This window comes from Vigna angularis, chromosome 1, assembly GCF_016808095.1.
Source record: "Vigna angularis cultivar LongXiaoDou No.4 chromosome 1, ASM1680809v1, whole genome shotgun sequence".
Classification (NCBI taxonomy): Eukaryota; Viridiplantae; Streptophyta; class Magnoliopsida; order Fabales; family Fabaceae; genus Vigna; species Vigna angularis.
The window spans coordinates 21240245-21384423 of record NC_068970.1 but is presented as its reverse complement, the minus strand read 5'-3'; the positions used below and the strand labels follow the sequence as shown (position 1 = coordinate 21384423).

The 144179-nt window shown below is 34.2% G+C and overlaps 3 protein-coding genes, 1 non-coding gene and 1 pseudogene across 8 annotated transcripts; 4 read left to right on the top strand and 1 right to left on the bottom strand.

Annotated features, from left to right (window-relative positions):
* The first annotated feature begins 6502 nt into the window (after positions 1-6502).
* Positions 6503-6636, top strand: LOC128195078 (small nucleolar RNA Z247). Its single transcript, XR_008246651.1, has one exon. It is a non-coding gene; the product is annotated as a small nucleolar RNA Z247 (small nucleolar RNA).
* Positions 6637-21380: 14744 nt separating this feature from the next.
* LOC108319547 (beta-galactosidase 3) lies at positions 21381-27154 on the top strand. Its single transcript, XM_017550715.2, has 19 exons — positions 21381-21798; positions 21893-21988; positions 22103-22215; positions 22435-22501; positions 22590-22682; positions 22782-22925; positions 23148-23236; positions 23321-23426; positions 23519-23606; positions 23933-24051; positions 24134-24298; positions 24435-24613; positions 24785-24894; positions 24975-25084; positions 25324-25434; positions 25512-25625; positions 25715-25917; positions 26031-26367; positions 26521-27154. The coding sequence occupies exons 1-19, from the start codon at positions 21634-21636 to the stop codon at positions 26653-26655; spliced, it is 2544 nt and encodes an 847-aa protein (XP_017406204.1). The 5' UTR covers positions 21381-21633; the 3' UTR covers positions 26656-27154.
* Positions 27155-34485: 7331 nt separating this feature from the next.
* On the top strand, positions 34486-93198 carry LOC108343050 (protein MICRORCHIDIA 1). Of its 2 annotated transcripts, XM_017581086.2 has the most exons (18): positions 34486-34842; positions 35538-35612; positions 36957-36991; positions 40107-40185; positions 40299-40388; positions 45513-45588; positions 57362-57440; positions 57525-57653; positions 67407-67505; positions 71552-71659; positions 71745-71894; positions 72514-72612; positions 74553-74604; positions 74696-74807; positions 75408-75642; positions 91676-91749; positions 92800-92842; positions 92931-93198. In XM_017581086.2, exons 1-18 carry the CDS (start codon positions 34584-34586, stop codon positions 93030-93032), a joined length of 1896 nt encoding a protein of 631 aa, XP_017436575.1. In that variant the 5' UTR covers positions 34486-34583; the 3' UTR covers positions 93033-93198. The 2 variants fall into 2 exon arrangements, with proteins under 2 accessions (XP_017436575.1, XP_017436584.1); XM_017581095.2 differs by lacking the exon at positions 67407-67505.
* Positions 47951-49098, top strand: LOC128196114 (14-3-3-like protein D; annotated as a pseudogene).
* Positions 93199-109431: 16233 nt separating the features above from the next.
* LOC108335879 (protein SHI RELATED SEQUENCE 1) lies at positions 109432-113514 on the bottom strand. Of its 4 annotated transcripts, XR_008246619.1 has the most exons (4): positions 111889-113145; positions 110238-111251; positions 110062-110100; positions 109441-109932 (listed from the first exon to the last, which is right to left on the bottom strand). XR_008246619.1 is itself a non-coding variant. In XM_017572073.2 (3 exons), exons 2-3 carry the CDS (start codon positions 112433-112435, stop codon positions 110869-110871), a joined length of 930 nt encoding a protein of 309 aa, XP_017427562.1. In that variant the 5' UTR covers positions 112436-112455; positions 113255-113514; the 3' UTR covers positions 109435-110868. The 4 variants fall into 4 exon arrangements, 2 of the variants coding, with proteins under 2 accessions (XP_017427571.1, XP_017427562.1); XM_017572073.2 differs by adding an exon at positions 113255-113514 and having other exon boundaries at positions 109435-111251; positions 111889-112455; XR_008246618.1 differs by lacking the exon at positions 110062-110100 and having other exon boundaries at positions 109442-109932.
* Positions 113515-144179: the final 30665 nt, after the last annotated feature.

Here is a 144179-nt window from a genome sequence, read left to right as displayed (position 1 = left end):
CTTCAATAGCCAAACAATTCTTTTTATCATTGTTATTAAAGATTTGGATCTAAGTTCAGTAATTAAGCAATTAAATTAACCAATTAAACTTATTATATAAATCAACTCAAAATAACGTTCAATCTAATTTGTATTTAATCATTGATTTCTAAAATTAGAAGTGCAAATTACAATCTCGAAAAGCAAAATTAAAATTAGAGAAAAATATAACAAATTTGTAGAGTCAAAAAAATCATGCAAAACTCAATTCAACTTATTTTTTATTTCATGAATTAATCTTTAAATATTAGTTCTCCAAAGATGAAAAATAACAAACAAATCTCAAAGAAAATCAAAGGAGATGAGGAAAAGTCTAAAATAAAAATAGAAAGGAAGGGAACAAAAGGAGATAACAAAAATTCTAAATATAAACTCTAATGAAGTCCATAAAATCAATTGTAAAAATTTAAGCTAATAAAAAAGAAAATCTACTCAACATGAGTTTTCCACAAAAGTTCATTAAATTAGTCTTAAATTTTAAAAATCATAAAAAATAGCATGAAACTCCAAATCCAACAATTAATATGTTGATTTTAAAGCTTTAGAAATGCATAATCCATTTCAACTAGAATCAATGAAAAGTAATATTTAAGAAAAAAAATTATGACCAAAATAGTGAATAAAAAAATCAAATACAAGTGTATAACCTAACTGAATAAAGACAAACCAAATCAGATTTTGAAATCTATCAGACAGGGTGGAACAGGCAAAACTAGGAGGCCGTAACACATTGTAACAAAGTTTTCCTAAACGTGGAAAAGAGTGTAGAGAATGGTACTGGTGTGGGCCACCACCGTCGTGTTTTGGACTGTGTACGCTCAAATGCTCAAATGACCACGTTCTCAGTATCACATCAGAAACTCCTTCCAAATACATGTGCCATCACTCACATTGTCTTCTTATTTTCTTACAGTCCCCATCTACGACCACGTCATTGCTCCCATAGCCAAAAAGGTAACAAAAAAACCCACAAGGGCTAACCCCTCCGTAACGCATTGACAAGTTAGTGTTTTCAATCTTTGCTATTCTCTACACTCTGACGGCCAAACACACCCACTTTGTCACCGATTAATCCAACCTGATCTGATTTTTATAAGTTAACAATGAGGCAGGTCAAAACAGGTTGAAATACTCATTTTGTCACTTCTAAATGAATCGACAATACAAAACTAAAGCAATGCACATTAAATCCATTTTATTACTATTAAAAGAAAATAAGTTAAAATTAAAAATAAAATATATGATAAGTGTTTTTAATGTACCATAAATCCATAAATACATGTATAAAATATGCGTCATCATAGGTTGAAAAAATACCGAGTTTTCTTCGGAGTTATCAATAATATATTACTCAATCATTTACCAAGGAAACTCCACTTTCACCTACATAAAGATAAAATGTCACAATCTCGATTGAATTAGGAGAAACATCTTGGTGAAGACAATTATTTTATGAAAATAGATAATGATAATTTGATATCAAATGTAATCCATGAAATTAGAAAGTAGTAAAAAAACATATTCAGTTTGGTGTTATAACACACTAATAAGATTTACATAAAGGCAATTTTGTGTGGAGAAAAATTGACGAAATGAAAAAAAGAAAAATATGACACTAAATTGTTAATTTCCTACAAAAGCTTGGTAATAAATCTATTCTTTCCTTACTTAGAAAAGTTTATTTGGATGTTTGAGTTTCTCCTTTGTTGGTTGAGTTTAGAGGACAATAAAGTAACACGACTTAAAATTTGCACTAGCTCTAAGTTTTTAATTGACAACTTTTTTCTTATCTCCTTATACAAACATGTCTCATCCTTCTCAAACTTTATCTCGATTGTCTCTCAATAGTACCACAGTCCAAACTTTGACAACTTAACGGCACAATAAGTATAAATTTTAAAACTTCCTAATATATACAAATCTAAGATAAAATAAAAGAAACCAAGATGCTAAAAGAGTGTAATATACTTTAATATGAGAGTATATAAATTGAGTTATCAAACACCCCACACTTGACTTTTGCACTCATGGCTTTAAAAAGTGGAAAGTAACATCATTACTTTATGTGATTTTTAACCTCTTAAAATTTTAAACCAACCGTGTTACTCACCACTTTTAAAATTTTCAATCTAGTTTTAAACAAACTCAAACCCTAAATTAAAAATATTTAATAAAAATATAAATTTTAATAAAAATATCAGTATAACATATATATAAAAATTAAATTTGGTCTTAATTTGGAGAGGGACAAAATTGCTTCAATATTAAAAATACTATAGCTAAATTAAAAAAAAAATATAGAAATCAAATTGAATATAAAACATTGATCATGACACATGTAATTAATCTTGACACGTTGCGCATTGTTGATTTGACACATAGACATTTTTTTAATTAAAAAATATTAAAAAAGAAAAAAGAAAATCACAACTGACACATCACGTTAGCAAAATGGACCAAAATGATCAAAATTAACTAATATTAAGATAAATAAAAAAAATTAATTAAATAAGCTCAATAAATATAAGAACTGTTTCGAATGTGAAGGGTTGTGTTCGTCCAATGTCTCCACGTCCTCCTCTGCTCGTACTTCGTGCTTCCGGTCCTCCGTACTCACTCCTCAATTTCCTCCTCAGTCCGCGGGTGGGAGACTTGCGAAAGATTCTCCGATGCCAAAGTCAGTTGAGAGCAATGGCGTTTTTCTATCAAATAGTAATAAATGTGCAGTAAATGCAACCTATCTATCACTCACCCTGGATCTGTATTTATAGTTTTCGCTATGGGCTTGAGATTAGTGAAAAGTTAATCACGACCCAATTCAGCCCAATAGCTTTTAACCACTACTTACCTTAAGCTAAGTTGATTAGTAACACGACCGGCCGGTCTCGTGGGGCTTAGCCTCATGACCGGCCGGCTTCTCGTGAGTTGCTTTTCCCCTAGGTGTCAAGCGGTAAGGTTGCGTGATTGTGGACGCATGGGCGTCCGGCCTACCGTGCCCAACCCTTCCTGACAGTAAGTAGAAGGGTAGTTTCCTGGGTCCCATATGGTGACGTGGGCGTCCGGTCCGTTTGGTGGTCCAATGACGTAGACGTCCGTTCGGTATGGCGTTCGGTCCCTATTGGTACAAGAACCAATATTGTATAGTATGATCGTCCAGGCAAGTAAAGAATTGAGCGATCAACCAGCCTATGGTCCCATATGAGTCGGTCGGTAAACCAATCGATCAGACTAAAGCAAAATTAGTGCTAAGGATAATTATATTAACTTAAGTTAAATTATTATCATTTAGATCGTAATTAAGCCAACACTAATGAGAAACTCATCCTGATATCTATAAATACATATTTGTAATATTAAGATAATTAGTTACATTTATTATAGATTTATTACCAACGTTAAACATACACATACTTTAATATAAAAATGCTTTTTCCATATAGCATCTACTTTCAACTAGCATGGAGTAAAGGAAGAATTTTGACCTAAACTTTTCATATAGCTAAACTTTTCATATAGCATCCACTTTCAACTAGCATGGTGTAAAGGAAGAATTTGACCTAAACTTAGAGTTTAGAAACTTGAGAAGTCTTAAACCGAAACAAATATTTAAACTTAAATCATTCAATAAAATGTATAAGTTTCTATAACACAGTAAATAGTATAAAAGAGTTACGCTACTATATAAAATAAGATTACCATCATTAATTGTTAATTTAAAATTAAATTTAGTTAATTAATAATGTAAAAATGTTATATTAATAATAATATACTATTTCCAATGCAAGAGTTGTCATTATGTTTCAGAAATCTCTTGAAATAATTCATTTTGTTATTATAAGTTAAAATTTTATTTAAAATTTAAAATTTAAATTTTATGCTTACGATTCATAATATAAACCTTGCAGTAAAAATACTTAAAGTAAGGATTATTTTGTTTTAAAATAAATAAGTGATATTAATATTTAAAATTAAGAAAAAATTGTATAATTTACTAAAATATCAAATAAAATTTTGAAATTAATTATGTGGCCTTATTTTAGTCCTTAAGTATATTTTAAAATTATCATTTTAGTTACATACTTTGTAATGGAAAATATATTTTTGTTTGTGTAGGGTGTAAGTTACGAGTAGCAGTTTCCGTCACGGGAGCAATCATGGAGGGCACGTGCACCGACGGCATTAGTGGGGGAGCCCACGAGGAAGGAGCACGCGCCACCGCTCTGTTCCACATGGACCAGCCAAACAAGCATGCCTCCTAGTAATTTCCGGTTAGTTATCGCACTCCTCTCAATCGTTCCACTTCTAATTAATATATTCCAACTTCATTATATATATATATATATATATATATATATATATATATATATATATATATATATATATATATATATATATATATATATATATATATATATTAAACATCTTTTTATGATTCATGTTTAGTCATCATTTTTATTTCTAAATGGTTTGACCTCTGACTAATTACTCATGTTTAGTATTACATTTAATTCTGATCATGATTAGAGATGTTTTAAACTTAAACATAGATCAAAGTAAAATATAAGTTAATTCCAATATCTAAATTTTTGTATATCAATTTAGCTTTACATATGGTCAAAGAACATTGAAACATCTTTTTTCCTTTTTCTTTTCTTATTTACACATGCTTCTAACTTTTTCCCCTCCATCATTTTCTGTCAATTTTTAATTTCAATTATCATTTTTTTCGAAATTAGATCCAACTGTCTAGTGGCTGATTTATCTTAAATAATTTTTGTTTTAACCAATTTCAATTCGGAGGAAATGAGCATTTATTCTAAAGGATTATAAAATAGTTTAGTGTATGACTAAAGGTTTGTATTGATTGGTTATATTTTATCAAGTCTTATTTACACTCTTTGAATGTAGAACATTATTATATGAATGATTATTTGTACATTGATAACTGCCTTTAAGCTAGGTCAAAACTTAGAGAGAAAAAGTGACTATACTTTTTCCTTTGGAAGTTTACTAAGTAATGTTTCTTTGGTTAAGCGATAAAATTAGATTTTAGTTTTAATATTTATTTTTAGTTATAGTAAGTATTAAATTAATGCAAATCATTTTCGTTAAATTTGTATAAATAGAGTTGAGAATGTTAAGTTGACTATAACGGAAACATATTAAAATATATATATATATATATATATATATATATTCTTTTGGATTTTTTTTACTTTCTCTTTATCTTTCTGTAAATTTTTATATATCATCCAATTTTTCTACTTTTTATTTCAAGTTTATCATCATCGATTTTTTTCTCTAGTAAACATAGACTTCACATCAGAGTGACATAGTAAGAATTTTTAGAAATTCACCTTTGAACAAGATTGAGAGTTGAGATTTTCTTCTCCTTTATAGAATTTAAAAATATTGTTAATTGATTGTTCCTTGTCACTCCTTAACAACACCAATACTGATTAACTTAGCATACACTCACCTATCATTCCATTTTTTCAAAGTATAGTTTGTCTCAAAGGGTTTCACTCAAACAAAGAGAGTGGACTACTTTAAAACATTTTCCCTTGTGAAACTCACCACGGTTAGACTTTTTTTAGGTTTGGCTAGTGCCAACAACTGTATGTTGATAATGCCTTTCTTAATGGAGAATTACTCAAAAAAATCTATATGAAGCTTCTCATGACCTTTATATTTGTCATCCATAATTGGTTTGCAAATTCCACAGGTCTCGATCCAATGATTTGCCTTGATACTGTCAATCTCTGTAATTAGTGTAATTACCAATCAATGGCTGTCAGCATTATTTGTTACCTTATTTGGTTGTAGTATCTTGATGCTAGCCTTAATCATAGGATCTTGTATTGCTAGCATCTGCTATATATGTACACGGTAATCATCAGATTAAATATATCTTGATTTACCTCTCATTACTTTCCCTAACTTGGTATCAGAGCTCTTAAGCCCTGAAGGCTCTTGATCCAATAAAAAAAATGGCATCTGCTGCAGATTCAACGTTCAAAAATGATCTCCCATCCACTATGTATGTCAAGTTGGACAGAAACAACTACCCACTATGGAAATCCTTGGTGATCTCTATAGTCAAAGGCTGCAGGCTCGATGGGCACATGCTAGGGACAAAGGAGTGTCCTGAAGAATTCATAGCTTCTGCAGATTCAAGCAAGAAGCCAAATCCTGCTTTTGAAGATTGGCAGGCTCATGATTCACAACTCCTTGGATGGTTGATGAATTCAATGACTATTGAAATGGCAACATAGTTGCTGCACTATGAAACCTCAAAACAACTTTGGGATGAAGCCCAAAGCCTAGCAGGTGCACACACAAGGTCTCGAGTCACTTACCTTAAATCTGAGTTTCACAGCATCAGAAAAGGAGAGATGAAGATGGAGGAGTATCTGGTCAAAATAAAGAATCTCGCCGACAAGCTTAAACTTGCAGGCAGCCCCATTTCCAACTCAGATCTAATCATTCAAACCCTGAATGGTTTAGATGTTGAATACAACCCTATGGTGGTCAAGCTATCGGATCAAACCAGTCTCACTTGGGTTGATCTGCAGGCTCAATTGCTGACCTTTGAAAGTAGACTTGATCAACTGAATAGTCTCACCAACCTAAGCCTTAGTCCTTCAGCAAATGTTGCCAACAAAACTGATTACAAAGGCAACAAATTCAACACAAACAATAATTGGAGAGGTTCCGGTAGCAACTGGAGAGGCTCTAACTTCAGAGGTTGGAGAGGAGGCAGAGGAAGAGGAAGAATATCTAAACCAACATGTCAAGTTTGCTGCAAGGTCGGGCACACAGCAGTAAATTGCTACTACAGGTTTGATAAGTCTTATTCAAACTCAAATTATTTAGCAGGCAGTGTCAAACAAGGAGCACACAATGCCTTCCTAGCCTCACAAAGCTCTCTTCAAGATTATGATTGGTACTTTGACAATGGTGCAAGCAATCATGTGACACACCAAACTGACAAATTCGAGGATCTGGCAGAACATCATGGTAAGAACTCATTAATAGTTGGAAGTGGTGAAAAATTGAAGATTGTTGTCACAGGTTCCTCAAAGCTAAACTCACTTAACTTACATGATGCCTTATATGTGTCCAACATTACCAAAAACCTATTAAGTGTGTCGAAATTAACTGCTGACAATAACATTCTGGTTGAGTTTGATGCAAATTATTGCTTTGTGAAGGACAAGTTGACAAGGAAGGCAATTCTAAGAGGGACACTTAAAGATGGCTTGTATCAACTCTTAAGGACTGAAAGGGACCCGTGTGCTTATGTATCTGTCAAGGAGAGCTGGCATAGAAGGCTTGGTCATCCAAATAATAAAGTTCTAGATAGAGTCTTGAAAAGTTGTAATGTCAAACTATCACCTAGTGATCATTTTAACTTTTGTGAGGCTTGTCAATATGGCAAAATGCATTTTTTACCCTTTAAAACCTCTTCCTCTCATGCTAAGGAAATTCTTGAATTAGTTCATACTGATGTCTGGGGGCCTGCACCAGTAACATCTCCTTCGGGTTTCAAATATTATGTTCACTTCCTTGATGACTTTAGTAGATTTACCTGGATTTATCCTCTGAAACAGAAATCAGATACTGCACAAGCTTTTATCCAGTTTAAAAACATGGCAGAAAATCTGTTTAACAAGAGACTTAAGACAATCCAATTTGATGGTGGTGGTGAATATAAGACTGTGCAAAACCATGCAATAGAAGCAGGGATACAATTCAGAATGTCATGCCCTTACATGTGACACCCGGGCACGGAGACGAGGGCGGGGAGTGACGCCGGTACAAGAAGCATGGTGCAGGGGGCACAGACAAGGAGCGGCTCCTGGCAGCTTCGGGTGGAAGGGGTACATGGACGAATCGGACATACACCGGAATGAGAGGGATCTGGAGACTGTATAGGTATGGGACTATACGGTTGAAGGATAACTTAAATGGATTGATTTGGCTACTCATATCACCAAAATGCATTTGCTTTTTGGTAGCCTGACTCATAAGAACTCCATGGTTAAGCGTGCTTAGCCTGGAGCAATTCTGGGATGGGTGACCTTCTGGGAAGTTTTCCCAGAAAGTGTGCGAGTGAGGACAAAGCACACTGGAAAGCCTGGTGGTGATCTGTGGGGGCAGTCGATGGTCCCTGTGAGTTGCCGGGACGTTACAGATGGTATCAAAGCCTAGCATCTCCCAGTACGGTGTGGTTCGAGGACGAACCAAGCGGAAGCTGGTGGGCATGTGACACCCGGGCACGGAGACGAGGGCGGGGAGTGACGCCGGTGCAAGAAGCATGGTGCAGGGGGCACAGACAAGGAGCGGCTCCTGGCAGCTTCGGGTGGAAGGGGTACATGGACGAATCGGACATACACCGGAATGAGAGGGATCTGGAGACTGTATAGGTATGGTGGGACTATACGGTTGAAGGATAACTTAAATGGATTGATTTGGCTACTCATATCACCAAAATGCATTTGCTTTTTGGTAGCCTGACTCATAAGAACTCCATGGTTAAGCGTGCTTAGCCTGGAGCAATTCTGGGATGGGTGACCTTTCGGGAAGTTTTCCCGGAAAGTGTGCGAGTGAGGACAAAGCATACTGGAAAGCCTGGTGGTGATCTGTGGGGGCAGTCGATGGTCCCTGTGAGTTGCCGGGGCGTTACAGATGGTATCAGAGCCTAGCCTCTCCCAGTACGGTGTGGTTCGAGGACGAACCAAGCGGAAGCTGGTGGGCATGTGACACCCGGGCTCCTGGCAGCTTCGGGTGGAAGGGGTACATGGACGAATCGAACATACACCGGAATGAGAGGGATCTGGAGACTGTATAGGTATGGGACTATACAGTTGAAGGATAGCTTAAAGGAATTGATTTGACTACTCATATCACCAAAATGCATTTGCTTTTCGGTAGCCTGACTCATAAGAACTCCATAGTTAAGCGTGCTTAGCTTGGAGTAATTCTGGGATGGGTGACCTTCTGGGAAGTTTTCCCAGAAAGTGTGCGAGTGGGGACAAAGCATACTGGAAAGCCTGGTGGTGATCTGTGGGGGCAGTCGATGGTCCCTGTGAGTTGTCGGGGCGTTACATTACACATCACAACAAAATGGTAGGGCTGAGAGAAAACACAAACATATTACTGAATTTGGCTTGACATTACTAGCACAAGCCAAAATGCCCTTACATTATTGGTGGGAAGCTTTCTCCACAGCAGTTTATCTCATAAACATACTGCCCTCTTTAGTCACTCAAAATGAAAGTCCTTACTTATTGCTCTTTAGAAAGGAACCTGACTACAGCTCCCTAAAACCTTTTGGGTGTGCTTGTTATCCCTGTCTCAAGCCCTATAATCAGCACAAACTACAATTCCACACAACCAGATGTGTGTTCTTGGGCTATAGTAACTCCCACAAAGGATACAAATGCATAAACTCTCATGGAAGAATTTTCACTTCAAGACATGTTGTCTTCAATGAAGAACATTTTCCATTCCATGATGGTTTTCTCAATACAAGAAGTCCCTTGAAAACACTAACTGAAAGTCCATCTGCCTCTTTTTCTTTGCCCACTGCAGGTAACTCACATATTGGAGAAGCAACACCTTCCGATAACAACAATCCAGATGTCGAACAAGAACCAGCTAGTCCAACTGGAAGTGCTGCAGTTAATCTTAGCAGAGATCAAGATACAAATGATTCAACAAGGAACAGTCAAATTTCTCATGACACTGATCCCACAGAAACAGTTGCTGAAGCTCCCCAAGATTTTGTTGAACCAAGCACAACCATCAACACTCATTGGACCAGGAGCAAGGCTGGAATTCACAAGCCAAAGCAGCCATATGTTGGGTTAGCTGAAACCTGTACAGATGAGAAGGAACCATAAAATGTCACAGAAGCACTCACAAGACCATAGTGGAAAGCAGCTATGGATAATGAGTATCAGGCACTCATGTCAAATAAAACCTTGGTTTTGGTACCATATCAAGGCCAAGAAATCATCATTGATTCTAAATGGGTCTTCAAGACCAAGTACAAAGCAGATGGGACAATTGAAAGGAGAAAGGCAAGATTAGTTGCAAAAGGATTTCAACAAATAGCTGGATTTGATTATGAAGAGACCTTCAGTTCAGTTGTCAAGGCCAGTACAGTTCGAATCATACTCTCAATTGCAGTGCATCTCAATTGGGAGGTCAAACAGCTGGACATAAACAATGCTTTCCTTAATGGCTACCTCAAAGAAACTGTGTTTATGCATCAACCAAAGGGATTTGTAGACTCAACTAAACCTGAACATGTTTGCAAGTTATCTAAGGCAATCTATGGATTGAAACAGGCCCCAAGAGCCTGGTTTGACAGCCTTAAAAATGCCTTACTCAGTTGGGGTTTCAAGAACACAAAAAGTGATTCCTCACTCTTCACTCTAAGAGGTACAGATCACATTACCTTTCTACTTATATATGTGGATGATATAATTGTCACAAGGAACAACACCAAATTTTTAGAATCCTTCATCAAACAACTCAATGTTGTGTTTTCCCTTAAGGACCTTGGTCCACTACACTACTTCTTAGGCATAGAAGTTCAAAGAGATGCATCTGGTATGTACTTGAAACAATCGAAATACATAGGAGACATCCTGAGAAAATTCAAAATGGAAAATGCCTCATCTTGTCCAATACCTATGGTAACTGGCAAGCAATTTACAGCTGAAGGGGAGAAGTTAAAAGATCCAACCGTGTTCAGACAAACTATAGGAGCATTGCAATACTTAACAAACACAAGGCCTGACATAGCATTCTCAGTTAACAAGCTCAGTCAATTCATGAGCTCTCCCACTATAGATCACTGGCAAGGCATCAAAAGAATACTGAGATATCTTCAAGGTACCATCCAACACTGTCTACACATTAAACCATCCACTGACTTGGACTTAACAGGCTTCTCAGATGCAGATTAGGCCACAAGTGTGGACGATAGAAAATCCATGGCAGGTCAATGTGTCTTCCTTGGTGAAACACTTGTTTCCTGGTCCTCAAGGAAGCAAAAGGTAGTCTCAAGATCTAGTATAGAGTCAGAATATAGAGCCCTGGTTGACTTAGCTGCTGAAATAGCATGGACTCGTTCACTCCTTGATGAGCTAAGACTCCCTCTGCCAAGAAAACCAACACTATGGTGTGATAACTTGAGTGCCAAGGCATTAGCTTCAAATCTAGTTATGCATGCTCGATCCAAACACATTGAAATTGATGTGCACTACATCAGAGACCAAGTGCTGCAAAATGAGATTGTTGTGCCCTATGTTCCATCAGCTGATCAAATTGCTGACTGCCTCACTAAAGCATTAACTCATACACGATTCAACCAACTCAAAGACAAACTTGGGGTGACTCTCTCACCCATCAGTTTGAAAGGGGGAATTAGAGACAAGATCCCCTAATGTGTGGATCCAATGATTTGCCTTGATACTGTCAATCTCTGTAATTAGTGTAATTACCAATCAATGGCTGTCAACATTATTTGTTACCTTATTTGGTTGTAGTATCTTAATGCTACCCTTAATCATAGGATCTTGTATTGCTAGCATCTGCTATATATGTACACGATAATCATCAGATTAAATATATCTTGATTTACCTCTCATTACTTTTCCGAACTTCTCTATAGCTTAAAACAAGCTGGATGAAATTGAAATAAAAAATTGACCTCTGAACATTTTTCTCTCGGTTACAAGCAAAGTTTAACATATCACTGTTTTTTTATGAAACACATTACAACCATGACCATTGTGTTAATAGTCTATGTTGAGGACATCGTTCTCAATGGTAATATTATCGCCAAATAGATTTTATCAAACAACATCTTCATTCCAAATTTCACAATGAAGATCTTGGCCCTCTCAAGTATATTTTTAGGTCTCGAAGTTGTTAGATACAACAATAGATTGATGTTAAATAAGAAAATATTGTCTATAGATTATTTTTAAAGTAGGAATGTTGGGTTGTAAACCTTCTATTACACCTTTAGATCCTTGTGCCATAATTCATGTTGATCAAGACATTACTTTGTTTGATCTCTCCTTTTTTAATACTTATTGATAGTTTCATACTTAACTAACATCAGGCCCGACATTAGCTTTGTTGTCCAACGGCTCAACCAATTTATTTCTTACCCAAGAGAACCTCGATCATGTACAGCAACCACAAGGATCGTGAAATACTTAAAGAATTCTTCAGAGACTAGTCTTTTGTATCCTCCAAATACTTCTTTTAAAATACAAATTTTATGAGATTCTAATTAAGCAACTTGTACTAGAAAATCCATCTCAAGTTATTGTAGTTTTCTTTCAAAAATATTTAGTCACTTGGAAATCGAATAAATAAATTATGGTCTCTAAACCTTCTTTGAGGTTAAATACATGAATTTAGTCTTTATTAAGCAACTTGTACTAGAAAATCCATCTCAAGTTATTGTAGTTTTCTTTCAAAAATATTTAGTCACTTGGAAATCGAATAAATAAATTATGGTCTCTAAACCTTCTTTGAGGTTAAATACATGAATTTAGTCTTTCTTTCTTATGAACTGCAATGACTTAATTACTTATTTTGTAATCTACATTTTTCTATTTCTACTCCTTAATGTGACTTTTGTGATAGTAATTCAACTATTCAAATTATTAAAAATCTCATTTTTCATGAAAGAACAAAGAATATAAAGATTGATTATCTTATGAGACCAAAAGTTCAATACAGTTTAATTAGACTTTTCCATATTCCTTCTACCAATCAATTAGTTGATGTCTTCACCAAATTTTTAATATTCAATAGTTTTCAAAACTCTTTTTAATATTCATATACCTTGAGAAAGAGTGTTTAAATATTTTAATTAGTTTTTATTTTTCAGTTTGGTTTATCAGTTAGTTTCCAAGTGTGATTATATATATTAAGCAACACTCTCTTCTGTAAAGACGTTTATTTACTCTCCCCTGTTATGTACTTTTTCTTCAAATACAATAAAGTTTCTTTCTCTTTCAACAGCTTTAGTGAAAGGTATATAAGAGCAAGCCTTGTTAAAGTTACCTACCTAGAATTGTATTCGAATTTTTGTGGATAATATATTATATGAAATTCTTAATATGATGACTGTTAAAGTTATACCTACCTAGAATTGTATACGAATTCTTGTTTGGTAAATGAATTAAGTAAAGAAACATAACTAACAGAGATTTTATATTTTTATCAAATGTCTAAATCATGTAGATTAGATCTTAGGTAGTAAGCAGTTGATAAAAAAATTAGTACACATCTATACATATATACACATGTGCTTGGATATTAACTAACCAAAATATTTTAATATATGATAGAAGATATTTAATATAAGTCTTTTTAAAAATTAACAGTCTTTTTCCCTTTAATACTTATTCATTTGATATTTAGATTCATGAATGAAATAGATGGTAGATTGTAATTTTATTTATAGTAATATGCATATGACTTGTTTATGTGATTGTTTTATGTACAATTATATTATTTTTACTCTTATTATTTTTTAAATATGCTGTTATTATGTACATGAAGAGATACAATTGCACATCAATGAGCTAAACCTTTTAAGAGAGTATTTATGGATGCATATATTTCCTTTTAAAATACTTTTATTCATAAAAATATTTTCTTAAGTAATATTGTAACATATTATATGTGTGGAGATTTCTATGCTTATACAATATATTACAATATTAGAGTTGTATGAATTTATTGAAATAAATAATGTGATTATAATGTTGAAAAGTGTAATGAAAAATGAATATAGAAAATGAAAATATGAAATACTATCACGAGTTACTCGTAATTTATACCACACTAGATAATCACTCGTAAGACATTCTTTTTTATACATTGGAATTTTTTCAGAAGTTTTCTCCCTTAAAAATCAGTAGATAATAAAGGATTCTCAATGTTTACTCAATCTGATTAATATTAATATTATAAGCAATTATCATTCGAAATATTCCTGTGAATAAGAACATTATTTATTATTTAATGTTAATCTTATATATATGTTGTTTAAATTTGAATTATAAAATAAAAATTATCAGAAAAATTTTATTTAAAAATAAACATATTATTCTAATATAATTTTCAGACATTTGGTTGTTTAAAATCAATAAAAATTATTTATAAAGTAACTCTCATCCATTTATATCCATTTATATGAGAACTGTTTTCTTTTCAAATTGTAAATAATAATTTTCTTGAATTTTGATCCACTAATTTATGACATTAATATTCAAATAATAATTTTAATTTTGAGCAACCTCTTTTCAAGATTATATTTGTTTCTTAAAAACGATAAAATGCATGTTAGTAAATTGATCTTGAAAACTCTTGTCCGACAACTGCAAATCTATAGGTCGTACTTCTCCGAATCATGGCCCATACGTCTTTTGGATGTTTTTGTATCGTGAAATCACATATTCACTAAAACATTTGGATTCTTATAATTATTTTCTTTTTAAAAATAGTTTCTAAAGAAATGATATTTTTAATATGACAGGACAATTTATTTCACATTTTAAAAGTTCTTTAAAGAAATATGTACAATAACACAGCTAGCATTGATATTTAAAACTGGAGTATGACAACATTAAATATATTGACCGTACCTCCGTAGAACCATGGCCCATGTCAATTCTTTGGATTTATTATATCAAGTAATCATTTATTTATTTCTTATTATTTTAATTGTTTATATTATATTTTATCAACAAGAAACTAAGTTTGGAATATTTTTACGCACTTTAAAGAATATATATACACATGAATGACAATTACAAAAAAAAGTTAGAATTTATAAAAAACCAAAACTAACTAGAACAAAAGGCTAAACGAAAAATAAAAAATAAAAATTTATGTTTACGGAAAATTAAAAACATATTAAACCTAATAACTATTACATTGATATAAAAATACACTGAAATTTAAGCCTAAATTAAAATTATGCGTAGTGAGTAAAAATCGAGGATCTATCATTGCAGAAGAATCTAGAAATATACTTAGTGTTAGTGTAAAACCCAAAGTTAAATCATTCTTTAGGAAAAATCTAAAATATGTTCTTTTTCATATATCTTAATTTTTGAAAAAATTAATGCAAATAATTTTTTTTTTAAATATACTAAAATGACGTTTGAAGATGATGAGGGAGACATCTATAACATATATAGGATGATAACAGTCGGGTCAGATACACGAATGCAACTTATCTGTATGAGTATTCGCTTAGAAAATATTCGCATATATTTTAAAATTCGTGAATACCCATAAAAAAAATATTTTATACATTTTTTAAATAAAATTATAAAAAATATAATATAAAGTAAATTAAATATAAATTAAAATTTAATTTTAATTAATTTTAACCTAATAAAATATAAATTAATTTTATTTTTAATTAAATTTACTTTAAAAAATAAAAATTAATATTTTTATTATTTTTTTTTTGCGGGTAACGGGTACCACGGGACGGATAGTTTAATACCCGCACTCGACCCGTTTAGAAGCGGGTATTAAAATACCCATTACCCGTTATCCACGGGTAATAAATATTCACAGATAGTAACTATCTGCTGCGAATTTTATCCGTGGATATCCGTACCTGTGGATTTTTTTGTCATTCTTAAACATATATATGCCATTTGATTTTTAAATGTAATGAAATAGACTTGTTAATAGGCGTCAATTAATTTTTCTTCTTTTGTTGAAGTCTTAAATCAGGGGTTCTTCATCATGTTTTTTCTTCTACATTGTGATTGGAGTAGGTGAATTATGTTGTTATGTCATTCATGTTCGTCTTGCACATATAATGGTTGGAGATGTAAAATCCTAGTACACTTAAAAATACACAGTAGCTCCACATATCTAGGCCAAAGATAAGATAGAAGTTTCTTCTTCATACTTCACTTTCTCATCACTTACAAACTTTCCTCCATGGTAAAAGACCACCTCAAAATCTCCATCCATGAGACACACAAGTATGTAGATATGTATATATACACTTATAAAATATTCATATACCGACAAAGTAAAAGATATATTAAACTCAAATAAACACTCCAACACGACTTTAGAAATTGAGTACCACGATAAAAACACATTTTAACATCGGAAAACACATTCATATTTAAAACTCATTTCTTAACATTTAAACACCTCATATCCTAAAACTAATAATCTAGTTTCCTAAAACATAAACCTACAACACATTAAGACAAAAATCACTGAACAAAAAATTGTAAATTGTAACAAAAGAACATTTACTGACCTTCAATGCCCAAGCATTCCAACAAACCCACGATTCCATCAAACTAACTCCCAACGATGAGGAATTATTTCACTCAACCCTAATTTTACTGATTGTGAATTCAATCCCCAATTTTGGTGAATAAACCCATAACTTCAATCCCTAGCAAAAAAACTCTCTTTTATCAAATATTTCCCATTTTTTTATTTATAAAATAAAATTTCACATTACTAATTGTTTATTAAGCCACGTAATTTAAAAATCGCATATAGAGTTACATAATCACTGTTTATTTAATGTTGACTGATAACTATTAGGATTTGATTGCATATATTTTTCTAAATTAGAAACCAAATTAAAACACTTAAAAAAAACATTTAAGATTTTCGTAACTAATGGAATGATTTAACCAACCAAAATTAAAGTCATAGTAATTTTAACTTCCAAAATTTCATGAAAAAAAAAGGAAGAAGTACATTTTAACATTTGGAATTCGATAATTTGACACTCACTAAATCATTATCCAAAGTGATAATCTTTTTTGTTATTATAACTGGTTGCAATATTTATGTTCAACATTTTAAGATAATAGTTATGAAACATTTTCATACTTATTTAATATAAGATTTAGATTTATATCAATCTTTAGTTTTAATAGTACTGATTAGCCTTTTAAAAAATCTATCGAGAAAACATTAATATATGAGACAAAGTCATGTAAGTTATAGAAATCATTTTTAATTTAAAACTTTAAAATAATAATTAATAATTTTTTCATATCTGGTGCTCAACTTTGTTGTCTCTATTTATTACCAATTGGATTCACTTAAAGTTTTCATCAAAACACTCCAATGAGTAAGAAGCCTGCACCCTGCAAAATGGAAACTAGTGGGAATTAAAGCTATTAAGCAGTGACTTCTTTTTGCTCTAACTAATATTTTGGTACAAAAATCTTAACTCTTGAATTGAATGACCGTGTGAATTTTATCAGATTCTATAAAACCGAAGGAAGAAAAAATGTACTAAGGTACGTAATTGTCTTTAGTTTGACCGTGAAGGGACCGATCTTATTCAATAGGTGAAATGGTACATAAAACATTTCATCCAATTAAGTTAAAAGCGACGAGAATTGTGGGATAAAGTTTGGTGCAAAGTGCTAAAATAGACAAAATCAGCATATGGATGCATGGAAATGAGACATTGATAGCTAGACATGAGGTGGGTGACCAACAACGAGTTGGAGTGTGAAAGACTAAACTTCGTTTCGGATCCAAATTCTAATCTTCTTCCGTTGTTCCCGCCGTCAAACACTGCACAAAGTTGAAATCAAGAGACACAAAAACGTAGTTAAAAAAATGTACTAAATAGAATTCAGAACACCATTAATGGAGCGGAACTAACTCGGTGGTTTCCACCAGACAAACAAACATGGTCCCAAGTGGGGGCTTCTTCATGGATACCATCACCAACCAAGCAACCACACTATGCTATTAAATTCGACCATCTTTTACTTTGTGGATTTTTTAGTTTAAATCTAAAAAATTATGAACATCAAATTTATATCTACTTATTGTTATCTCTATTATCTGGATACTTTTTTTGTACCATCACTTTAGCTTTTGTTAGTTTTCGCTTTTCACTGTTTTTGAAAAAGTTAAGATTCGTTTATAGTTACCTCGAGCCAAGATCCTCAGTACTCAATAACATACGAGGAAGAATAAAATGACAACTACGATATTGAAATCAATATCATATACCATCACTGCACTGAATTAATTGTAACAAATTAATTACCCAATAATAATCGATGACTTAAGTAATACTACACTACTATAAAAATATGAATAGATTGAAGACGACACAAAGGACAAAATAGGTGACAAGTAATTTACTTGTACATAAAATTTGGTTCCGAAACAAGGAAAAACAAAATGCTAGTATAAATGGTATATTACATCACTTAATATTTTCTAGGAGACGAATATGTGTTGTGTTTCGGACTTTGAGTTAAATAATTTTAATTTGTAATGGATTAACATATCTTTAATCTTATATTATTTATTTAATGTGAGATTTAAATTCATACTTAAAATTTTAACGTACTAATTATTTATTGAAAAATTGTTTAGTTTGCAAAAAAATTAGGATTGAAGGCAATCTTTCTTCAAATATTCTACCATCCGATCAATTAAAGATTTATACTATCTATGTTGTATTTTTTTCTTAAATATTTTTTAGTAATAGTAATTGTAGTGTACTCGGTAGCCACTGAAAGAAGCTTAGCCTGACGAGGAGTTGGGCCGATCGGTTAAGGTGGAAGGGCCAGAGAGATAGTTGGCCGACAACGGATAAGTATTAAAGGTCAATTAATGAGATGAGGAACGAAACGTATGGCTTTAATGATCAAATAACAAACAATAGGAAATAAAATATAGGGCAGTGATATGGAATTGATTAACAGTTAATGATTATTATTAAAAATCAGGTCTATAATTAATATGAGATTTAAGTCCACGTAAAACATCTTTTTCTGAATTATTATCATCATGATCTCCGTAAATCTGACTTGAGCGTCGGAGTGCTTCCTGTATGTGACAACCAATCAATATTGTGGAGAGGAGTTTTACATGGTTGGAAATCACATCAACAAAGCAGAGAAGAAGGAGGGATTGCAGTCTCGGAAAACAGTACCATTAATATAGTTAAATTGAGAATTTTTCAAAACACATATGATATAAATATTCTGACTCTAACATAAGTAGTTCGTACTGAAATTACCTTATACATAATAGTAGTGGTGAAATAAAAACAATAAGACTAACTAGTTGCGTAATTGAGTGAAGATTGATACTCTGGTACGTACTCGGAAACACACAAGATCAGAGAAGAAATTTCCCTTATAAGTTATTTTTCATTTGTTGTTATTATGGGTGTAAATAAATTATAGAGAAAAAAAAAAACGGAGGCAAGTGTTTGGTGTTATTTAAAGCACAATAAAGTTAGGTTTGTGTTGGGGTTCTTTACACTATTTCATCACTCTTTACTTAATACTTTGTTTTAATGCAAATTTCCCAGCAATATGAATTTTATAATGACCAAGGTATGTTCCAATTGAATTTTTGTACCAACTTAAAGACACATATTCTTATTGGCGTAATGCTTTTAATAATTATCTTTACGGGCATTTATGCACTTCATCAAGTTGTTTCTATATCACCAAATCTAGATGGGAATATATGATGCATCATTTATAGTAATCTATTATTAATTTTTTTTATATGCACAAATTATATTCATATCTTACTTTACTTATAATAACTATATTGTCTGATGTAGAAGATACATATTATGTTTAATAAACGAAAATGTGATTGCGGTGAGTAAAACCGGTAATATGTCATATTTTTTAAAATTTTAAGTTTATTTTGTAAATATGATAGATAATAAATTAAATTAATATAAATGTTAAATTAAACTCATTAAAATAAAATAACGATAGTAACAACTTCTATTTCTGCTAGTTACAATAAAGAATGAACTCGCCATTTGTAATCCTCTCGTGTAATACTTTAATCAAATAAAAAAATACCAAAGAGTGTAAAAATGTGTTAGTTGCATTGGTGATATAAATAATAATAACAACAGATGAAAAATTGCTTCTTTGCAATGTTAGCTACAATGCTCGTTTTATTCAATTATTTGTTCTTTAATTAGTATGACTTTATAAGTATTGTCATGCCCATATATCACTAAAAGAACTTACGTGGCGACAGCAAATAAAGGCATCTAAATGTTTTTATTAAAGAAATTAATAACAAAAGCAGAAAAAGTAAATACTATAGAAATATTAAAAAAATACAAAAACTAAAATCTATTGTATTAGAAATTTTATTTGTATAACATTTCATACAACAGTTTATAATTTTATTCTATCTTTTTTACATATAAATTGTTATATACTATAATAAAGAAATACACACAAAAATTGATCTCATATAAGTTTATGCATCATAGTAAGCAGTATTTTTAGAACAATTGTTAAGAAACTAGAAAAATATTGAAATTTATAAAAAAAGTACATGCTAAAAGTTATATGAAAAGTTATTATTATATATCTCTACAAAACTATTCCACTTATATATATATATATATATATATATATATATATATATATATAGTTTTGATTTTGTGGTTAGATGATATTGTTTATATAATAAAAATGGGTATAGTTTATATTTTCCAAAACATACTAAATGCATTTTGTTTGATTAAATTGTTATAAGTAAATTTCAAAGTCTTAATATAAATAATTATGATGATATAAAATTATAATTTAATGATTACATTAATAAAAATTTTATATATATATATATATATATATAATTAGTAAAAATATAATATTTAGTAGAAGTGATTTAGTCGTGGTATATAACATTTAATAAAAAAATTGTTTTTATAGGAGAAATAATAAAACACTTATTTCAAATAAATAAAAATGTAAAAGAAACTATAAAGTGTTTCAACAAAACACTTATTTTGAATAGTTAATCCAATCTCACAAGTTCCTTAATTAATATTATTAATTTTTATATAAAACAATATACATTAACAAAAAAATTTAAGTATATCACTTGACACCTTCTTTTAATACATTAATGATCATATACTTTTCAGATGAAAAATATAATTTGACATGCTTAAAAAATAAAAAGTTATGTATAAAGCATTCTAATAATATAAATAGATATAATTAAAATATTATTACATTTATTATCAAGTAGATATTTAAAAAAAAAAAGTATAGTTCCTTTTAGATAATAATCTTATTCTCTCTTACTTTTTATTTATTTTTATAATTTGCAAATTCCCAAATGCTCTTATTTTTGTTCTTTACGTAATGACTTTGGAATTGTCTTAGTTTTCTACTGTTTGTATACGATGAAATTGTAGTGCTGGAAGACAACTCCAGAAAAGGTTTCCACTATTTACTGGTTTACTGATACTCTCTTTCTCTCTTACTGTGTCTCTCACCGTTACTCTCTGTCGTGTATCAGTGTACTTCGTAGTGTGGCAGTATGACACTTCACACTAGTTATAAATAATTTGCCATCCTCTCCCATTGCAACCGAACAACACCACACTGCTTGCTATTAAGGAATGGACCCTCCTCCCTCTCCTACTCTCACCGTTCCACCGTCACCCCATTCTTAGAACAATAATTTCATCACATTTTTACTTTCCCTCTTCCTGCACTTCCTTCCCACTGCACCATGGAAACCACCTCGTTTTCCATCTTACTGTTCTTCTTTCTCTTCGCCTCTTCCACTTTCTCTTCTCACGCCACTGTCTCCTACGACAGAAAGGCTATTCTCATTAATGGGCAAAGGAGAATCCTCTTCTCCGGCTCCATACATTACCCCAGAAGCACCCCTGATGTAAGCACCAAAAAATAACATCGTTCGACTTTACCAGCTTTCTTTACTTTCCTCTCGTTTTTTCTGATTTTGTTGTGAAATGGTGTCGGCGCAGATGTGGGAAGATCTGATTTTTAAGGCCAAAGAGGGAGGGCTTGATGTGGTTGAAACCTACGTCTTCTGGAATGTTCATGAACCTTCTCCTGGCAATGTGATTCTTCACTCTCTCCTCTTTTTTTTTTTGGTTTCGCTGTGTTTTCATTTTTCGACCTCTAATTTGAGCTTCTGGTCGAATGTGCTTGTTTCTGCATGGAACTCGATTCAGTACAATTTCGAAGGGAGGTATGATCTGGTGAGATTCGTGAAGACTATACAAAAAGCAGGGCTTTACGCTCATCTCCGCATTGGACCTTATGTCTGTGCAGAATGGAATTTCGGGTAACTTCTCTTTTTCTAGCATGGCAATGGAGTTCACTTGCAGTCCCCGTTTCATTGCATTTGTGGTCAATGCGGTCACAATTCTGGTCGTAGAGACTCTAGAAACCTTGTGTTGCTGTGGCCACAATTTCAAAGCTTGTTTGTCAGTTTTCTTTTAAATACACTCTTCTCATTGCTTAGCATCTTAAGTTTTTTTATCTTATATCGTTTTTTGTGCAGGGGATTTCCTGTTTGGCTTAAGTATGTTCCGGGGATAAGCTTTAGAACAGACAATGAACCTTTCAAGGTCTTTCATTTTTTTTTTCGAAAACTGTTTTATGATAAGACTATTGGGTGCTTTGAACTTTACTGATGAGACATAAACTGTGTTGCAGAGGGCGATGCAAGGATTCACTGAGAAGATCGTGGGAATGATGAAGAGTGAGCAGCTATTTGAGTCTCAGGGTGGCCCCATTATACTCTCTCAGGTAAACATCAGGGTCTTTCATTTCAAAGCACCAGTGGCTATGAACTTTTCACTCTAGATCTAGTTTGAATAATGAAACATTTACTGTGTGCTGTTTTAGATTGAGAATGAGTACGGTGCACAGAGTAAGTTGCAAGGGGCTGCTGGTCAAAACTATGTGAATTGGGCAGCCAAAATGGCTGTGGAGATGGGAACCGGAATTCCTTGGGTGATGTGTAAGGAAGATGATGCGCCAGATCCAGTGGTAAGCATTCTTACTCTTCCTCTTGAAAACTGTATAATATAAAATGCAATCTTCTGATACACCATTAACATGCCTAGGTTTTCTTTTTGGTTATTCTATGATTATTTTAACTTTCAGATACTAGCAACCTTAAAAAATTAGAAAATTAAATGCAGCACTCGGACAGTTGCGTTTACTTCATTTATTTCATTAAACTAATTATTTTCGTCTGTGGGGTAACAGATAAACACGTGTAATGGCTTCTATTGTGATAAGTTTACTCCAAACAGACCTTATAAGCCTCTGATTTGGACAGAGGCATGGAGTGGCTGGTAAGCTTTCTTTCTTTACTGCGACATTAAAATTTAGAAATGGAGAAATGAAATATCCGGCATAACTTTCTGTTAAATGTGAAGGTTTACAGAATTTGGAGGTCCAATCCACAAAAGGCCTGTCCAGGATTTGGCATTTGCAGCTGCTCGATTTATAATAAGAGGAGGGTCCTTTGTAAACTACTACATGGTTAGTTTTGTTGGCTTAAGCTGATTTATAAATTGATCATGATGGCACCTACTCTGGTATCCAACCTATGTTCTCTTGCATTTTACCTGTAGTATCATGGAGGAACCAATTTTGGACGAACAGCTGGAGGCCCTTTCATCGCTACCAGCTATGACTATGATGCTCCACTGGACGAATATGGTGAGAGCTGAAAATTATATGCCTTCTATGTTATGTATAGTGTTTATTGACCCCATAATAACGAAACCAAAGTTCTTCAAGAATTCTGGCAGTAGTACTGTGCAAATTTTGTAACTACATGTCACTACCGTTCTTTTTCTTAGTAACCTCATATGCATGAATTTTTTGTCAATTTTTATGTCCAAAAACTTCTTACTCTTCACTACTTTGAAAGCCACAAATACTTTCCTCTAGTGCTTACACTTTGGGGTGTGTTTATCTCATAACAGTACCCCAGAACCCTTTTTTTCCTCTTAACTGACTATTTCTGCAATAAAACATTGAAGGCTTGATTAGACAACCAAAATATGGTCATCTAAAGGAGCTTCATAGGGCCATCAAGATGTGTGAGCGAGCTTTGGTTTCGACTGACCCCATTGTTACTTCATTAGGGGAATCCCAACAGGTGTTGACTCAAGTCAATGTTATTTTGTTTTTCACGTGTAAAGCTTTGTTTATTGATTCAAGCTAACATGCTCCTTTTTCAGGCACATGTATACACTACGGAAACTGGAGAGTGTGCTGCTTTTCTCTCAAACTATGATTCAAAATCCTCGGTTAGAGTGATGTTCAATAATATGCACTATAACTTGCCTCCTTGGTCCGTCAGCATCCTCCCAGATTGTAGAAATGTTGTCTTCAATACGGCAAAAGTATGTAATAAAAGTTTGACATATTTGGTATCCTGTATTGTATTTAGTTATTCTATCCTTACTTCTGATGGCAACTTTTTCACCTTCAACGTGTCCATTCAACATGATTTAATGGACTCCTGCTCCTTTTGTTTAGGTTGGAGTGCAAACATCTCAGATGCAAATGTTGCCGACAAATACTCAAATGTTCTCATGGGAAAGTTTTGATGAAGATATTTATTCTGTAGAAGACAGCTCGGCAATCTCTGCTCCAGGTCTCCTGGAACAGATAAATGTAACAAAGGATGAAAGTGATTATCTTTGGTATATAACTAGGTAAAGCCTGATTTTTAGGCATTCCAAATATGCTCCTTGAATAACCTTTTCACAACACCTTACTTTACAGATTCTTTAAGTTTATCCCTCGTTCCAGCTACTAAGTGAAGAGGTATAGAAACCATACTGAATGTACTTAATCTGTAATTCATTTTATATCTATGTTTCCAGCGTTGATATTGGTCCATCTGAATCCTTTCTACGTGGAGGTGAGCAACCCACTCTCCTTGTTCAATCTACAGGCCATGCTGTGCATGTTTTTATCAATGGTCAACTTTCTGGTATGTAAATTTCTTGCTTGCCCATAACACCCCATTTTAGCTTATTGGTATAAGTAAACATAATATATATTTCAACCCAGGTTCTGCCTTTGGAACGAGGGAATATAGAAGATTCACATACACAGGCAAGGTAAACCTTCGTCCTGGAACAAACAGAATAGCTCTGCTCAGTGTTGCCATTGGACTTCCCGTAAGTCTCTTTCCTCTTTTACTTTCCAAATCCTACTGTCAGTAAATGTTTAGTTTCCATAAATAGCGGTTATTGGTTTGCGCTCAAGTTTATTTACCACTTCCATCTTTCTATGGTTACAAAAGCCTACTAAATGTCAGCTAATTTGGCAAGAAACAAAAATATCAACAATGGCTCAATTGTTTTCCTCCGAATAACTCTTATTATTGACCAAATGCCTTTCTGTATTTTGTTGTCAGAATGTAGGAGAACATTTTGAGTCATGGAGCACCGGAATCCTAGGTCCAGTTGCACTCCATGGACTTGACCAGGGAAAATGGATCTTGTCAGGGCAGAAATGGACTTATCAGGTTGCATACCCTTACTTTAGAAACTTAAGTTGCCTCACTTTCCTTGAAGAAAATTTCATTAACACGCTCTTAAACAGGTTGGGTTGAAAGGAGAGTCCATGGATCTTGCTTCTCCAAATGGTATCTCTACTGTTACGTGGATGCAGTCAGCAATAGTTGTACAAAAAAATCAGCCATTGACATGGCACAGGGTATAAAATAAAAGACAAAATGGGCTAAGTTTGACTGAAAATGTAACTCTAGCTTCAAAACTGATAAGCTTAATCTGTGAACTGTGCAGACTTCTTTTGATGCTCCCGAAGGAGACGAACCATTGGCATTGGACATGGAGGGAATGGGTAAAGGTCAGATATGGATTAATGGCCAGAGTATTGGAAGATACTGGACTGCCTTTGCTACTGGTAATTGCAATGAGTGTAACTATGCTGGTTCATTTAGACCTCCAAAGTGCCAACTTGGTTGTGGCCAACCAACCCAGCGATGGTGAGTATTACAAACAATGACATTGTAGCTTCTGCAACGTTATTATATCGGTGAACATAGTATGAGGCAATGGAAATCTTATATTACGTTTCATTTCATACAAAATGTTTCAGGTACCACGTTCCTCGATCTTGGTTGAAGCCAACTCAAAATCTTTTGGTTATTTTCGAGGAACTCGGGGGAGATCCTTCAAAAATCTCGCTAGTGAAGAGATCAGTGAGCAGTGTGTGTGCTGATGTGTCTGAGTACCACCCAAATATTAAAAACTGGCACATCGAGAGCTATGGTAAGTCAGAAGAGTTCCGTCCACCGAAGGTTCACTTGCACTGCAGCCCTGGCCAGACCATCTCTTCCATTAAATTTGCCAGCTTTGGTACTCCTTTGGGTACTTGTGGGAGCTACGTACAAGGACCTTGCCATTCTCCAGCATCCTATGCCATATTGGAGAAGGTGATGTATCATACTCCTTCAGAGACACGGAATGTGTGACCTTTTCCGTGGATATGTTATGTTATAAGAGACTAGTCCTTTCTGATAGACTTTACCTCCATAATACATTAGCTTCTGATAAATTTCCTCCTATCTTTCTGTTTCATGTTTCAGAGATGTGTAGGAAAATCAAGATGCACAATCACTGTGTCAAACAGCAACTTCGGGCAAGACCCATGTCCAAACGTAATGAAACGGTTATCAGTGGAAGCGGTTTGCGCTCCAAGTGCTACAAATTGGAGGGGTTGATTGGAGAAAGAAGCACCCTTTTACGTTTAGTGTGCAGTGACATAAAGCGCTGGGAAAAGGGAAGAACAATAATAAAAGGAGAATAGATAAAGTTAAAGGTAGTTGTGTAGCTGAAGACTAGGTTAAGTGGCATAGTGTGAAACTCTATAAAGTGGTTCTAAGGCGCGTCGTTTATAATTTTATTTGGTGGGGTTAACAGGGAAAAAATTTTCGTAGTTAGATAGGTGAATGTGAAAAACAATGGTCTGAAATTTGGACCCTCGTATGTGTGAATTTAGAGTGTACCAGTCCCCGACCTTTTAACCAGATATGGGCACTGGGAAGCGAGGCATTTATGTTGGTGTGATTTGTTTTTTTTTTTTGGGTAACGTTGTATTAAATTAATGAGGTCAGTCATGCCACACAAACCAGGTTCAACGTGAGAGTGGATCCTACTGTAACAATTGTCTGATGAGATTTATAAAAGTTCAATATTTATAGAAAGTGTGTTTTCATTATAGTTGCTAGAGCCGTATGTTGTTTTATTGGCTTAATTACTTTCCTTCCGTGGTTGGTTGAAAAGTTGCAAGTCTCTATTTTTGTTGTTTCATTTTTAAAAAAAAAAATACTCAATTAGGTGTCCAATAAATATACTTAAAAAAAAAGGGTTCAACATGATTCATCCACCGTTAGGTTAATAAATAACGTAAAATAATAGAATATATATAGTCAAATTTTGATAATTTGATTATATTATAAATATTTTTTATACCATTATATGGTTTTTTTGTTTCGTAGAGTCCAAAAACCATGTGTTTTTCTACGAAGTACACATTTTTTCGTACTTATTCACATTAATCCAAACTCTTCAGTATAAGAGAGTTTTGTACAGATAAATTTTTCTATATGTTTCAGTTTTCAAGAACATTAATCAAGAGTAATCAAGTCACTCATATCTTGTCAAATGTTTCAAAACATTTGACGTCTATCATAAGATTCGATGAAACTCTTCCCACGTCAGCATATAACAAGATCATCTCACAACAAATGGATGAGATAAAAAAAATAGATGATCAAGACCTAATTAGGAACTTATGCACAAAATTCATCTTAGCAAAGATGTGATTTTTGTGTTGGAGACCATTCTAATGGTCATTACACTCTGAAAAAATTAGCTTAAGCCAAGGAAGCCAATTACATGAAAAATTCTAGAAGGCCAAAAATTACTCAAACAACTCCAACTAGAGAAGCAAACAAAATCAACATGTTGCTTTTCATAAAGGCAAACCCCTACCAAAATCATCAACATGATAAATTATCCAAATTGAATGATGCACCCTAGGTCTCCATAACCTGTCAAAAGAACATTGAGCCTCCCATATGAAATTTGAAAATGCAGGTAGGACAACTTCCCAAGAAATTGGCTGACAAAGAAGATAATCAATTTCTTCCAATACAACACTAAATCCCAAAGAATAATGTCAGTCCATAACAATAAGACAAGGGACTGTAATTAGCAAAAGAACATTGAGCCTCCCATATGAAATTTGGAAATGCAAGTAGAACAACTTCCCAAGAAATTGACTGACAAAGAAGATAGTCAATTTCTTCCAATACAACACTAAATCCCAAGGAATAATGTCAGTCCATAACAATAAGACAAGGGATTGTAATTGGCAAAAGAACATTGAGCCTCCCATATGAAATTTGGAAATGCATGACTACTTCCCAAGAAATTGACTGACAAAGAAGATAGTCAATTTCTTCCAATACAACACTAAATCCCAAGGAATAATGTCAGTTCATAACAATAAGACAAGGGATTGTAATTGGCAAAGGAGTTGGTGATGATTGAAACCAAGAAAAAAAGAAAATAGGAAGTGGTGAGGAGGAATAAGAGAATGAAGAGAAAAAGAAAATCAGAAGATGAGGAGATATGATCGGTGAAAAGCATAATGTAAAATAATGAGGAAAAAAAATAAACGAAGTGGAGAGAAGATGTACATAAAAAGCAAGAAAAGAAAAATGAAGACACAATAAGAAAGTTGGAAGAAGAGTTGAAAAAGAAAAATAAAGTGAAATATCCTCCTGTCTTGCATCTACCTTATCCTTATGCACCTACAAGGAAGGATAAGAAAAGACAATTCACAATGTTCTTGGACATGATCAAAAGATTGCAGATCAACATTCCATTCATAGAGGCAATGGAACAAATGCCTATGTATGCTAAGTTCATGAAGATCTACTGACCAAGAAAAGGAAAATTCACAAACAAGAAACTATGGAATTGGAAGTTGGATGCAGTGCCATCAAGCAAAAACTCCTACCTAAAGTATCTAGGGATCCTTGCAACTTCACCTTGCCTGTAGCAATTGAAAGTATAACAATAGGCAAAGTACTACTGAACATTGGAGCAAGCATAAACCTGATTCCACTCTCAATGCTCCAAAGGATATGAGATATGGAAATTCAATGAAAAACATTTGGGTTAATGGAAAAATGTTCCTCTTTATAAAGGGTTATATGAATTTGCTTTTACTTTGCTAGAGGATATAAGAAGGGATTTGGCGTTTAAAGATTGGAATTTGTCTATGAGAATCCTTCATGTTCTTCCTTGGACTAAAGATTTTGTTTCAACTTCTATGAAACTCACAAGAACCTAATGTTAGGTGTGCATACATGACCTTCCTTTAAAATATTGGCAGCTTGATTTTCTTAATTGTGTGTGGCATTAACACACCCTTATCTTTAGATGATTAACTAAGAATAAGTCTCATGAGTTTTGTTTTTTGCATGCGTCTTGGTTGATCTTGACTTTTATCTAATTTGTCTAATCAAATTTTGGAGGAGAAGACTAGGATTTGCTTAAATTATTGCTAATACGAACTATGAAAAATTATCTTTTTTTTTGTTTAAATTTTAAAATGATTTATCTAATAGTAGACGATTACAATAAGATTCTAATGTAATTTCTAGTAAGGAGAAAACAGTTGGCACAAAAATACAACAACTTTATCGTCCTAAAGTGGTGGGTGTTGAAGATGGCAATAAAAGGTTCGATTTTAAAGCTTGTAGAGGCTCTTTTAGAGCTCGTGGTAAAACCTATAGTTCAACCTATTATGATGCATTCTTTAGTGGTATCGTTCGTTTCTCCTAAATCTACTAAATCAAGGATTTCTAAAAAGCAATAATGAGTTTTTTTAAAGAGGGAGATTTTTATTGGAAAGACACCACACTAATGAGACTTAAGAGAGAGATTTATTGGAAAGATACCATACCAATGAGACATATGCAGAATTACATAAGAGTTTGACAATCATAATTGATGAGTCTTTGAAGAGGCAGAATGTTTATTAAAGAAACATAACACAAATGAGTTTATTGGTCTTGATCCTTATATGGTGTTCAATATTCTCATTTCTATGAATTATACTCATGTGTGAATTTCCAATATTATGTTGATCAATTTGATTATTGAGTTGTTTGATGTTGCATTGATTTACATTTACTATTCTTCATATATGTATTTGTTTAATTTTTCATATTTTTTTCTTGTGGATACAATATAATTTTATCATAGATATGGTTCATGTTTTTGTTATTGTTAGTGTTTCTTTTTCAAATAAATTTTTTATTAAATGACCTAACCTAAGTCTATTTAAATATTAATTACGAGACACTAAATTAAAAATAACACGAGGTTATCATTCACTTGTACCTAGGGATGACAACGAGTTGAGTTGGACACGAATAGTGCTTACATGCAACCCGACCCGCTACCGCGTGGGTACCCGTTTAGAAAATACCTGAGGGTATTTTAAAGTCCGCGGATACCCGCAAAAACAAATATTTTATACATTTTTAAAATAAAATTTAAATAAAATTACAAAAAATATATATATTATAATATAATATAAATTAAATCTAAATTATAATTTAATTTTAATTAAATTTAAACTAATAAAATATAATTTAACTTTATTTTTAATTAAAAAATATATAAATTAATTTTTTTATTATTTTTTCGGGTATCGGGTACCCGCAAGTCGGATAGTATACTACCTGTACCCGACCCGTTTAAAAGCGGGTATTAAAATACCTGCTACCCGTTATCCATGAGTAGTAAATATTCGTGGATACTAATTACCTGTCACGAATTTTATCGGATACACGTGCCCTCATATATTTTGCCATTCCTACTTGTACCACAAAAGTGCAAACGGAGTAGTGTGTCTCTTAAACACATGTATTGATTTTAATGCATTCCACTTATTGATAAACATATTATTTTACTTCTAAATAAACATGTTTTATGATTTTTTTTTATTAAATTATTAAATTGACATCTGTTCACGAGATCAAATTTACCATTGGAAAACGTTTCTTTGACAATCCAAAGTTGCCAACTTTTTGACAACGACACATGGCATTTTTTATTGGTTGGTTTATAATATTTTATTAAGAAGGTGCATTTTGTCGTGGAGGGTATTTATGGAAAGGAATTTGAGATTCCCCTCTTCATTTCACGGTTTCATTTGAGACTTCTTCTCTCTCCACCATTTTCATTTCTGTCTTCTTCGTCTCTCTCCACCATTTTCACTTTCTGTGGAACATTGCTTTCATTCTCGCGGGTCTTCTTGTCCATCGAAAGAAATTTCGCCTTCGTGTGTTCCTAATTTCGGGTTGGCGGCATTTTCCTCTTCTTCGTCTCTCTCCACCATTTTCACTTTGTCTAGAGCATTGCTTTCACTCTCACGGGTCTTCCTCTCCATTGAAAGAAATTTTTCACTCGAGTTGAAACTAAGTGTACTTGTTTTTTGTATACAAAAGATTATGATTATAAATGTCGGGTAATATGTATTGATAATATATTATATGAACAAAATTTCTATTTTAATCTAGTATCATACATTTTCTACTAGTGTTGTTTGACCACATATATAGAAACCTTTATTTGGTTATGGGTGCTTGGTACAAAAATTGATTATGTAAGCGACCTTGATAGGCCTAAGTGTTGGTGCATAAAAAAAGATAGTCTATTCAAGAAATATGAAAACATTTCATAAAATATCTTTGGTTACTTGTGTGCCCACAGTTGGTGTAACGTCCCGGCAACTCACAGGGACCATTGACTGCCCCCACAAATCACCACCAGGCTGGGAAGGTCACCCATCCCAGAATTACTCCAAGCTAAGCACGCTTAACTATGGAGTTCTTATGAGTCAGGCTACCGAAAAGCAAATGCATTTTTGGTGATATGAGTAGTCAAATCAATTCCTTTAAGCTATCCTTCAACTGTATAGTCCCATACCTACACAGTCTCCAGATCCCTCTCATTCCGGTGTATGTCCGATTCGTCCATGTACCCCTTCCACCCGAAGCTGCCAGGAGCCGCTCATTGTCTGTGCCCCCTGCACCATGCTTCTTGCACCGGCGTCACTCCCCGCCCTCGTCTCCGTGCCCGGGTGTCACAGTTGGCTCCTACAACACAAATTTTTGTACAAAACTAGAATTTTGTTCGTGTAATCATTTACAGGGTCCTTGTAATCAATTACAATGGCCAAAATGGCCTACAATTGATTACCAAGGCATAAATTGGGCAAAAATGGTCATAGACTTCACCTACCTTGGTTCAGAAACCTTTGCTAACTATTTTAATCATAAATTTTCCCACAGACCTCCAAATGATGTGATTCTTTTTTATTAGAAAATATACTCAAAATTTTTTCCAATGACTACTAATTTGTAATTTTTGGACATCATCTGAGTAGGTACAGTTAATTCCTTAAAGTTAACATTTAATATATTCCTACCACCTCTGACCTTTGTTGGTTGTTTTGCATTTAACTTTTTCCACCGAACTCTAAATGAGTTGATTTCTTTTTTTTATTAGAAAATAGACTCAAAAAGATTTCCAATGACTACTAACTTGTAATTTTCTCATCTAAAATAAGAAACGTGAAACAATAACTTGAAAGTAAACTCATTTAGGAAGTTTAGAAAAGTTGTTTTTGGGAAATTAACTGCATCTAGTATAGTGTCTAAAAATTATGGGTTGGTAGTCATTTGAAAGCTCTTTGAGTCTAGATTCCAACAAAACAAGAATCAACTCATTTGGAGTTCGGTGAAGAAACTTAAGAGCAAAATAACTAGCAAAGGTCAGTGTTGGCAGGAATATAAAAAACATTAACTTTAAAGAATAAACTGTACCTACTCAGATATCCAAAAATTACAAATTAGTAGTCATTGGAAAGATTTTTGAGACTAGTTTCTAATAAAAAAAGAATTGCATCATTTGGAGGTCAGGAGAAAAATTTATCATTAAAATAGCCAGCAAAGGTCTAAGTTGACAACATGTTATCTCATTCAAATTGTCTTTTGGCTATTTATGTGCCCATAGTTGGCTCATGCCGTACAAGTTTTTGTACAAAACTAGATTTTTGTTTGTGTAATCATTTATAAGGTCCTTGTAATCGATTACAAGGCACAAAATGACATGCACTTGTTTCAGGAGTTGAACCAACTTGGTCTTGACACCAACATTGGGTATTTCCTTCACCATGGACTGCCCAATAAATATGAAAAAATAACATAAAATGTCTTTGGCTACCTGTGTGCCCACAGTTGGCTCCTGCAACAAGGGTTTTTGTACAAAACAACAATTTTGTTCGTGTAATCGTTCACAGGCTCATTGTAATCGATTACAAGAGACAAAATAGGCTTCGCATGCCATAGATGCAATGAAAATTGGTGAGATCATTATTCATGGATGATACTCAATCACATTGGCCACTTTGTTTATTCACATTGAAAACAACAACACATTTGACAATGACAATAACAAAGACATTAAAACTTGAATTAACATTAACAATAACCAACTGATGTAAAGTTTCATCTTTTATTTCATTAAGAAAATCGGGTACAATAAACTTGTTTGTTCATCTATGTACAATTTTGTATTCATTTCTATAAGGATTCAATACAAAGATCACTCGTGTTTTGCTCTATTTGCTGTGTATTGGGTTCTAAGCGCCTTGCTCTTGTAATGCTTTCGCGATCCGACTCTCATAAACCTCTGCACACAGGGTTGGTTGCTGTACATGCCTCTCAGGCTTACAAAGGCAGTGTTCATGTCGGATTCTGCACGAGGCGTACTTTGTACATTTCTCCTTTTACTCTTCTCTTCAAAGCACAAACATACTTTCTTGAAAAAGAATGACGAACACACAACTGCATCAAAGAGAATAAAAGATCAGATCCCAAAAATGAAAACAAAAAAAATTAAACACAACAGCGAAAACCCAATGCCAAACCCAAAACGCAATGAAGAAAATGGATAAACCCATCTACCTTACTCGAACCATCATGGTCACCAGAGAATGCCATTGCGCACAAGGAACACGAGAGTGAATGAAATAGAGGACCAAACTAAGGAAAGCGAACTTTGGGTTCGTCCTATGCAAATAAGGACCTTCACCAAACATTGAAGCTTTGGGTTCGTCCCTTACAAATCACAAGCTTCACCAAAAGTTTGAGGACAAAAATGAAGGGAGAACTAAAATGAGGAGAGAGAACCAAAATGAATAAAGAGAACAAAAATTGAAGAATATGAGAGAATGGAGAGATCAAATACAATGAGAGGTAATTTTGGAATGAGTAATCTCTTAACCTATGACTTTTTTCACGTCACATTTTCATATTTTAATTTTATTCCAAACGGATGAATTTTATATTTTAATTTTATTACAAAGGGACGAATGGGGCATTTACACTTGGCGTTATCGAAATGTTGTTAAAATATAGTTGTCGATGTATATGTATGGGATGCTTTACTGTTTATCTTAATTCATTTTCTTTAAACGTATTTCTCCCTTGAGAAAAACACGTATTTTCACTATCGATAACCCAGGCACAACAGTTCGTTTCCGAGTGTTATCGATTCCTCCATGTCCTTGGTTCCCAAAACTGAGAAAAATGACGCCCCCGTCGTCGACAATGATAGCGACGGCGACGGCGGCGTCACCGTAGCTTCCGTCATCAAAGATAAGTTATCGCAGATGATTCCATCGTCTCAAGTCGAGCTTGTGCAGCAAGAAACCCCTGTCTCGAGTTCCACTCTTTCTGTCTCTGACGGCCGGTTCAGAAGTTTCTGGAAAGCCGGGGATTACGCTGTTGGTCCCTCTTCGAAGCCCGCTCCCTTTCAAGGTTTTGTACATTGCCCTTTGTCATTTTAATTCTTTTAATTCCTCCAAAATTAATTTCATTACTCACACCGTTCTCTTAGGTTATATTTTGACGAAGGTGTATGGAGAGAAAGGGTTGATAGAGTTACATGTGTGTGTATGATATTTTAAAAATTGAATGATTGATGGTCGGATAGTTACATGCTAACCTTTCGTACAAGGTTTTAAACTGTGACCATGATCGTGATTTTGTCGCAATTATTGTGGAAAATTTCAGACAAATGCAGCGGATGTGCCACAATTGCAGTCGCGGACACTCCATGAACCTTGAAATTGCGGTCCTTGATCATTTTTTAAAACCAGGGTTTTTGTTTTATTTCTTTCATTTTGAGAATTGTTTACCTGTATAAGTTGTGAAGAGTCAAATAGAGAGAGATGTGGAAGAGACTAATATCCGGATTTCTGTTGAGTGTTCATAACTGAATTAAAACATCCACGCTTGATGATATAACTGTAGAAGGACCATAACAATAAAAACAACTTAAAAAGAAAACGTTGCCATACGTTAAGGGTCATCTCATTCCTTCGTAATATTGTGATGAGTGAAGACTTTACTATTAAGTTATTGATTCAGGTTCAAAAGTTAACCCTTATTTCTCTTTATCCTCTAAAGCCTGCCATTCAGGCATACCCTTAACTGTTACCCTCCAATTTCAGGTCACTTAGAGCATGCCCGGGTGCACCCAAAGTTTCTGCATTCTAATGCGACTTCCCATAAATGGGCTTTTGGAGGTGTGCTTTCTTTGCCTCTCTTGTATTTGAACAAATTTTGGGAGTTGGTTTGATTTTAGAATAAATTCGTTGTTTGAAAAATTAAGATAAGAATTAATTTATTTTTGAAATCCTTTTGGTTCAAATTGTTTGTATAGATTTGGTTTGATTTTAGTTTTAATAATTTTGATATTTATTATTAGTTTAACTCTCGTACATATTCCAAGTAAATGTATTAAAGCAAATTACTTTATTCAAATTGTTCCACGCATCAAATTTGATATGCAAAATACCTCCAATTTATAGTGCAATTTTTTATAACTGCACTCCAAAAGTGTTACTTTTTTGGCTTGGTTTGTGTGTAAAATTTACTTCTATTGAGTGGCTAGGTAATGTTCTTGCTAAGATACTACTTTTTTTCGTGGTTTGGAATGTAATTGTCTGTTTCCCAAGATGCATTTTGTCGCTTTTGTAGTTTTGTTTAGTTGGAATCTATGATGTGCAGATATGATATGTCTGATACAACAATATGTATTATGAAGATATAGGATACAGCATGTGTAAGAAACTTGTCTAGATAGGTATAAAATTCATAAAACTTAATTCATATAAAATTGCAATTTGAAAATCTAAATTAACATACTAAAAATAAAAATTTATACATTATTATCATCATTAATAATTTCCTATTGTGATTGTCGACACTACATGTAGGAATCATACCAGTCTCAAATTTTCTTGAAATCAACTGTGAAGAGCGGCAATTTCCCTTTTTGGTCCATCAAGGGACAATGCCTCTATGTTTCTACAATATATGCGTTTCTATGTCTCACATGTAGTTGTAGCGGACAGATTTTTTTTTTCAGATACTAATGTGAATATGCGATGTATCTTAGGGTGTTGGTTTTGGATACGTGAAGCAAATTATAGGTTCAATGAGGTTGGAATATAGTGGCACTGATTGGATCTTTCATGCAACTGCTGCAAGTTTCTACCATTTGTGAATTTGGTTGTTTGACAAAGCTAGAGCCTGATGCAACTTATGCTCTCAGGCTTTATGAAGCGTTAACTGGGCAAATAGAAAACATTTGTAGACTGTCTTTGTGTGGATCCGATATGTTTAAAGACTTGTTTCTTATTGAGTTGCCTTTTCAAATTGCTGTCTGTTTTTGTTTCTACAACTTACGATGGTTTTATTTAGAATAAAACTGATATGTTTCTAAGATAATTTTGGATAGCAAGGATAGTGTTTGGAATGGCTAAATGTTTCTTTTAAATGTTGAATGAAGACTTATTGCTTTAAATATTTTTCATATATGATGGATTGCTTGTTTATTCATAATATATGCCTTTCTTAATTGGCAGCAATTGCTGAGCTAGTGGATAATGCTGTGGATGAGGTATGATTCTAGTAAAAAGTATTTTACTCTTTAGGTAGTAAGATAATCAGTTAGTCAGCGTGACAAAAATATTGTTGAGGACTTTTAGCTTTATGATAAGCTACTATGGTTTAAATTCACTTTTGATCGAGTTTATATTATAGCATTTCAAAGTTGGTCTACTGACAAGGGTTGGCTCACCTGGTTGATGGGGATAAAAAATTTTATTTTCCATGTGCATTGGTTTGAAACCCCTTTGACTAGTATTCATGCTGGGTGACAATTCCTCCTTGGGAAATCCATTGATGCCCAGGGTTAGTTGAATAGCCTCCTTGGAAGAAGAAATATTTGGAGTATGAATTTTTAGGTAATCCTATGAGTAGGTTTCTACCTTCTCCTTTCTGGTCCTACTATCCTATTCTCTTAGACTGCCTGTAGTGCCTCGAGTCACTGTCTTGGATCACTATTTCTCAAATGAAAACATTTTAGTTTACATGTAACCTATGTATTAGGTTTAAAAGGATCACACATATTTTGAATTTGAATTAACAAATATTAGTCATATTTGTTTGGCTGTGGAACTGGAAAATCACTTGCATGCTTGCAAAACTTTCCTCCTAAAAACTCCTGTCTATGAGGAACTACTTGTTAGAATATTTATCTATTTATCATTATTATATTATGTCTAGGGTTACCCTATTTATCATGATTATATTGTGTATAGGATTATCCTATTTATCATGATTATATTGTGTCTAGGTTACCCTATTTATCATGATTATATTGTGTCTAGGTTACCCTATTTATCATGATTATATTGTGTTTAAGGTTACCCTAATTTTCATGTACTCTTGTATCAATTTATTTTTATAAATAGAAGATTATGAGAGGGATCAATCAAGCCGTTAAGAATTATTTCTTTTCGGTCTCAAGTTGGTATCAGAGCCAGGTTGTCTGAGTCTCTTCTTACGCTGTCTTTGTTGTCACCGGCGGCCTTAAAAATTTCATCTTTCTGAAATACCTCAATGAGCAGTCCCGTCCTAATTTCTGTCTAGTCTCTAAACCTTAGTTGTTGTCCGCAACTGTCAAGCACTGTTTGTCGTTGTTCAGCGTTGTTTGTCGTTGTCTGGTGCCATTTGTTGTTGTCCATCTAGCACTGTTTTGCCCGCCACCGTGAGGAGCTGTCCACAGATGTTTGTCACCATCAACTTTTGTTCCCGACGCCGTTTGTCACTGTCCGCCGCTGTCCGTTTCCCACCTGTAGTTGTCCGCTGCCGACCATCGTCCGTTGTTGTCTGCTGCCGACTACCGTTCGCCGCTGTCCGCTGCCGACCACTGTCTATTGTCGTTTGTTGCCATCTGCTGCCACAGTTTAGTCCGACGCGTCGCCACGCGCGCCACATATGCCGACGTTCGCCTCCGTCGTCGTCACATTTTCTCTGGTGATGTTAGGGGTTTTGTGCGTCTGAGGAGCAGTCCGTTGTTGTCTGCTGCCGACTACCGTTCGCCGCTGTCCGCTGCCGACCACTGTCTATTGTCGTTTGTTGCCATCTGCTGCCACAGTTTAGTCCGACGCGTCGCCACGCGCGCCACATATGCCGACGTTCGCCTCCGTCGTCGTCACATTTTCTCTGGTGAAGTTAGGGGTTTTGTGCGCCTGAGGAGCACAACCCATCCCTAGTTGTTGCCTCATTCTCATCTTGTCACGCACAACTTCTCTCCGATAAGCTTCCGGCGCTTGTTTGTCACACGCAACCTTTCCGGTGTCGGAATCACACCGTGTCACTTTTGTTCGTCTTGCTCGACCTAATAAAAAAAAACTCTATTTCAGCATTATACCTCTGTTTCAGCATTGTTCCTTAGCCTCCTTTCATAATATTTGTGTAGTTTTGCGTATTGTAGCAGTTGCGATGTTCCTGATGGCTTGTGTCATTTATTTACAAGTCTCCAATGAGAGTCAGTGCTATTAGTTGGTTAACACCAAGGAATTTCAACACTAAAGTCATATTTTGAAGGTTCCTCATGGCATGAAGGGAGTCTATTTCTGGCAAGATTGAGAATCTTAGTCAAACAATTTCACCAGTCCCTTGTCAGATATGTTTTTGTATGCTTTGATGAATAACGAAGACTATTATGATCTTCCACCTTCACGATTTGTCATCGATGGCGTCGTCATTTCTGTCGTTTGTCGTGAGGGGGAGTATGTTTCCAACCACTACAATATGTTACCAGCCACTAGTCAGAGGCCCCAACTAGTCAGAGATGACAGTCCCTGCTTTCAGCCACTACAGACCCCAATTAGTCAAAGATGGCACTTCCTGCAGTTTTGTCGCTTTCGGCCACTGCAGGCCCCAACTAGTCAGAGATAGCAGTCCCTGCATTTTTGTCGCTTTTAGCCATGCAGGTCCCACCCTTACTTGATGGCAATCCAGTTTCTGCAGTTTGTCGTTGTCTACCACTCATCATTCACTTTTGATGGAAATCAACTTTGTCAAAGTCATCCTACTTGAAGGTTCATGGTGCTAGATGAAGTTCCGTGGTTGTCCAATATTATTCTCCATATGAGGAGTCTCTTTGGTTATGCTGGTTTGTGAGTCCAATTTGGTTTATAGACATTCTCTCTTGATGATCTGAAACATATGTGCATCTTGTTCGAAGCCAAAGTTACCACGTCTATTGTCTCGACATTTTAGACAAGTTGATTTTGTTGGATTGAGTTTATTTATTCCAAGCTTGGCACATACAATCTGTATGCTCTAGCTTGAGGGGGAGTGTTAGAATATTTATCTATTTATCATTATTATACTATGTCTAGGGTTACCCTATTTATCATGATTATATTGTGTCTAGGATTATCCTATTTATCATGATTATATTGTGTCTAGGTTACCCTATTTATCATGATTATATTGTCTAGGTTACCCTATTTATCATGATTATATTGTGTCTAAGGTTACCCTAATTTTCATGTACTCTTGTATCAATTTATTTTTATAAATAGAAGATTATGAGAGGGATCAATCAAGCCCTCAAGAATTATTTCTTTTCAATCTCAAGTCTACTAATAAGCTATTTGGGAATTGTTGTTATAGAACATGAGTATTAGTGAGTACTAAATTTTTCTCTGTACTTTAAGATTCAAAATGGTGCAACTTTTGTAAAGATTGACAAGTTTGGTGTCAAGAAGGATAATTCACCTGCATTATGTTTCCTAGGTATGCTATCCAATTCCAAACATACATTTTCTTACTGTGTCGATAGTAATTTTTTTGGTTTGATGTTAGTTATTGTCAACAAAGTTTTAATCGAGCACTTGTTTCCTATGCAGATGATGGTGGTGGAATGGACCCTAGCTCAATTCGAAAATGCATGAGCTTGGGTTATTCATCAAAGAAGTCAAAGACAACAATAGGACAATGTAATTGAAATTATTTTATTCATTTCTTTAACTTTTTCTGCACCTGACTTAAAGAACTCTACTAATGTTAATATTTGCATATACATTTATATCCTTTTCAAATGGTGTTCAATTTGTTTTCTGTTTAATTTTTTTTGTTGATACATGCACTATGTTATATTTCTAGGGAGAGAACAATGACGATGGAAATATTTAAATAGGGACTCAAACTAAGCAAATTTTATATCCCTTTGGCAATTTTCTTTCATTTAAATCCCTAAGATTCTCATTTTCCAAGAACTTTTATAAATTGAACCATTTAGATGGTTTACACCTATTTGGGCCCATAACTCCCAAAGCAAAACATAATATTATACCCAAAATAAAATAAAATAAAAACTCAAAATTTCCCTCTCTAAACCTTAGTCATACTAGTTTTTTATTTAGTGCTTGTCAACAATTTCCCATGTCTGGTTCCTTTCTAAGGCACTCATCTCTTCATTCATGTCTTGCATCCAATTCTCATCCTTCAGTGCTTGAACTGATGTTGGAACTCCAATTGCATCAATGGTAGAGAGAAAACTCTGGTGTTGCATAGAAAGGTGTTTAATGGTCACAAAATGAGAAATAGGATACTTGCACAAGACTGAGTTCCTTTTCTCAAGGCAATGGGCAGGTCATCAAGGTCATGTTCACAATTACCATTCAAAGAAATTTCCAAAGGTTCAATGGCATCAGTAGGAGTACTTACCCTTGGCTCAGATGATTGGAGCTGTTGTTGGATCAAGTTAGGTTGCTTTTGTCGCCTCTGGTATTGTATATGGAAAAATCTTTTTGGACGACTAGTTTCTATAGTTGACCTGACTCGGGATTGTTAGGAGCAACTTTAGAGACATCCATAGGAGATGTTTATGGAGAAATATTAGGAGTACCAAGAGTAATATCGAAATAAGATGGTTCTTGTATGACACATACAAAAGATGACTCGAGATTCAAAAGCCCCAACTTCAAAAGAACTCTCCTCCTGAAGCTGAGGACCCGTGTAAAAAGATTTAGCTTCATCAAAAGTAACATCCATGCAGGTAAAAAACTTTCGACTTGGAGAATGGTAACAACAATATCCCTTTTTATTAGATGCATAACCAACGAATATGCATTTAACAACTCTAGGATCTAACTTTCCATGGAATTGACTATGAATATGGACATACACAACACATTTAAACACCCAACTATGAAGACTAGATAGGCAATAGTGAGGACAACCTCGCCTCAACAAGATTTAGGGACATGCATTTAGAAAGAAAGTGCCCATTTTACCTCAAGATGATCTTTATTTTTTCTCTTGGCAATGCCATTTTACTAAAAATAGCTAAAAATGTGATGACAGCTGCGGCGAAGGTATGGTGGAGGTCCGCTAAGGGTTCGACAAGGCTCTGGTGAAGGTCTGGTGAGCTTCGATGAAGACCCGACAAAAGTCCAGTGAAGGCTTCGGTGGGGTGCAAGAACCACAAGTCGGGTGCCCTTTAGAAAAACCCAATATTTTGGAGGAAATGGGTGCACTTTAGGCAACCCAAAAAAAATATGGATGTAGGGCTCCCAAGATCGGAAGCTTTGATACCAACTTGAAATAAGAAAAGAGAAGAATGTATGTTTTAGAGGGCTTGGAAACACCCATAACCTTCATCTCTTATTTATAGGAATACAAAGAATACAAAGGTGGAGGACAACTAATATCAAAGTGGAAAACACCTCACAAATACAACTCACACCACTCATGCTTGCAACTCACACAATTGTATTTATAACTCACATAGTTGTGCACCAACTAACAACAAAGAGTATTGTTAGAGTTGACAATAGTTGGGATGTGGGAGAATTGGCTGGTAGATCATAAATAGTGGTGGCAGTGTGCCCAAAATTGAAGCACATTAACATTAAATAGATGACTGATCATCATGTTTGTGTTGAAGGCCATAACAACCACTATGTTCTTTGAGAACATCTAGAGTCATAGTGATTGCAAGAACATCTATGGTCAATAAGCTTGATGTACAGATTCACCTTGTGATTGGCAAAAAGATTGAGTAGTGGCTTCATTGACATTAATTTGACAGTTTTTTCTAAGGACTTGTTCTTTTGCAATTCTTGGGTAAGAATTTGTTGAATATAGTGAAAATTATATATGGGATTAATCTCCCTTGTGTTAAATACACACATAGGGTTCTCTATTTATAATAGAAGAAATATGGGCTAAGCCCAAAATACAAATAAGAAATAATAACAAACTAACTAAAGATAAAAGATAAATATAAAATAAAGATAATATATCTAACACTCCCCCTCAAGCTAGTACATAGTTATGTACCAAGCTTGTTACTAATATAATTCATCAATACTTAGTGAAAATATCTGCTTCTGCACTCGAGTGACACCAAATTGCTAATGATTTGCAAGACGATATAGAAGACGAAATACCAACCCAAAAGACTCCCCCTGAGCAACAAATCTGGGAGGTTGCTCCATGTAAATCTCTTCTTGCAAATCACCGTTGAAGAATGCCACCAGTGGATAAATATGTAATTGTTGAAGAGCCACCATGGCTATAAATAAACTAACAAGAACCATCTTTTCCATGGGAAAAAAAGCATATATAGACGGGTCAAACACAATGGTGACAAAAAACGAGGTCAGAAGAGACACCAGCGGAAGAAGCCATGGATGAATAAGAGAGAGAAACCATAAAAAATCCAAAATTCTCCAATCAAGACGCCTGAAAAAGGAAAAAGAGCAACCTCGATGCTCTAAACAACTACCAAACATGCCACAATGCACGACGAAAAAGGGAGCAAATCCATAACTTTAAAAGGAACTCCGATGAAGGCGTCGTTAAAGGCATGGTAGTCGCTTGGTCGAGACGATGAAAACCATGTGATCATCAGTCAAAACTAGAACTTTGGTAGTGACAGCGGTAGACGATGGCATCGCCGGCGGCAGTAGATGGCGCCGCCGCCGACAACGGTGGATGTAGTGGCAGAGGCACCAGAAACTTTTTCCTCAAAAAAGAACCTTAAGCTCTGATACCATGTTGAATATAGTGAAAATTATATATGGGATTAATCTCCCTTGTGTTAAATACACACATAGGGTTTTCTATTTATAATAGAAGAAATATGGGCTAAGCCCAAAATACAAATAAGAAATAATAACAAACTAACTAAAGATAAAAGATAAATATAAAATAAAGATAATATATCTAACAGAATCAATGCTTAAACTTTCTCAACCTACAATGATCTAGTTTACTCTCATCTATAGAAATTACAGGAGCATATTCTCTAGAAAGACCTTCAAGAATTATATGCAGCTATTCTTGACATGAAATAGAATCAACAACCACATAACAATCCTCTATGAAAGCCTTTATGGAAAAAATTTAGTAAAATATCAATCTTCAAGAGAAGTGTTGAAAAGCTTCAATCTCACATGTTGCACTTTCTCACAGATGTTGAAAGTGAGCATGAAATCTCTTTGAAATTTGGTATGCATGTGTAAACCAACGTGTGAGAGAGTTGTGGTAGAGGGTGAAAATTATAACCAAGAGATCAATAATTGATTCTGCAACTCCTAGGGGAGGAATTTAGGATTCATTTCAGTGAGATCAAATCTATTAGCAATGAGTAACTTAGGTGGAATTTGTTAGGCTTCAAGATAATGGTGAAGTCTTGAGCTTTGATATCTGGTTTGACCAGCTGTCTCTGAAAGAAAATTTTTTGCCCTCAAGTTTCTTTATGGTTTGATGAGAGAAAGTAACCAGAACAGAAGTGGGGGAGGACTAGGTGATGGTGGAGGAGTTTTGGAAGCCATGGATGTGGGTCCTTAGGCTCTTGAAAGAAATAACAGATTGGGAACGTCACAACTTAACTAATCTATAACATATTGACAGTTGTACTAAAGACACTAAAAATAAAATAAGAGAAAGAGATAAGATTTAAGAGAACTGAAAATTACGTTTTTCATTACATTGGAATGAGATACAACCATCTATATTCATACAGATTACAGTGATTTCCCGAGGAAGCTAAACAAACCAGGCCAGCATACAGATCTATGTAACTAACTGATGATTAGGGGTTAATGACTATAGCAGAAACTGACTGCCCAACATAGAAACTGATGGCTTAGCGTAACAGACAATTGAACACTTGTCTGCTTAGTCCAACAAACAATTGAACTCTAGATTGCTCAGCAGAACAACTGACCTATGAGGCACTGACTCTAACATGCACACTAGACATGGCCCAATACTGACATCAAAACACGGCTAGTCTCCAAAATATGGGGCATGAGGACACTGCTTCTATGTATGTGTTTGTGTCTATATATATACACGTATAAATAAACATAACAAAAATATAAATTGTGAATTAAGATTTGCATAATTCACATTCAAAAATAAAAAATTGTAAGCTTTATATAGTTTTCATGTAATAAAGGACCCCCAGGTATAGAAAACTAAAAATATATTTTTTAATAGTTAAAACAATTAGCTAAATGGTATGAACTGTTTTTATATTTGTTTTCATAATAGGAGTGCCTATGAAGTGTTTAAACAATAATTGATGTCGTCCCACACCACTTATTGGGGAGGTGTCCAAATTATGTTGAAAAGTATTTAAGCTTAAAAAATATATTCACTAATTACAACACAGTTCAGGAGTATCCAGCACATGACAAGCCTGTTTGACAAGTGTTGTGTTTGAAAAGTGCGGGAGATGCTGTTCTACAGAGGTGTTGGTGCCCCCTAGAACTGACTGCTTGGCGTAACTACTAAGAAAACTATCATGTAAAAAGTGACAGCTGTTACTATGAAATTGAGAGAACTTGAACGCAAAAATTATTCATTCTCACATATTTTAAAAATTGAGAGACTTAATTGACTTAGAAAAGTTGGGAGAACTTGAACGCAAAATTTATTCACTCACATATTTTAAAAATTGAGAGACTTAATTGACTTAGAAAAGTTGGTAGACCAAAATTGTAAAAGCCAAAACAATGTAATTAATCCATTATTTTGGGGTGAATGTTGCTAGTTTTGATGCACTTTACTTGTTTCTTTGTAAGTAACATCTTGTTTTATGCTAGATGGCAATGGATTCAAGACTAGTACCATGAGACTGGGTGCTGATGTTATTGTTTTCAGTAGGGCAAGACATTCTGGGTACAAATTTTTAATTGGTTTATTTTATTCTATTTTAACTTTCTTAAATTCAGTTTTTCTTGTTGAATTTTTCGTTTTCCCTTGGATGTTAACTATGAAAATACGGAAAACTAGGTATATTATTAATTCTCCTTATGTAGAAAATACACATAGGGTAATATATTTATAATAAAGAATAATAAAGGAAATATGGGTTGAAGCGCAAATATACATAATATTGTAACTAACATAATATATTATGTAATTAATAATATCTTAACAATATCTAATACACCCCTTAAGCTGCCACATATAAATTTTATGTATTAAACTTGTTATAAATATAATCAATTCTAGGTTTTCGTAAAATCTTAGTGAAAATATTTACTAACTGATCACTTTAGTTAACAAAGTCAGTCTTGATGTATGTATATACACTTTTTTCTTGAATAAAATTATAATAAATCTCAATGTGGTGGTTTTTTATGAAAGAAATGATTAGATCTAATATGAAAAGTTTCCTGATTGTCACATATAAGTATCATTTGAGTGCATCTCAAAATTGCAACTCTTTAAGTAACTGTTTAAGCCAAATAAGTTTACAATTGGCTAAGACTATAGCTCTATGTTCTTCTTTTGCACTAGATCTTGCCACAATATTTTGTTTTTTGCTCTTTCAAGAAATCAAGTTATTTCCAATGGAAACACAATATTCGGAGGTAGATCTTCTATTAGAAGGAGATCCTGTTCAGTCGGCATCTGAATAGTTGACAACTTTAGTATGGTTACTGTGTGTGACCATATAAAGGAGATCCTTTAATGTACTTTAATATACAAATGACTACATTTCAATGATTTGCACATGGGGAATTGAGAAATTGACTTACCACGCTAACTACAAATGAGATTTCAAGATGAGTATGTGTTAGGTTCCTTTACTCAGGGAACCAAAACAGATCACACTACTCTCACACAACTCTCAAACAACAAAATATGGCAGTATATGTATGTATTTTATTATCACTATAATGTATTGAAAGAAGAAAATACATGTAAGTATCCCCACCCAAGGAAGCCTTCTGCAATGCAACCCGTGGATGTCGAAGAACTTCTCAGCTTTTGCAATCCAACCCGTGGGGTCAGTACCTTCAAAAGTTGGTAGCTCAACGCGCTCCATCCAACTGCGTTGTATTTCGCCTTGGTCGTCTTCCGATTCCTCCTCCGAACTCTCTGATGATTGTCGCTCTCGTTTGGCGATAACGGAATTACGACTCCCTTCGGAGCCCTGATCTCGGTTCCTGGAGCGTCGTCCAAAAGCTTGCTGGAACTCGTGATTCATTGCTCGCACCTCCGCCTTCAACTCTTCCACCGTCGACTCCATTGCTACCATTCGTCCCTCCATTTTTCTCCGCTATCGCTCACTACTCTACCCTTTGAGCAGATCCGGCAGGTCAGACTAAAGCTGTTAGGTTCCTTTACTCAGGGAACCAAAACAGGTCAGACTAAAGCTGTTAGGTTCCTTTACTCAGGGAACCAAAACAGATCACACTACTCTCACACAACTCTCAAACAACAGAATATGGCAGTATATGTATGTATTTTATTATCACTGTAATGTATTGAAAGAAGAAAATACATGTAAGTATCCCCACCCAAGGAAGCCTCCCTTCCTCCACTGGAAAATATGTCCAGTCTAATACTCAAAAGCAAAAAATATCTGATATCCCCTTCCTCAGCCAACTCAACATTATTTATACTCTCTCTCCATTAACAAACTAACCTCTTTTTCCGCTATTTAATTTGTCCTCTTTTATTTCTTCTTACATATACTTTTAATTGTCTAACCGTATGTTAAGAAGTTAAAGGTACACGTGAGAAGGAATAAAGGGGGAGGAAATTAAAGGCGGGAAAGGAGGTTGGTTTGTTAGTAGAGAGAGAGAGTATAAATAAGAAACAAAATAGAGGGAGAGGGGATATCAAATATTTTTCCTTTTGGGTATAGACTGGACCTCTTGGCCAGTGGAGGAAGGGAGGCTTCCTTGGGAGATCATTACTTGTATTTTCTTCTTTCTATACATTACAGATTGAATAAAATGCATATACATACAATTTCTTGTCTGTTGTTGAGTGTGTGAGTGAGAAGAGAAGCTATTGTTTTGGAACCTAACAGCTTTGGTCCGACCTGTCGGATCTGTATCGGAGGTGCAAACGGAGCGCGTGTGAAGAAGAAGAATGGAGGGAAGGCTGATTGCGATTGAGTCGACGGTAGAAGAGTTGAAAGCGGAGATGAGAGAAGTAACTTGCGAACTCCAAGCGTTTAGACGCGCTCTTGGACGATGAACCAGGAACAAGGATCGGAGTTCCGAAGGAAGTCGTAATTCCGTCAATGCAAAACGGGAACGACGACTGTCGGAAAACTCGGAGGATGAATTGGAAGAAGACAGAGGAGAAGTTCAATGCAGTGGGATGAAGCGCGTTAAACTAGCTACATTTGAAGGTGTGGATCCCATGGGCTGGATCGCAAAGGCGGAGAAATTCTTCGACCTCTAGAGCGTGACGGAGAAGGAGAAGATGAAGGTCGTCCATATATGCATGAAGGGAGGCACGAGCTATTGGTTCCGCTTCTGGTAGAAGAAAAATAGTTATCCAACTTGGAAGATGTTCGCCGACGCTCTGACGCGGAGGTTTGGCGAACTAAATCGGGGCATCGTTTTTGAGAAGCTGGCAGTGGTGCGACAGAAGGGGAGTGTCGACGAGTACATCCAGGAGTTCGATATCTTGGTATCGCAAGCATCGGGAAAACTAGATCACTCCTCACTTTCTGTCCCTTTCGATCTTGGAGCTTGCATTATAACGGGTGTTGAGGCTGATGTGGTCACTGAGCGAAGGCCTGACCTCAAGATTCGGCGCACTGCACACACCGAAAGCAGTGAAGAAACGAAACAAAACAGGTATGCCAAAATGGTGGATGCCATGAAGAAGATGGCGAAACTGGATGTTGAGCTGAGTGTGGAAGAGAGGAACTTGTTCTCTATTGGATACAAAAATGTTGTGGGGTCACGGAGAGATTCATGGAGGATCTTGTCATCTATAGAGCAGAAAAAGGAGTAAAAAAGGAATGAGTTGAATGTTAAGCGCATAAGGGATTATAGGCACAAGGTCGAGTTGGAGCTGTCTAATATTTGCAGTGACATTATGATAATTTTAGATGAGCATCTGATTCCATCCACTGATATTGCAGAGTCCACGGTGTTTTATTATAAGATGAGAAGAGACTATTACTGGTATTTGGCAAAATTCAAAGCTGGTAATGAAAAGAATGAGGTAGCAGATCAATCACTTAAAGCACATCAGACAGTTGCTACCACTGCTGAGAGTGAATTACAACCTACACATCCTATTCGTTTGGGTCTGGCTCTAAATTTCTCTGTTTTATTATGAGATAATGAATTCACCTGAAAGGGCCTGCCATCTTCCTAAGCAAGCGTTTGGTGATGCTATCCTTGTTACTGTTCTACTTGGTTGTTTGAAGGCTGAAACTATACAGTTCTCCCAAGCTTTGCCATAGTAGAAATGTTCTTCTGTTCCGCATCTCGGTTATGGAGTTCTAAATAAAGTGGCTTTGGAATTTCCTAGTATATTTTGGGATGATGTTGTTGACTACTTTGGAGCAACAACTGAGGAGAGAAACAGTAGAGGTCACTGCTTTATGTTTTGGAATGTCAGGAAAACAGTTGGGGCTCCTGTCCTTATTGCCTTAGTGGTTGGTAAGGCAGCCATAGATGGTCAAAGCTTGAGCTCTTGTGATCATGTTAAACATGCATTAAAGGTTCTCCAAAAACTTTTTGGGCAGGATTCAGTTCCAGAACCTGTTGCCTATGTTGTGACTGATTGGGCAACCTGCCAAGAGCAACCAGATACTGTTGGTGGTGTGATGATGAGTGGACTACGAGAGTCTGTTAGCATAATTGACATATTGAGCACTGGAAAGGATTATATTGTTGAGGTGGAGGCATTGGAAGCTGCACGGGACAGTTAGACACGGAAAGGGATGAAGTGAGGGATATAATAAAGAGACTTGATCAGTAGAACTTTCTAACATAATGTACAAGAACTCTAGAGGGTGCAAAAATTTTAACCCGGGAAGCTTTGTTAAAGGGAATGTTCAAGTGGTCCCTAATGGGAGCGGAAGCTATGCAGAAACTCAAGGAAGCTGTTACTACAGCCCCTGTACTGGCTCTACCCGATTTTGGCCAAACCTTCTACGTGGAGTGAGGCTTCTGGCACTGGAATAGGGGCGGTTTTGTCGCAATGCAAGAGGCCCATAGTTTTCTTTAGCAAAGCATTTTTTGAATCTTCCCGTGCTAAGTCCATTCATGAAATGGTGGAAGTTAATAGAATCCAGGAAGAATGGAAGACATTCGAGGAGGATTTGCCACCACCCAAGCCTCGAGACCTTAATTAGAGGGCAGTAGCCAGTGGGTTCCCTTCATATGATAACACGATGATGAAGAGGAGCAGGAGATCAAGTTTCATGGTTCGAACCTTGAGGACAAGGTTGTTTTGCTGCAGGGTGTAATGTTAAGAAGTTAAAGGTACACGTGAGAAGGAATAAAGGGGGAGGAAATTAAAGGCGGGAAAGGAGGTTGGTTTGTTAGTAGAGAGAGAGAGTACAAATAAGAAACAGAATAGAGGGAGAGGGGATATCAAATATTTTTCCTTTTGGGTATAGACTGGACCTCTTCTTTCTATACATTACAGATTGAATAAAATACATATACATACAGTTTCTTGCCTGCTGTTGAGTGTGTGAGTGAGAAGAGAAGCTACTGTTTTGGTTCCCTGAGTAAAGGAACCTAACAGAGTAACACTAAGATAGATCAATTTTTCAACTAATCTTATGTACTTCTCAGGAATTGAGAGAGGCTCCCCTGTTCAGGTAGGAGTTTGGTATTGAGATCCATGGGTGTGTCAATAGATTTTGAGTTCATCAACATAGTTTCCTCGAAAATATCCAATGCATACTTCCTTTGAGATATAACAATACCATTGTTGGATTGTGCTATCTCAATCCTTAAGAAATATCTGAGTTTTCCAAGATTTGTGGTCTGAAAGTGGTGATAAAGGTGTTGTTTCATTTGGGAGATGCCGTGGTGATCACTACCTATAAGAACAATATCATCAACATATAAATTAGATACACCCAACACTTGAGTGAGGTAAAAAACTGAAGGATATGCCTCACTGTGAGTCATACCAAATTGTTGAACAACACTATTAAATTTTCCAAACCAAGTCCTATGACATTGTTGCAGGCCATATAAAGATTTGCGGAGACAACACCAATCTAGAAGTTTCTTCCTGCAAATCTCCATTAAGAAAAGCATTTTTGACATCCAATTGGTAAAAAGGCCATTGTTGAAGAGCATCCATGATTATAATAAATAAACGAACAAAAACATCTTTGCCACTGAAGAAAAAGTATCACCATAATCCAAACAAAAGATTTGTGTTTAACCTTTGGGACAAGATGAGCTTTGAGAAGATCAATAATACCATAAGGTCCAACTTTGATAGGAAAGACTCACCTAGAACTAGTGATAGATTCCTTAGAAGGTAATGGGACAAACTGCCAAGTTCCACTATTTTGAAAAGCACCGTTTTCATCAAGCATGACTTGATGCCAATCGGGATAGGCTAAGGCATCACATACGGATTTTGGAATTGACATAGTAGAAATAGATGAAAGATAGGTATAAAAAGATGGAGATAATCTATGGTAACTCAAAGTAGTTTTATGGGGAGAGCGTATACTTTTACAAAGGGCAATGGGAAGTTCAAACTCAGTTGTCAGAGCCGGAGGGGATGGAGGATTGGACAGTAGAAGCGAGTCATTTAGTGGATCATGAGAATGTTGTCGTTGACTATACATTTGAAGAGTTGGTGGAGGTGGGGAATTTGAAGATGGACTAGACACAACAGGAGGATCACAGGTAATAGGAATATTGATTGTAGTTGGAGACACACACAGAGGAGACTTAAAATAAAGATTTTGTTTAAGTTGAAATGGATATTGTTTGGTGCCCTAATGGGGAAAGATTTATTTGGTATAATCATTGGGCTTAATCTTTTTAAAGAAGGTAACCATCTACTGGATATAGGCTTAAGAAGAACTTGTACATCTCTCAATTCATTGTTCTTGTTTTTGATACACCGTGTTATGCACATTGGGACATACAAAAAAAGTAGAGCATTGCACTAATTTGAGTAACAAATATATGAAAGATGATAGCAAGTATGGATGAATACCCTGCCCTTGATGTAAACCATAAAAAATGACCTGCATAGATTCAGTACACTTTTTAATTTTAGCTCTTTCCTATCCGTCATATTCCCTCCATCTGAATGCTACTCGTGCTCCCTGCTCTTGTGTCATGCTACCACTTGTCAATTTGTTAGATTCCTCTCTAATAGATTTCTCATGAACCTATGAAAGAGAAATGGAAAATTGATGAGATACTATGAAATGAACAATTGAGAATAGGAGAAAGGATTCTATTGCGAGGATTCCCCATGCTACATATTTCAAATTCTTTGAGTATGCCTTCCATCTTTATTTTCCTTTGTTAAAGTATTTGAAACCGTGTGTTTATGAGACAATATGGATGCTTTTTTTTATATTGAGAAAAATAAATCAATACAATAAATAGAGGAGATTTGATATCTTCTAAAAATAAAGATATGATTCAAAAATAAGTAAAAGTATTTCCAATATATATATACACACTCAGGTATTCAAGATCTTTTGTTTGGAACTTTTGAGCAAAATATTGTTTTAGTTGTATAACACCTTCCTTATCACTACCTTTGATTAGGTGACGTCAACATATACATTGAGTTAGATACATTCTTAGGAAGAATGACAATAGAAGAAGGAATGATCAACTTGTCTTTGAGGGTCATTCCAAACTTCTGGATGATAGTCCAGAAACACCCATAATATGCACAGGGTGACTGCTTGAGGTTATAGGGGGACCTATACCCATATTAGATGACTCTGCTTGAGCAATAAATGTAGAAGGTTGCTTTATGTAGATTTCTTCATCAAAGTCACCATGTAGAAATGTAGTTTTGTTGTTAATTTGAGAATAATTACAATGGAAAAGAAAAAGCGAATAAATATCATTTTGGCAAATAGGAGAGAAAGGGTCATTATAATATTGGCCTTAGATCTGCCTGCAACCAGTTGAGTTTTATAGCAGTCAATGTTGCTATTGCGTCTTATTTTAAGAGTATACAACCATTGACATTGAGCAATTGATTTGCAAATTGGAAGAGGAACCTATTCCCATGAATCACTACTTTTACGAGCACACATATTGCTTATTGACACTTTGTTAGGTTACTAGATAGAGGAATCCAAGAACACCACTGCAAAACACCCAAACTCACTGAAAAGATCCTGTATTATTGATTCTAGGCACCAAGAATAGCAAGAATGCCTCCAAGGGACAATGTTCCCTTCATACAGGATGCCAATGATCCTGGCAACATTTCTCTAAAGCATCCAAAAAATCCCCTGCCTACAAAGACCCCCCACTATATAAAGGAAGTCTCACTCAACCTCACAACCCACAACAACTAATTTTTAATTTGTTTCCTCCTATCATACACATTATATCCTATCATTAAACACTGCTCCATAACAACCTTGTCCTCAAGGTTGGAACAGTGAAGCATGATCTGATGGCTCATCTTCATCAATGTGTAATCATAAGAAGGGAACCCACTAGCTACAGCCCGCCAATTCAGGTCTAGAGGCTTGGGTGGTGGTCGATATGACTCCTTCTGTTCCATTAATGATAATAACTGCTTCAAACCAAAAGACTTGGAAAAACAGTGACTTCTTGCACGACTCAAATTCTGTAGCATATCTTCGCGACAACTCTCGTTTTCTCATTTCTACTTCTAGATCTTCACGAATTACTTGGCCATCCCCATAAAGCACAAGTGTCGCAGTACGCTATGCAATTGTTTGCACTGCTTCCATTACTGGAGTTTCTTTTCTACCATCTATACTTTTCTCCATTGTGAGTAATTCAAGATGGCTAGTTAAAAACAACTCTGGAAGAAAACCATAAATTCCTTTGTGGCCATTGATAGAAGCAAGATCTACAGGTGTTATAACATTAGGAAATTCAGGATATGGATATGTAATTGCTATAGTGGGTGCAACCTTGGACACCAGGGCCTCAGCTAGATTGCTCCATGACCCATTGTTTTAACCCTAGGCCTCAATAATTTTGTTCCATCCTTATCTGGTTTACTACTCTGTGAAGATCTATCTTCCTTGTTCTCTTCATCGTTAGCCAAGTACTCTCCTTCTTTAAAGAATTTCTTGCCTTTCTTGCTATTTTGCAAACTATCTTTCTCAGCATCCTATCCTGTTTTTCCCTCTTTCTTTCCTTTCATGACAGATTTCTCACTTCCTTTTGAGCCTCTTCCACGATTTATTCGTTCCTACAACATGTCTTGCTTTTCTTGGACGATTTCTCTTATTTCTTGCATAATGTCTTTTTTTTCCGTCATGGCTCTTCCTTGTTTCCTGGCCCCTTTCTCCAAAGTATTTACTCTTTCTTCCATAACCTCCTCATCCTCGTCCTTCCTTCCCCTTCTTTCCCCATTCACCAACCCTTTACTGCCCTCCAAATTATTGTCTAAACGCTTGGAGTTTTTCATAAAATCTCTGAACATCTCTTTGAGTTCTTGATGACCCTCTTTTAGTTCCTCTATTGCCCTTTCTACTACGCTAATTCTTCTTTCCATTATTTTCCCTTATTTAGATCCGGCAGGTCAAACCAATTTGTTAGGTTACTAGATAGAGGAATCCAAGGATACCATTGCAAAACACCCAAACTCATTGAAAAGATCCTGTATTATTGATTCTAGGCACCAAGAACAACAAGAATGCCTCCAAGGGACAATGTTCCCTTCATACAGGATGCCAATGTTCCTGTCAACAATTCTTTAAAACATCCCCTGCCTACGAAGACCTCCCCGCTATATAAAGGAAGTCTCACTCAACCTAACAACCCAACTAACAACTAATCTTTAATTTGTTTCCTCCCATCATACACATTATATCCTATCACACTGTGTGTGATAAAACATCACTTGGAGATTTAAGAGCATGATGTCAGAGTGGTATAGCAGAATGGTTAACATGTTTAGACAAATATCAAGATGACGGGGTGTATTGATTTATTATGCTTTGAAAATAATTTTTCTTCTCCCTTTATAACAATTTACTTAACAAATAATATATGTTGGAAGTCTCACATTGACTAGCGATAAGGCCAATTTATAGTATGTAAAGTGGGTGAAAACCTCATCTTACAAGCCGGTTTTGTGGTATTGAGTTAGGCTTAAAATCCACTTCTTAACATGGTATCAGAGCCAGGTTAGAGCCTATCCTAGCGATATTTGTTGTTTGTTGGGCATGTTGTTCCACCCACTATCAGACCACTATCGGACCACCCATTAATGTGTAGTCTCATGCTCGTGATGTATATACCTCGGTGTAAGGAGGTGTTGGAAGTCCCACATCGACTAAAGATAAGACCAATTTATAGTATATAAAGTGGGTGCAAACCTCACCTTACAAGCCGGTTTTGTAGGGTTGAGTTAGGCTTAAAGTCCACTTCTTAACAATATCAACAACAATAAAGAGTGTAGGAAAAGAGAGATTTGCACAAGTAATTTTATACTGGTTCAAATCCCAAGATCCTATGTCCAGTTGCTAATCTCAAACAGAGATTAACCATCCACTATCACAAAACTAATAAACTATTACAATAATACAAAAAGAGAAGTTTAAGGGTTTAGAAACACTTCTCTTGTTACCCTAAGAGATGATACTCACTTCCCCTTAAAACCACAAGGGATGAACACCTCCTCTGAATGCTTCACGAAGGATGACCACCTCCTTTGAATCTTCACAAAGGATGACTTGCTTTAACTCAACAACAACAATAGCACTCGATCACACTCCTGGTGAAAGTTCTCGCTCTATGCCAACACCAAGTTCTCAAAGCAAAAGCACAAGGGTTACACAAACCCTAGATCACACTTCACTCAATTTCACAAGTGTAGTTGTGTGTGTGTTAGAATGAGAGTCTAAAAGATCTTTATAAAGACCTCACTCAAGGACACCTCCAAAAATTTGTTGTTAGCTATTTAACGCGTGATAATTGATTATCTAATTGAGGCAATCGATTATGCATTTAATGTATGCACAACGGTCAAAAACATGCTTGAAAACTCTTATAGTTGCACGTGATAATCGATTAAGGTATGTCATAATCGATTATGGATAATCGATTATCATAAGTTGGTAATCGATTATTCCAAGGCAAAATGAGTTTTTGGAAAACTTTTAAGCACACAATACATGTAATCAAGGATAAATAATACCCTATACATAAAACTACTGAATTACAAAAGTTTTAATATAAAATAAGTCTTCATTAAGGTCTTCTTGCAACTTGAACACTTGAGACTTAATTTTGGGCATCATCAAAACTTTTAAACTTCATCTTTATGCTAACGCATGAGTAGATGATAACGTGGAGAGAAGGGTTACCGGTGGAACATACCTTTCATAAAAACAATAGGCAAATAATTTTTAGATGGGACCGAATTTGGTGCAAGAGTTGGCTTCGTGGATGTAAGGCATGACCTCCACCATATTAGTATCTGTCAAAGATGGATCTTGTGTACTAGAATATCTATTGGTCGTAGATGATGTTGATATACTTGAAGTGATGTAAGAGAAATGCCAGGTGTTGATATATTCGAAGTCATGTACGAGAAATGCCTGTTATAGTTATCTGCATTTACTTAGTATTCTTTTTGACGCCCTATGACGCAAAATTCATACGGAACAATGATTCGACTCTGAAAAATATAGCATACAATATGTTCAAATACATTTAAAATATATATCTATGCATATACGTGATTCACATAATAAAATAAATATTATTGTATTGTAACTTTTTTAAAAACCATATTAAAATTTAAAATCATTATTAAATATTATCTAAATGTATATGTAAATAGTGAGAGTTGTTTCTATCTACATGTCTTGTCACATTGCTTGTTTTTCAATTATCTGGTGCTCAAATATCAAATCCCAAAATGGAATAAATCACAAAAATTGTATATTTTATGTATATTTAGTGTTTGGCATAATATAAAAATAAAAAAGATGATATTTAAATGAGACTAAAAGAAAAAAATGACTAAGAAAAAATTGTGATTGCTATATATATTAGTGGAATGTTATATCTGAGGCTATTTTAGGAATAAGGGGGTAGTGTGGGATCTTGGGACAAGTTATCTTATTTAGCATGGGTAATAAAGTCTTCTATTGGATCAAAGTTTAAATAAAAAAGGCAATGCGAATTCGTAAAACAGGATTATTAATTCCACACCGATAAGCAACAGTGCTGACTTCTAAGTACTCTTTCTACGTATAATTTTTTTTTAATAGCTGAAACTCTGCAGACACATGTTAAATGTATCTAAACGTATCCGTGTTAGATATGTCTTCAACACATACGCTGGCCTGATGAACATATTGGTGCATCAGAGTTGATACTATATTTTCTATCCTGACCTTGTCCTTTTGGGTTTCATATGTACAGTTCTTCATTTTCTGGAGTTACATTTATAACTTTTAATCTTGGATAAGATTGTGTTCTTTTAATTTCTAAAACTTCTTATTTTTCAGCCGGGCATCACAAAGTGTGGGTCTACTATCCTATACCTTTTTGCGGAGAACTGGGCAAGATGACGTAGTTGTTCCAATGGTGATATTTCCTTCCTCTAATGTTTAAATACGTAATAGAAAATGTTTTCTTCTTTCACTTTATTTAGTTTCCTTTTCCTTGCAGATAGATTTTGACACATCTGGCCATTGGCCTGAACCAATTGTATATAGCTCACAGGATGAATGGACAGCGAACTTGAAAACAATTCTTGACTGGTCTCCGTTCACATCAAAGGAGGAGCTCATGCTTCAGGTTCATTGCAATTTTATTGTATCTTGAAAAAAAATTATTATTTGGAAATTGATTAGAAGTAAATATTTCTGTATACTGTTATTTTGATTTTGGGTAATATTTCAAGTGGTTATTTGCCTGTAGGAAATAGCTTTATCCTTGGGTAATTTTTTCAGATTCATTGTCTATGAACTCATTAATTGTGTATCTCTGAGCTCCCTTGACTGCTGTGCAACTGTTCTTCTGATGAGAAAGCTTCATAAGATGCAGAAATTACAGTGGAGTGTCCGATGTCATTTGGATTGAATAGTCAAAGACAAAACAGCTAAGAAAACGAAAACATGAATCACAGAGCTTTTGATAGGTCTGTTAGTTGAGAGACTTGTTTAGTGAGTTAGTTGGGTAAATTGGTTGAGAAATAGGGCATGATGCCTAAATAGGAAGAGGGGTCGAGAGGAGGAGTTAGTATGGGTGTTAGGGAGAGTCCTAAATCTCTTGAATATCTTGGGAATTTCTGCACTCTTTTTGTTGATCAGTCGCTATGCATTTTTTTTTTGTAATAAAGAAATAGTTTATATGAGCTTCCCAATCTGCATCTTAGCTGGCAAGGAATCCCCTTCATACATTGTATTCTTTTTACCAAATAGAAGCTGAAATGTTTAATGTTATCTCAAATAAATTTTCATGCCACAAAAATCTTATTAATTATGTTCCAAGTTTATGCAACAATTTCAATTTAAAATTGCACATTGTTGCAAGACTTAAGTTTCTACGAAAACCACGTGCAACTTTGTTATACGTTCTAAAATTTTGGCACTAGTGTGTTAGTTGGGGAATTCGTATTTGAGCATGCCCATGAGGTTTGTTGAAGTTGAAGTTAAAGGTTAAAACCAGATTTTTGTTTTCTCAATTTAAGTAGAGGATTAATTTTACCCTTACCATTTCTGTGTCTACATACTTTCTTAACTTTTTCTATTTTGCTGACATCAATTCTAGCAACTATCCAAAACACTAGCATGAAACCACTTCCTTTTTATGTTTGCAATTATAAATTGAATGTATTGTAGAGAGCCTGATAGGAATAAGAAGAAATGGTTAGTCTATGAGAGAAGAAAGAAGGGTAAGTAGCTGTAATAGCCTAACTGCCTATGACAGTTAGAAGTGGGCGAGAAAGGGAGTATAAATAGAGGCCTGTTAGTTGGGAAAATGGGACTTGTTGTTGAATTGTTTGTTGACAGGTTCTGACCTGTGAAGAGGGTTAAGCCTCTGGATTCTTTCTGTACAGATACACTACTGTGAATAATATTCAGTTTTTTCCTATCTTTCTTGTGTCTTTTGGTGAGAAAGAGAGTACTTGATTAGGTTCCCAATTTAGGAACCTATCAATTGGTCCGACCTGCCGGATCCCATTTGGACGGGAGACGTTAGCGCATGATGGAGGGAAGAGTGGTGGCAGTCGAAGGGCACTTGGAGGCTGTCGAGATTGCAATAGCCAAGACGAAGGCAGACACAGCGACAATATGATAGGACATCCAAGCGATCTTGAAAGCGCTCGGAGAATGTAACCACAATCACAAGGGCCAGCATCAGGTTGAGAGCCAATCGTCGGTGAATGATAATGGGGGTGGACCTGACGGCGAAAGGGGAAGAAGAGGAGAAGGTAACCAAGAAGGAATGGTCAATTGGAGGAAACGGGTCGAGTTGCCTGTGTTTGAAGGGGGGAACCATGGATTTGGATAGGCAGAGCGGAGAAGTTTTTCGATAGGGTGGCTGAAGAGGAGAAGCTACAATTGGCTTTTATTAGTATGGAGGGTTACGCCGGAAGTTGGTTCCGATTTTGGCGGGAGAAAACCAAGAACCATTATTGGGATGGATTGAAGAGGGCTTTGGGAATACAATTCGGGGGAGGAACAAGAGGGACGATTTATGAGAGGCTGTCGACCATAAAACAGGCAGGGCCGGTGGAGGAGTATATTCGCGAATTCGAAGTACGGGTTGGGCAAACAACAAAGATACCCGGGGAGCATATTATGGGTTACTTCATGGCGGGCCTACGGGAAGAGGTGGGCGATCATGTCAGGCCGCATGACCCACCTGATCTGATGACTGCCATGCGAGTTGCGCGCGATGTGGAAAAGTTGTGTTCGACTTTGAAGGCGGGCGGAGGATGGGTGTCCAAGAATATAAATTTCCCTAGGGAAAACGGCAGGATCGCTGCTGCCTGCGGAATCAAATCGCGATACAACGGTGCGAGGAGGGCCGACCGAGAGTATCGGGTCTGTAAAGAAAGACGCGACCCAGGGGGAAGTAACGTGAGAGCCACAGCAACGGGAGAGAGAGGAATGTCCGCAATCTACCATACTCGGAGTATGTCAAACGGAGAGAGGAGGGGAGATGTTTCAGGTGCGGTGGACCTTTCAGCATCGGCCATCGCTGCCCAGAGAGGGGTTTAAGGATGCTAATCTTGGCGGAAGAGGAGGAAGAGACTGAAGGCGAGGTGGGAACCGAGATGAATATCGCCATGATGGAGCTATCGGCGTTGTCCGCCGGCGTACGGGGAAGAATAGAACGACGAGAGGTGCTGGTTTTGATTGACAGTGGCGCGAGCCACAACTTTATCAGTCGCAGGGTGGTGGAGGAACTGGAGATGGCGGTATTGGAGACCCAACCTTATATTGTAAGCCTGGGGGACGGACAGAAGAAGAGAATCAGCAGTTGCTGTGAGCAGGTGGCTTTGGAGTTGGGAGATGCAGAAATTGTCGAACGATTTTACCTATTCGAGCTCGGAGGAGTGGAGGTAATCCTTGGGGTGGAGTGGTTGTAGAAATTAGGAAAGGTGACGGTTGATTGGCGGAAGTTGACTATGGTGTACCGACAAGGAGAGAAGGAGATAACAGTGAAGGGGGACCCCACGTTGGAACGGAAAGTGGTGGGACCCAGGGCCTTATTTAAAATGGATAAAGTAGAAGCTTGGCTTATGGTGTGGGAATTGGGCTCACTGGAGTCCAGGGAAAGTACTCAGAATTATTTGGGCCTCACCGACAAGCAAAAGCAAGAGATGGAGTTGCTGTTGGGCCAGCATGACGTGGTGTTCTCGGAGCCTACAGGGCTGCCACCTAGCAGAGGGATGGTGCATCATATACCACTAAAAGAGGGGGTAGATCCCATCAACGTGAGGCCCTACCGGTACCATACGTGTTGAAAGGAGAAACAGAACAGCAGGTCGCCGAGATGCTCCGATCGGGGGTGATCCGACCAAGCCACAGCCCCTATTCGAGTCCTGTCATTCTGGTGAAGAAGGACGGCAGCTGGCGCTTCTACATAGACTACAGGGCACTAAATCGAGCTACGGTGCCAGACAAATTTCCTATACCGGTGATCGAGGAGTTGCTGGACGAATTGGGAGGGGCTTCCTACTTCTCTAAGGTGGACTTGAAGGCGGGGTACCACTAGATTCGCATGGGTGAGAAGGATATAGAGAAGACTGCGTTCAGAACGCACCAGGGGCACTATGAGTTCATGATGATGCCCTTCGGGCTCACCAACACGTCGGCGACGTTTCAGAGCGCGATGAACAACCTTTTCCACCCCTATTTACGAAAGTTCGTTCTGGTTTTCTTTGATGACATCTTAGTCTACATTCAAACTTGGAGGGAACATCTCGAGCATGTTGGAAGCGTCCTTTCAACCTTGGAACGAGATCATTGGGTGGCTAACCGGAGAAAGTGCGAGTTCGGACAAACCTAAATTAAATACTTGGGACATATTATTTCGCACAGAGGCGTGGAGATGGATGATGAGAAGATAAAGGCCGTCGTGGAGTGGGAGAGACCAAAATCGGTGAAGAGCTTAAGGGGATTCTTGGGATTGTCGGGGTACTATCGGGGGTTCATAAAGGATTATGGAAAAATTGCCAGACCTAACGAAACTGCTGAAGAAGGGGAGATTCGCCTGGAATGAGATGGCAGACAAGGCATGGCAAACTTTGAAGAGAGCCATTACGACGGCCCAAGTGCTGTCTTTACCTAACTTTCAGCAACCCTTCCACATTGAATGTGACGCGTCAGGCAGAGGCGTGGGTGCAGTTTTGATGCAAGGAAAGAAACCCATAGCCTTTTTCAGTAAGGCTTTATCCCAAGGAACACTGAACAAGTCTATTTACGAGAAAGAGCTGATGGCTCTCGTTTTAGCTGTGAGAAATAGAGAAGATTCGGAGAAAATATCCCTTGTGTCTTTTGCATACACATAGGGTAGTTTATTTATAATGTAAGATATGGGCCAATGCCCTTAATAAATAAGGACTTGTTACCAGTGATATAACCGGTGGCGCCTGAGTCAAGGACCCAAGGTCCGAGGGAGTGAAAGTGAGTCAGACCAACAAAAGGTGTACCTGTACGTGCAACAGATGCAGATGTAGTGGAACTAGAGTGCTGACGATCCTCATACCATCTGAGAAATTCGTTAAAGATTGCAGGTTTTTCTACGGTATTAGATGAAGTAGGATGGTCTATAGACAGTGATCGGTGAGATGGATCAGAATTAGCCATTGCTACAGGTCGAGGAGGACGCCCATGAAGCACATAACATCGATCAATTTTGTGGCCTAACTTGCCACAGTGGCCACATTTTGGACGTCCTTTACTTGGCTTGCGAGACCGACTTCGATCATCACGTTGGATAGCCATAATTGAGGAATCATCAATATGAGTGTTAGAATTATTGGTTTATGGGTGAGTGTGTATGAGTTGTGTGTGAGTGTGTATGAGCTGTGTGTGAGTGTGTATGAGTGGTGTGTGAGTTGTGTTAAGTGTGTTACAACTAGAGAGCACTCTCTCTAGTTCTATAAATGTAAGATTAAGAGTGGAAATGAAATAAGTCCTTGGAGAAATATTTTCTCCTCTTTTAGATCTCAAGTTGGTATCAGAGCGGGTTCATCCTGCTCTGGTTTCCGTGTGTTGTCCACCAGCACTGTCACTGCTGGTCGCACCTATCCAGTGCCGTTCGTAGTTGTCTGCGGCTGTCTCGCCACTATCTGCAGTTTCAAGTTCTTCAACTTGGTTGTCAGCCATCCTGGTATCTGTCAACTACCGTCTGCCGCCGTCCACCGCTGTCCGCCGCCGGCCACCGTCACCGCTCCGTCCGACGACCACTGGATCTGGTTCGCCTCTTCACGCGACAGCCAACCCTACCGGTGGGTTCGCCTGATTCTCCTCCACGCTCCGTCACGCGCCGCCTCTTTGCGCGCTGCGAACAGGCGCGTGCTGCCCACGCGCCGCCCTCTGCTCACCGGAACATGAGATTGGTTGTCAGCCATGCCGCCCTCTGCTCACCGCCCTCTATATGGGCTCAAGCAATCACCACGTGCTTGGTTTGGAAAGTTTAGCTCCATTGTTCAAAAATTTGGGCTAAAACGCAGTGAAGCAGATCATTCAGTCTTTTATTATCATTCGTCTCCAGGAAAATGTGTTTACTTGATAGTATATGTTGATGATATAGTTATTACAGGAAATGATACTACTGGAATATCTCAATTGAAGGAGTATTTGTGTAGACATTTCCAAACCAAGGATCTTGGGAGCCTCAAATACTTCCTAGGCATTGAAGTAGCTCAGTCAAAAGATGGAGTTGTAATCTCCCAAAGGAAGTATGCTCTGGATATTTTGCAAGAAACAGGCATGATTGATTGTAGACCGGTTGATAGCCCTATGGATCCAAATCAAAAATTAACAACAGAAGAAGGTGAGTTATTCTCCGACCCAGAGAGATATAGGAGGCTAGTTGGAAACCTAATCTATCTTACTATTACAAGGCCGGATCTATCTTTTGCAGTTGGAGTGGTTAGTCAGTTCATGCAAGCTCCATGTGTTGACCATTGGAATGCTATCATTCGCATTCTAAGGTATGTAAAAAAGGCTCCTGGGCAAGGGCTGTTATATGAAGAAAAAGGAAGCCTTCAAGTATCAGGATATTGTGATGCTGATTGGGCAGGTTCTCCTATTGATAGACGATCTACTACGGGATATTGTGTTTTCCTTGGAGGAAACATTATCTCATGGAAAAGTAAGAAACAAAATGTAGTGGCTCGATCAACAGCTGAAGCTGAATATAGGGCAATGGCTTCATTAACATGTGAACTTATATGGGTGAAGCAGTTCCTTCAAGAACTTAACTTCTGTGACATCCAGGGTATGAAGATGTATTGTGATAACCAAGCTGCTCTTCACATTGCATCAAATCCAGTGTTTCACGAGAGAACCAAACATATAGAAATTGATTGTCATTTTGTTCGGGAAAAGTTATTGTCAAAAGAAATATGTACTGAGTTTGTTGGATCAAATGACCAACTTGCAGATATGTTGACTAAGTCATTAAGGGGACCTCGGATTGAGTTTATTTGTTCCACGCTTGGCACATACAATTTGTATGCTCCAGCTTGAGGGGGAGTGTTAGAATTATTGGTTTATGGGTGAGTGTGTATGAGCTGTGTGTGAGTGTGTATGAGTGGTGTGTGAGTTGTGTTAAGTGTGTTACAACTAGAGAGCACTCTCTCTAGTTCTATAAATGTAAGATTAAGAGTGGAAATGAAATAAGTCCTTGGAGAAATATTTTCTCCTCTTTTAGATCTCAAGTATGAGATGTCTCAGTGACTGGTTTGCTCGGTATACGCAAAAGAGCAGAACAAGTAGAAGTAAAGTTGGGTATGACAGGAGAACCCAAAATCTGATCACGGACATGAGAGACATCATTAGAGAGTCCGTATAATGCCAACAACATGAAGAACTTTGATCGTTGTTCCAGTTCTTCAGCAGGAGTGGAAGCAGGAGGTAATATATCATTAAAATCATGAAGAAGGGCATGAATTTTTCCCAAATATTCTGCCATGGGGCCATGATTGCGCGGACCAATAACAGTTAATAGGTCCTGACAAACACCATAAAGGCGCTGAGTGTCATTTGTGTATAACAACTTTGCTTGTGCCCATACTTCTGAACATGTTTCATATGATCGAAACATTTGTTTCAGTGAGGAGTGAAATGGTGGACTTTATAACAATGCATAACTGAGCATCAATTTTCATCCAGCGGGAAGTGTCATTTGTGGTAGCAGTAGTCACATTTTGAGTAAGGTGATCTAAGTACCCCTGACTCCTCAACCAAAGTTTGATGTCGGACGCCCATGTTGCATGATTTGTGCCATCTAACTTGTCAATGGACAAGTGTACATTCACATAATTGGTGTATATTGAGGGATCAGAAGATGAGCCACCAATAGAGGTGTTTGTAGACGAGGAAGATGCCATGGAGAAGGAGAAACCCTAAAAATCCAAAGTGCTCCGATTGACGCAAAGACCACAGATCCAGAAAGAGGACGAGGAGGCGATCACGACGGTTCTAATCGGCGACAGAACTCTCCGAGGACGCGCCGGCACGCGCGGCGGGAAGCGGTGGCACCGGCGATTGTTGCGGCGGCGCGTGGAGGTGCGTGGGTGGTCCGTTCGCCGCGATCTTTGTACCACGGTGGTCGCCCGGCCGAGACGATTCCGATGGTGTGGTCGTTGGTCGATTCTGGAACTCCGACGACGGTGGCGGCGGCGGCGGTTGCGGCGGCGACGACGGCAGCGGCGACAGCGGTGATTATGTGTGCCGGAGACCGTGGAGTTGGCTGGAACTAATCCTATGCTCTAGATACCATGTGAGAAATAGAGAAGATTGAGAGAAAATATCCCTTGTGTCTTTTGCATACACATAGGGTAGTTTATTTATAATGTAAGATATGGGCCAATACCCTTAGAATGGGCTGAGCCCAATTAACAGAAACTCACATCTTAACATCTAACATTAGCCATACAGCATTGGAGGCCCTATCTGTTGGGGCAGAAGTTTGTAGTCCACACTGATCAGAAGGCCTACGATACCTCCTGGAATAGCGAATCACGACTCAGAATCAGCAAAATTGGATAGCCAAGCTGTTGGGGTCCGATTTTGAGATCGTGTACAAGACGGGGACTGCTAACAGAGCTGCTGATGCGTTGTCAAGGAGGGGCGAGGGTGAAAACTGGGAGGAAAGGGAATTGTGTGTGGTGGCCAGGCCCTACTGGCAAGACTTTGAAGAAATAACGAAGGAAGTTGAGGAGGATGAGGGGCTGCAGAAAGTGATAGAAGAAATTAAAAAGGACCCAAACTCCTACCCTGCCTACACACTGGAACATGAGAGGCTGCACTACAAAGGCAGGATGGTAATGTCAGTGAAGTCTTCATGGCTTCCCAAGTTAATGGCGGAGTTTCACGTAACGCAAGCGGGGGGCCATTCTGGAGTATATAGGACGTACAGGAGGATAGTCCAATCATTGTATTGGGTCGGAATGAAAAAAGATGTGACGGAATTTGTGGCTAAATGTCTTGTGTGCCAGCAACACAAGTACCTAACATCCTCACCTCAGGGATTATTACAACCATTGCCTGTTCCGAATGCAGTGTGGGAAGAGCTAAGCATGGATTTCATAGTTCGTTTGCCCAGATCCCAGGAGTATGATGCAATTCTGGTGGTGGTGGACCGCTTGAGCAAATATGCACATTTCCTACTGCTCAAGCATCCTTACTCGGCAAGAACGGTGGCTGAAGTCTTCATAAGAGAAATCGTAAGGTTGCATGGGATTCCACAATTCATCGTGACAGACAGGGACCCATTGTTCCTAAGTATATTGTGGAAAGAATTGTTCAAGAGTCAGGGGACGCAGTTGAAAATGAGCAGCCAAGGGGATGGATGATTGTTTTGCCGTGGGCGGAATATTGGTACAACACAAGCTATCAAGGAGCTATAAGGTGCACCCGTTTTGAGGCTGTGTATGGGAGAACGCCCCCCTCTTTGCATAGATTCATTCCTGGCAAATCATTGGTGCGACAAGCTAATAAAAGGAGGAAGGTTGCAGATGTGGAAGTGGGGGATTGGGTATATTTGAAGATATGGCCCCATAGACAATCCTCGATGCCAACTAGGCTTCACCCAAAGTTGGCAGCAAGATATTTTGGGCCGTTCCAAGTTATTCAGAGGGTGGGGGAGGCAGCTTGTAAGTTGCAGTTGCCAGAGACAACACAAATTCACCCTGTCTTCCATGTGTCACAATTGAAGAAGGCAATAGGAGAACAAAGAGTGGAGAAGAAATTGCCACAGGACCTGCAGACAAAAGGGCCTTCATTCTGGCCAGTGAACATTTTAGGAAGAAGACAACTGCAGGGAGAAGGGGAAAGTGTGTCACAACTGCTGGTAGAATGGCAAGAAGGAGGGCCAAAAGGGGCAACCTAGGAAGACGAAATGACTATCAGGGAGCAGTACCCCGATTTCAACCTTGGGGAAAGGGTTGGTCTTCAAGCGGAGGGTATTGATAGGAATAAGAAGAAATGGTTAGTATATGAGAGAAGGAAGAAGGGTAATTAGCTGTAATAGCCTAACTGCCTATGACAGTTAGAAGTGGGCGGGAGAGGGAGTATAAATAGAGGCCTGATAGTTGGGAAAAGGGGACTTGTTGAATTGTTTGTTGACAGGTTTTGACTTGTGAAGAGGGTTAAGCCTCTGGATTCTTTCTGTACAGATACACTACTGTGAATAATATTCAGTTTTTTCCTATCTTTCTTGTGTCTTTTGGTGAGAAAGAGAGTACTTGATTAGGTTCCCAATTTAGGAACCTATCAGAGCCATTGATGACTCTTCTTTCATTTGAAGAAGTTTATGCATTGTAGACTCCTTTCATTGACCAGTTTATTTTACACTTTTCAGTTCGATGATATAGGATCACATGGAACCAAAGTTTTAATATACAATTTGTGGTTGAATGATGAAGGGATATATGAACTGAGTTTTGATGATGATATGGAGGTATGTTGTATATCTTCACTGCTATATGTACTTTATTCATTTGCAGGTTTGTTTTGGAAATGCATTTTGAGATATTCTTTATTGGTAGAGGACATATTGAGATAAATGTTGGTGAGTATTTGTTGAAATTACAAAGTGTGAGTAGGACAAATATGTTCCAAGACAAAAGTAGGTAATGAAGGCATATTTTGACAACATTATGTTATGACAATATGAATTAGAAAATTTTTTGTGATTCCACAATGGTTTTATAGATATTTATATTGTACTATGTAAGTGGGGGGAACCTTATGTTGTAAGCTGATAAATTAGACCTAAATCCCCTATTGCGTTAGGAGAAAATGTTTTCATAAGCTACAATAAGATATTGTAATTATTACAAGTGTGCTGGTGTAAGATACTAGAGATCTCTTTTAAATCATTACATTAGTGTTAAAGTTCTCTTTGTAATCATTACATTAGGGTTAAAGTTCTCGTAATCATTACAATAGACTCAACAAACAACAAATTTTGCTAGGATAGGGTTTTGATACCTTGTTGAATATAGTGAAAACTAGATCTAGGGTTAATCTCCCATGTATAGAAAATACACATAGGGTAGTGTATTTATAATAAAGAAAATATGGGCTAAGCCCAAACAAAAATAAATATAAATATGTGAAATAACATAAGACACAATATAAATATCTAACACTCCCTTTCAAGCCAATGCATATTGTTAGATATATTATATCTTTTATCTTTTAGTTAGTTTGTTATTATTTCTCATTTGTATTTTGGACTTAGTCCATATTTCTTCTATTATAAATAGAGAACCCTATGTGTGTATTTAACACAAGGGAGATTAATCCCAAATATAGTTTTTCACTATATTCAACTTGGTATCAGAGCAGGTTCTCTGATCTTCTTCCGGGGTCTCTGTTGTCTGCCGGCAGCCCCTACAATTTCAGTGGGCAGCCCTTTCTCTTCTTCTGAAATCTGTGCCACAGTCAGTACCAGTGCAGCCAGTCGCCTCTGCCATCGACCATCGCCAACCACTGTCCGCCGCCAACCTCTGTCCGCGGCCAGCCACCCTCGCCGCCGCTGCCGCCACCGCCGGCCACCGTCACAGTTTCGACGGGTGACCTGCGGATCTGGATCGTCTCTTCGAGCGACGGCCAACCACGTCGGTTTCGAGAGCCACTTCTCAGTCACGCGCCGCCATGCAGCGCTTCTTTCCAGCCAGTCCGCCGTCGCCGCCGCCGAACGTCATTTGCTCCGGCGAAGTCAAGGGTTAGGTGCGCCTTGAGAAGCGCAACCCAACCCTAGTGGTCCCGTCCTCCGAAGCCTCCGCACCAGCTGTCACGCGCCGCTTCTTCTCGGCAAGTCTCGGCCGCGTGTTCTGCACGCGCCGCCTTCTCGGTGTCGGAGTTTCACCGCGTCACTGCAAATCGTCTCACCGGAGCTTCTTGAGTGTGTTTTGGTTCCTGTTTCTCCGTTTTGTTGGCTTGGGCTCATACCTAGGGTTTTCTCCCTCACATTTTTGGAACCCTAAGTCCCTTTTTCTTCTCTAAGTTTAAAATGGCTTCTTCTACTGGAAATCTGTTTCACGGCTAAGGATGTTGATTCTAGCAGTGGGTGCTACGGAGAAAGATTTGGCTAGAGATGAAAAGTCTAGGTTTGAGAATGTGATCTTGAGCAAGATCGACTCAAAATTTGATGTCCAGCAGCCGTTTGTCGCTGTCCAGGCGCCGTTTGCCGCTGTCCAGGCGCCGTTTGCCGCTGTCCAGGCGCCGTATGCTTCCAACGACTGTAGGCCCCCATCACCTCGTCAGTTAGTGATGGCAGTTCCTGTAGTTTTGGGCTTCCAGCCACTACAGGCCCCATCAGTCAGTGATGACAATTTAGTCCCTACAGTTTTATAGCAGTCAACCGCCGCTGCAGTCGCTATCGCCTCAGACAGACGCAACTGCGTCAGTTCTTCTTGGGCTAGAGTTTGGCCCGATCTTCTTGTGATACACTCCTAAGTATCACCACTTGGGAGTTGTCCAGCAAAGAATTTTGGACCTCCAACATATCTTTGGATCTTTGATGCCTTTGTTTCAGCATTATAGCTTAATATTTGGTTTTGTTTTAGTGGTCCAGCAACTGTGATATTTCACATTTCCGCCCTTCACACTAAGGGGGAGTACGTTTCCAAGACACTGCAAGTCACATAAATATGAGTGTAGTCCCTGTAGTTTTGTAGATTTCAGCTACTACTGTTGATCCCGTCACCCCATCCATCATTGATGAGGATTTAGTGTAGTCCCTGCAGTTTTGTAGCTCTTAGCTTTCAGCTACCACTGTTGATCCCGTCACTCATCCATCATTGATTGGGAATCAGTCCTTGCAGTTTATCATTGTCCACCACTGCTCTCCTTCATCCACTTTTGAAGTTGAAGTTTCACAAGCTGCTGTTAGTCCATCTATGCTTGCCTCACACTCTTGAAGACAAATCATCTAGTTCAACACTGAGTTCATCTATTCCAAGCTTAGTTCATACAATTTGTATGCTCCAGCTTGAGGGGGAGTGTTAGATATATTATATCTTTTATCTTTTAGTTAGTTTGTTATTATTTCTCATTTGTATTTTGGGCTTAGCCCATATTTCTTCTATTATAAATAGAGAACCCTATGTGTGTATTTAACACAAGGGAGATCAATCTAATATATAGTTTTTCACTATATTCAACACATATAAATCGTACATACCAAACATGTTACAAATATAATCAATTATAGGTTCTCGTAAAGACTTACTGAAAATATCTACTAATTGATCATTTAAGTTAACAAATTCAATCTTGATGTTTCCCACAATATTTTCTCTAATGAAATGATAATCATTTCAATGTGTTTGGTCTTCTCATGAAAGATTGGATTAGAGCTAATATGAGGAGTTGCTTGATTTCACCTATAAGTGTCATTTTGAGTGAAATTGCAACTCTTTATGCAATTGCTTAAGTCAAACAAGTTCATAAGTGGCTAAGGTCATAACTCTATGTTTTGCTTCTACACTAGATCTTGCCACAACACTTTGTTTCTTGCTTTTCCAAGAGATCAAGTTACCACTAATGGAGACACAATATCCAGAAGTAGATCTTCTATCTGAAAGAGATTTTGCCTAATTAGCATTTGAATAACAAACAACTTTTGTATGGTTATTGAAACCATATAGCAAACCTTTTTCAGGAGATCCTTTAATGTATTTTAATATACGAATGACTGCATTCCAATGATCTTCATATGGGGAACTGATGAATGGACTCACCACACTAATGGCAACGGAAATGTCAGGACGTGTAACAATAAGATAATTCAATTTTCCAACTAATCTTTTATAGTGTTCAGGATCTAAGAAAGACTTCCCCTAATTTGACAGAAGTTTGGCATTAGGATCTATTGGTGAGTCAATAAATTTAGAATTCATCAATCAAGTTTCCTCCAAAATATACAATTCATACTTCCTTTGAGATATAGCAATACCATGGTTGGATTGTGCGACCTTAATACCTAAGAAATGGTTGGATTGTGCGACCTTAATACCTAAGAAATGGCTGAGTTTGCCAAGATCGTTGGATGGTGACAAAGATGTTTCAATTGGAATATTGTTAGAAAAATCGTATGGGGTTCATATGTAATGACTTCATATCACTATATAACATAGATTGTCATATGGGGTTCATTACATGGTCTGATCTTAACAACTTGATTATTTTATGAAGTAATGATCTCTTTTGTTCACTATCTTGAATATTTTCTGCTACATCTTAATTACCTATGTCAATTCTTACAAATTCTTGGTACGAATTACCAACTACCATATTAGGCCAATTTTTCTTGTGCAATCAGAAGCCTTGCTGTTAATATAATTTGTACTACTGAAATCTTTTGTGGTGTGTATGTGTGATGTGTCAAGCACATCAGTGTGTATCTTGCTGGATGCTGTTTCTATAACCTTTCAATTATTTTACATCGTTGATAATTTTGATAGCAGTTATAATCATCTTTGGTCTTTTCCATAGGATATTATGCTGAGAGATGAGGCCAGCCATGGGGCTGAGAAAAAATTGAACAAAAAAACTGTTCAGCTTCAGTCTCATATTTCTTACCGCATTCGTTATTCTCTACGGGTAATCCTTGAGACTTCAATTGTATTTATTGGTGTTGCTTTCTTATTTTTGTTGTGTATTCTGATTGACACTTCAAATGTTTCAGGCATATGTTTCGGTGTTGTACCTCAGAAAATTTTCTAACTTCAAAATCATACTAAGGGGTAAACCTGTGGATCAGTACAACATAGCAGATAACTTGATACATTCGAAAGTAATTCCATATAGGCCTGTGCTAGCCATTGCATCAAATGAGGTAGGATCCATGATATGGAGTAGGAATTCAAAATTGGTTAAAGCAATATGGCACCACCATGAAACTTGCTACATATTCCTCACAGTAGAAATATACTTGAACTAGATGTCTTCCTGACATGAAGCCTGTTTGTGAGATTGTTGTGCTCCAACAGTTAAATAAAAAACTTTTAATGTTATTAAAATTTGCAATCTTTTTCCTGATAATAGTTTTCATAATTTTTGCTTTATAAGCCTCCTAGTACTATAGTATGCGAGAGAAGGACAAACAAAAAGAAACACAATCTCTCAAGGTGGGTAAGACAGGAATTTTGGAGAATATTCCCAGGTTCATACATGAGTGGAGCATAATGGTTTGGTAAATTGATAGAGAGAAGGGTGAAGGGATTTGATTATTGGGTGGATAGACCCTTGAAGACTTGCATTGTCCTTTTTTTTATTCATTTTCTTGGGTGTATCTTTTTCTTTGTTCTTCTGATTTTCTTTTTCATATCAGTATCAGAAGATATTATCAGTGTTTTCCAACTAGTACCATTTCAGTTATCTTTATCACTCATGAGTATTTGACTAGGATATTTTAGTTTTTAGATTTTCAAATTAATGAGTTTGGATTGTCTTAGGCCGCAGCAGAGACAAAGACAACCATTGGATTTATAAAGGAGGCACTTTCTATTAAGGTTAATGGATTTAATGTGTACCACAAAAATCGCCTAATCAAGGTTTGTTATGAATGATTGAAATGCCTTATCTGACTTAATGTTTATTTCAGCTGTCTTTTGAAGTATATTCATTTTCTTTATATTCTCATTCAATATTGAATTTTCATGTGCATGGAATCTGATTTTCTATTTTAGCTTTTATTCCTGAATAAACTTTGATTATTTAGTGGTTGAATATGTGAAAAGTGTTGAATAGTATTCAAATTGATACCCACAATTCTTTTCTTGGCATTTCTGATTAGATCTAAATGGTAGATCACACTGTAAGCTTCAACCTTCCTCTCTTTTTTGGAGACACTCCTGATATGGCATAAGGTTTAACCCTATTTCTGCTATTGTGTTGCTGTTCCACATTAGTGGACCAGTTTCTGGTGCTGTCACAGATCTATTAATGCTGGTTTACACCCCATTATTTATTTATTACTACGTTTCTCCCATGATTGACTATTTAAAGGGATGTAAGTTTTGAAGACTGACCCTCCGCCAGAATTAATTCTATTTGATGCTCCTGATTCTGTGTCCTTGTGCTCTTCCCACTAGTTGCATCTGTAGCTCCGCTTCCATAACCTAATACCCTGAGTTACATCTTCAGGATAATGTGTTGTGGCCCTGCTTTTAATATTTGATTTCAAGCCTTAGAAAGAAACCACTTAAGAATGAAAATATGATGAGAAGGGCTTATGAGGTTGATTATCTCTTATCCGATCCATGTGTTTTATAGAAGAAAATTACGTCAAGAATACCAAGAGTTCACAAGGAAAAGGCTATATCAAAATAATTTTTGCTAATAACCAAGACAACTCTTTAGGACAGACTACTTAACCTATCGAAGCACTTTAAAGGGACCATAGTAACTAGCTGACAATTTTTGGTTCAATTTGGTTTGCACCTAATAAAAAATTTCCAAGTTGGCTATCCACCCTAGTGAGTCCTTTCCTTCAAAACTTTGCTGCTCCACCTTTTCATCCCAATATCTATTTGCTTCAGTTCTGGCCCTTGAGTTGTGCTACTAATTACACTTCCACCTATTTTTCTTTTTTCTGAAATTTGTTTCAAAACTCTTATTCTATACATTGACATTTGTTGTTTTGAAATAACTACATCTGTATTTCTTATGTTTATGTGCTAATAACACATACACTTAACAAAGCAATGAATGTGCACGGAGGTGGGTTTAACTTTTTGTTAAGAAGGCTGATATGAACAGAGAATTGGAAGGGCATATTAGGAAGATTCAAAATGTTTGAGAGGAAGAAGTGGAAACCCATTTCATGGGGACCACAGGCACATGCACACTGATTTTTTGGACAACAAAATTTCCTACATGGTAGGGGGAGGGAATGTAGGAATCTTTTACGTTATGGAGAGAGAGTAGGGAGTATAAGGGTAGTATTACGTGATCTTTTGAGGGGCTGGTTTTTCGGTAGCAAAAAACAGATTTCTGGGCTGGGATTTGGCAATCAGAACGACTTTGTCTATGTTGGTTTTTAGTTCAAGAAATAATGCAAGGATCCCCTTTTGTTACTTTTTTGTATTTTTTATATCTATCAAAGGGTATAAAGGGATTTAGCACCAACCTCAATGGAGATAAATGTAATTATATCCCTTATATTTTATAACAATTTAGAGTATTTTATGTTGTGCGAGGATTAGTTTTTGTATTTCTTTTTTAGTTAGTATTATGCAATATGATTGAGTATTAATAAAAAGATGGAAATAAGGCTAGTGTTTTATATAGTGTCATCATGTAAAACATGAAATCATGTCGCAAACTTCGTGTGTTCATTTCTTTGATCTCCTCTACTCCACCACTCTAAAAAAATTAATTTGACATGTAGAATGCCAATTGGTAGCAGTACAACTGCAATAGAAATTTCTTTGAGAATATATTATTTGGTCTCAATTCTAATCCTGACATGATTAACTTTTTTGTGGTGTAGCCCTTCTGGAAAGTTGTTTCCGATGGTTCATCAAAAGGGAGCTGTGTTGTTGGTATGTTTTTTTCCTTCTCCACTGTTGAGTTATCTCTGCATGTGCTTAATCCAAAATTCCCAGGTTTTTTAATTTACTGGCACATATTTAGGAGTTCTTGAAGCCAATTTTATAGAACCAGCGCATGACAAGCAGGATTTTGAGAGATCAGTGCTGTTCATTCGGTTGGAAAACAAGCTGAAACAAATGACAATGGATTACTGGTTTGTCTCTCGATAGCATAGTTTATTGTGAACAGTTTTCTTTTATATATGGGTTTTTCTTCTTTAATATGTAATATATTTAGTGATTGTTCACGTGTTAGCTAGCGAGCTAATATAGCTTTCTTTGAACAAAATGATTGCAGTTGATGCTTTAGTTTTGATTTTCTGTTAATGTTCTTTAGGTTTTACTATTTGTTTAAGTTGTAATTTCCTTGGAAGTAAATAACTGTTCCCAGAAGCTATACACATTGTAATTGTGGTTAGCTACTTTTGCTTCACAACGGGCCCCATGCATTAAAAGAATGTGCTGGTTTAAGTTGGCCATGAAAGTATATTATATTTGCAGTTGTAGATCCTTGTTTATACTTATTGGCTGCAAGTTTCAAGCACAAACGCACTTAAAACTTACTAGAATAAGAATCATAGTAACTAGATGGAAGAACCATTATCCTCTGCTGTGTTATTTTTATGCAATTAATAGTAATTTTTATTTCAAATGAAAAGCTAATTAGAGCTTTGTGATACATCTTTTCCAAAATATCAACATTATGGGGTTGACAATATTTGATTTATTCAATTTGTTTTTTCTGGAGTAAACAGGAAAGGCCACTGTCACTTGATTGGATATCAGCCCCTAGATTTCAGATCACAAAATGTTGTAAAAGAAGCCCAGATACGAAAATCAGCTGAGCATTCAACTAATCCACAGAATGAATTGCCCTCTGACAAACACTTAACTGGTGTGGTACCTGAGCATCGAAACACCCAGAGTTTAAATCAAACAATTGTTGATCTTGATGTGACTGGCGTGCAAGATTTAAGTCACGAGCAACTTGTAAGTTGCTGACATTATCTGCCTAAGATTGTATTGGTCTGATGTATGCAGCCTGAAATCATACTTGCTACTGTATTTGGGTTGATATATATACCTGTTATTTGTTTTTATTAGAATATAGACATAGAATGAGTGAGATTACTCACAAGAACAGAGAAGAAAAGAAGAAAGAATAAGAAGAGAGATATGGTACTAGATAGAAATTTTTATTTCTCACTTCACTTGTTAGTCACATATATAGGGCATCAGTATTTTTAGTGCACATTTAGAAGTAGTTTGCTAACAACTCAGTAACTAGCAAACATAAAATCACTAACAGAGGCTTTGTTAAAATATCAGTCACCCAACCATTAGTATAGCAATATTTCAACTCAAACTTCCTTTACTGGCATGATATATGAGGAAGTGAGTCTTGTTTGAATATGGTTGCTCCTTCCATCAGAAAAAAAAGTGTTTAACCAAGCTTATAACAGTTATCGTCTATTAGCATTTCTTAAATTTAGGAGAGAGAATATATTTTTATTATTTGTCTCCTTTGCATACATTGGATATATATAAGAGCTTATTGAATGAGCAGTTTATTCTACGTAACAAATCCCTAAAATTGTGGGATTGTTATTCTAGTAATAATAACAAGATACAAAGAATATAACAAACTAAATACATGGGAATAATATATAAAATTTCCTAAAATACATTTTGACACTCCCCTCAAGCTGGTAAATAAGTGTTTTCCATTTTCAGCTTGAATATAATTCTATCAAAATTATTGTTGCTCAGTCCTTTGATGAGTATGTTTGCAAGTTGACCTTAGTGGACCCATATAATTCTTTCAAAATTACTACTGACTTGACTCTAACTTCTCCAACTTTGGGCAGAGTTACATCCAACATTTGGAATTTTTACGTTACTTGTGGCAAATTCAATATTAAAATACTTGAGATTGAAACTATAAAAATAATTCTAGAGGGCTTGAAAGATCCCTCTCACTCTCATTCTATATATAAGAAAGTTCAGATACAAAATAGGGTAGTTCTGATATAATAATGATAAATAGGGTAAATACTTTATCAATGATAAATAGGATAAATATTCTAACAATAATAAATAGAGTAAATATTCTAACAATGATAAATAGGGTAAATACTCTAACACTCCCCCCAAGTTGAAGTATACAAATTGTATGTACCAAGCTTGAAACAAATAAACTCAATCTAACAAAATCAACTTGTCTCGAATGAGACAATAGACGTGGTAACTTTAGCTTCAAACAAGATGCACATGTACTTCAAACCATCGGGAGAGAATGTCTATAAACCAAATTAGACTCACAAACCAGCATAGCCAAAGAGACTCCCCCTGAGATATATGATTTGTCTTCAAGAGTGTGTGGCAACCAGATGACAATGGTCAGCAGATAGCAAAAACACAAGTCAACGAACAACTCACAACAGCTTATGGATTGGACAGTGGTGGACAATAACGAAACTTCAACTAGCACCATGAAACTTCAAGTAGGATGACTTTGACAAAGGAGATTTCCATCAAGAGTGGATGACGGCCAGCAGTGGTAAACAACAACAAACTGTAGGGACTGGATTGCCATCAAGTAAGGATGGGGCCTGTAGTGGTTAAAAGCGACAAAACTATCGGGATTTCCATCACTACTGATGGGCTTGCAGTGGCGGGAAGCGACAAAACTAAAGGGACTGCCATCACTGACTGATGGGGTGATGGGGCGATGGGGCCTACAGTGGCTGAAAGCGACAAAACTACAAGGATTGTTATCACTGACTGATGGGTTGATGGGGCCTACAGTGGCTGGAAGCATACTCCCCATCACGGCGAGCGACGAAAATGACGACATGCCGATGAAAAATCGTGAAGGTGGAAGATCATAATGGTCTCCTTTATTCATCAAAGCACCTGAAAACAAATCTGACAAAGGGTTGGTGAAATTGTTGACTAAGATTTTGAATCTTGCCAGAAATATACTCCCCTCATGCTATGAGCAACCTTCAACCCATGACTTTGGTGTTGAAATTCCTTGGTGTTAACCACCGACTGCCCTTGGATTGTAAATAAATGACCATACAAAGCTAAACACACATAATGGAAAGGGCTAAGGAACATAGATACTGTTGAAATAGGTTGTATTGTGTTATTGTACTGTTAGTCTTGGGATGTTGTGTGCTGGTCAATTTGCTCCTTATATAGAGCATTTGGTGTAATAGGAAAACAACACAATGGAATAATACTTCTATCTCTATATTTTCTCTCCCCAAATTTAACATGGTATCCAGAGCAGGTTAGGGTTTGCAGCCACCCACTGTCGTTCCTTCCGCCGTCCGTCGCCGCCGCCGCCGTCGAAGCCTTTTCTCCGGCGAAGTTAGGGGTTCGGTGCGCCTCGAAGAGCGCGACCCATCCTCGGTGGTCGCCGCCGCATATTCTTCTCGACGCGCCGTCACGCGTCGTTTCTGTGCGGTCTCTCTCGTGCGCGTGGGCTTCACGCGCTGCCTCTCCCGTGTCGGAACTTCACCGTGCCACCGCCGGTCGTTTCGCCTCCGTCTCCTGAGTCTATTGTGGTCACTGAATTGCTGTTGCGTTGAGGTTTGCTCCGTTTAGGGTTTCTTCCCACAATCTTTGCTCCGTTTAGGTGTTTTCCTCTTTTCTGGTTTGGTTTTACGATGGCTGGTCTTGGAACACCGTCTCTCTCTGCTACTCCAACCATTACTTCTGCAAAACTCAATTGGAAAAATTATCTATCTTGGTCTTCTTCTGTAGAGTTATGGTTTCTTGGTCAAGGACACCATGACCATCTTGAACAAGATGTTTCCACCGTTCCTAAAGAAGAAAAATCTCAATGGCAGAAACTTGATTTCCAACTATGTGCTGTCCTATGGCAATCTGTTGAACCAGATTAGAAATTTTAAGACCTTACAAAACGTGTTCCTCCTTTTGGAGAAAAGCTCAAGATATCTTTGCTAACGATGTACAACGCCTCGTTGATGCAACTCAAAGAGTGACTTCTCTCAAACAGAACAATCATGATATGGTTACTTACATAGGAACGGCCCGTGCTGCTGTAGAAGAATTGAAGAATTTCTTTGTGGTCGATTCTTTAGAAGGCCTAAACAAGAAGCTTGATAAGTTTTACATGGTCTTAATTTTAAGAGGTCTACATTCAGATTTTGGTCATGTTCGTGATCAAATGTTGGTTGGTGATCAAGTTCCATCAATGGACAGCTTAGTTACTCGACTTCTTCGGGTACCTTCATTAGTTAAAGATGAAAGTTCAATTGGTGGTATTGAAACATCAGCCATGGTAGCACCACAAGGAAGAGGAGGAGGCAGAGGCAACCGAGGAGGACGTGGTGGCCGTGGTATGCCTCCTCAGTGCACATATTGTAAGAGGATAGGCCATACTCGAGAGAAATGTTATGCCTTACATGGATATCCAGACAAGGGTGTTCATGTTTTGAAATCTGATGAACCCAAAATTTCGAATGAAGAATATCAAGAATTTTTGAAGTATAAATCTGGAAAATCTTCTAATCCTGACCAATCCTCTTCCATGTCCAGTGCGTCAACTGCCGGTATATCTCAATCTGTGGAAGGTCACAATCCATGGATCCTTGACTCAGGTGCCTCTGACCATATCTCTGGTACTATTTCTTCATTTTCTTCCATGTCCTCTCAGAAAATCCATCATTTCATTACTATTGCCAATGGATCCAAAGTTGCATCTCAGGGAATTGGCAGAGTTTCCTTATCTCCTTCACTAAATTTAAATTCCGTTTTGTACATTCCTCATTGCCCCTACAATTTAATCTCTTTGAGCCAATTGACTCGTTCCTTAAATTGTTCTGTAACCTTTACTGCTAATTCCTTTGTGATACAGGAACATGGTACGGGTCGCCTGATTGGAGAAGGACATGAGTCTCGAGGACTTTATTTTTTGAAACATAGCTCTTCAGTTTCCTGTTTTACCACTTCATTCCCAAAGCTTTTGCATGATCGGTTGGGCCACCCAAGTTTATATAAGTTAAAGATGATGGTTCCAAGTCTTAAGAACATTCAAGTCTTAGATTGTGAGTCGTGTCAATTAGGAAAACGTGTTAGATCTTCTCATCCTAAAAGGTCTGAGACACTATGTAATTCTCCCTTCTCAACTATTCACTCTGATATTTGGGGCCAAGTCGTGTTACGTCTTTTGGTTTTAATTATTTTGTAACCTTCATTGATGAATTCTCTCGATGTACTTGGGTTTATTTAATGAAAGAGAGATCTGAACTTTTGTCCATATTTGTGTCCTTTACTAATGAAATCAAGAACCAATTTGGGAAGACAATTAAAATCCTTCGTAGTGATAATGCTAAGGAATATTTTTCTTCAGCGTTTTCTTCATTCTTATCTTCCCAAGGAATTTTACATCAGTCCACATGTCCTCACACTCCACAACAAAATGGTGTTGCAGAGAGGAAGAATAGACATCTCATTGAAACTGCACGCTCCTTGATGTTGAATACTAATATTCCTGTACATCACTGGGGAGATGCAGTCCTCACTGCCTGTTTTCAAATCAATAGGATGTCGTCTTCCTCTCTTGAAAATAAAGTTCCTCATTCTGTCATTTTTCCAAATGATGCCTTATATCATATCCCCCCACGTGTATTTGGGTGTACATGTTTTGTTCATAATGTTTCTCCAGGTCTTGATAAGCTATCCACCAAGGCTATTAAGTGTGTCTTCTTGGGATATTCTCGTCTTCAGAAAGGATATAAATGTTATTCTCCCTCCACCAAGAGATATTATATGTCGGCTGATGTCACATTCTTTGAGGATACACCGTTTTTCTCATCCTCTGTGGAGGATCGTTCATCTGTTCAACAAATGTTTCCTCTACCATCGTGTGATCCCTTGGTTATTCCTACATCTATACCTCCCACTCAAAATGTTAATGACATTGTTCCTCCACCTATTCTCACATATCAGCGTCGGAGACAATCTCAAGCTCAGAACAATAAAGACCCTCTAGACTCATCTCCTCCTCCATCAGCTCACCCGACCATGGATCCTTCATCATCCTCGTCTTCTACTAACTCAGATGATGATTTGCACATTGCCCTTCGGAAAGGTATTCGTTCTACTCGTAATCCATATCCTGTTTATAATTTTTTGAGTTATCATCGTTTGTCTTCTACCTATTTCTCTTTTGTTTCCTCCTTGTCCTCCCTTAAGACTCCTAATAATATTTATGAGGCACTTGATCATCTTGGATGGCGTCAAGCCATGATTGATGAAATGCAAGCACTTGACCACAATGGTACTTGGGATCTTGTTCCTCTTCCTCCTGGTAAGAAGCCTGTTGGCTGCCGATGGGTTTATGCTATTAAGGTTGGTCCTACTGGTGAAATTGATCGTCTAAAAGCTCGTCTAGTAGCTAAGGGATATACTCAAGTTTATGGCATTGATTATTGTGATACTTTTTCTCCTATGGCTAAAACCAGTACCGTTTGTATTTTACTTGCTATGGCTGCCATTCGTCATTGGCCACTTTACCAGTTGGACATTAAAAATGCCTTTCTTCATGGTGATCTGGAAGAGGAGATATACATGGAGCAACCTCCTGGGTTTGTTGCTCAGGGGGAGTCTGGGTTAGTTTGTAAATTACGTCGTTCTCTCTATGGCTTGAAACAATCACCTCGTGCTTGGTTTGGTAAATTTAGTCGGATTGTGCAAAATTTTGGGTTGAAACGATGTGAGGCAGATCACTCAGTGTTTTATGGTCATTTTTCTCCTGACAAATGTGTTTATCTCATGGTGTATGTTGATGATATTGTTATTACAGGGAATGACAACACTAAAATTACTCAATTAAAGAATCATTTGTTCAACCACTTTCAGACTAAAGATCTGGGTCGTCTAAAATACTTCCTTGGTATTGAAGTGGCACAGTCAAAAGAAGGTGTCATCATTTCACAAAGGAAATATGCTCTTGATATTTTAGAGGAAACAGGTTTGACAAATTGCAAGCCTATTGATAGTCCTATGGACTCAAATCAAAAGCTAATGAGAGATGAAGGTGAACCTTTCTCAAATCCAGAGAGATATAGAAGGCTGTTTGGAAAACTCATATATCTTACAATAACAAGACCTGATCTTTCTTATCCAGTGGGAGTTGTGAGTCAATTTATGCAGAATCCACATGTTGACCATTGGAATGCAGTGATTCGAATTCTCAGATACATAAAAGGAAATCCAGGACAGGGATTGTTGTATGAGGACAAGGGAAGCACTCAGATTGAAGGATATTGTGATGCAGATTGGGCTGGTTCTCCAATTGATCAAAGATCTACTACAAGATATTGTGTTCTACTTGGAGGGAACCTTATATCTTGGAAAAGTAAGTTTGGAAATTAGGTTAAATGGAAATTGATGATTTTATTACAAAGAGATCATACAAGATATATACGGGAGACCTAAGCTATTTTAGGAAATATAATAACTATATTCTATTCTAGAATCCCTTGATTTATGGGATTGTCCCTATTTATTCAAATCTGTACCGATTACAATAAAATATATACTTGTTATGAAATACACAAATTTCCTAATTTATTCTTTCCTAAAATACTATTTGATTTCCCACACTCCCCCTCAAGCTGGTGAATAGATGTTTTCCATTCCCAGCTTGGATACAATCTTCTCAAAATTGTGGCAGCCCAGCCCCTTGGTAAGAATGTCTGCAATTTGATCTTGAGAGGACACATATGGAGTGCATATCAAGCCACTATCAAGCTTTTCTTTGATGAAGTGTCTGTCTACTTCAATATGCTTTGTTCTATCATGCTGCACTGGGTTGTGGGCTATGCTGATTGCTGACTTATTATCACAATAGAGCTTCATAGGTTCTTCCCATTTTATCCTCAAGTCTTCTAAGATGATTTTAAGCCATAGCAACTCACATATACCTTGTGCCATGGCTCGGAATTCCGCTTCAGCACTGGACCGAGCCACTACACCCTGCTTTTTGCTTCTCCAAGTCACAAGATTTCCTCCAAGAAAGGTGCAATATCCTGTAGTTGACCTCCTATCCACAATTGACCCTGCATAATCAGCATCAGTATAGGCTTCAAGCTTCACATTACCATTCCTTTTGAATAGAATCCCTCTTCCTGGAGTTCCTTTAAGGTACTGTAAAATTCTGTGGGCAGCTTGTAAATGGGTCTCCTTTGGGCTATGCATAAATTGGCTAATTAAACTCACTGCATAGGCAATATCTGGCTTGGTATGAGACAAATATATAAGTCTGCCCACTAATCGCTGGTACATCTATTTTTCAACAGCAACGTCTTCTTCTGCATTTCCAAGCTTTATGTTTGGTTCTAATGGGGTACTAGCATGTTTGCACGCTGCCTTGCCAGTTTCCTTGAGCAAATCAGTGATATACTTCTGCTGGGATATAAATATCCCTTTCTTGGAGTGGGCAACTTCAATTCCCAAAAAATATTTTAGTTTTCCCAAGGTCTTGATCTCAAATTCCTTGCCTAAGCATTGGCTCAACAATCGCTGCTCTTCTTTATCATCTCCAGTTAATATTATGTCATCCACATACACCAATAATATTGTTACTCCCCCTGACTTGGAATGTTTAAAGAACAAAGTATGGTCCCCTTGGCTTTGTTTGTAACCTAGACCTGTCATAACTTTAGTAAACCTGCCAAACCATGCACGGGGGGACTGTTTTAGCCCATATAATGCCTTTTTCAGCTTGCAAACAGTGTTGGTAACAACGTCTCTACCGTATCCCGGAGGTATCTCCATATAAATTTCTTCTTCAAGGTATCCATGTAGGAAAGCATTCTTAACATCAAATTGTTCCAAGTTCCAGCCATAATTGGCAGCAAGAGACAATATCACCCTAACTGTGTTCATTTTGGCAACCGGAGCAAAGGTCTCCAAATAATCAACTCCATAGGTTTGGGTGAACCCTTTGGCAACTAGTCTTGCCTTATATCTCTCAATTGATCCATCAGCCTTGTATTTCACTGTATAAACCCACTTACATCCAACTGGCCTCTTTCCTATTGGTAAGGTGACTAACTCCCAGGTGTTGTTCTTCTCTAACGCCTCCATTTTCTGTCAGACAATGCCTCAGATAGGGTATTAGGTAGGAGTGTAGTGTTTAGGTTTACTAGGAAGGCTTTATGGGTAGGAGAGAGATTTTCAAAGGACAGGTAATTTGAGAGAGGGTAGAGTGGCTGTTTGGTGCATTTTCTTGGCCCTTTTCTAATGGCAATTGGGAGGTCAAGATCATTTTGGGTTTCAATTTCAACCTGCACAGCTGGAGAAAAAATTGTTACCTCTTTTTGTGGATTTGAGTTGGATTCTTGAACATTGCTTGATCCTGGAATGGCCTTAGTCTTCCTTGAGTATACCAGCTTCTTACCAAATTTTCCAGCTTCAACATCTCCTTGATCAGCTTCACAATTAATTTCACTTTCTTGACCTATTTCTCTTGGTACAGCTTCAATTTGATCTAGTTTAGGTTCAAATATCAGGTCTGGAAGAATGGGAAAACCAAAATTACTACTTTCCTTATCTTCCCTGAAACTCTCCCCCGGAAGATAAGGTTGATGGAAATAGCCCTCTTGTTCATTGAAGGTAACATCCCTAGACACAAAGAATTTTTTGGATGGGGGGTGGTAGCATTTATACCCTTTCTGAGTGAGTGAGTAACCAACAAAGACACACTTTAAGGCTCTAGGATCAAGTTTCCCCCTGTCTGTATTATGAATATGGACATATGAGATGCACCCAAAAACTCTTGGTTTAAGATTATTTGTAGTGGATAGGTTTGGATAGAAAGACGACAAAGCTTCCATAGGGCTTTTTGATCCTAAGACTCTAGAGGGTAGTCTATTGATAAGGTGTGTTGCTGAAAGAACAGCTTCCCCCCAGAGATTTTTTGGAACACTATTTTGGAACAACAATGCCCGAGTCTGATTTAATAGATGCCCATTTTTTCTTTCTGCGACCCCATTCTGCTGTGGTGTTTTGACACAAGAGGACTCATGAATTATACCTTCTTTTTGACAAAAAGAATTAAGGACATGATTGAAGTAATCTTTGGCATTGTCTGACCTAAGCCTCTTAATATTAACACCAAACTGACCTTTTATCAGGGAGTGGAAGTTTAGGAAGACAGAACTGACTTCTGATTTTTGTTTAAGTAGGAAAACCCAAGTGACCCTTGTACAATCGTCTATAAAGGTGACAAACCATCAAGCACCAGACACATTTGAAACATTAGAAGGTCCCCATACATCAGTATGAACAAGATAAAAGGGGAAATTGCTAATTTTATTACTTATTGGAAAAGATACACGCTTGTGCTTAGCAAGTTCACACACCTCACAATGAAGACTCTCAACATCTAACTTTGTAAACAGAGAAGGAAACATAATTTTGATCACTCCAAAGGAGGGATGTCCCAACCGACAATGATAAAGCATGATTTTTTCTCTGTTGGTCATCAAAGATTCAGATATGAAGAAATGAGAGATTCTGTTTTTGTTGGACAGATTTGGATCTTCAAGATAATAAAGGCCATTCCATTCTCTAGCATGTCCAATCATCCTCCCCGAATCATTGTCCTGAAATACACAATGATCGTTGTAAAAAACAACCTTACATGACAAATCCTTTATAAGTTTTCGTATAAAGACTAGGTTGGTGGACAGCTTTGGGCATGGAGAACATCTTTTAAGGTTATTAAAGAATTGATTTGGATATTTCCTTGACCAGCTGCAGTTATAAGGGTTCCATCTGCTGTGGCAATTTTCTTGTTGTTGGGACATGGGGAATATGTGGAGAAGTGTTTGGCTAATGGTGTCATGTGGTCTGTGGCTCCAGAGTCCAATATCCAGTAATTGTTAAAGGGTGTATCTGAGACATTTAATCCAAAAGAAAGTGGAAACTTACCTGAATATGCCAAAGAACACACACCTGTAGGTTTTTCCAGCTTACTAAGAAAGGTTCTCACCCTTTCTATCTCCTCTTGATTAAGATGGGTAGCAGCTTCTGGATTATTTCCTTCATTTGTTCCAGCAGCAACATAAACTTGTCCTCCTTTCCTTGAGGGGCCTCCTTTATGTCCCCCTTCTCGATCTCGATTTAAAGGCTTCCCATGCAACTTCCAGCACTTCTCTCGGGTATGACGAGGCTTATTGCAGTAGGTACACCAGAGACCATCACCTTTCTTCTCCACATTTGCTGATCCTCCTTTCTTCTGTTCGGCTACCATGGCCAACGTCTGTTCTCCTTTATGGTCAGCCACCATTGCTGAGTTCTCTACTACTGCTGGACTCTCCAACATGAGACCCCTTCTGCTTTCTTCACTTCTCACAATAGCCACCACTTCATTGAAGCATGGTACCTTTTGCTTCCCCAATATTTGAATCCTAACTTGATCAAATTCAGGATTCAAACCAACAAGGAAATCATAAACTCTGTCTTGTTCGATATATTCCTTGAGAAGTGCTGAATCTTCAGTACATTTGGCTTTTATGACTCTATAATGGTCTAGCTCCATTCATAATGATTTCAACTGATTGGCATATTCTGTAACAGTCTTGTTCCCTTGTTTTGCTGCCAAAGTTTTCACCTTTACGTCATATACTTGAGCAGCATCTTTGGCTTTAGAGTAGGTTTGCTCTACAGCATCCCAAATCTCTTTTGCCGAATTAAGGAACATGCATGTGTCGCTGATTTCTGGAATCATTGAATTCCACAGCCACGCCATGATCATTGAATCTTCCTCATCCCATGTAGTAAACTTGGGATCCTCCTGTTTGGGTCCAGACTTCATCAGGTGACTCAACTTCCCCTTTCCCTTCAGCACTATACGAACAAGTTGGGCCCACTTCAAATAATTTCTTCCATTGAGTCGATATGCAGAATGGATATTCTGCAATTCTCCAGGAAGCTGGGAATGGGAATTCCCTGTTTCTGGAGTTGGGTTCACAACTTCCTCTTCCCTTGACATCATAGCAAGAAGATGGCTGAGCGGAAAAAAGGAAAGGCTGTGCAATTAAGGCACAGAGAAGACAGCAGCAACAGAATATTGAGCGATAGAGAAGGTTGCAATAGCAAGGGAAAAAAAATGTAATAAATATAGGAAAAGATGCAGCAGCAATGCAGGCTGCCGTCTTAGGGTTAAGAGAGATGCAGCAGCAATGCAGGCTGCCGTCTTAGGGTTAAGAAAAATGCAGCAGCAATGCAGGCTGCCGTCTTAGGGTTTACAATGCGCAGACAGAGCTTCCTAGATCGGAAGCTCTGATACCATCTGGAAATTAGGTTAAATGGAAATTGATGATTTTATTACAAAGAGATCATACAAGATATATACGGGAGACCTAAGCTATTTTAGGAAATATAATAACTATATTCTATTCTAGAATCCCTTGATTTATGGGATTGTCCCTATTTATTCAAATCTGTACCGATTACAATAAAATATATACTTGTTATGAAATACACAAATTTCCTAATTTATTCTTTCCTAAAATACTATTTGATTTCCCACAATAAGAAACAAAGTGTTGTTGCTAGATCTAGCGCTGAAGTTGAATACCGATCTATGGCCTTGACTACATGTGAACTTGTGTGGATTAAGCAACTTCTCCAAGAGTTAAAATTTTGTGGAAATGAGTCGTTGAAACTGTACTGTGACAACCAAGCAGCCCTTCATATTGCCTCCAATCCAGTGTTTCATGAGAGAACAAAACATATAGAAATTGATTGTCATTTTATTAGAGAGAAGTTGTTGACTAAGGAACTTGTTACGGAGTTTGTCAATTCTAATGAACAACTCGGAGGCATTATGACCAAATCTCTAAGGGGGCCTAGGATTCAATTTATATGTTCCAAGCTTGGTGCATATGATCTATATGCTCCAGCTTGAGGGGGACTGTTGAAATCGGTTGTATTGTGTTATTGTACTGTTAGTCTTGGGATGTTGTGTGCTGGTCAATTTGCTCCTTATATAGAGCATTTGGTGTAATAGGAAAACAACACAATGGAATAATACTTCTATCTCTATATTTTCTCTCCCCAAATTTAACAGATACAATGTGAACAGAGGCACTTTTTTTTTTAATATTTCTTCGTCGGGAAGACTTTTCTCATCCCATCTTCACGTCCATTCACCAAGAAATCTATGACTCTTTAAAAATACCAACCAAATAACTACAAATCAGAAACCACGACTAAATATGGACTCAGCGTGATTTGGCAAGTCAGACAATAATGAAACAGTGTTGAGTCGCGCTCCTTGAGACCTAACCCTTGTCTTTGCCGGAAAAAAGGATGACGGTGACTGCGGTGAACATCGGACATATGTAGCGCTCTTGGTGGCGCGTCGATGAGAAGTAGCCCACGACACCAACGGGGTTGGCCGTCGCTCGAGGAGGCAATCCATATCCGTTGGTCACTGGTCGAAACTGTGACGGTGGTCGGCCGGCGAAGAGCGGCGGTTCACAACGGAAAAACAGTGAACCGAACACTGGAAATATCTGATATTATTAGGAGAATGAAACTGCCTATTGAGGTATTTCAGAAAAGATGAAATTTTTAAGGCCGCCGGTGGCAACAAAGACAGAGTAGGAAGAGACTTAGATAACCTGTTCTGATACCAACTTGAGATTGAAACTGTAAAAATAATTCTAGAGGGCTTGAAAGATCTCTCTCACTCATTCTAAATATAAGAAAGTTCAGATACAAAATAGGGTAGTTATGATACAATAATGATAAATAGCATAAATACTCTAACAATGATAAATAGGATAAATATTCTAACAATGATAAATAGGGTAAATATTCTAACAAAAATAAAATAGGATAAGAATCAAAGATATTAATTTCATACTCCAACATTATTTTCCTTTTAAATTTCCTCTTCTGTCTACTTAGAAATGCATTTATAACTTCTAGTTGGTGTCTTTCAATATTGGTATCTAAAGACATTAGTACACTAAAATTTTGAGATTTAGTAAAAGGACAAACATCTTTGAATAGTCGATGCATAAGATTCGGTGTAACCTTTTGTCATCCAAGTTTTCTTTCTGAGTTGTACTTGATTACGAACACCCGTATGTTCCCTACCATTTTTTTCCCCTTTACCATTTCTACAAAGACCAATCCCAAATTTGATTTTTTGGAAGAGTTTTCCTCTTTTAAGATAAGTCATATAAAATGTTATTGGAATAAGGATGTTTGCTACATGTCCTTGTGTCTTTTCTAATAGTAATGAGAAGGATGGAGTCATCATCTTTATGAGATTCACAAACAAATTTATTATTTGAATGAGCAGGTTTTATTGTTCTTGAAATTATTAACTTCAGGTTCCTCGAACTCTATGTGATGCAAGTTCTGATCATTGCATCCATAATTTTGTAATATTTTTTTGCTTGAGTAAATGATATCAAAAGATTATGTATCAAGTACCATTGTTTCTTCACAGTGACGACTTGGATAGCACTTGTTTTCATTTTCATTTGCTTAAATACGATCAGTTTCTGATTTAAAAGTGATCTATAAGTTAAAAAAGTTGTGGAGACAGTGTAGAATCCAACTTTTATGATGACTCTTTTGAAACAAAAATGAAACAAAAACGAATAAACAAACTTCTTTGTTGGATCAAATGAAAGCAAAAATGTTAGCATATGTTAGATGTTAAGATGTGTGTTTATGTTAATTGGGTTCAACTCATTATGTGTTAAGGGCCTTGGCCCATATCTTACATTATAAATAAACTATCCTATGTGTATGTAAGAAACACAAGGGAGATTTCTCCCAATTTTCTCCATTATTCACATGGTATCAGAGCCATGGTTAGAGCCTATCCTAGCGATATTTGTTGTTTGCTGGGAATATTGTTCCACCCACTATCGGGCCGCTATCGGACCACCCATTAAAAATGTCTAATCTCACGCTCGAGATGTATATACCACGGCATAACTTGCCACAGTGGTCACATTTTGGACGTCCTTTACCTAGCTTGCGAGACCGACTTCGATCATCACGTTGGGCAGCCATAACTGAGGAATCATCCGTATGAGGAGATGTCTCAGTGACTGGTTTGCTCGGCATACGCAAAAGAGCAGAACAAGTAGAAGTAAAGTTGGGTATGACAGGAGAACCCAAAATCTGATCATGGACATGAGAGAAATCATCAGAGAGTCCGTATAATGCCAACAACATGAAGAACTTTGATCGTTGTTCCAGTTCTTCAGCAGGAGTGGAAGCAGGAGGTAATAGCTCACTAAAATCATGAAGGAGGGCATGAACTTTACCCAAATATTCTGCCATGGGACCAGGACTGCGTGGACCAATAACAGTGAATAGGTCCTGACAAACACCATAAAGACGCTGAGTGTCAGTGATCGAAACATTTGTTTCAGTGAGGAGTGAATGATGGACTTTATAAAAATGCATAACTGGGCATCAATTTTCATCCAGCAGGAAGTGTCATCTATGGTAGCAGTAGTCACATTTTGAGTAAGGTGATCTACGTACCTTTGACTCTTCAACCAAAGTTTGATGTTGGACGCCCATGTTCCATAATTTGTGCCATTTAACTTGTCAATGGACAAGTGTACATTCACATAATTGGTGTATATTGAGGGATCAGATGATGAGCCACCAACAGAGGTGTTTGTAGACGAGGAAGACGCCATGGAGAGGGAGAAACCCTAAAAATCCAAAGTGCTCCGATTGTGCAACGACCATAGATCCAGAAAGAGGGCGATCACGACAGTCCTGGTCGGCGGCAGAAATATCCGGCGATGCGCCGACGACTGTTGCGGCAGCGCGTGGGTGGTTTGTTCGCCGCGATCTTTGCACCACGGTGGTCGCCCGGCCGAGACGATTCCGATGGTGTGGTCATCGGTCGATTCTGGAACTCCGACGGTGATGTGTGCCGGAGACCGTGGAGATGGAACTAATACTAAGTTGTAGATACCATGTGAATAATGGAGAAGATTGGGAGAAATCTCCCTTGTGTCATCCACATACACATAGGGTAGTTTATTTATAATGTAAAATATGGGGCAAGGCTCTTAATACAGAATGGGCTGAACCCAATTAACATAAACACACATCTTAACATCTAACAGGATCAAATGTTTATCACTAGACTAAAAGTTATAGTTGATAGTTAAAGTGCAACTCTTTCTACTAAAGAGTGTAAACAGTCTAAGTACCACAATTCAATTGTAAGTTGGCTCGCTTGGCCTATGCCGTGGGACTGTTTTTGCATCCTGTAACAATCTTCCCTTCAACAACAATTGTTTCACTACGAATCAAACTTTTCATTTATGATTAGGCTCTCCTGCCTATATCTTGGGATAGTAGTGCAACTTGCAAGAATCAGCAATGTTCCATTGTGAAATGAGTTGTCCCATTCATAGATGTTGACAATTTGGTATCTTCAGTGGTGGTTTGGAATGTATTTTCTCTCTATTAGAAGTCCTTTGGGTCTTGATTGGTTTAGAGTTACCAAAGACATTACATTTGAAGGATATGAATCGATACTGATCTTTGCCTTTTTCACAACGGTAGAAAGCAAGGTTTAGAGTCAAAGCTTTGATACCATATTGGAATGGAGAAGAATATATTTTATTTCTCTAATTATGTTTTAATAATACAGTCACTAATTTATATGGTGGACAGTGTTATTTCCATAGAGGAGACCATTTTACTACAATGCGGTAGAAAATCAGGAATCAATAAATAACATTACCTATGATCTGATCATGATTAAGATTTTATACAAATCTTATTCTGAAAAGATTTATTACAATATGAAATCAAGACATAAATCTATAAAATAATTGATTGAAAATTAAGGATTTGTGTCAAAAACTACCATTTGTTTATATGCACCCATTGAATAGTTTTTTTTTTCTATTTTATTTTTTTGCAAGTATGCAAGATTTTGTTGTTCACGAACATGTATTTTTTCTCACAGGGTAAAATGGTGGGAACTCTGCAGTCTGTATCTGTTGATGAAATCTGTGCAGAAAACATAAAACTTTTTGAGAGGTGAATTTTTTTTTTTTAAATATTCTTCAAGGATGAAGACAATAAAAAATTGTCATTTTCATCCTTGGTTATACTTTTTGAATGGCTATACTTGTTCCTTCTATGTACTGCTTGATCAAACCATTTTCTCTTATCCGTTTGTTGTACATCAGCCAAACGCATTGTTACTTCTGTTACTTCACCTACTGTGACAAGAATGTGTAATTTTGAGTTGCTTGGCTCTATTATATCTCTATACTTTCCGTTTTGGGATGTAGTCTTAACTACCCTACATGTATTATTCTCTTCTATCATTTTGTATGTTTGTGGGTTAGGATTGGCAATGGTTTACATTTCCTAATTTCATAGTCTGGCAATAAAACAATTCTGATAAAATACTTTGTTGGGTTAGATAATGTTAGGATCCATTTGTAGGGTATGGGACTTGGTCCGACATTGAAAGTATGGGATTCTACTTGTTGGTGTGTAAATCTTGGGCTATCCAACTACAATAGCTATCTTGTGGTGTGGATCTCTCAAGTTTTTTTTTCAATTGTTATTACAGCTTTCCACCATGTCTCAGTTGCAAAAAAGAAGCGCTGGTGGTGACGTCAATGTTGCAATTTATAGCGTCTAGGTCACAACTAGCCCGCTGGTATTATGTTAGGATCTAAATGCATGTATGGAACTTGGAGTCATACACTGGAAGACTGCGATTCTAGTATTGGGTGTATGATGCCTTGTACTGTCCCACAACAATAGTTAGCTTTTGTAGTTTGGTTCTTCCATGGTTCTTATCATATATTTATATCCTACAATCTTATACCGGAAATTTCCCACTAATTCATTATTTTCTACTTCATCACGATATTTTAAAGTTAGTATAATATGCACTCTCCAAATAATTAATTATTAATACCTGTGACATTGATATGTACTTTTTCAAAAATTTTGCAAATGCAAGGTTAACATGGCAATCACTTTGGTGTGTATGTATACCTTGGTGTGCCTGGGCTTCTTGTTTACTCATTTTATTGTCGAATAGAATTTCACTAAAGCCCTTCTCTGCAGGTGTGAGGAGTACAGGCTAAAGGAGACACAACTAAAAAAGATGGTAATAGTAGCCACAGATTACAAAGTTTGATTATTGTGTTCTAATTAGTCGTTGTGTTTTAATTGTTAGTGTTGCTGATGTAATATAGGTTGTGGACTTGGAGGAGGAATATAAAGAAATCCAGAAGAAATGTGCCGTTCTTGCTTCACTCTTGGAGACCAAGAGGAAGGCGAAGCGTGTTAAGGGATGATGGTTACACTATACAAGCATCATTTCAACAAGAGGCAAGTTGATTGCGTTTCGTAATTAACTTTCAAGTAATGTCTTAGTGTAAATGTAGCTGTTTTGAAATTACTATGAAAACCTCTTACTTTGTTCTTGAACATCTAATTTATGAAGTTCTGTTTTTTCGGTTATATGTTTCTGCTGTTTTTGTCAAAGAAATCATTTCAGATAGATAATTTGTCCTTGTGAAAAGGGGTTCGAAGAGCAAAGAGGAAATTGTTTAAACAACAAAATCCTGATTATGATACAATTCATCAAATGACTAGGGTTATTGGCTACACTAATACCATTTTAGAAGTAATTATAAAAAATATTATTAGCACAATTTATAAATCTTGTATGCTTTTTACTATGCCAGTGCCATATTTTCGCTACGGAAGTTAATATCCAATGGACATTTATTCAAGTATTTTTATAAAAATGATACTCTATCATTTATCTAGAATTTGTAAGAATTTAAATAGAATGTGTTAAAATTATAAACCTTCTTTTTTGTTCACTAATTGTGAATTGTACTGTCTTTGATTTTATAATTACTTTTAAAAGTAATTTTAAATGATATTTAATTAACTGGTTATCTGATAATTTTTTTACTGGCAATTGTTTAAGTTAAACTGTTTAACCCCCACTTTATGGTGATTTTGTTGCTATTATTATTATTTTCATTATTTGTGTATAAAAATTGCAAAATGTTTTCAGAATCAGAGCGTAAATTAAAATAAGTAACAGGAAAATAATCAAATAAAACACGGGATTTTAGTTCCTCCACTCATGGTTTCTTCGTAGGAAAAGTGTAAATTATCCATTGGGTCGGGAGTATTATACAATCCATAATCCACACACAAATATGGAAATGGATTCCAAATCCTCCTTCAGCTTTGCATGGATAGGATAGTGTAACAAATAACTGCACCTAAAAATAATATCTAATAAAAGACTAAGACTAGCATTAAAACCATTTCTATGAAATGTTCCAGCGTATTACATTATCTTCTTTTTGGCAGAGCTTATGTTAAGGACCTTGAATTTGGACTAATTCAATATTCATGTCATTAAAAGAATTGTTTGAACTTTATCAAATCCAGAAAGAGCTAATTAAACTACAGTAAGTGTGAATGCATGCAGGTAGCTATAGTTGTAGGACAGACAGAAAAAACTAAATCCAACCACATTCTAAAACTTGAAATATTTATCTTACTTTTGATTTTTGTCGTTGCCAGATTCAAGATAAGAAATCATTAAAGATTATTGATTTAGTTAAAATGCAAGATAGACTTTACGTACTTAAGATTTCTTCTTATAAAAAAAATCAGCTCAATGTTATACCACCTCCATATGCTACTACTATTATTAGTTTCACTAGCAATGGCCTTGAAACTCTTTTAGCATTTTCAATTCGGACATGTTTTGACAGGTCTTTGAAGGTTTAAGTTAGGAAAAATAAAACATAGAAGTTAGTAAGAAGTGGTTAGGGGTAGTTAGGAGTTTCATAGCAATTAGGTGTAGCTTTTCTTTGGCTGTTGACAGTTTTTTTTTGTTAGTTATGTTTTGTTTGTCTTTTAAGGAGGTGGGGATGTATTTTGGTGGGATTGAGTGTTTTATTTCTAAACAGGGACTGTCTTGTGTAGAAGGGAATGTTTTCCCTTGATTTCTGTTGATTGCTTTCAGTGTATTTCTATTCAATAAAATTGTTTCCTCACTGTGAGGATTCATAAATATGTAGTGATTCTTTATTCTAAGATAGTATCCAGGTTTCTTGACACTAAGAAACCTAACAAATCGGTCCAAACTGCTGGATCCAAAAACACCGAGAAAGAGTCATGGAGGGTAGAATGAGCATGTTAGAGATGACAATGGAGGAGACGAGAGAGGAATCTAGAGCCAACTATCAAAGACTCAGGGTAATGATGGAGAAATTGATGTGAATAATGAAAATCTTGGGAAGAGATTCTTAAGGAAGTAGAGGATCTGGAAATGGAGATAGAGTGGGAAAAAGGAATGAGACTGACGAAGAATCATAAGAAGAAAAAAAAGGGGAATCAACGGGGATGGGCGAGGAGGGTCAAACTTCCAAAGTTTGAAGGAGGAGATCTTGTGGGATGGATAACAAGGGCTGAAAATTTCTCGAAGTTCAGGAGGTTACATTTAGAGAGAAAATCATATTAGCTTTCATAAGTATGGAAGGAAGAGCGAATCATTGGTTTCGGTTTTGGAAGAAGAAAACCAAGGATCCTACTTGGGAGCAGTTGACGAAAGCGCTTATTAGGAGATTTGGGGGGAAGGAAAGATGTTTAGTGTTTGAAAAACTGGCAGTTGTTAGGGAGCAGGCCGAAATATAGGAGTATATTCTTTATGTTCAGTAATGTGTTATAATTGTTACATACATAGCTTTGTCATGTCTTTTTCTTCATATATTAAATTAAGTTCCTACTTTGAGGTCATCAAGCATGATTGTTAGAGAGAGACTATACCAATGAACAAGTATGCAAATTTCAAAACCTTTTATATAATTTTAAACAAGTTAATAAAGAATGCTTTGCTGAATTTCCATCTTTTTTATTCTCTAATAGATGTCCAATCCACAAATAATTATTTTCCTTATTATATCACATTATACCATTTTTTACTTTAGACATCACAACTTGTAAACACTCTTATAAGTGTGTTTAAAAATTGTCAAAGACAACATTTTTTTTAAATGTTGCTTTCAAAATATGTGGCCAAATAAAAAAAAATGTTGCCTTATATATTTACACATAACATTATATTACCCAAAAGAAAATTATAAGTTTTCTTACACACTTTCGCAAAAAAAGAAAAATTTTCCTCCTATTTTTCACTTTTCACTTTTACCATTCTACATTTCACTTTTCAATTTCGTAAAAAATAAAAGAAAGTGCGTGTCTCTCCCCAATAGTGTGACCTTCGTGAACATCTCTGCGCATGGCGCCAAGGTGCATCTCCTTCGTCCGTGAATATCTTACTCAGGTGCGTCCATGTGTCCCGCCTCTCCATGTAGGACCTCTAATTTAGGATTTTAATGATGAAATTGGCGTAGAAATTGGTTTTAGGGTGAAGGTGATTTTGATGAGTGTCTAGTATTTTGTTCGATGCATTGTGAAAATTTGTTTGCTGCTATCATCTATTCCATCTATCTGTTAAAAAATAAAGGAAATAAAATGTGAGTCTATTTTAATGTTGGGTGAAATAACTTCTGAAAAGTAGAAGAATAAAGAAAGAAAAGTAATGTAGGGTTTGAATAAATATAATTTTGCCTTAAGAAGATTGTCTGTTTGTTTTTTAAGATCATCAATATATAGATTTTTTTTCCTAAGATAAATATAATATGTAAATCTAGAACTGTGAGTAAAATTGGATATTAGGGATGTGAAACGGGTCTGGTCGCACGGGCTGGCGTCAGCTCGACCTAAAAATAATGGATCGGCATAGGTGATTGAATCCGAAGTGATTCATCCTACACTTCCAAAAATTTTATTTTTAACCTTATGACATTTTCTATCTTTAATTTTTTTAAAAATTTCATTTTTAACTTTCTTTTCTTTCTTATTAAAGACATTTTAATAAATATCTTTTTATTTTCTTCTCTTTCTTACTAAAAACATTCTACACCACCTTAATAATAATTTTAATTTAATTTAAAATTTAAATATTATTTAATATAATTTTATATTTTAATAATAATTAAAATAAAAACAAAATTAAATAATAATATTAATAATATAAAATTTGACTTAAAATATTCAAATATATTAAATTATATTAAAATATTAAAATAAATTAAACAATCATTAAATCGTAAATAAAAACAAAATTTTTCAAAAACTTGTTATCGAAAATCAGTTTTTTATTTAAAATTTAATCAATATTTAATTTAGTTAAAAATTATAGCATTATTTATTATATTTTATATTTTAATAATTATCAAAATATAATTTATATTTTTATTATAATTTTATTAAAAAATAAAAATAATAATAACTAAAATAAGAGTAAAAATAATGAAAATAAAAATAATATTAAAAATCACATTTAATATATTTAAATATATTAAATTATATAAAAATATTAAATTAAATTAAATAATTATTAAAATTTAAATGAAAAACAAAATTTTAGAAACTGTTAGTCGAATAGAATTTATAATCGGATATGGATATCCGATAAATAAATTTTTCAAAAATTTTGATTTTTATTTAAATATTAATAATTATTTAATTTAGTTTAATATTTTAATATAATTTAATATATTTAAATATATTAAATATGTGATTTTTAATATTATTTTTATTTTCATTATTTTTACTCTTATTTTAGTTATTATTATTTTTATTTTTAATAAAACTATTATAAAAATATAAATCATATTTTAATAATTATTAAAATATAAAAATATAATAAATAATGTTATAATTTTTAACTAAATTAAATATTAATTAAATTTTACATAAAAAACAAAACTGATTTTCGATAATAAGTTTTTGAAAAATTTTGTTTTTATTTACAATTTGTTTAATTTATTTTAATATTTTAATATAATTTAATATATTTAAATATTTTAAGTCAAATTTTATATTATTATTATTATTATTATTTTATTTTTATTTTTATTTTAATTATTTTATTTTTATTTTTTTAATATAACTATTATTATAATATAAATCATATTTTAATAATTATTAAAATATAAAATTGTATTAAATAATATTTAAATTTTAAATTAAATTAGAATTATTATTAAGGTGATGTACAGTGTCTTTAATAAGAAAATAAAAAAGTATTTATTAAAATGTTTTTAGTTAGAAAGAGAAGAAAGTTAAAAATAAAATTTAAAAAAAAGTTGGAAGTAGAAGATATGAGAATGTTAAAATTGAAATTTTTGGAAATACACGACGAAATGTTGTAGGTATAGATGAAAGATCCTTGAATCCGCAAACGCGTTGCAGTCCGATCGAACGTAACTGCCAAGTAGTTGCGAACCCGTTTGGATGGTGCAGGTAGAAACTTTGGAGGTGCAGGTAGAAACTTTGGAGGTGCAGTGAGAAATAGCCTGTTTGTTTTCCCAAACCCTTTTCATTTTCATTTATGTCTTCGTGAGAGAAGCCCAGAAACACTGAAGCCAGCCCAGTCTCGCTCATCTTCTTCTCTTCCTCAACGACGGTCAACGAAGCCCAACCACGTTCTTCGGTATTCCTCTTCTTCTGTTCTCTTGGACGACATTCAACGAAGGCACTAAGGTGATGTTGTTCCTCTCCTCTTCCTGAACGTTGATGACGATACCATCTAATCAGCAACGCATTCACCGGCGGTGAAGGCTCACGTAGTAGATAGGTTCATTCGTTTGTCCTCCATTAGCCTTAATTTCTTGAATTGGATTTGGCCTACTTCTTCGATTGACCCAAATTTCCTAATTCATTTTTTTGTTCGCCCTAACTAACGAAAGATTATTAGCCCTAATATGTTCATTTTGTTTGCTCATTTTGAATAGAAAAAAAAACATCAATTTCGGATTGTTGTTCGATAATGTGTTGATTTGTCGGAGGCTCTGTTCATTTGGTGCGTGTGACAGTGAAAGTGCAGGTATTTTTTTTTATCAAACCTTTATATGATTAGCCCTTGTTATTAGCTTTCCTGATCATGGCTTCCATCTTTGTTTCGACCTGTGGTTGATTTAGTCTTTTTTGTGTGTACTATTTAGTGAAGTTTTTGTTTATTATGTCTTTATAGGAAACATTAGTGCTTGACTGGTGATTACTGTAAGTTAGAAATGATATAATGGCGCCATCACTCATGCTTTGGTTGCTCTATGGTATCATGACAATAACTAACAATACAACTTCCGCTTCCACCAAACGCCCACATTTTGATGTAACTTCTCTAACTATAGTACAAGCTTTCTAATTTAATTAGTATTTTTAATATAGAATAAACTATTTTTTCTTCTCATTAGTAAATTAAAAAACGCAAACTATAAGTTACGTTAAAAATGGGAAGTAATCAACTATTGATGTTCATAGATCTTGACTTCACATAACCTATGGATGTTGTTCTTAGATGATAGGGGAGCCATATTGAACGTTTTACAGGTTTGTCATTGATGGCAAGGATTTGTTAAGCATTCTGATCAGTATAGTTGCATCTTAATCTTCATTCAGTAGTGAATAAGAATTCTAAATAAGTATAGAAATTGACTTTTGTCAAAAAAAATATTGAAGGAATTATTTGTACTTCAAGTTATAAACATGGCTTTTACGATGGTAGTTTGTCTAATTTAAATCCCATTAACTTTGTATGCAGATTTTTATGTAGCCATTTGACTGCATTTTCCAGCCGTTGCAACCATGCATTTTTTAATTTTTGTACTTCTCATTTTTTTTTTTTGAGCTCTCTAAATCGTGCACTCACATGCCCAAATCGAAACTGGCTGTCATAAATTGCATTTTACCCAACTTTAGGTTTCCCAAAATTCTTCAAAAATTAATTAAATTAGATATTGTTACTATAATATCTATTTTTAAACGATGAAATTATACTATATATGGTAAAATCTATTAGACTTTTAAAGTTTAATACACACACATAATATTTAAAATACAACTTGAATATGTCTTATGAATCGATTCTTCTACTTGTTTATCTCCAACAATGTTATTTTTCCCACACATAATTTCTGTTGTTAAATTATCTATGTACGTCACCAGTGAATTTATCATGTTTTCTTCTATTATATTTCATCATTCTAAATCATGTGTAACAAAAATATGATGACGATAACATACAAAAATACTTTAAATATAATTTCATAATTGTTTGTGAGATATTAGAAAAATTATACAATCACGTAAAATCTCAACAAGAAGGAATTCATAAATGGGTATATCTTTTACACCTATGTGCATTTGTTTTTTCCACAAGAATGTTTTCCAACCCATTTGCCACAACCAAGTTATTATTTCAGAAAAAAAAAAAAGCTAGCTAATAATAAAATTGGTAAAAATTTTACTACAGTAGTCATATAAACGATCTTTGCATTTAAACGATATATATATATATATATATATATATATATATATATATATATATATATATATATATATATATATATATATATAATACTTAAAAGTGAATTGAACCCACTATAAAATTGTATTTAATTTTTAAAAAAAACGATTCCAAGCATAAAAAAGAGATAAAAGGTTATTTTTAATAAAACAATAAAATTTCAACATCGAATAAGCCGATGTTACATATTAATATATATAAAAGCAGTTATGAAAACCTGTATCAGCTTTTAATGGGTAAATTACATAGTGGTTAAAATTTCACATTTCTATATATATATATATATATATATATATATATATATATATATATATATATATATTCAATTATATGATTTTACCCACTATCAAATTAAAATGTCATTATCTAATAAAATATATAATCATACAACTTTTATCTATAAATAACCGCATAATTTTTAAAACTGTTTACTTAAAATATAAAACTATTTACTTAAAATGTCTTTAAAGTAGGATTATTTTAACGAAAATATAATAATTATTTACAAATGTTTACAGTAGGAATTTATGGTATTGTTTTTTTCATAAAATAATTTCATTTTTCCTATAAGACTTATACAATATTATAAAAGTTTAATTGCTTATTTGATACTTATATTTAGAGATTTTCTTTGTTTAGTACCTGCTTTTAAAAATGTCTCTATTTTGTCTCAAAGTAGTATAAATTGTATTAATGAAGTCTTATCCGTTAAGTTGGTAGTAGGGATGACAAAAAAATCCACGCCCACAGATATCCGCGGATAAAAATCTGCGACGAATAGTTGGTACCCACGGATATTTACTACCCGCGGATTGCGGGTAGCGGATTTTTTAATACCCGCTTATAAACGGGTCGGGTCCAGATATTATACTATCTGCTCGCGGATATCCGCTACCCACAAAAAATAAAAATAAAAATTTAATTTATATTTTATTAAGTTAAATTTAATTAAAATTAACATTAATTTATATTTTATAAGGTTAAATATAATTAAAATTAAATTTTAATTTATATTTAATTTAATATATATTATATTTTATATATTTTTTGTAATTTTATTTAAGTTTTATTATAATATTTTATAAAAATATATTTTTTTAAATATTTGCGGGTATCCGCGGATATCCACGGGTTTTAAAATATCTGCGGGTATTTTTTAAGCAGGTATCCGTGCAGGTAGCGGGTGGATTTTTTTTGTCAGGTCGGGTTGCAGGTTGGCACTATTCGTTCCCGACCCGACCCGTTGCCATCCCTAGTTTGTAGTAAAGGTGTTAAATGAATGGTGATGTGGCAAAACAATGAGCTAAAGTGGCAAAAACAAATTTTTTAACAATGACAAATATGAAAATGTTGTTTGATTACAAAAAAGGAACCTTTACGTTGCCTTAAGTTGAGGTCCAAGGAGCATAATTCACTTTTTACGCCCGTTATAATCCACCAGAATAAAAAGTGACATGATGACATGATTATAAATATTGTATGACTTTCTATATCGGTTATCATTAGAACCAACATAGAAAGTGGGTGGTGGCAAATTCGTAATAAAGTATAAGAATTTTTGAATCAGAATTAGAACCAGTATAGAAAGTGGAAACGATGAAAAATTCATAATAAAGTAGAAGACTTTCTATATCGATTAAACCTAGAAATAATATGGTGTAATTAGGTTAATTTAAACCCTTTCGAACTTTCCAATCTTAGCGACAACACCTACTCTTGTTCTCTCGTTCTCCAAAGATGTCGAGCTACAATCCCAATCATATGAAGGAAAATCAGGCAGCCATCGCTAATGATGAGGAAGAGGTTGTTGTCACCACTGGTAAGCAGGAAGTGGAAGTGGTTGTAGGAACATACAAAGTGACACTTTTAGTGGAAGTGGTTGTAGGAACATACAAAGTGACACTTTCTATATCAGTTGTATCTTTAACCGATATAAAACACTACAAAAAAAAACAAGTATTATCGATCAAATCTCTTGGAAACATGAAAATTTCGTCGGTAATGACTTTTTTGGACAAATTTTCGATGGACCAAAATCTTCAATAATAGTGTTATCAGTAAATTTATGAACAAAATTTTATATATGTTAGCAATTATAAAAAAAATCTATTAGTAATTATCAAAGAAAAAATTTGTCGATAAATATTGTGATTTGGTTCATCTTTTTTCCCAATTTCCTTCTTCTTTCTTTTATTTTTACTAATCCTGAAAAATGAACACATTCCAAACAAAGGGGGTAGCCTATCTTCAATCCAATTAATTCTTTCATTACAAGCTGCGATAAAATTTTGGAAAAGAATTTATTAGAATTCATGCCAAACAATGAAGGTTGCATTTCCAACCATAAGGGCGGTGACAAACGGTGATTTTTGCCGGACTTAGATCAGACAACAACAACGATGCGCTGGTGGCAGTCCTTGCATGTGTCGTTGCGTGAAAGATGAAGAATAGAGGCATTACCTCTCCCCTGCGTGTGTTAGAGAAGAAGAAGATAGAGTGAAAGACTCCAACAACAATGTGTCGATGGCGAGGGACATGGCGACCTGGCTTAACGAGAATGAAGGCACATCAAAGAGGCTTGTAGTTGCGGTTGTCTGAGTTGAGATGGAGAAGTGGGGAAAGATGGGATTGCCTCACGCGAGAGAAAAGAAATGAAGACCTCACATGAGAGACAGAGAAAGAAATCATGTGACTTGTAGAGAAAAAAAATAGACAAAAAATTGCTGCTCTTTTTATCGATGAATTTTACCGACGAAAAATTTGTCGATAAATAAAATATATATTATTAACGGATCTATCGACAGTTTTGTCGTCGATAATGTATATTACATATCATGAAAGTTTTTACATATAGATGTTTTTATCGATATATGAAATATATATTGCTGATGAATTTTTTTGTCGATAATGAATTCGTTGGTAATTAAAATTTTAAAATCTGTTAGTAAATCTATTGGTATTTCTAATTTTTTGACAAAATTACTTTCGTCAGTAATTTTATAAACTTTTGTAGTGAAAAATTACATTTTCTATATCGATTTTGAAACTGATATAAAAAGTCTAAACTTTTTATATGCTTGTACCTATGTCGGTTCTAAAAGTGACATGAAAATCATATTTTAACCCGCGTAAAAAGTCTTTACTACATTAGTGTCGCTCTGACGTTATTTTGTCGTTGAACCGCTCTCATTATTTTGTCGCATTATTGCCTTTGGCTCCTCTCTTGGTCTTTCTCCCTCTTCTCAATTTCCTCTTTTTTCATACATCTCTAATTAATTTAAAAACATGTTTTATTAGGTTTGGTGAAAATATTGATGTGAATTTTATTGATGAATTTATTGACAAAAAAATTCGTCGTTAATTAAAAATTCTATATTATAAATAGATTTTTCAATGCATTTTGAGAAGTTCTTTAACTGAAAATTAAAGAAGAAAATTTATAGTTGTTTTATCGACATAATTTAATGAGATTTTGTTTTTCGATAATAACAATTCTAAAATACTAACATATTTTCAAATATTACTAATGAAATTTACTGATAGATATTTTTTGTCAAGAATTCAAATTATAGTTTAAAATTGAATTTTATGGACACATTTGTTTCCATCTATTATATTTTGTTGACAACTTTATTTAAATCGATAAAATTATGTTGGTAGTTAAGGAATATCTTGTAGTGCGCATAGAGTTAAGATATATGCTATAATCTGTGGAATATTTATATATATATATATATATATATATATATATATATATATATATATATATATATATATATTTGATGTAAATGTAGTCATTTTCAACTAGAAAATATTACATTGAGATTGTTGTAGAATGTTATTGAATGAAGATTTAATATTGTTGTAGATTGAAAATATTATTTAATATTGTATTCAGATAGATAATGATATTAGATTGTAACAATTGCCGAAGGTTTTTCTTATAATATGACGGCTTAGTGTGAAAAGAAACTGTATTTTTGCAGGTATAAAGATTTAATTATGTCATAAAACTTAGTTTTTTATATATGTAATTATGTGAGTGAAAGGAGATATAATACACGCAAAACCTCTTATTCTAAATAAAAATGAGTGTTTATAATGATATAATATTGTTAACAATTGATAATACAAGAGTGAGTACGATGAACTATTAAAAATAAATACTAAATTTTGATTATTGTGATTAATATCTTTTTTTAGTCTATTTGATGTAAAATAATTCAAATAAAATGTATGAAAATTTATAAACCACTAACTTAACATATGTTATATCTGTGTTGTGTTAAACTATAATGATTCTGTTATATGAAATCAAATGAAATTTTAGGAGGGTACGCTCAATGGTTTAACCTGAGCAGACACATTTTTTTTATTTTGAAAAATTTATTGAAGGAGTACGGTAAATATATACTTGTGCGTATTTCTAGATAAATAATGCAATATAAATGATAATTAAATAAGAACATTACATTGTCAAATTAAAACACTCTCATTATTTGATGAAATATATAATTTTAGGTAATTGATCTTTCAACTCTGATTTCAAATCTCTTTCATATTGTAAATTTAAATCTCTTAAATAATATCTTAAATTTAAACAAAGTTACATGAAAATAAATAAATTATATAAGTAATTATACATTAATAATACATTAAAATTAATATGCATATTAATATATAAAATAAAAAATTATACCAATTAAATTTTTAACTGAAAATATAAGATAACATAAAAAAAAAAATATAGACTTTTAACACACTAGTATCTATGTTTTCCCTGCAGTATTATATGAAAGAAATTATATGTAATTCTTTTATATATAACTAATAAAATATAATGAAGATTTTATTCTTCGATGAAGAGAACTCATGTTCCCACTTCACCCTTATTTATAACAATTGGTTTGTCTAATATGAAACAGAGAGGGGTTAAGGTTTGGAGAGTGGTGGGTTGTATTATTGTTATATTGGTAAAATATATATTCCTTTGATTTTAAATTAAATTTTTTATTTTAAAAATATATATAAAAGTAATTTAAATATTAAATTTTAAATTACTAGTATGATAAAAAATTCTTAAAAGTCTCACGTTAACTAGAAATAAACTCAATTTAAATATATATATATATATAAAAAAAGTGTAAACTTCATTTTTGTAAAATTGAATTATACTTAAAATTCATTTTTCAAAATGGTATGATATTTATTATTAGAGTAGTCATTGTTCAAGTTTATTATACTAAGATTTGAGAGAATAAGTTTGATATAAACTAATAAGATTAATTTATAATATATAAATTGATTGCAAATTTCATTTTACAAATCAATTTTGTATGATTGATTTAGATTTAAATACTACTTCTTAACGAATGAACGAAGATACATGCAGCAATAAGATATGAGAAATAATTATTTTATAACTTTCTTTTATGTATTTTTATTCTTAACCGTAAAAATGATTTTATTATTTAATATTAAAAGAAATTTAACCAAAAAACTTCTCCACTTTGAAAGTAATTGAATAAGTTCTTTACTGAAAATATCAATAATTTTATCTTTCCCAACACATCATTTGAATATAATTAATTGTCCAAAATTATTCATTTTTGAAAGGTTTCTACAACAACAAAAACAATATGATGTATATAAGAGTAGGCAAATAGAGAGAGTTTGAAGTGATCCATGCATACGAAATGGAGAGCGGTGAATTTATCTTAAAATGGTGTGTTTTTGATGTTAAGTCAGGCATGAAATTAGGTGAGTTTATGAGAGATATTGAGTTTGTTATGTGTTGTTTTTCTGATCCTTTTAAGTTAAGTTCAGTGGTACGTGCAGGGCTGGTAAGTGAGAACAGGAACCTTGTTTTCTTCATCACGCACTTGAGGTTGCACCCTCAGAGATAGAGAGACACCGACACAGAGACAGAGACAGACACTGCTCCTCCTGGTCTCTCTGAGGTAAAGGTAGAAACCCTATTTGTGTCATCTCTAACCAGTACACGGCATTGTTGGGACCACCCTCACAACAACCATTATACACCACACCACACCACAGACTAACGTACAATTATAGTTCACTCCGCTACCGTCCCTAACCCATTCACTCCCACTACTTCAACTTCACCTTTCTCTCTATTAAAATCACTTCCACCCTTTATTCTCCCTTATGCTACATACCCTTTTAATTGCCTATGCCACTCGTCAGACCAAGCATTTACTACTCTTCATTTCAAAATCAACCACAACACAATACCCTATATATGCATAATCATATCACCAACTTATTCTAATTTTCCTTCCTCCTCTCAAACACTTCTCTTTCTTAAACTATAATGCCATTATTTTTCGTACATCTCAACTCTCATGTTTCACACAGTGCACATTGCCTATCAGTTCCGCAGTCACCAGATCCTAAATATCCTAAGCTTTCTATACACACACTAGTATTCTTATCCTGCCATTGCACGCTACTCTCGTGAATATTTCTTAATTTCTTATAAAGATGTTAAATTAATATATGTTATAAAATAAATTGATCTATAGTAAATGAAATCGTCTAACATTGGCCAAGGTGCATTCCCAAATGAAGGAAATAAGCTAACAGTAATTACTAAGGTAAAAAAACTGCAGTAATATATATACATATATATGTTTGTGTTAAGCTTCTGCTATTGAAGCTTTCTGAACTAACATTTAAAAAAAAATTGAAGTGCATAGTTTAGTTCACGTAAAGAAAAATATAATATATTTGGTCTTTGTTTAGTTTCTATTTATGGGAAAAATTATCAACGTGGACAAAACCTTGTTTGACCACCAATCAGAATATATATTGCCACTACAGCTAGGTTGTTTGACCTGATAGTAAATACCCGTGAGCTACTATTATTCGTTATAAAGAGACTTTCAGAAGCAGGTCCAGCGATGAAATCAAATGTTTGCATGCACTGTTAAGTCTCCGAGCAATAGTTTTAGTAGTAAACCCTATTAAAGTAATATATTACATGTCAATGACTTTGACTTTATAAGAATTCACTTTATTTCATAAAATATCATTGACTTTAACTTTTAAAATTACAGTGGAAAGTAATGGAATAAACAAAGCTTCAGAAATGATTTCAGATTAATTGCGAATTAAAATTAGTAATATTTATAGCATCTAAACAAAAATAAAAGTGTTAAGTTGTTGGGGATGTTAATGATGAATTAAAAGACAATAACTCAGGAAAACAGTTTGAGGAGCAAAGTCATGCACTTAATAAATTTAACGACAAGACATTTACATATACACATACCACTATGAATAGACTATTTACGTAATAATATAATAATATTTTATCTAAATCTAGTTGATTTTTGTGTTTTTTTACTATATTATTAAAATGAAGTTGTCAAAGGGATATTCAAACAATAGAGGGTGTGAAAATATGTATTTGTAAATTTAAACAGTTACAGAAAGTGTAGGAGGAGCAATTAAATTGACGTTAATTTAATCTTGTTTTTCAACGTAGAAGAAGCACCAAGTGAAGAATAATGGTATTAACACTACTTTTTGGCAGTAGCAGGAATAGGAATCGAATTAAAGCTGGGAGAACATGGAGATCGTCAGCAGCAGGATCCACGTCTCTGGCAAATTAGTAAAGTGGTTTCAATAATTTCACCATTGGGAAGGAAAAAACCCAGAAATTCTTGTTTCCTTGGGCTCCAATTTTGTTCCCAATATATACGAGGGTTTCACCTTGGGAAAGATGGAACCACCCCACATGAAAGCATTTTCTTGCACCCACGTTAAGGTTTGTGTGTAACCAATAATTCTAACCAGAAAAAAAAAAAAAAAAAAAAGGTCCACAAGATTTTGAAAGGAAAAGCTGGATATAAACACCGAGTTGTAGCATCTCTGAATAGCAACCCAAGAAAGCATGCCTTTCCTAGTCAACACACAAAAAGTGGTGCAATCTGCTATAATACTGAGATACAATTACACTTGCGCTAAAAGCACCTAATGTTCAGTCACTTGATGTTGACAAATACAACTCTAACTAGTTTTAATGATTTAGGTTAGGTTGTCAGCATGTTTACCCGGAGCACAAAAAGCGTACTTTCTACACAATTTATCGTTACCAGATGAAACAAGAGACAGACAAACAAATTGTTGTTGACCTATTTACTATTTCCAAGTGAAATAACGTCTAAGACGTGCACTTTATAACTGTAACAACGTTGTTGAAGAAAAAAAACATTAGTTTTTTCTTGAATGTTAAAATTAATAAACAGAAACGTTAAAGAAAATATTTTTTCAAACTTCGGAATGTACTTGTATGGTGAGAATCGTGCAATTGACTCATTTACAGCAATTGCAAACGAGCTGAACATCTGAAGTGATTTATGAAATTCTTCTTACTGATCAACACTCGCAATTTGGATAGGATCCTGTGAACGTGAGGAGCATGAGTCCTATCTTACATGGGCTTCAAAGCCACCGGCAAATAATGTAAGAGAGACGCCAGTAGGAAATTCAAATCACAAGCAGAAATTAATATTCTGCTTTTGAAAGCATGCTAAAATTAATGATTTAATCAAATGGAAAACTTCACTAACAATGCTAATAGATTGCTTCTACGTTGAAAAACAATGTTTTCTGACAGAAAATAAATTATACGTTATCATCCGAATTAAGTATTGAGCTGCTGTATACCTAACCAGTCACCATGAAATCATAGTGCATGCACGATAATGTCCGAACGGATAGATTCTTTTATTAGATCACATACTTCTGCATACAGACATGGAAGCAATCATTCTACAATATAATATCTAATATAATATGTTCTGACATCATCATGCTGGTGAACCTCGACCAATCAATTAGGATTTATTCAAATCAAGACAACCTGCCCTTTTGAGAGAACTTTATTTATTTACCCAGTTTATAGCAATGGAATTGTAGATCTAATTCTGAAAACTCATGTATATTTATATATATATATATATATATATATATATATATATAGAAATACTTTTCGATTTTTAAACTTTGGAAGACCTACAAACACCAAAATGCAGCATGAACTGTCAAATCTAGGAAATGTAAGTCATATATGATATAGATAACTAGTCAAATCATAACAGAAACTTCTAATAGATCAACTGGGGCAAATTAAGAAGTATACACAATTATTAGTGCCAGCTGGGCTTCTAACTGGTATCCATGCCATCACCCTTCATTAGAAATGGGAAGAGACAAGTGCTAAAGAGTGAATACATACATACTATCCTTATATAAAATAAAAATAGAAAAAATAAATGATTGCTCCCTCATTGTATAAATAAAATCATTTTGTCCGTCATTTTTCCATCATATTAATTACCGCAAGTCAATGATCCCACAATCCCTAAAATCTGCAAGATTCTTGTAAAAAAACGTTGTAAATATTTTAAAAACACTTTTTCTGCAACATTATTTTTTGTTTTTCTTTGTTACATCACTTATTAAAGTACATAGTCTCTCTCTTCAGCTTTTATCTGATGGTTATAAAAATTTATTGTAGCATAATAATTGCTCTAAATGAAGTATTCACAGATCAAGGACAATATGTATGGTTCACAATATATCTCATAAGCTTTGACTTTGGGGCCAGTTATCTATACATTATGTAATTGGGTCAGTAAAAAATGTATCGTGAGATACATATGAAAGCATGTGTATTTCATTGATAGTATAACCAAATCTGTTTATGGAAACTGATCAAACAACTGGGTGACCATTCATGAGGAGGTGAGAGCATGCTGCATTGATCAGAAGAGAAGGTTAAGGAAAGTTCAGAAATCGTAGCCTTTATATTTGTTTTACTTATTTTAGTTTTCCTTTAACAACAATATACTCTAGTATGTTATGCCATATGCTGTATTCCTTACACATAAAATGCAGTGTTCCCCTATATACGTATAGTTTTCCTGCATGTGCATTAAATATGAGCACATTGATAAGTAATATTTCCCATTTTAAATTCAACGTCACGTCTATGCAAAGTTAGATAATGGAATTACAGTATCATCACATGGGAAGAGGGAAAGAGAGAGAGATCTTTCACCTTTAAAACTTGAATATGCTCGTGCATGGTTGGACCCGCCCCATCCAAAATATGAAGGAACTAAACAAGTTTTCTTCGAGGTTAGTCGTTCAATCCAAATAAAGATCCAAACTGTATTTCCAGTTCAATTAACCAGATAGAAGACTTGTAAACAGGGAAAAAAAAGCAGTTTCCAAGTTCAAAACCAACCAAACAAAAGTGATATAATTCAGCACCAAAGAGGGGCTCGAAAAAATTATAAAAAATAAAATACTATAATATTGCAACTGATCAAACAAAAGAAGACACTCTACACCAAACTACAACATTAGAACCAGATGTGTCCTTAAATCGTACAAAGCTAAGAAACAAATAACTTTAGCTGGTTTGCAACAAGGAGAAGAAGAATGATCTATTTTTGAACTAAGCATTGATAATTTGCACAAAAAAAAAACATCCATATATATATTTTCTCTTGTTCTCTCCTGTCTTTTCTTTTTCTTTTTTTTCTCTCTCACTTCAATATGAGTGTCAAATTTACCTCTAGGCCTCGTTCTGAAGAACAATAACATCAAATGATAGAAACACAAAGTTGGTGAAGGAGAAGTATGTGGAATACAATCCGCATAGTCCCCATATTGTTTTTCCTTTTTCAAGATCTTGTGTGAGGGAAGAATTGCGTACCACTGCCACCCATGAAAGTGTTGACCGGAGCGGAATACAAGGAGGAAGGATCAACAAGTGCCCCAGAAGAAGTGACAACGCCAGAAGCAGTGAGGTTCAAGGGCTGAGCTCCACCAACACCAGCAGAGGTCTCCCCGGCCATGTAATTATTACTATTATTATTACTGTTATTATTATTGCTATTCTCAGGACCATGGTCATAAAGGATTCCTTTGAACAGATGTCCCCCAATGTTCACAGCCGTTTGATATGCATACCTGTCATCAGCATCCTCCACGCAGCTAACCCTCACGCACCTGAACTCAGCAGGAGAACTCACCACAGATGGAAAATGCCCTTCTTCTAACCCTTCTTTTTTTTTCAACACATTAAGAAACAAAAAAAGAAACAACATTAGGCATGTAGCTGAATGATCCATGGTTTGAGAGAAAAGCAACAGACTGAAACAAAAAAAGAAAAAAGAAGGGTCTTTTTACTGAAAAACTAGAACCTAATAATCAACAAAGAAAGAAAGTGAAGGAGAGGCGACTGGATGTGCGTGGAAGTGAGAGAGAGAATGTGCTAAGAAAGAGGAGGAAAAACAGTTTCTTGCTGTCAATCCATTCATTCGTCAGGGCTAATACATAACAGTGTTTTGGGAAAGGGAAAGGGCTAAGGAAAAAAAAAATTTAAAAAAAGAGAGAAAGAAGAAAAGCTGATATATGAAAATGGTGGATTTTGGTTCACACGCAATCGATACGGTTCCATTGTTTGCAGGTATACTTCCAAAACTTTCTCACCAGTCCCTCGATATCTTTTCAGAGAATTTCCCTGGCGAAAGATTCTCTTCTTTTCTTTTCCTTTCCTTTATTTCCCCACTCTCATTCATCACTCAATCACAGAAACTGCGAGTCCTTCTGTGTGCATCACTGTGAACAAACAAAGACAAAACAAGAAGCACTGGGAGTGAATTAGTTGGTGGGTGAGGTGAGGTGAGTGTGTTATGTACCTGACGAGGGCAAACGAGTGCAAGCGGTTGGGTCCCTTGGCCGTTTGGAAAGGTCTCTCTGTTGTTGCTGCTGCTCTTGCAAGACAGCGAGCTGTTGCTGACGCTCGCGACGTTTGGAAGCGGGAACCCAAGTGCTTTTGACATGGGTTTGGCACTCGTAGCCGCGGCTCTTGCAGCACGTTCTGCACCGCATGTGTGGACAATCTTTTTTTGCTTGGTTCCCGCAGTCCTGGCAGCTTATTCCACCCTCCGCCGCGCGCATAGCCACAAACGCTGATCTAGACGAGGAGTGATCATCGGAGACGCCTCGACTGGGTCCCACACCGGAGGAGTAAAGATCTCGCTGCAGGAGAGGCCGCGCATGCGGGGGCATCACATGCTGCTCCTGCTGCTGGTTCCATAGCTCGAACCCTCGGTAGGATGAAACGTCGTCAGTTTTGCTATACCAGAATAGGGTCTCAGCCGCAGGAATCTCGTTGTTGGTAGTGTTGTCTTGCTGGTTGTTGTTACTCCCTCTCCCTCCGCCTAATGAGAACAAACCCGCCATTGTTCTGCACCTGACCCGAGCTTCAATTGTGGCCCAAAATCCATATCAGAAAACTGGATGGGTGTGGGTTGTTTGATATTGAAAAGAACAAAAGGAAGAAAGAAGCAAGCATGTAAAAATAAGAAAAAAGAGAAAGAAAAACAAAAGAACACGGGTATAAGTTGCCAGTTGTAACTATTGGTTGAATTAATTCTCTGGGTTTTGAGCTTTGAATGAGGCGTGGGGTTGAGAATTGGGATTTGGGAGTGAGAAGAGGAGGACAAGAACAACAATAAATATAATACAAGTAATAATAACAATAGCAAGTAGAACTGGGTTGAATTTATGTTGAGGAAATTATAACCCTGTTGGTTGGATTTTGTGTTGTGTTGTGTAGTGTAGAGTCATCAATAGTGTAGCCTCCACACACAATCAGAGACATAAACACAAGCAGCAAAAACAGAAAAACAAAACACAGAATAACACTGGTATTTTAATTTTTATTTAGGAAGAAAAAGAGTGAAAAATGGTTAAAATATTTGAAGAAGAGTGTGTTGGGTGTTGTGTTGTGTTGTGTTACAGCATGTGGTTATGGGTATGGGTTAGCCGTTGTGGTTGGAGAAAGGGTAATTGAAGCTTCGTTGGTTAAGGACAGGCGTCGAACAGTGTCGGGCAGCGTTAATCGCGCTTTCAATTCTTAGGTCACTCTCCGAATTCAGCGTTTGTTTGTAATTGTGTTGTATGTATATGTATATATGTGAATGAATGAATTGAATATATACATTATATATTTATGCATTAATAATAATAAAGAGCATAGCACAGCAGCAACAACAGTACCACAGTTTTTTACAGCTATCGCTGCACTGCAAACGCCGCCATGCCCCTCTCTTTCTCTCTGCAACCCTCTGATGCTCCTTCAATTTAATAACCCCTCACACTCTCTCTCTATCTCTCTGATTTTTTCTGCAGAGTTTATGAGCTCTTTTTTTAGTTCTGAGCAGTTCCTCCTTTTGTGTCTGAAGCCTGTGTGTTTAAGTTCGCACGATGACAAAACCACTACACTACACTGCACAGTAAGCAAGTACTCCCTTCTCCTCTCTCTCTCCTCAACAATGCAACCGAATGAATGTAATGTCATCCATCTCATCCCCACCGATCCTACAAATTTCCCATGTTCTTTCAACGGCCAAGATCCCTGCCACGTGTCACAGAAACAGCTTTCTGCGTCCCTCGTCCTTTGCACCGGAAAACCCGCTGCTTTTCGTGACACATTGCCCCTTTTGTGTCCATTAATTTATGGTTTTCGCTTCCATTAAAATAAAATTCTCTTGTCCCCTCCTTAATCTTTATACCCTTTACCTCCCTCTTCATATTTCACATTTTCTTTTTCTCATGCAAATTAAATTAACCAGAATCCGGGTATAATAATGCTTCTCTAAAACGCAGGTAGTTTAAACTTCACTCTTGTCATATTTTAAAAATTACTTTATATGTGCTCTTTGTCACAATGAACTAATAAAACAGTGGGGTGATTAGTTATATTATATAAGAGGTAGAGATTTGGACGGGTGAAAAAGAGGCAACCAGATCGAATTTCCATGAAAATAATCATGTGGCCTCAAACAAATATGCGTTCAAACAGGGGAACACAGCGCCACCAAATTGTCATTGTACCTTTTCTCTTTCTTTTTTCAAATTTCTCATTTTTTTTTATCCAACCTTTGCTTACAGTAATTTTCTGGTAACTACAGTCTCAACAAGTATCATCAAAGTTAATGCAAAATCAAAAATAATATTATAAAATCATATTTTTTTTGTTTTTGGTTTACAATTTTGTAATGCGTTTTTCAAAATGTTTACTCCTTATCCTATCTTCTTACTATGAGTTAGTAAATGTTAATAAATTAAAATAATAATGAATCTTAATGCTGGTAGTATCTCTTTTCTATCTTCAAAATCTTAAATGTTTTTTTTTTAATATTAAATGCATCAACTTTTCATTGATCACCTTTTCCTATAATATAGAAGCTTTTAATTATTTCAAAATTTTAGTGGTAAAATTTTTTCACTGAATTACACTCTACATTTTCAATTTTTAAAAATATAATAAATAAATGATGATAATATATAAAGAATAAAAAAATAATATTATAATAAAAATACTTTCTGTTTTATTTTGTTCTATTTCAAAACTATTTTCATTTGTACTCAATTATTATTATTATTATTTTGTTTCTTTATTTTTTTTGTCATTTTTATTTTCTTTCACTCATTCACTTCTAATCCTACCATCCAAAAACAAAAAAAAGAATTATCAATAAAGTATTCTTATTTTATCTTTAAGGGCTATTATAAGTGTACCTGTGTTCAAATAAGTACAATACTCCTATAATAATTACAAACAACTTTATTTTAATTTAATAAATTTTGTTCTTTAAACTGTTGATGTTTATTTACTAATATATTTGACCAATATAGTAACTATAATATAGCTTATTTTAATAATGATTGATGATGGGAAAGAAAAATTTGACTTAAGACATGTATATTTAATATTAAAATTAACTTATTTATCAAGTTAATTTTGAAAAATATGTTGAGCTTGGAAAAAGGCTCGTGAATGAAGTGATTTATTTATTTAGAGTTTTAATTAACATATATTTGATTTATTTATAATTTCACTTCTTCCCAGCCTTTTAAAAATTATAGGCTTACTAACCCATTCAGAGGAATGTTGGCCTACTTAGGGATATAGGCTACTTAGTCTATTTATAAATGTTATTATCCAATAGACATCCAAAATATGAATTAAATTTTGAAAAATAATACATATCAAGTAAATAAAGTGGAGTTGCGTGTGATATTTTAAAACCTAGACCTATTTAGAAAATAATGTTGTGTGACATAATTTGTTTCCCCTCCTAAATTAAATTTGTTGAATTGATATAAAAAATAATTATGTTTGCGTAATCATTTGAAATTTGGTTCTTATTAGTACAATTGTCCAACCCTCTTATTTTAAAAAACAAATTCCTAAATAAGCTAGGAAGGGTCATGGGTGTGACAAATTATTAAGACAATTTAAAAAAATGAAAATGGGAAAATATTGAAAGTGTTCCATTGGTTATGAAGCATTTAAGAAGCCCCATCTAAAAGGTACACTATCCAAGGACTCTCTAGAAGACAAAAATTTCCTAAGACCATTTCTAGTTATTCAAGATTCAAGTCAACTCATCTGCAAAACAAATTCAGCTCATTAAAAGGGACGTGACAAAAGGACTTCCACTATAATCTAAGTTAATAACACAAAAATTCCTTTAAAGTATTTTGGAACCATTACAATACAATGGTCTCATCCCAGTACTTTAAAAACACTTATAATCTATATTAAAAACATGTGACAACGTTTGAAATTTTAGACATTGCACCAAGCAAACGTTAACTTCTATATCGAGAGTTTGCAATGGCAAATAAAGAAAAGTAAATTTTACTAGATAAACCAACTGCATTCACTTTTCCTTCTCAACCCGCCACCCACATTCAATTTCTTCTTCTTTTATTCGTTGTACAGTCTTAACCAGTTATTTCTTTAGAGATCTATTTATTAGTCATTATTGTAGCTCACCGAAAGATCACCAAAAATAGCATTAATGTCTTTTGTTTAATAAGTATTGGGAAATCCAAATACTGGTTTATAAGTTTCATTTAAACCATAATCTAAAACAAAACCATTGTTTAAAACAATATTCAATTCTGTAAAAGGCAACCAGACATTTTGCTTAGTTGGCCAGAAAACAAGAGAAAAAAAAATCTTGTGCAGAAAAAAGGGTGACTTGATCTGGTGCACTGAACAAAACAAAAGAGGAAACAAAGTTGACATGGTGAATTCCATCTAGGGATGAGATTGGACAGTGGTTTAGATGAAAAAGAAGAAAAGAAATAAATAAAAAATTATAAATATGGATAGAGAGAGTTAGGGGTAGGGTATTAGGGTTAAGAAAGAAGCAGTGGCATGTTAGTATTGGTGGTAGTTAAGGAGTGGTTATAGAGAAGGAAAAGGTTTATTTTGTGGTATATGTGAAGTTGATGGTGGAAGACAAAGTGAGGGCATGGCGCTTTGGGTAGTGTCAACTCAACAAAACCAGTGGTTGTAGGCTCAGTGCTTTACGAATAGATTTTGGTGGGTTAGGTCAATCAGGAAGAAAGAGTTGCAGAACAGAACCTCTGTTGGACCTTGCATGCTCCATTCCGTACGTGCTTATGTTATCTTGTTCACATACATGGACAAGAAGAAGGACTCAACAACAATTTTCAACCTTTTTAAATCCTCAAACGCAAATATATTAAAGTCTGTGTCAATGCAATGCTTTTACTTCTGCTCTACACCTAAAATGCACCTTATAGGACTCAACCTTACTAAAACCAAATTAAATGTATAAGATTTTTCAAAGTAAATATTTTTTCCAATATTAAAATGCTTTCATTTTGTTTTCTCTGGTTGTCTTCCTTTCCTCTACAATATTTTTTTTTATCACTGTATTTTTTATTTTATTTTGAATTTCTCACTTCTTCGTCGTCTTGAAACATACTTTGCTGAATCAATTTTCAATTTCTCAGAGAAGACTAAGACAGTTATATTAGATCAATAAATAATACATTTACAGTATTATTGTTGAGAAATAACTATTACATTACTATTCTTGGTTTACACAATTTTACTATTGGTTGTTCGAGATGTTCACCCCATAATTTTCATAATAGTAATAGTAATAAGAAACAGTTACGTAATATAAAAATAGCTAGGACAGTGATTCTTAAAAAGAGTTTTTTTTTATTTAACATATAAAAAGAGTTATTTCTTGTTTTTAAGAATAAAATTTTAATAATAAAGGATAATATATTAGTATAATTTATACTTCTATTACATGTTAATATTTATATACATATCTATATATTACATGTATTATGTGTTGTAAGTAAAATGTGATTGATTGATATTTATCTTAAAGGGTTCATAATATTTTTAGATGAATTTTGTAATCATTAGTTATTTATATTTTTAATGATACAAATATAAATAATTATGTATTGCATATATTTGACATAATTTTGTTTATACAATATTTGAAACATTATTAAATTTTGGTACATATTTTTTATTATTTTATGTACCAATTGATAAATTATCTTTCTAATGGGTGTATTTATGGTATCATCATGTTTTGATCACTAAATAGTTAAAAAGTTGAAATCATAATAGCAATGATATAGCTAACTATTATTAGGTAACTGAAAGGTCAAACATGTTGGGATGCAAGAAATTTAGCAATACTTTTATTAATGATAAGCAAAGTTGTCAACAATGTACTAATTTTGTGAGACAATTTATTGTTACTTTTATGGCGGCTTAGATACTAATATTTGGTTTTAAAAACCATGAAAAGAAGATTGTGAGTACATAAAGGCCTATATGACTAAATGTTTTCACTGTAAAGTTTCTTTTTCAAAAACATTTTCTTTAATATACATCACCTAACAAGTATGTCTCATTGCTTAGCATATAAGAAATATTTTCCATTCAAATGAATAATAAAATGTGTATTATGATGTGAAACAAAGGATTTGAATTTTTTTTCTTTTATACAATTTGTTGTTCAGGGAACATATCAGTGGATCATTAACATATGACTATTAATTATAAGTTCAATATATAACAGTATAATAATAACTAAATTGAAGTTAGGAATATTCGATATGATATAAAATTATTCTCTAAATACGAAATTCCTATATTTTTATTTTCTTACAGGAATAAAAGTTTAGTTGTAATTACTTTGAAATATAAAAATATATTTTTAAGTCTCTAAGACATTACATCATGAATCACAACAAACAAATATGATATTGTGTAATTAAGAATAGTTTTTAACATCTTTCTTAAAATTTGAAGTAATTATAATCAATATAAATATTTGTGAGAGATAGCAGTAAATTTGAATATAATATAACACACCTCTTTTTGACTTCATTTATAACCAAGTGCATATGTGTTCAGTGGAGAATAATACTCTTAAAATTGGGTAAGAGGAAATTTAAGTGAGCATTTACTAGTTATTAAATTTGATTGGTTGATGGACATAATGAGATAATGATAAGTTTTAGAAGATAAAAATAATAAAGGAGAGTGATAAAGTTGCAGAGAAAGGTGGTGGAAATCTGCAACACCGGCGCATGAGACCTATGGCAGGAATTCCGAACCGCACGACTCAAGCTAGCATAGAACAGTGATAGCCTGCACCTACTTGGCTACTTCACCAACATTTGTTACACTCGTCGTAATCATTATTAGTATTATAATAATCATTCACATCGCTATCATTGCAAACTAATTTTCATCACCACGGTATCCGATGTTTTTTCTGCTTTTTAATGTTCTTTATCTGGGTTGAATCAGATTTGATTTAATATGAGTATAATTCAACTTTAATATTTTAAAATTTATATTTGATCATTTTAATTTATTGTGTAAGTCTGATTTGAGATATTGGAATATGAGTTTATTCAGTTGGATTTTTCAGATTATAAATTTATATTAAATTAAAATTTTTAATCATTTTCTTTTTGTTGAAAATAAATGACATATGTTCAGTCCATCTTTAACTTAAAAAAAAAATATCTATGACTTTAATAATGATTATTGTAATAATTTGTGATTTACTATTAAATTTTAACAAAATAATATCATATAAAAGTAAAATTTAAAATTTATATATATTTACAAATTTATAAATACTAAAATATAATTTTAATTTATAATTTAAATTTGACTATAATTATTTATTTCACTTATTTTATTTATATAATATATTTCATTTATCCAATTTAATTTAACTGTATGTTTAAATTTATTTTAAAATTTTCCAATTAAATTTTTTTTTTCTCAGTTCTTATTTAGTGTGTCAAAACAAATCACTCAGTCTCATCTATCACAGATTGGTCACTTAATAAGTCAATCCAACCAATTCATTTATTAGTGATTTAAAAAAATTTGAATCTGGTGACCCACCACAGATTGGTGGGTTAAACAGATTGATTTACTAGTTCAGTTAATTATAATTTTTTTCAAATCTAAAAAAAATTGTAATTTAAATCTAAATAAATTTCACTCTAAAAAGATGTTAAATTCCAAAGACAGTTTAAAATATAAAAAAAGTACCAAATAATTCAAATGTAATCCAAAAGCAAGTACAAAAAGGAAACAAATAAGTTTTTAAAATTGATCATTTTTGTGTCACTTATCCATTTATAATATTAGAGTCTTGAATAGATAAATCCATAATATTTTTCTCTCTTTGGAAACATATTTTTTTATCTCCATCTATAACACAATAACAAAAGTATAACTAATAATATTGAAACTTAAATCATTAAATAATTAAATTAAATTAGGTAAGTTGGTGAATGTTGAGACTTTGGCAAGTATACCAAATTGTTTCAAAGTAATAAAACCGGTAAGACCAGATATCGTTTCCCAAGAGACTCGTGTCACCAAACAATCGTATAATTTCCAACTAACTCAGACTAAAGAATGCTTCATAATTTGGGTTTTAGTGCAACTAAAGTAAACATGCAACATAAATGATAAAAGTGATCTTTGATACTCAAACACTTGGAAATGGGAAGATTATGATATGGAATGGTATTATTGGGGGTATGATTTCACCTACTTCACTCTTATGTAAAGAAAACCACTTCCTCTTCATTATATGCCAATGTCAATCTACTAAATTACTCAAACACAATCCCTTGGTAGAGAGAGCCTAGACTTCTTTATTAGGCTCCGATCCCTTGGAAGACCTAACAATTATTTCCGCATTAAGAATTGAGATTTAAGACAACCAAAGGTCCTAGTTCTATCCCTAGATATTATTTCCTTTAGGTGTTTAATCCAAGTCTAGATTTACCCAACATTTCCCAATATCAAACAAACCCTAAAATCGTGCCATGAGTAGCTACTTCACAACAAGCATTAAGAAAAGGAATTAAACACTCACAATCAATGGAAGAGGCATATATTCATTCAAAACAAAGTAGTTTACATAAGATTTCAGTGGCTACATCAATTCCCCCAACAATAATGAAACTAGCTCTCCATGAATGGAGAGCTTGAGCTTACAACAATGGTGGAAATGGAAGAAGGAAGAAGACCCAAGGAAAAAGATGCATTGTTTCCACATCTCCTAGCTCACCTCCAAGTGCTCCAAATGAGAGAAAATGTGTATGAGTGTCAAAAGATGTCAAGCTCATCGCGCCTCTGAGTTAAATAGGGCAAATCTGCCATGTCAGCAAAGTTGGCGCTCAAGCCCCCAGAAGGAGGGGGGCTCAGGCGCACGACAGTCATGATGCACTAGCGCTCAAGCCCCCATAGACTAGGGGCGCCCGGGCTAGCTTCAGCAGAATTCTGGTTCTTCATTTTTGTTGTTTTTCTTACTTTCCTTGGTTTCCAGTGCCTTCATTTGATGCATAGACTTCTTCCAACTACTTTAAGCACATAAAAGCAGGGATTAGTGATCAAAATATCTCATTAGAGCTTAAGGTGCAACCACTTAACAAACTAAAAGAAAACTAGGATTTACAAGGTAAAAAGTTAAGGAAGGGTTGACATTTTCTCTTAATTCATTACTAAATTCATGGTAAAATATGTCATTATCAGTGAACCAACCCGGCTCACCATGGGTTCAATTCGAGTGAACCGGATTCTAAATAAGCCAAGTTGAAAATTGGCCCATATCACAACAATGACATTTTTTTCAAACCTAAAAAACCAAAATTCATGGTGAGCCAGATTAATCCATTCAAACCCAGTTTGACAACACTAGTTCTAATTTTGAGATACATTTCCTTTATTTCAATACAAATTTTATAATTTAAATTGTTTCTACATCGAATACGAATATTGACTAAATTAAATTTAGAATAGTACCACTCACCAGATAAATAAATATTAAGAAGTTATTTTGTACATTCATCCTACAATCAATCACTGATATTAGGTTTTTAAAGTTTTCAAAATGACTCCACTGATAAGAATTTTCATAAGCATATTACTGTTGAGACAGATAAATTAATTAATTTAAAAATAAATCAGGTACTATTTAAATAATCACGCAATAATTAAATTTTCGTTGAAAAGAAATACTATTTTAATTTTATTTACTAATATATTTGATTATATATTCAATTTTATGAATATCTATAATCACAATTTTGAAATGGATTCACGTTTAACATTTATTTTATTTTATTTTATTATTTAAAGTTTCACATTTCAAATTAAAAAAAATATAATTGATGTTTTATTCTAATAAATATAGTTGTAAATGATTTTTTTCATTTTTATATCATAATATATATATATATATATATATATATAATTTTAAATGTTGAAAAGTTTATGCATTTAATATTTTTTAAAGAAAAGCATTTAATATTTTAAGGATAGAAAAGAGATACTACGGGCATTAAGATTTACTTGACTTCCACCATTAATTTCTGTCTTTATTCCAACTTTAAAAAGGGGTTATTATTGAAACTGAGAAATAGATATATGAAATATTCCATAAAATGATTGAAGATATTCTTCTAAAAATAAATAGATTCTTACAAGAAAAATATATAACAACCATTTATTTATTTAAAAATAAATATTCAATTTATCATTGAGATCTACCAAATATTATTTATTTTTTAACTATCTTTTAATATTCCAAAATATAGTATTAAACTATAAGGAAATATCATATAATCAATATAATAAATTAATTAACATATAGAGAAATAAAGTTATTTACGATCATCTAAGTGACCATAAAGAAATTTTATTTACAAAAAAATTAAACAAATTTATATATATGGCAGCTAGCTAAAGATAATAACACATGTAGATCCTACATCCAAAGCTTGCTCTATCGTCACCTCATCACCATCTGCTCACACCTGCAGATGATCATAGCCAAGACAATCAAAACACAAAAACATATCAATGAAATACAAGGAAAATATTAAGCTAGATACAAAACAATTCATATTCCACTTAAAGCATTGTATACATGAATCATATATAGCATGAATCAAACCAAACATCTTAACATGCAAGAACCTAGACTAGACTATTCGGATATAGTATGAATGCCGAGTTATGGTGGGTTGTGCATTTGTGGTGACCTCTATTGTTTTGCAAAGCCATTACCAATGGGTTCCATCCTACCACACTTACAAGGTTAGTCTATACTGCATCTTAGGTCATACTGAAAGCACCTAGACTAAGACCTCATGCTACTCTCATCACATGTGTCAATCTTCTCTACTTGAGAATGAATGACCATTAGAGAGTTAATATAACCTCAAGACTGAGCTACATGCATTCATACTAACACTACTTGAAACATTCAACAAAAGGTTCCTTCTTGGAACTCATTTCTAAACTTTCATTTCGATATATAATTAAACATATCAATTCATATATCACCATAGAACTCATAATAAACCATTACACATACATCAAAAAGTCCAAAATAGTGCATTAGAAAACACAAAACACCCTAAAACTGAAAACCCAAAAACCTATTTAAGGACGCGTATCGTGGAGAAAAGGCGCCTAGGGGGCGCTCGAGATTGCTCAACGCCAAACCCCACTGGAATGGGGTGCCCAAGCGCGCTCGGGCAAATTCTTCTTGGTAAAAGGAGCGCTTAAGGACGCTTAGGGGGTGCTCAGTGCTACACTGATTTTGATCTACCTTAAATTTGATCTTTGCTACCCTTTATCTAAGTTTAACTGATCCTCAATACCTTCTAGACATTGAAAGACATCTTAAAACACCTCTCTAACTCCAATTAGCTACTTCAAACCTAACTTGACTACTTTAAACTTACCCAAACTCAAATATCCTACCTATAACACCAATTTCAGCAAACCAGCAATTAGAACAAGTCATAAATGACTCAAACAAAGACACTACACTCCCCAAATCAGTCACAACCTCTTACTTCTAAATTTCACTACTCAAATCTCACATTTGCGCTTAAAACCACTTAAAACTCAACCAAAAGACTACCATCTATTCATATTTCAGATTCTAGCTATCTTATCACTCTTACAAGTCTCAAATGCCACCAAACCAACCTTGAAAGACCAGATTGCTCAAACCATGAAATACCAGATTGCTCAAACCAACCCTTATCTCACATATTTGTCCCTTAAAACCTCCATTTTCAATCACAAAAACCTATGTATTTGACAACTCCTTACTCCTTAACTTAGCATTCAATTCCAATAATCTAATGTCACTTAATTACATACCATCATGACAACAACAATATCAAAACCACACATTACTAAACATCCAAGCATCATACTATCAATAATCATCATCCAAACACAATAAATATTAGAACAATTTTCACAATTTCATTTAAATCATCTTATCACTACCGAATATACTAAACATACACAAAAAACATAATCTAAAGAAAGGACTAACTTCCCTTACCTTAAAAGAAAGTTGTCATAACTCTAAAAACGCCTCACCGATTGCTTGAAACACAAGGAACTCTAAAACACCTACGAAATACCGAATTGAAAACGGAATGAGGCTATAGTACCTCAGATTACCAAGGAACTAAGAGAAGGAATCTTAAAACACATGCGACGAAAGATTGATACGCATGATTTCAAATTTAAGAACAAAAGAGAAAAAGGAGTTGAAACTTACTTGCTATATACTAGAAATTAAGCAGGTAGAAGTGGAGATTACTCCGTCGTGATCTCGTATGAGCTTCTTGATCGTCAAATAGATGATCGAAGATTAAAATTTTTAAAGAGAACCGAGAGGAAGTTAAGAAAGAGTTTTAAAAAGATGATTTGTGTTTAAAGTAATGAGACGAGTTTAAGAAATTCTATTTATTTTACTAAATTATTTTAACTTAAAAACATTTAATCTCATTATTTTAAAACATCTATCCACTCGAATACTCTTTTTTCTAAGTTCTTACCACAAATACCAAAAATATTATAAGATTGCAATTATATAATTTTTTAACTGTCTTACTAACATACAATTTATTTCCTAAAATACAATTTCTAGGACTGAAAATAGAAAGTTTTAACTTAATTTAAATATAGCAACAATTATTAGTCTAACTCTTTCAAAATTTATATATATATATATATATATATATATATATATATATATATATATATATATATATATAATAATAATAATAATAACTGTTTCGGACATAGGATTGAAGTTTCATACTTAAAGCACTCAAGATTATGTTGAAGATCGAACGAGCTCGCTGAAGACCGGATGGGCTCCCTAGTCGTCCTCGTACTCCAAGTTATGTTGTTCGTTCTCCCTCCTCCTTCTTCAAACTGGGTGGGCGGACACCTGTAAAAGGCACTCCGACGCTCAAGTTAGTAGTGTAACCGAGCGTTTGGCACAACAAGTAATGCATGTATATTGTGCATCCTGATTGTAAAGTCATACCTAGGACCTTTATCTATACTAGTTGGTAATGGGCCTTTACCTTTCACTGACCTAATGACGGTCCAATCACACCTTAATCTGCATTAGGGGCTTAATGAGTTATTATCGTTTATAACCTAACCATGCGGTCGACCACAGTGGTCGACCTGGATTATCGGCCTGAACGGTCGACTTAATGGTCGGCCACTCAATCTGGTGGTCAGTCGGATGGTTGGTCGGCTTGGATGATCGACCTGGATGGTCGACCTGGTGGTCGGCCTGGATGGTTGATTTGTTGGTCGGCCACTCGATCTGGTGGTCGGCCAGTCTAGGTAGTCGGCCTGTTGGTTGGCCTGGGTGGTCGTCTTGGATGGTCGGCCTGGTGCCCAGGAGACCGTACTGTACAATAATAATACAAATAATAATAATAATAATAATAATAATGATAACAATAATGATAATGATAATGATTGAAATTATATTCTAACCTACTTTTTTCTTTTAGTAAAAATTTATTAAACTATAAAATAATTTTATTAAAAGTAATCCTACAATAGTAATTTGTATAATTTTTTATTATTAAATATATTTTTATTATAAATAATTAATTAAATTAAAAAATTTACTTATTAAAAAGATAAAACGGTAAAATAATAATTTTAATTTATAAAATAATTAACTTTATATTTATAATTATTTAAAGGGTAAAAGTGAAAATATAATTATTTTACTTTTAAATAATGGTTACTTAAAGATAAAATTGAAAAAATTTGTATGCACGAAAATAATAATCTTCTTTATATACAAATACAGATTACAAAATTAAGTATAAATACATTTTATAATTTTATTGTGAAAAGGTTTTATTTATTATTTAGGCAAGTTTTCATTAAGAAAATATCAAATCGAGACAATCAATTAAATTTAAGGAGATAAAATAATTAATTTAAAACAAAAGTGGACAAAAAATACAATCGCATATATATATATATATATATATATATATATATATATATATATATATATATATATAAAAGAAGAGTTTAGACTATTAATTACAATTATATTTAAATCAAGTTAATTTTTTTTTGAGTCCGGTATAGAAATTGTATTTTAGGAAAGAAAATATATGTTAGTGAGTTTTATATAGTATGTATCTTTAGCATTTGAAGATATGTAATGTATCGTTAAAAAATAAATATGGTAGATACTCAATGATAATTTGAATATTAATTTTTAAATAAATAAATAGTTTTTTATATACTTTTTTAAGAATATATTTATTTTTACTATCATTTTATGAATATTTTACATAATTATTTCTCAGTTGCAATAATCACTCATTTTTTTATAGACAAATACTAAGGGTGGAAGTCAAGTAAAGTTTTTGTAATTGACTTATGATAACACTTGTTTTTCTAGTGATAAAATACTAATTTAGTTTATTTTTTTTGTTTGATTTTTCAATTGAGTATTTTTTTAATAATGTTATAATTTTGCACGAACATAAAAGAGTAAAAAAAGTGACATCAATGCTCTAAATCGCTGCTTGAGAAGAGACGAGACATTGAGAACACGTAGGAGTTTTGATGAATGCGTCATTGAAGACATGGTGGTCGCCTGGTCAAGACGATCAAAATCATGTGATTCGTCGATCGAAACTGAAACTTCGATCGTGTCAGCAGTAGACGATGGCAGCAGATGACTGCGCCGCCAACAACGGTAAGTGCCGTCGACAATTGGTTCATCTTCTTCCTCTCTTTCCTTCTTCTTCTTTCTCAATTTTTCATTTTTTATCATTGTCCTTCATTCCTAATTGTTTCATAGATTCTTAATTCGCAGGTTCCTCAACGAAGTAGGTATCTTAATTGTTATAGAAAACCTAAAATTTGAGAAAAATCCCAATCGCAACCACTGAGTGCGCCACATTAGCGAGAGGCGTGCAACACTCCTCCAAGTAGCTATAGTGGTATGAGCTAAGGTGGAAGAAATATGGGAAGGTTGCAGCTGCTCACGCATGATAAAAGAAAACGCAAATCTTACACGAGAAATAATGAAATAATGTTACTTACAAAGAGAGAAAAAAATGGAGGAAATTTACCGCGACAGACATACCAACTGATTTTGTTTGTTGGTTATTACTGACAAATATTTTTGTCGGTAAGTGAATACGCATTATTGACAGATGTACCAAAAAATTTTTTCATCGGTAATGCATCCGTCGGTAATTAAAATTTCAAAATCCATCGAAAAAGTCCGTTAGTAATTCAAATTTACTGGTAGAAATAAGGTCATCGATAATTTCATAAGTTTTTGTAGGTGATACCTTATAAGAAAATTAATAAAACTCTTTATGAGTTGTGATGAAGTTATGAACTTAACCTTAAATATCTAAAAACATGAGTATACCTAGTTAAAGTCATATTACTCTATTTTAAGAAAAGGAAAATAAACTCTAAAATTTAATGTTCTTATTAGACTATACTAACGTAATGTTAGTTATAAGTTTTTCGCTTTATTTTTTAAAATAATTTGAACATAATTATATAATAGAGATGACAAGTTTTTTTAACATATTTTTTCGATAAATTAAGTAGCAATATATTAATGAGGAAACTTAATGTAGTTAAGTTTTTATAATTACGTTATTTATGTAATACCATAATAAGCATTTATATATTTTGAAAGGCCGTATTACACATTAAAATGACATGATATATAACCAACTTATAAAAATTTTAAAACTATAAAATTTTGTATATACAATATAAGAAATAGGAATATAAAATTCGTTAGCTTAATTAATTTTACAGTGTATAAACACATTAAAACCATAATTTGATAATATTTTATGCTTTATGCAAACTATATTTTATATTATATATAACGAAAATGATATGATGGTTTTTGGATAGTGGGAATGACTAGGGAATTCTTGAAAATAGCATGTCAGCTCATATTATGTACGCTCTCTCTTTCTGTTGACTATGCCTCACCACTCACATCAACCCACATCACTCAAATACCTATTAAAATTTCCTTTAACTTTTCAGTCAAACAATCATCTTATTTACATTTTAAAATATCTTTTAGATCGTCTTTTGGAGAATAAATTTATACTTGTATCATCGAACTAAATAGTGCTTATTTTTATTCACTAATCATCAGTTAACTAAAATTAGATAAGCTCTAATTTGGTTAAAGTCTTCTGCATTAAACTTGTATTTTAAAAGGTGTGAATAAGCCTCTTTTATTTGATTCAATGAATATATTCGATTGGTAAAAATTTGTAAATAAATAGTAATATAGAAAAAAAAAATTCAATTACAAAGAACCTTATTTAATTTGTCAATGCAAACTTTATTAAACTAAAATGAACCAATTAAATCTATTGAACTGAAATCTACCAAAATAGGATCTACTGAATTAATTGGAATTTCCACTTAGTGGATTGCTTAGTAATTTTCCAAGTTAAGCCAACGAGTTCACAAGCTAAACCTGCAAAATCCATACATTCAGTATACTAACCTAAAAAATGTCTATATATAATTACACACATTTTAAAAATAGGTACACATAATAGATTTATTACAATTGATATATTTCGTTTTAGTGTAAAAGAAAATTATATATATAGTTAACAACTTTTATATTAGTAGTTTTAAGTGAACTTAGTTAATATAATTAAATACGTGTTTGGTTGTTGAAAAAAAAATATTGTCAAGATAAAATTAATTTATTATATATAAATCTATAATTATATATAAAAATGCTACACTTTTTTAATGTACTTTTTGTTTTTTCAGTTTTACTTTCTTAATTCCTACTTTTAAATTTAAATAAAAAAAATTATTTTAAGTTTTATCATTTTAGTAACTACTTTTTTTTAAAATTCCAATAGTTATCCATCATAAAATAATTATTTAACTTTTATCATTTTAATAACTATTTTTTCACATTTAAATAGTCATAGTTAAAAAATTATTTACATAATATTACTGATAATATTTTTTATTTCAATACTTATAATTTATTTTATTTATAGTTATATTTATTAGTATTCACCTTTTGATTTTTTAATTTTATCCTTTCAAATATTACTTTTAAAATTTAAATAATTATTTATAAAATAAATAAATTTTGAATAAATATAACTTAATAAATATAAATTTATTTATATATTAATTTAATAATATTATAATATCATCACATACTAATAAATATATACATTTTTAAAAAGTGTTACTATGGACTTATAGCTGACCGATCGGTTATGGTGATATATTAGCTTTAAAGGGCCGAGCGGTAGAATCACAAGAAAGAACCTCGCAGTCGTTCGGTCCCGAGAATAGTTAAACAGAGTTAATGCACAGTTAATATTGCAATGACTACTGATGAGTGGTTAAGGTTTACATTAATATCATTAAAAGATAAATTAATTGATTAGATTCTTCTAAACCTTACTTTATAAATAGAGGATTAATTTCGAGATAAACTCACTTTTTGATTCATAATTGAATTACTATAGAGAAAGAAAGATTCTAACTTGAACGTAAAAGTATATGCAGAGCACTATCATGTTTACGCTAGTATGTATAAACATTTTATAATTTGATTTTGTAGAAATGATTTTATACTTACTTATTATTGGTATTCAATAAATATCAAGTATCTTTATTAAAGGAAAAAATAAAAATCTAATATTTAGTTAACATGGATGGAATCACTAAAAATATTAAATTTATAATGCAAAAGGCAAAGTATGAGGGCTTCTAAAAATTGATTAATTGCATATTAATTTTAATTTTTCTTTAAATATATTGTTGGAAGTCAATATAAGATTAATTTGTAATATATATAAGTAAACAAACTTCACTTTACAATTTTGTGAAATAAAATTAAACTCAAAGTTTACTTCTTAACATGATCAAACACATTTATAATTTCTAAAAATAAACATAGACATGAGATCAAATATATACTAAATTAGTTAAATATTATAATTTATTAATTTTTATTATTATATTAAAAATAAAATATATCAATATTATTATATTAAATAAAAAGAATAACAAAATCATCATCTAAGTCCTGAATACATTTATAGAAACTATGGTATCCATTAGCAATTTGCTCCCACCAAAAAGAGGTTGATGGAGATGGAGATGGACATGAAGATGCAGTGGAAATGTGGTGGGGAGGGAAAGGAAATTGAAACAGAGTTTTATATACATATATATTATAGCATATGAAATTATATATTTATATTTATAAAAGTGTTGAGTAGATAATAGGTAGCTATAAGTAGGATGATCCTGTAGTATAAAATGAGTAAGATTGAAATAGACTACACAATGAAACCATTTGGTATCTATCGTATTCATCATATATATATCATGCTGCACACATATATATACTTCTCAAACTACTGCTCCTTTTCCCTTCATATCACTTACAACTCTTCATTAATCACTAATTAACTCTCACTTTTTCCTTCTCTCTATGTTAATCATTCACTTATTCTTCATTAACTTTTATTGCCAAATTATCTTTAAGTTAATCCTGTAACAATCTTCAGATAAAACAATTTACTTCTTTCATAAAATATAATAAAGAGAGAAGAACAAACAATCGGAAAGGTACCAACACTCAACAACTCTCAACTTTGCGACCTTTGCCTGTCAGTGTCCTTGTTCTTATTTTCTTTAACATTTTATAGACTCTACCTATCTTTGTTTTTGTAAAGTTTGTTTTTTCTTTTTATCTTATCTGATATAAGATATCATCATTTTATGTTCAGCCATTTGTTTTTGTTTAACTTGATAACAGTAGATTTTAAATTTAATTTAACTTTAAAAACTTATATGTAAAATAAAATTTGTAATCATTTATATATTATAAATTAACTTTCAACAGTATCAATATATATTAAAATACATATATGTCATTTAAACATTAATAAATTATTCAATAATAACTCAGAGTAGTACAATAAATATAACAAATAATAAATTTTGATAAAATATATTCTAACTCATAATTTTAATATTTATGAAAAAATTAACTTTATTATAAATTCATCTTTATCTTTTATTAATATGTATTGAATATGATTATATGTAGTTATTGATTTAATTATAATTCACATTGATGATGATATTAATATTATTGTTGATTGATACAAGTAAATAGAGAGAATGGTAGTTTAATTGGTAAGACCTTATTTCTTACTTGTCGAGGTGAAATACACTTTTACACATGATCATTATTTTGTAAACACAATTATTAAAATAACATAACTTTTTTATGCCTAAATAACTGAAACTTTTGCAAAGAGTCAAATAATACTTTTATATTTAATCTAATCATATCCTTTTATTCAATCACAAGAACATTTTTATATTATTTATTTTCCCATTTCATCTATTTTTGTCCTTTTCACTATCTTATTTCCAATCATTGTATTTTTTTCCTCGCTGTGTAATAACAGTGTAAAAGTTCAGACCATGTAAAAGAACTTAGTCATATGTATTGTTCAGTTTGGTAGATTTGGTAGGATTGAAGATGTGTTTTTTCTAATGAAGACATGTGTGCTTCAATTTTTTATTCTTAATTCATTTGTTTTCTTCGTACTTTTTATCTAATTGTTTGTCATTTATCTTGCAGGACGGATATGTCTTATAAAATCTTATTATTTGTCATTTATCTGATTAAACTTACCCGCACTAAGTAATATCGATAATTGCATGTATTAATTTTACACATTTTATATTTTTATTTTACAATTCATTGTATTTTGAAGCTAAAAAATAATATAGATTTATCTATACTAAAAATAACTATACACACTTCATCAACTTCACACATTAAAAATTTCTTAAATCTTGCAATCATATACAGTTCCCCCATCACTATTTTTACAAAATTACTATTAGTTTTTATTATTTAAAATCCAAAATGTGATTAGCTCAACTTCTTTCTACGAAAAAAAGAAAGCCCTAGAAATTGTTTTAAGAATTAATGATGGCATTAAGAAGATGGTAAGGGACATGATTGAAGGAATTGTGTAGTTATGTAGGGTTGATGATTTGTTTAAGGATGTAGTCAAAGGATGGTGTAAGTGGGAAGGGCTTTAATTAGATTTAGACATATTTTGTTTGGAAGTTGAGAAGTGGACAAAGTACGGAATTCCCTTTCTAAAGGGGTACGTCCCTTCAAACTCTACAACTGTAAACCACCAATTTTTTCAAAGACAGCCCAAGACACATCGCAGAACGCCCCCGGGAAACGAGAAAGGACAGGGAACATACTCTCATTTTTCTGTTCAACTCTTGTCACACCAATTCCTACTATACAATTTTCTGTTACATCATTTCATAAATATATAATTCTTCATTATCACCATTTAATATCAACTTCATATATAATGAGATCAAGGGTAACTCAAACAAACCATCAATATCATACATGTTTCAATTCTATTTAAGTGCTAACTCCACTCATAAAACATGCTCATGTCATGCAAGGAAACCCACCCAAAAAAGTAAAGCTCAACCAAAATTTCTCACTAGTATAAACAAAAATTTCATACTAATTAACAAAATTTAATATTCGAGTTCATTAAATAGTTTCATATCACAATGGATAATTGAAATACAGCATCCTCCTCCAATTTTTAAAAGTATTTTCAAAGGATAATATATACATAAATGTATGTATTTCTACTAGTTTCATATAAAACATATGTATCACTAATGAAACAAATTATAACTATATGTACTTAAATTTGAGGATATAATATTTACACTATGTATTATCTTTTAGTACCTTTGAAATTGTATTATTTATGTATACAATTTAAAAATATTATGACTAAAATATTTCAACAAAAAATTTATTCAAAATTTTAGTAGCAATTATTATTATTTATTTTAATTTAAGCTGTATGTTTAATAAAGGGGTTTGTTTGAAGAATTTCAAAATGAATTAATGTTATTGTGAAATATATGTATTAAAGACTTAATATTTAGTGTTATTTATAAATATTTCTTCGAAAATTATGAAATAAATAATAAACGTTGTTGTTAAACGTAAAAGGTATTGATTGTATTATTGCATGAAATAATATTAAGTTAGACATGAAAATAGGAATATTTATGTTTTTAGTCACTAAATGTTATTTAAAATAAATTTTGTAATAATTTGATCCTCAAACTTTACAGATGAGTAAACGATATACATAACCGATTCATGATGTGTCATTATTAGCATAATTCTTTTAATGACAAGTGTATCAGTTACACAATAACAAGAAATACATAATTATTATTCTTCCAATCAACTTGTGCAAATCATGAAATAATTGCAATTGATAATTAATTTAGACAAAAGAATATGTTCATAAACTGTGTTAGATATTTAGGAATTAAAACTGTACAAAAATATACAAAAAATTAATTTTGGAATTTTATCAAATGCTTGGAATGTGAAATAGATAAGAAATTATATAATAAGTTATTGTTATGCTTAGACTTCACACTGTCATGCATATAACACTCACTTTCTTTTAAATTTAATATTAACGTCAACCCATAAGTTTACTTAGTAGAATGAACTTAAGCTTCCTCACTAAAAAACAATTTCCTGAACACTTTATAAGCAAACCTATCTTTACAATACGAGTTTAAAACAACTAATGAAGTGAAACTTCATTTCTAAATAAAAGCTACATTGGGTATTTTATTTTGGTTTTAGATTATAGAAAATACTTTTAATGTTCAACGAATCAGATATAAAGTTAAGGATACCAACCCAAACAACATTAATCATAAAAAAAATATACGGACAATAAATGGAAACACATATATCACTAAAAGAAATTGTTAAATTAGTAATGAAATTTTACCGAGATATTTTCATTAGATAAACAAAGTTTTCCGATAGATTTTACTAACGAGTTTTAGAATTTTAATTATAGACAAATGCTAAATTAAGTTTTTTATTGTCAATGAAAATATGATCTATCAATAAAATATGTCGATGATTTAAAATTTTAAATTCTATGTAATATTTTCATTGATAAAATGAGCATCCAAGTTTTTGTTTTAAGCTTGGACCGTTGCTGTGGTAACATCTATTAGTAAATTTGTTGATAATTATTTTTTTTAACTCGTAGGTAAATTTGTGAGTAATGCATTTTTTCTAATTTTTTGGCGAGTTTGTCAGTAATTAAAATTTTCAAAATTTGTTGATAATTGAATTTTTTTTAAATCTATCGAAAAAGTAGACACCAATTTTTCTACTAAATTCGACAAATTGCATTAATTAAAGATGAATGAGAAGAAGAGAAAAAGAGGGAAGAAGAGGAGGAAGAGAAGTAGGAGAGTAGGAAGAAGAAGAGAAGGAGGAGAATGAAGAATTACTAATGGTCGAGATCCATTGGTAATTATCGATAGATATTTACTAACGAATAATTACTAACAAATTCTGATCATTCATAATTATTGACGAATTTTATCAATAAGTCCATAATTACTGACAGATTTTTTCAATCCATTCGAAAAAATCATTGACAAGCATTTTACCAACAATATTTTTACCATCATAATGTGTTAGTAAGGTGATTTTGATATATTAATGGGCTTTTACAATTATCAAAAATTTTGCTTGTCAGTTAATTTTTTTTTAGTGTATAAATATAAACAATACCTATAATATTAAAATTTAGTTAGTTCCATCATCTAATGCTAACAACAATTAGTTAGCTCTTTATTGTCATGAAGAGTCCAAAAGAAAAATATGAACATGAAAGAGGATGAAGATCTAAAGAGTAGAATGAAGGTTTTTAAGAAAAACCTATCGACCGAAAAACCTTCAATACTCCTTCATTTCTTCTCCATCACCAGAAAAAACTCCTTTCTCTTAAAGAAGTGAGAAATAAGCCAAAAGTACCATATATAAGCAACATTAGCGCCTAAGGCTAATCATTCCATGTTAGGAATGTGAATTAGCAAAGACAAGAAATGATATTTTATATAACTGACACTTAACCCTAGTCAAGTGGCGCTTAGTGCAATTCGTCACTGAGAGGTGACACATAATGTTGGATAAGTGGTGCTCAGTCCAAGCAACACATTTTCCTCTTTACATGGTGTTGGTATTGATTTAAGTGATGCCTAAAACAAGTGATATTTTGAAAATATCAATTTTGACTTTCTATCTACACCTGGATTCTAATCTTATTTCACTTTATCTAAATATTTCTTGTTCAGTTATTGGACAAAAAATAATAAAAACTATTGTATAATTATGAGTAATTAACATCTAACTACTTAAAGAGAAGATCAAAATGAACACTAAATTAAAAGATAAAGAAAAATTGATTTTATTAATGCAAAATAATTAAATAATGTTGAAAATTAATAATATTAGTCATATAAAAAAAAATTCAAGTTAGCATGTATTTCAATACTCCATGAGTTTAAAGAAATACTTAATATACCAACATAGATGTTGTTTCATCAGTATTATTGTGTTATTGGCGGATTGTCTTAGTTGACTTATCCATGAAAATACTCATCGGTAATTGCATCAATAAAATATAGTATAAAATAATCGTTGATAATGTTAGTAAAATATAAGCGTCCTTTTGTTATCATATTATAACTTATGTCTTTTAAAATTTATGTATATATAATCCCATATTTTGTTATAGGCATAGGAGTTGGACAAGTTCTACATATTGGTGAGGTGTTTCAACAAACTCGTCTTCGCAAGGGGTCTAGATAATTTGTTAATGAAAGGTCTCGGAGGATACATGTAAACAAAGACCTTTATGATTATTTCCTTTAAACTTTTACTACTATTTAACTAATTTTTAAACATGAAAATTTTTCAAGTAGACTCTCACAGGTCAGATCTGAGAAGGGTCATGTCTTGATGCATTAGAAGAGCATAATGATGACGGTACACATGATGACATCATTAGGACACTATGCTAGTTGACGTTCCAGTGGAAAAAATAAAGGACAACTATATGGGGTAGGACAACTTGTTGAAATTACACTATTGGATGAGGTATCCTCAAACACCAACCATCTTTTGCCAATAGTGTTGAGGAGGCTGATATCCATCTCATGCAAAGACTAGAAGTACGTGATCAAGTTTATGATGATGTAAGCCGCAAGTTTGACACATTGCAAAATCTGGTCATAGAATTCTTGCCTATGGAAGCACACAGTTGTCGTCAATAGCCTCAGTCCAACCCAACATTGTCCGAGTAATAATCCACTCCAGCCCACTTCAATCCAACCACAATCTCAATAGCAGCAACAAGACCCTCCAGAAGAAGAAAATAATTTTCATGATTATATAGATTACTAGGACTTCTTTTTACATCATTACATGTTTTTTTATTATGTGTGAATACGTTATTTATAGACATATTTTAAGAACTTGTTATTTGTCTTAATAGACATATTTTAAGAACTTTTTATTTGTCTTAATAGACATATTTTAAGAACTTGTTATTTGTCTTAATAGACATATTGTGATGTTTATGGATATACTATAATTAATGTCTATTTGAATTACCTAATTAAATTATTTGGTTTTATAATTTTTACCGGTTTAAGTATAAAAAATACAATTTAATATATTAAAAATGATATATTATTTATTGATAGATATTATCTTTCAATAATGTTTCGTACCTGACTCTTATTATTATCGAAAAATATTGATCTTCGATAATTATCAAAAAAATATAACTACCAATAATTCCTAAAAATTGATTTTGATATCAATCAATAAATTTTATCCACAATACTTTTACTAATAGATTTTTGCAGTTTCTAACCAATATTAACCATTAATAAATTTAGGTTAAATGATATTAGAATAGATTTGAGATTTCATTTTTAATTAGTTTCACTTCTCGCCTTGGGTTTTTATGTTTTAAAAATATTAACATTTTCACTTTACAAGTTCTTTTATATACTTCACTTTATTATATTGATTTCCACTTAGTTACATATTTGTTAATTTATGATTTTATATGATATTGTTTTATTCTAATTTTGTTGGCAATTTTTAACCCAATCATCATTTATTTGTTATATCGATGATATTTTAACTTATGTATAACCTGTGTTGAAAATTTTGTGCAATATTATTGTCGTATGTGTTTATCAGTGTCACTAGGAATTCTCTTCCTCCGCTACTATCAAGTCCCACAAAACCTCCTCTTCTTATTATTATGATAATAATAATAATAATTTTAATAATAATAATAATAATAATAATAATAAAATAATAGTAATTTATTAATTCTTCCTTTCTTTCATCTGGTTAGCAAGGTAAACCTTATATTTCCTAATTTTAAAAATTATTCATGCTTTAAATAGGCATATCATAATCATTAGTTAGCTTGTATTACTCCAATCATTCTTGTAATTAACTAGCCCAATTGAAGGTTAGTAATTTAGTAAGATATACCATTTGAATGAAAATGCATACTATTCCACTTTCTTTGTTTCACCTACAAGGTTTAACAATATTACAAAATATGTTGAAAATCCAATTATGAAGAACAATAATAAGGAAAATTCCCATAATTATGGACACAATGTAAATTAACCTCTTGTATGTTAAAAAATCGAGTTCCTTCCATCAGTTCTAATTAATTAATGTGTTGGAGTATAACATATTGATATGAATCTCTCCTTAGCAAATTCCCAAGTTTAAATCATCAACGTCTGAAGCTTAACGACCTTATTTTCCTTGTTTAGCGGTTTCACTATATTTTTAATCATTTATCTTAAAATAAAAAATAGTACAGATAAAAGATAATCTAATTAAGATGAAAGATAAAGAAATATAACATAAATACATAGTATTAAATTCTATAAAATTTGAATGTGAATTATATTTTTACAGGAGAATGTATGAGAGAAGAGATGTTTTCCCTTGGGTGGGTTTAATATCTTGGGATTGAAAGCAATAATTACCATTGTGGAGACAAACAACGTTTGAAGCTATGACAGTTTGACTGATAATAATTCAGTTGTAAGATGGAGGAAGTGATGAGAGGGTAATTTTTGTTTTTGTTTTAATTGAAATAAAATATAATGAAAAGATGTTACAATAAAAAAGTAAATGAATGGATATGTAGGTGATGTTATCCAGGCGTAAGGAAAAGAAGATGCAGTGTAGGCACATAGGTGTGTGGTTTTGTTGTTGAAGGAAGAATAAGGAGAGAAGAGAATGATAAGTGGGAGTCCCAATAGCAATAATAATGTTTTTACTCTGTCATTCTCGAGCCCTGTGTTTGTTCCCCGATTCACCACCTCCCTTCTGCAACCATCTATATGCACATCTTATTTTTCTACAGTACTCTTATACATACTATACTCTTTTTCCTAAATAACTAACAAATTCATCATATATTTAAATTTCATATATAAAATATATTTAAATTGTTTTTAATATTGAGGTCTTATACAATGTAATATTTATCAAATTTACCAGAATAAACTTTTTCAATCGATGTATAAAGAGAACGAAGATTCATCTTTAATGAAGGACTAAGTAAGACTTCGAATCTCAGTTTTAATGTTCGGATCTTAAATATATTGAAATAATATCATTAAATTTAATTAACATATTTAAAATATGAAACTTTTATCATAAATAATGTAAAACTTTTGAATAAAAAAACAAAAATAATAGAAAAGGTTGGACTGAACAAACAATTTAAATCGTCACATACGAACATCAATATCACAATTACTAATTATAACAAAAAAACAATGAGAGAAGATAGTAGAATTAAATTATTATTATTAGAAAAAGAACATTAATAATAAATAAATAAATAAAGTAGAAGGCATTAAAAAGAGTAGTATGAAAAGATACCACTAATCCCAAAGTTACCTAACTCTCGTGGTTGGTAACCAATTAAGTGAATTCCATTGAAGTCCAGCAAGAAAATCGGAAGAGCGAGGGAATGATGGAATTGCATTGCATGGGATGGTGTCGTTTATTTTGTGTAGAGAAAGAAATTCCATTTGTGGAAATCTCTGATGCATATATATATATATACGAACAAAACAAAGGTTCTAGGTTTTTGTATATGCACGCAATACACACATATGTTTGGTAGTTTTCTCCCTTCTCTTGGCTAATCCAAAGGAAGAAATCAATGCTTCTGTTTCTGTTACACTTCCCTTCCCCCTTTTGTTTTCCAGAGGAAGAAAGGGTAACTGTGCCACAAGGTCACTGTCCCAGCCATAAATGAACAACCGCCTCTTTTGCTTTTCCTTCCAACACCCATCTCAAATCCTAACCCTACACTTCTATGCCCCCAAATTAATCACACATTTTATATATCTTTTCATACATTAACATACTCGATTTTAATTTTATAAAATTGTTTTAGGAATATAAATGATTTAGTATTTGGTATTAATTTGATATATGTTTGTTTGTAGTGAAAAATTGGAATGTTGGGTGAGGATGGACAGAGTGGGGATGTGTATAGAAGGAAGGCATAAGTCCCATCAGATTGAATGGTGTGATAAGAAAAAGAAACAAAAATGAGCACATTCTTTGAAAATGGATTGTGCTTGGGAGCAGAGTGCCCATTTTTGGGTGCCTGAAATTCTGCCATTTCTTGTTCTTGATTAAACCCCACTCCGACAACTAATCCAAACCCTGCTCATCACATGCACTCTGCCTCCAGGCCCCACCCTCTTCCATTACGGACCCTATATAACATCCAATACTCTCTCTTCCTCATTATTTTACCACCATTTCACCTTACTTCTTTCATACACTAACTCCTTCATTTCTTTTTCTTTCTCTTTTTCTTTTTCATCCCATTTTTTACAACCCTTTTCCTCTCACTTCCCAATAATATATGCAAATACCTCCTATTTTCGGACTTCAAAACTAATTTTCAACAACCAACCATGAAACTCTATTCTTCTTTACAGCTTTTTATACAGTAAAATCTTATCTGCCCGACCCTGCCATTTTCCGTGATCTGTTAAAAGTTAACCAAATGTTAAAGCAGTCATATATACATACATAAACGTTTTTGTTCACAATAATAACCACTGTTTGCTTTTATCTTTTCCTTTTAACTTTTTTTCCCGTATGAGGTTGAATCGGCTCCTGTGATCTCTCAGCTCGATCAGATCTGTGAAGTTTGCACATGCCTGACCATATTGCTTACATTTTACCAGTGCCATGTCTCTGAGGCCTGCTCCAATTGCATATTCATGAATTTAGTGTCCTTCTTATGGAGTTAATACGGCTATTGTATTGAGATTCAGAAGGTACGATGTATTTTAACTAAACCGTCTAGGTCAAGTAATACATGTATGTATGATTTTCTTTATGTAAAAGTCTTAAATTGTTTTGAAAGAATTTAATGTGAGTTTGGAGGAATTAAACCAAATGAAGGAAAATGAGTATTTGCCGGTTATAACTTGCAAGTAACATTAAAATTTGTGGTAATATCTCTTCTGATTTCAAAAGTATAGTTTGAATAGCCAGACGTAGGACCACGGAATAGTAATCACCTAAATATGTGACTCACTTGATTTACTTAATTACTTTACTGAGGCTGGTCCATCTGTAGTGTGGGGTTAAGGGGCACGACTTATCTTTCCTGGCTCTATCTGTTGAGAAGAGTGGAACATGTGCCAGATTTTCATTAAGGAAATAATAAGGTGGTTAATTTTCAAACGGAAAATGCATTCATAAAAGCTTTTACGCAAGCTGTGGATTCAAAAACCATAATAGAATGGGATGTATATATATGCAGGACGATGAATTAATACAAATATATAACGAAAAGAGGGAGTTCATAATTTGATTTGCTTAGAGAGAAATGGTTTTGAAAATTTGATTGAGTGATTAAAGTAGAAATTTGATTTTAATTTGTCAGATTGCATATAAAACCTAATGAATGAATGGAATATCTTTTTTGGGTAGGCACAAGTGGCAAGTTCTTGATCTGTATATATTGAAAGGTGACTAGTCAAAGGATGCGATGTGTGCTACAGAAAATTTCCTTGACTGTAGGGTTACTGTGTGATGTTAATTAGAACCAAGGTTTGGCATCATCGGTGTGCTTTACAAACCAGAAAGTGGCCCTTTTTTGCTGACTTCACTTCTCTATCTAGGTAAGGACCAAATCCAAATGCCTATAGCAACAGATGCCACTTGACTTTGCCTCTATAGTTCTAATAATGGAAATGAAAGATAATTCTTTCCATTCGGAGAACTAATACCAATAAGTAGTTAATAACACAAACTAATGAAGAAAGAAAACTTTATGAAACCGTATGCACTAGAGAATCTTACAGGTAGTTCAAGTAACTTTCATTCACGACCAATTATCAGTACCTTTGTATTGAAAGCTTACCTAAAATTCCACAACTTTTATGGCTGGTTTTGAAAAACTGCAATTACAATATGCATGACCGCTACTCATAAAACGTCATAATTGGATGCTGGTGTGATGGGTTAGTCATTTGTCAATGCCCCCATTATAAATCAAGCTTAAAGGCTTCTGCTCGGATAATTGACTTCCCAGACTTTGTGCCAACTTAACCAAAGCACAACCAACTAGTTACTGCCTTGTCGACTAATTATGCTTTAACCAACATATCTTCTCTTTAAGCTCTCCTTAATCAATAAACTCCACGATATTCGTAGCGATATTAATCCATCAAATTAATTTAGAAATTGTTTTGCAATTGCTTGTCTTGAAAAATACGACAAATTAACATTTAAGAATTAATACATATATCAAGAGAAGCTTCTTAATATTGTACTGGTTATATGCTGAAATCCAGCTCATTGCACCAAATCATGTGGATGTGGATATAACAACGGGAGAAAGGGAAACTCACCCTTAATATCCATAAGTCTTGTTATTTTGAAGTGGTGCTATGATAAGCTTCCAAAAAGTACTGAAGGAAAGTTGTTATATGAACTTGAGCTCCAATATAACCTTGAAAATCTTTAACAGCATTTGAATCTTTGCCCCCCACCCCACACACAGAAACCAAAGGGCAAATAAATTAATGCGTGCCTGTGACCATGGTTCCTGAAAACACTTTATAACGAATTTATAACTTGAGGACACCAGCTACAGACTATAAATACAGATATACATACTTGAGTCAAAATCATCTTATGTATCGACATTAATATACAGTACAAATGCTGTGTAATGAATATATATCTGTGCATGCCTATATACACTCTGATATAGTGTTGTCCTGCTACTATCGTCATCCACATTCATTCCATTATGTAATTTAATTTTTCTAACCACAAGACGTGTAGGTCATGCACCAGGTACAATAATGTGCCAGTTAGTTTGGATCATTCTGTGTAGTACAATAATGCACCAATTAAATGAGTGAGGGTTAGTGAGATCGATGTAGGGGAGTGGCATGAACTATAGGTCCTTGTGTAATCTAAGTTGAAAGTGTAAGAACGATGTTATATATATAATAAACAAGAGAATACAAGTTAAAGTAGTGACAATCTCTGGGCCCAATGTTTGTTAATATTAGAACTGCAATCAGACCAAACCCATAAAAAAGGGGTTTCCAAAAAGAACATATATATGACCTATGCTTGTGTTGTGTCCCATATACGTTTATCAGTACTGCTGTTCTGCCCCACGACTTGCAGAAACCATGGTCAGAAAATGTTTGTGATGAACAATACGCTAATCGAATCATTTCAGTCTTTTAATCAAGTTTGGGATCTATATCCATATTAAATAACTGCGTATAGGAACAATACACATACCTCATTTATTTAAGTAGGTATTTATATATTTTAATAGTAACATGTGTCTATATCCCATGCACTAAGGGGAAAGAATCTTTCTAGGTCATCAAATTGATTGTTATCGTTTTCAAAAGCAAATGGTATAATTTGTTATGATCAAATGTGTTAATGATTTTCTTGAACTCAATGTAGGGTCTGTGTTATCTAAAACCAGCAGCATGCATGTCGCCACACGGGCTTGTCCCCAGCAAGAAATTCCAAACCCTCCAATAAAAATATTGTTTTGTTTTTTTAATGAAGTGTTAATTTAATTAATTGATGAAAGATTACGTTGGAAACGGGGATACGCATTGTATTTTATAATTATTATTCGTAGGTCTGGAATTTCCATAAATTTGAAACTGCCTGGATTGGACAGGCAGGTGATTAGTACCATCCATATATACTATGGTCTCAATGAATGGTGAAAGTGATGCACCGCCCAAAATAGTAAGATGGCAACATCAACTTTTGCATGAACCACCACCTTCTTTTCATTATTTTATTTTTATGCTGCTTCGTCAATGCAATATGAATTCCTTTGTCTCTATCAATGATACTTGCTTGTTCTCAACAAGACACTTTTAAAAATTTATATGCATATTTTACTCTCAATATTCCAAACTTAATTGTCCCTAAACCTAAACCTACATATCGGATAGTTGTACATGTTCAGATATAGAACAAAGTTAAGCTATATAAACACTAATTGCTTGTTGGGACTGGAATCAAGTGCCAGAATAGGAAAAATGAGACAGCAGCCACAGAAAACCTAATCAGAAGTTGATAACTGATCTATGATGAAATTAAGGAATTTGGTGTAGCTGTGTGTTTCTATTATTAGGTACCCTTTTCTTCTTTCGATGTATTTACCTATAGTAAAGTAAATATGGGGATTTAAAAGAAGATGAAAATATTTATATATGTTGAGTTTATTTTCACAGTAACCTTTGAGTTTGAGTGATGAGTCCCATGCCTTGATTGGGTATTAATTAATTATTATATGGTAGAGAAAAAACAAAGAAAGAAAGCAAAGATGTTAGAGGAGAATCTGATCAACTTTTTCATTGGATCGAGCTAGGTTGGAAACCAATGCACCAAAAATACCATTAATAAGATATGGGTGCGTCACAAATTCACAGTACCACAGTGAATTAATCTCCCTCTCTATTGGATGTGGGCCATAACACGGCAACCTTTCTTTTTTCATTATCATTCTTTTCATTAATCATACGAAATGACCCATGAAATCTACAGTGACCTCACCAACAAACTCCTTTATATTCCACCACTCAAATCAAACTTCAACTCTTTTCATTCAAATCTTAGTCATAAAAAAACAATAACAAAAAGCCAGACCTTGAAATCGCCATGTTTGA

Coding starts and splice junctions, on each gene's coding strand:
- LOC108319547 (XM_017550715.2), top strand. CDS start 21,634: ATGGAAACCACCTCGTTTTCCATCTTACTGTTCTTCTTTCTCTTCGCC. Junction 25,918..26,030: donor GGCCAACCAACCCAGCGATG/GTGAGTATTACA, acceptor AAAATGTTTCAG/GTACCACGTTCCTCGATCTT. Junction 26,368..26,520: donor CCTATGCCATATTGGAGAAG/GTGATGTATCAT, acceptor TTCATGTTTCAG/AGATGTGTAGGAAAATCAAG.
- LOC108343050 (XM_017581086.2), top strand. CDS start 34,584: ATGTCCTTGGTTCCCAAAACTGAGAAAAATGACGCCCCCGTCGTCGAC. Junction 45,589..57,361: donor AGTAGGGCAAGACATTCTGG/GTACAAATTTTT, acceptor CTTATTTTTCAG/CCGGGCATCACAAAGTGTGG. Junction 91,750..92,799: donor AACATAAAACTTTTTGAGAG/GTGAATTTTTTT, acceptor CCTTCTCTGCAG/GTGTGAGGAGTACAGGCTAA.
- LOC108335879 (XM_017572073.2), bottom strand. CDS start 112,435: ATGGCGGGTTTGTTCTCATTAGGCGGAGGGAGAGGGAGTAACAACAAC. Junction 111,252..111,888: donor CACTCGTTTGCCCTCGTCAG/GTACATAACACA, acceptor TGAAAAAAAAAG/AAGGGTTAGAAGAAGGGCAT.